The sequence below is a fragment of the Labrus bergylta genome, chromosome 22, assembly GCF_963930695.1.
Source record: "Labrus bergylta chromosome 22, fLabBer1.1, whole genome shotgun sequence".
In the NCBI taxonomy this organism is placed as follows: Eukaryota; Metazoa; Chordata; class Actinopteri; order Labriformes; family Labridae; genus Labrus; species Labrus bergylta.
Genome location: NC_089216.1, coordinates 12,999,377 through 13,143,555, shown reverse-complemented (window position 1 = coordinate 13,143,555; position 144,179 = coordinate 12,999,377). Strand labels below are relative to the sequence as shown.

General features: G+C 40.8%; 3 protein-coding genes across 9 annotated transcripts; 2 read left to right on the top strand and 1 right to left on the bottom strand.

Moving 5' to 3' along the window:
• Nucleotides 1-21,733: 21,733 nt before the first annotated feature.
• Nucleotides 21,734-74,281, top strand: LOC109980680 (NACHT and WD repeat domain-containing protein 2). 3 transcript variants are annotated; one of them, XM_020629145.3, is made up of 8 exons: nt 21,734-23,217; nt 24,281-24,452; nt 37,673-37,761; nt 49,375-49,491; nt 59,179-59,382; nt 60,236-60,386; nt 62,432-63,021; nt 68,367-74,281. In XM_020629145.3, exons 1-8 carry the CDS (start codon nt 23,203-23,205, stop codon nt 72,261-72,263), a joined length of 5,235 nt encoding a protein of 1,744 aa, XP_020484801.2. In that variant the 5' UTR covers nt 21,734-23,202; the 3' UTR covers nt 72,264-74,281. The 3 variants fall into 3 exon arrangements, with proteins under 3 accessions (XP_020484801.2, XP_065806640.1, XP_065806639.1); XM_065950568.1 differs by lacking the exon at nt 21,734-23,217 and adding an exon at nt 23,363-23,516; XM_065950567.1 differs by lacking the exon at nt 21,734-23,217 and having other exon boundaries at nt 23,728-24,452.
• Nucleotides 74,282-80,864: 6,583 nt separating this feature from the next.
• Nucleotides 80,865-101,595, top strand: zgc:194930 (uncharacterized protein LOC557813 homolog). The gene is made up of 3 exons (XM_020629146.3): nt 80,865-81,133; nt 94,838-94,890; nt 99,548-101,595. Exons 2-3 carry the CDS (start codon nt 94,859-94,861, stop codon nt 100,296-100,298), a joined length of 783 nt encoding a protein of 260 aa, XP_020484802.1. The 5' UTR covers nt 80,865-81,133; nt 94,838-94,858; the 3' UTR covers nt 100,299-101,595.
• Nucleotides 101,596-115,043: 13,448 nt separating this feature from the next.
• On the bottom strand, nt 115,044-143,186 carry rell1 (RELT like 1). Of its 5 annotated transcripts, none has more exons than XM_065950570.1 (8): nt 142,968-143,185; nt 133,197-133,367; nt 128,850-128,921; nt 125,614-125,671; nt 120,491-120,739; nt 117,632-117,764; nt 116,963-117,006; nt 115,044-116,873 (listed from the first exon to the last, which is right to left on the bottom strand). In XM_065950570.1, exons 1-7 carry the CDS (start codon nt 142,990-142,992, stop codon nt 116,971-116,973), a joined length of 744 nt encoding a protein of 247 aa, XP_065806642.1. In that variant the 5' UTR covers nt 142,993-143,185; the 3' UTR covers nt 115,044-116,873; nt 116,963-116,970. The 5 variants fall into 5 exon arrangements, 3 of the variants coding, with proteins under 3 accessions (XP_065806642.1, XP_020484788.2, XP_065806643.1); XM_020629132.3 differs by having other exon boundaries at nt 116,963-117,009; nt 142,968-143,183; XM_065950571.1 differs by lacking the exon at nt 133,197-133,367 and having other exon boundaries at nt 116,963-117,009.
• Between the last annotated feature and the right edge of the window lie 993 nt (nt 143,187-144,179).

Genomic DNA, 144,179 nt, shown 5'->3' with positions numbered 1-144,179 from the left:
GCTCAGCAAGGTTTTAGCTACCATTTGGAATTGTCCTGTAAACAAACAAAGCTTTGTTTGAGTTCAGTGAGTTCCTGTTACACAAACTAAATTTATCTTTGGGGCCTTATAACATTGTTCCAATTTTTTTTTGAGGACAATTTTTTTCCTTGTTTGCTACAACATTGGGGCCTGCTTATCAAAATGTTGCTCCACAGCGCCAAAACAGACGCAAAACTCCACAGATTACCTTTAAAACAGAATTTGAATTGTCCTAATGAAATTAACATGAAATAGGGATACGGAGAGAATTCTGAGATGCTCAACTTTTGATGTAAAACTAAAGGAATACTTACTCATTCAGTACTCATGACTTGAAAAGAAGCCTCAAAGGGAAGTTTGTATTCAATGTATTTATGGTCTCAATCGCAACTTTTAAATTTTGAAACAACACCATGTTACTTTTATATGTCAACAGTGTTTTCCAAATATGGTCACTAAATGAGAGTTCACAAATCAGGTGAATAATGTCACGGTGGCTACGTCCTCTTAAATTCTTCTGTCAATGGCATAAACCATAATATTATGAAGTTTTCTATTAAAATCTACTTAGTGTTATAGTCTATAAGGAAACTGGTTAATGCACTTTGTCCAAATTCATCTTCTGCATTTTCTGTCATGCATTGCAACATTTCTTTGTTCATTACCACCAAAAACTGTTAACCAGTGAATTAGGATGTACGGCATCAACCCGTCTTTAGTATGCACATGTGCATCCTCCCGTATGTGCTAACAGAGAATACAAACCAACAGGGGCTTTATGAGGAGTGAGCCCCCATACATGAAGCTTCACTTCACAACAACTCAACAGGTTACGTTTAATCCAGAGAAACCTTTTATATGCAGTAGGATTATTGATTATTACATGATTATTTTCATGTAGCGATACCTTAAAGCTAGGTTTTAACTCACTGAATGTGGTCCTCCAATAAATACCACAAGGGATGGTTGAATTGTGTTGTTTTGATAATTATAAAAAACTGTTTAGCTAATAGGCCTAATACTATCAATAAACTTCAAGAGACCAAAATAACTTCTGAACTATTAAAATATGCTCTGCCTCCAAACTGGTGGTGTCCAATGGGTTTATTATAAAAAAATGATTAATTGTTTTTTCATTGAGTAAGGTAAATAATCTATGTACCTTCCCAAACCACAAATGGTTAATGGTAAATGGACTTGAGATTTTATAGCACTTTTCTAGTCTTCTGATTTCTCAATGCGCAAAGTGTCCATCGGTTCATATGCCACCAACAACGCCGCGGTTACAACTTGGGGTTTAGTGTCTTGCCCAAGGACACATCGTACATGCGACTGCAAGAGCTGGGAATTGACTGGTTGAGTGACACCTGTACCAAAACAGGAAGATTTTATATGATTATTATTTTATCCAGAGATGAAAGGGAATTTTGCTAAATTGAAATGAATTTCCATACCATAGCATCCCACCATACCATTTAAATGCACATTGCGTTGTTCATTTAAAACATTTGTCATTGTGACTAATGTTTAATACATTTTTTGTGCTAGAATCTGAATTTGTGCTGGGTTGTTAATGTTTCCATTACGTTCATGATTGCCCACTTAGCAGAGTTAGCATCGTTTTGCATATTCTGCCATTGAAAACAGTTGCATTAAATTAACCGAAAAAATAGAGAATAAACAACATTTTGAAGCATCTGGGATATTAGAATACCCTTCTTTGCTCAATATATTGTCTGTGCTGTGTTTCTTAATTAAATAATGCTCATTTACAGAAGCTTTCTGTACTGTAACATTCTGCTAAAAAGAGGATTTAAGCTAAAGAAAATATAATGTATTTTTTTAAATATTAAACTGCCTTTAATAAAATGTTTGCTGAAATATGAAGCGTGACAGGACGTGGGTTAAATGCTTTCAGCTTGGAGGAAGTAAAGCGTTTATCTGAAGATGTGTTGAACAACTCGCTATTTGAATATTTAAACAGCTTCCATTAAAACGCTGATTAATTTGAGGGCAGTCCAGAAGTTGCTGATGCGCGAAAGAGGAAGTGAAGATAAAGAGTGTGTATTGGACGACTGTGTGCACACATGTTGGTGAAACTGTTTAAATTGTGGACACAAACAACTGTGTGTTCTTAAAATCAGAAATAATTGCTTGCCTCCTACATCTACAGGCTCCAGCTGCGAGGGGCTCCAAAGGGGATTTAGAACTGGTAGGTTTTTGCCAAACAGTAAAACTTCACATTAATTTGGACTTTTTCTTCCCCAAGAATATTTGTCTGATTCTCAATCATAATTAAACCATCCAGGCAAGAATATGACTTTAGCAGAAGTTTCACCAGGTGTGTATTTTGGAATAGCAGATGGAAACTCAGAGGGATAGCCTTCATGCAGAGCCTAACAGGTTATAAAGTGTCAAAAGCATAGACATGGACGTAGACACTTCATTTGATGCCAGTCAATGGTGGTCCCCATGTTGGAAATGCTGACTTAGAGACGCCGATGGCCTAGCGGTTAGGTCGCGCTCATTGTACAGAGGCTAGCAAGTCCTACCAAAGGCTCCTTTCCCCCATGACATTCCCACTCTCTCTCTCCCCACTACTGTCCTCTTAGATAACTTTAGAAAAGTCCAACTATTCTAAGGGGCAATATGTAGCATTTAAGAGAGCTATCTCCCCCCCGCCCACTCCTCCCTATAGAGGTAATGCGCATGCCTTTAGCTTCAGTGTTTTGCTAGCTCTGCATCAGTCTTGAAACCTTTCTGCATTCTAACCTCTCTCCAGTTTTTCAAAAGCATCTCCAAGATTTATCGTCGTTTTACCACGTTAGACCTTATTAGAACAATGCCAATGCTTTTTTTTAGGTCAGGTAGAATCAGTTATATCTAAACCAGTTCACTTGCCTGCTTCCACCTGATGGTTTTCAGTTTGCCTGTCAAATGGAGGGGCTTCCAAAATGGCTCTGTGGGGGTGCCATGAAACCGCCTACCTTCTCGGGTTAAAACAAATACAGACAATTCCTGACCAGATTTGAAACTTAGAAGTACAGACATACAGGCTGCTTCATTGTGGTCAGAGAAGCCAGCACTTCAACACAGCATGTGTCCTAAATGACAAAGTTCATTTAATTATTTAAATCAGTGACTTTCTTTCATAATGCTCCTTTAAAATAAAGGAAATGTCTCAAATTCACTCTGAGTGAAACTGGTAAAGAGACTGAGTTGGGGTACGCCTTAATCCTCCAGAAAAACAGCTACAATATGCCCACATATCCGTCAGATAAGCCACGCCCCTAACTACGATTAACTCCAAAGCTTAACATCTTAAGAATGGATGACTTATCAAAACAAACAGTGTGCGCTGATAACGAAATAAGCTTTTCAGACCAGATTTGTTTTTTTAAACCAGGCGGTTAATAGGTTTGTTTCTGCTGTAAACATTTTTAAAATGGGTGTGTATGGGACTTCAGGGGCTTTTGCGGCCAGCCTCAAATGGAAAATTAAGCAACTGCATTTTTTTTGCACTACTGCATTGGCTTCACTTTCCAACACAGGAAAATACGGCATTCGTGTCCCTATATGCTTTATATAAGATGCTATAGGCACCTCTCTGTTATTTAACGAGGTCAGGGCTTTTCCTGTCAATCATACAACTAAAATGTTGTTGTTGTAACATCAAGTGAGACTTGAAACTAACATGAGCTTGTTAAGTCAACTGTAAGGAACTTTCATTTTGTGCTGATTTTTGGTTTCCCTTTTGGTCTGCAAGTTGGAGGTTGTTTCATGAATTCATTTTGTATCATTAGCTGTTAAAACACCTTACAATATATTTCAAACACTAGATCAAACTGAAAGATGCCAACTTCTTAACAAAGGGTTAACACTGACTTCTGTTTCCCACAGGAATCAAACCACTGACTCCAACATACATAACAACGCTACTGTATATAAAGAATCAGGATCACATGCTTTGTTACGCCTTTCCTCAGTTGTTTTTGGTGTTTAAAAGACTTACAGATAAAGAGAATAGCTCTCATTAGACTCCTTTGCACACAAAGTTGACATGTAGAAAACAACAAAGCTTGACAGGCTGTGCCTATAGCTACCTGTTACCTATAATTGATCTGGCAATCCTTGTTTAGGGGAGGGGTTTTTGCGAAGACTGAAATGGTACGAGGTGATTAGGCTCCACTGAAATCAGCATAGAACATTTTAACATTATCTGCCTACATAGAAGAAATACCTCAATGCATTTGTGTTGTAAACGTCCTCGCAGACCTTTATTTTCTATATCATGTTCATACTAAAGAACGTCCAACAGTTCTGGCCTTTTGTTAGTCATTGTAGGTTGAATACAGCTCACTTTACAATTTCCATACAGTCACTGAGACTCTACACTCATAAGCTGCCAAGTGCTCCTATGTAAAATCCGCTTCCTTTGCATTGCTCAAGGGCACATTTATGGAACAGTTACTCACCGTTTCACTCCACTACCTCCCACGCAGGCATCATACATATTCTCCATTTTGCACAACATTGGAGTCACTAGCTTCCCTGACCTTTAAGTCTGCACTGCAGCCATTTTAAAGCAATACGAGCCGTTTTTAAATGCAAGCCGTGGCCTCCCCGATTGCTCCACCTGACAATCATACGGCACATTACAATAGACAGATGTTCATTCAGCCAATCCGATGGCTAGTGGCATGTACAGATGTTGCCTAAGCCCGGGAGATGCTGTGAGTGGCAGGTCCAGATGTTGGGTAACACTCAGTTGGGGATGCACACGCTGCTGCAGATAGTAAAGCTCCGACACAATTATACTTATTACACGTGATGGATTTGACAGTTTGATGGGATTTTCTTATTTTTTTTAATGATAACTGACATTTAAAAACAGCTCAAATTTACAGCACAGTGAAGAAATTATAAAGGTTTCTCCTTGGAGAGATACCTAATGCCCCCCATGCCTTCCTCCATGGAAGACCTGTTGTCATGGCAACGGGCTGAAGCGGCAGCTAATAGCCTTCTTATCAATTTAATCCAAATGAGTCTCAGGGAAAACATCGGTAGACACTTCAACCTGTCTTACTACTGTGACAGAGAAAAACTGTGGCTCCGTAGTCAACCTCAGTCCTTTAATTTAAACAAATATAGTGTTAAAAGTCAGAAAGCACACACACACACACACACACACACACACACAGCAAATGCAGAAACCAAATGACTGTTGAGAACCCGCTCTTTCACCCTACGATACAGTAAACTTGTTCATATATGTGCTCTGCTTGTTTACACACACATGCAAACACACTCCATCATGTTGACAGGTTCATAAAGAGTTTCATCTCCATCCCTACTGGACACACACACACACACACACACACACACACACACACACACACACACACACACACACACACACACACACACACACACACACACACACACACACACACACACACAGCCATGTCCCGCTGGAATCCGTCTTCATTTGCTGTGTTTGAGAGCAGCCCTGAGTTTCAGCTCCACTCGCCTTGATAACTCATCCTTCTGCTCCAGATGCTCCTCACTGCTCCTTTCTGCTGTCTGAACACAGCAGCAACATTTCCTGCAACAAGATATACACTGTAAACTATATCCCTAAGGCAAAATCCAGATACTTATCCAGATAACCTTTTTGGGGTTGATGGGTGAGACTGTAAAAAAGCATACTTCAAATCTAGAATAAGCTATTTTTAGAAAGGAAGATGAGCTAATGTTTGCCTTACACCATTTAAGCAAGGGGGGGTCCTTCCAGGGCCAGGCAAGAGCCCTTTCAATCAACCACAGAACACACATTTGGAAGAAATTTTGCAATTGTGCGTTTTTACATCATATCAATTATCACGTCCACATTTGACAGACGAGGCAGAAATCAAAACTGAAAGATGATGGATGTGTTTTATTCGTAGTAGCGCTGTTCTAGCACAGGCAGTTTGCCCCAACCTGAACCCACAAAACATTGTGATATTTAGACCGAAAGTTCCCGCATAACAGCTAGCTAGACTACGACTTTAATTCAGCAAATCTGCGTGTTACATTTAAAAGGTAGAAAGCTGGCTATGGATTTTTAGCCTCCAAATCTACAAATCCAACCGCTCTCAGGCTCTCAGTTTGATTGTTACAAGATAGGCTACGATAGAAAAGAAGTGATGATGTAAGTACAGTCCTTTTAGCTACAATTACAGCACTTTGAATAGCCTTTTTGCTTGAAATGCACTTTATAAATAAACTTGCCTTGCCTAGAAAATTATTGAATGCTGTTAGCTGCTAGCTATAAATGATATCAGCTAACAGTAGCATTCAACCAATGTCAAGCTGACTTTATTGGCTAATACAATTATACATGTAGCAAAGAATGTTAAGATATAATAAGATGATAATGAACGACAATTCCATATATCTATAAACTTAACAACATATTAATGAGCTATAATCGCTTGCTAGCTAATGGATCATATATGTCATAGTGAAGGGCTGTTAAATTTGAATAAGACCAAGTGTTTTGATGAATGTGAAATTAGTATATCTACACCGCTGAGTAGGCTACAGAATTACTCTTTCACAGTTATTTGTATGTTTTCTGGAAATGACAACACTCATTAACTTTAAAGATATTCACTATACACTATTAATCGTATAAACAAATGATTAATCACTGTTAGAGCAGATATGAGTGTGTGGCTGACATTTAGTAGCCTTGAACTTGAACACCGCATCAGGTGGAAGGAGGCACATAATTCCTATATTTTGGATTTCTTTGTGTTAAGGTTTTCTTTCAACCTCCTTTGTATTTTTCAACAATTACTTACAAGGTGTATTCAGTATCACTCTGTTCATTTTCTTAAACCCACTAATGCGCTCTAATTAATAGCCAGCCCAAATGGTTGTCCCTGTTTATGGAAGTAAAGCACAGCTAATTATAAATGGGCTGTCTTTGTAAAAGTACAGCTGTGTTTGTGTATATTTGTGTGTGTGTGTGTGTGTGTGTGTGTGTGTGTGTGTGTGTGTGTGTGTGCGTGTGTGTGCGTGTGTGTGCGTGTGTGTGTGTGTGTGTGTTTGTTTTGGCGCTTATTTGCTTGTGTCTGAGTTCACAAAGGCAGGTGTGCTCAGAGTGATTAATACTTTGGCAGACAACAGAGCCGAGAAGCAAATTAAATTAGATTAAAAAGACGATATTTTACAGCTGTGTACCCATGCTACTTTTGTTCCAGCAAATGGATGCAGGACCAGGAACACAACACACAATACAGACGCAGTTGTATAGTCACATACAGTAAGGCCAGCGTTGACTGAGACTGGTAGATTATGCAATATTTAAAGAGAGGACGGGAGAAGAGATGTGTTTATATATAATTCAGAAAAGTGGAGTGGGCAAACTGTTCCGAAGGCATATGATCTGCTGAGGGATTTGGCAAGCTAAGCTAAGTTAAACTAAGGCTAGACTCACTAAGCCAGCTGGTAATCAGAGAGTTGCTCGAGAGTAATCTGTCTGCATGCCAAAAGTGGCACTATCCTGCGGGAGCTCATTAGCTTAGCATTCTGCCTCGGTGGTCCTGCCTTGAGTGAATGGGAGCACAAAGACGGGAACAAGACCTCATTGTGCTGCCTCACAAATCATTCTTATGCCCATTTTCTCGTTCTCTTACCCTTCCCTTGCGTCCTTGTTTTACTTTTCCTACTTGCAGTGACGAGTATAGTTGACACTTCAACATGATTCTGCTCTCAAAGTGTTCCACTTGCCTCCCAAACCTTACTTTCACATTCATCAGGCATGATTTGAAAGTGAGCCCCCAAAGAGCCCTTCAATGAACCACCGAATGCCTTTCAAAAAAACTCCCAACCTGGCCCTCGCACCAAAGAGATCCTCCTCCGACTGAAGCTACCTCACTCATCTCAACTTCTCCCTTTCTCTTTCACTTTTAATGGCAACTCAAACGGGAAACAGAAAAAGTCTTCTCCTTTTCTGTCAAAGCTTTTACGCACCATCTGTTTCTCCTGCACAATTAACCGTCTCTGCCTGACAGCCTGAGAGACGTTTACATCTTCATTGTGCGGCTCCACTTCGCCTCTGTGGCTACAATAGACAGGTGAGCCAACAGTCGAAGATTCCCGCTAATAGACGTGTGGGTCCGTGCTGGAAATGATGCTCTGTCGTGTCTCGGTGGTGTTCTCTGACAGCAATGAATCAAACCCACCTGTGGAGTCTGATATATGGATTTTAATTAGAGGCTCTTTAAGTGAGATGTCAACAGTGTGAGGCTGGTTATTAAAACGGGATTGCCTGTGCTAGCTTAATAAGAAGTAATAAGTATGCAACCTCTGTGGAAATCAAGCCTTACTCCGGCTTTCCTCTTACAGAAAGTACTCTTTATGACGTAATGATTGATGGAAGAGGGCACAGAATTTCAAAATAATATACCCTATGTGTGTGCATGTGGATAGCGTAGCTGATTCAAACGCTATCTCTGAGTAATTTCCCGTCATTCAAATGATACCACGGGAAAAAGGAAAGACACAAGAGAGATATGAAAAAATAAAGCCCTTTTATGAGCCCTGTGAATGTACACTTCCATTATTTATCGCTTCTTGGAGTGCGGCGTTGCTGATCAAACGCCTCACGCCTTCACTGTGGGGAATTTCTTTAGTGTTACAGGAAAAGGAAGTAGTCATTGCATTCCTCTGATCGGAAAAAAGAAATGCTTTTGATCATTTGAAAACTGCAGGATGGCATGCACTGTTCTGTGCCACACACACACATTCAATACGTATCATCTGCACTACAGCTGGCTGATAGATTATTAATCAAGAGGTTTGACATTTGTGAGTCACTTTTATCTGCCAGCGAGCAATTTCACAAATAATTGTTCACGTCCAAGAACTTTGCATAAATGTGAATCTACATAGAAAACAACTCATATTTCACTGAGATATATTCCATAAAAAGGTTGTACAGTTTAATCCCTTCCATGACATTGATTTGTGCAAAAAGACAGAATAGAGAAGAACTGAGGATCAGACCCCAATCCCCTTTCGACATACTTCATGAAAAAATGTCTTGCCGTTCCTATGGAGGTTTCTGATGTTGCGACACAGTAAGAAGGGGAAAATTTGTCTAAGCTTTTAACAAGAGAAGAAGAGAACAGATGTGAAAAAAGGGGGAAGACTTCCTGTCAGTTTTGAGCGTGAGCCGAGGTACAGTGGGGGGACGCGCACCCGAGAGGTGAGGGGTAACTTTGAAGTGCCGCTACATCAAAGCGAACTACCTTTCAAAGTGGGTTTTATTCTCTCTCTCCCCCCCCCCCCCCAGTCATCATTGCTTGTGTTTACAGCTCCTGCACAGTAAATGAAGAGAGTGATTGACGTGTACTTATGGAAGGCTTTGTCTACCTGGGGCAATAAGAACGCGACTCACCTGAGCGTGAAGCTTCAGATACTCCGTCACACACTACACTACTTGGCATAAGACATATTAATACCACTGAAAATGTATTTTTTTATTGTGATATTATACAAAGGGATTTCTACCATTGGTTATAAATGTGAAAACTATTTCAGACCTTGTTGATCCAAGAGGATACTGATGATCAAATTCTTACCCAAACACAAACCAGATGTAATTTAACTTTGAGGTACTTTTGTGAGTTTTTTAACTGCTTCTGAAACTGTATGAGTTGGTGAGCCAATATTTTGGAACAATGAACTTTTTTTACATTTGAAAGAAAGTTTGTGAGTCTGATCAGCTTCAAGTATCTTTCCATGCTCCTTTGTCAGGCATCCCTTGTGTCTGGTTATCTCTTGTGAACTCGGCATGCCCACACAGCGCATCCTTCCTAACACTTGAGTAAGTAGACATGATACCCCACAAGCTGCAGACAACAGTGATTTGATTATGATGAAACCAGAATAAGACTGACGATGGGGATATTCAAGTCCATGTAAACGCTCTCATTGAAAAACTCAACATATCAATTAAATCTTAAATATAAATCCATGCATTTGGATGCAAATGCAGACTGTATACAGTTTTATTTTAAATTAATTTAACCAGGAGATTAAGAATCTCATTTACAAGAGTAGTTTAGTTAGTGCCTCAACAGGTTATTGATGAATCCCAATGGCGGGTTTGTGGGCGCCATTACTGTGGAGGCTTTTCAGCTGCCTGCCTAATGTGACAACAACATTCACAGTTTGATTAAAAACGTCAGACAGCTGCTGATGTAGGTACCTTAATCGGGCAATCTTAAAGCCACTGGAAACCCAAGTTTTTGGGGTAGGGTAGGGAATCCCTTCACTTCCGCCTTCCCTAGCTTGCCCACAGAAAACCATCAGTTCAGCTAGAGTCTCTCTCCCAAGATCTTCTGGGCACTCATTTTCTTGAATTTTAGTTTATATTCCAACAAACCAACACTCAACAAATGTATTTTTCAAACAGTTTATCAGGGTTTTCTTTGTGTGGATCATTTTGACATAACGAGGGAGAAAAGCTGTTTAAAAGTGGTGCTGCTCACCCCGTTAGCATGGCTAGGTATCCCAGGATGCTTTGAGCAGCTGCAATAGACATTGAATGTTTTTTAGACATTGTGGAGACAAACAATGTGATCGGTCATTAGAATGGATTTGGGAAAGTTGTATAGCATCTGGTTTAAACATTCAGTACATGGCCTAGCTGCTGTTGACTTAAAGATCGATGTGATGGGAATTGTGGCCGGACTTTGAAAGACACCTGTGTGAGGTTTTTGAAGAATAGTGTGAAGGAATTTTAGAGTTTCTTCAAATTCCTCAAGAATCATACAAAATAAAACCTCCATCATTTTTTCATCTCCATTTGTAAGGATTTGGTGTAAAGCTCTGCAAGCCTGCAGCTGTAAATAATACACACTGTGCTTCTTGTGTCTTCTTCTTCTTCGTGTTATGCTGACCTTTGACACTAATTTGAATTCCTGCAGTATGCGTATAAATCAGACGCTTCATCTGCTCTGGCCCTTCAACTAGCGGATTGTTGAGGAAACCCATGAACAGGGATGTTGACGGACAATAAGAGGAAAATTAGGAGTGCCACACGTGACCACGTCTATCACTCCGATGTGATTGTCCGTGAGGGGAATTTTAATTACCTGGTGACTCTTGAAGCCTTCTCACGATAAACCAAGATGATGATCTCTTTCATACACCGACTATATCTCCTCACTTATCTCAAAGGGGAGTAATTATGATTGCCCTGTAATAATCAACATTTTTAAATTGAAAACTTACAAAATTCTAAAAATGACAAGATGGTCAGAGTGATCATTCTTGTTCTAATCCATATCGCGCATATTCTTCTGGTGACAGCCAGAAAGAGAAATGCTAATGTAATACAATAAAACTCAAATTAAATGCTATTTGACTTGTGAATAAATCTAGTTATATCGTCCCATATCTGCGATAAAATTGGCTGATACCGATAGTCACTTGATATATATTTATATTGGCCGATAATATCGGCAAGCCGATTAATCGGTTGGGCTCTACAAATCATTTTATTGTCAGGCAATAAAATAACATGGGATTTCAAGCATGATGAACACGTATTCTTTTCTCCATCTGTATTTTTCTTCCATCTGTCTATTCCTGAAATTTCAGTTACCTTTACACACACAAATGTAATGCACATACACAGAATAATTTGCGAGTGCAGGGGGGGAGGGTTTTCTGATGCATGACTGCTGAAGGCCTCTGCTGTACATCCGTCACGCTAACAGAACAAACAGGTGGACCTGTCACTGAAGAGATTCATCCCCCAGATGTCTTTGATACTCTGAACATCACTGATTAAACAGCTCACTTACTTAGTGCTAAAAGTAAAAGATTCAGTCATTACCTCTGAGCTTAAGCAATGAAAGAAGATGCAACTGTCAATCACAATATATATGGATGTCATGGCACCAGAGCCTGCTATACATTATACATGAGAGAGTATGAATCGACCACCACAAGTAACACTGACTGCAACCTGTTTCAAAGCTGCAGCAAAATTAATTTCTATAAAGACAATGGATTTAATGATTTAGTGTAATGTCAAGATCAGCAGAGAATTATCTGCACATATACAGTCTCTTTACGTTTCCATTTCCATTTAAAGCTACAGACGCAGAAACAGCCTGTTCTGAGCAGGGCTGAAATAGAGGGGTTTATAGACATGATAAAATACAGGTTCAGAGTGGATTTATAACAAGAAACTTCACAGACATGTTTTGGGGAGCTCTGATAATTATTTAAACTTGTTGAAAAGGAGAATACCATGTGACCTTTAAATCTACGTTATTTATATTAAAAACCCTCCCAGCCTTTGAATTTCACATGATTGTATAACCAGTGTGACAATAAACATCTTGAATCTTGCATCATGCTGCCAGACTTCCCTTTTAAAAACTACTTCTGGGCGTATCAGGATTCACCTTTTTCTAATGTTCTCAGCGTGTGGCACATATATTTCCAGTATTCTTTTGGATTATTGTGAGCCAATTGTGAGCCTCTGTTTAAAGGTTCACTGGGAGACATTAGTGCCATAAAACCCAAACTTGCCTCTCCAACGTCATTGTAACAGCAGCTGACATGAGTAATTATCAGCAGATGGAGGGTCATATTTCCTGTCCTGACATCATATTAATCGCATGAGACAAGAGTGGAAAATTAGTAGGCAACCGGTCATCTTTAGATGAATGTGACAATAGGTCAAAGCCATGCTGTCATACTTCTGCTCTGCAAGCTCTCCACTAAAATGAGTAAAGAGTTGCAATTAATCCTTTGCTACGTCTTACTTTTCCTTTCACTTCTCCGACAAGATGACGGAGAAAACATCAGGAGAACTATATGCTCGGTGAATTGATTGAAATTGTGATGCGTGTCACAGGCTGTGCTCACTAAACAAAACGTTAAAGTCTTAAAGGTGCAAAGATATGAAACCTTCTCTATTATGGATCATTTGTCTTTAACATTTGAAGTTACGATTTCTATCCATCATCCTGATGCGTCATTTCATCCCTAAGTGCTTCTCCTAATTACTCTTCCTGTTCATGGCGACATCATTTCCTGTGTCTTTATACTAGTTCATGACTCCTGAAGTAAATGTATGCAAATTGAAGCCCTTATTGAATGTGACATGTTAAAGCAGCCATATTTATTCTTGTTTTTGCAAATGAATAATGCAGCACATTGCACAAGTGATTTCATCCAGCTGTTGACTGCTGCTAAAGAGAGATGACATGACAGGTAACATGATTATAGGAGGGTTAATGAAACGCAAAAAAATAATTAAATAAATAAAACTAGGCTGTCATTATTACATTTCCTGATAAATGTCATCCATACTGGTTGTACATTATGTTAGGGCAGGTTAGCATCATTAGCATGCTAACTTACTAAAATAAGATGGTGACACAATGTATCCTTCATAAGAAACGCAATAGCTTGTGGTATGTGAAGCCTTGCATTTCTTGCACATAGCTGTATGTTTTTAAGTACTCTTTGTGATTAATTGCTACATTTCTTATTTATATTTCTTAATTTGTTCTGTATTTTAATTTATGTTTCTAGATAGTGTCCATTTATATTGCGTGTCTTTTATCGTTATGTATTTTTTGTGTGAATGCATATTGTTTTTTTTCTATATCATATCGTATGATAGTACCGTATCATATCGTATTGTATCATATCATATCATAATGTATAATATCATATTGTAGTATATCTTTTGATCGCTGTATAAGAACAACTGTTCCCCCCCGGGATAAATCAAATGTTTCTGATTCTGATTCTGTATGTGATATGCTTGGTGTTCTAGTGGATACAGTAGGTTTTAACAATTCTGCTAAAAATGTGCAAACCAAACAAATACATTTGACTGTTTGTGTCACGTAGCCTGCGAAGTTAGCAAGCCTGTGTAGGTACCTTAATGCAAGAAGGCATAACAATGGGGGAAATGTCAGACCATTGGAAATACCAATATGTTCCTCAATACAACACAATCACCAAAATGTAAAGACTCTACATGAATAAAATAACAATGTAATAACGTATCATCCACTTCAGAAAAAAAACATCCATTGCCGTAAAAATGTTCAAACTGTCACAACATGTCGACTCCAGTTTTCTTTTAAAAAAATATTTCAGAGGTGTGTAAAAATTGACTTTACTCAAGCAAAAGGCAACCACCTGTTGGAGTTACCAATATAATGTAAGCAGGCTGTTGTAACGTATGCAAATTACAGGAATGATTGGATGTGACATGTTAAAGCAGCTGTATTTCTGCTTCTAGTTTTGCACATAAATAGTGCAGCACTTGACAAAAAGTGATTGTGTTTAGCTGTTGACAGCTGCTGACTAGAGTTGACATGACAGGAAACGTGGAGATGCATCCATAGGATTCTATTAAGAGGGTTAAAAGGCAGCACAAAAACAGGTTAATGAAAGACAGAGAAGATAGCTAGATGTTTTAACCGCTAAGCTGGCTTCTATCGGGCCATTACTGTCATCCCTACACTCTGCAGCCTAACACAACCGTTAGATTTTACATTATTTATGATACATTTCCTGGTGGTCGCCTCCCATGCCGTTGTTTTGTGTTTACATCATTTGAGAGCTTTTTCACTCTGCCTTACACGTATGCACACCTTAGCTTATTGAGACGGATCCTGGGAGTATGAAGCAGTAGAAAGACGGCCGCTATAGTCCGCTCTGGATAACATCTTGGTGAAGTGTGATCTAATGAGGCAAAAGAGTGGGGGCTAGCCTTCCTTTCTGTCTCTGACACATACTAGGAGGAACAAAGGAGAGGAAAAGGCCCAATTAGCACCGCTGTCATGGATCTAATTTAGTTAAAAGTGTGGTATGCGAGCAGTTTTGTCACATCACTTCAGTACACTAAGAGAAATATACAGCAACATAAACGTAGAGTATTTGTTTAACGTCAACAGCTAAGCCGACTGGAGCAACAACAAAAAAAAAGGTTTCTCCTTGTGAATCTCTTGCTGGTGATTTTATTAGACTCAGAATAGAGCAGTCAAAAGACCCCCTCCAGTAAATGCTGATTTACAATAATTCATCATCACATGTTTAAAATTCAATTCTTATGCGTTTCAAAAACAGCACTGAAGTCCATATTGACCATGTAATAAGATTCTTACCAGAGTCTCGAGCTGGTAATCGATGAATGGAAAGGAAAACACTTTATGATCTTAAATTTGAGTTTTTCTTAAATAAGTGCTGCACTAGACTAGTGTGCTCTGAAACCATGCATGACTTAGAGGTAGGACACAGGTCCAGAGATAAAGTTTATTTTTTAAGGATAACACTGTTATACAAACAGAAATATGCGCATGTACAACATGATTGACTGACATCCAAGGATCCCCAAGTAATGCAACAGCATTTGCACTTTTAAGGAGTTTCAGTTGACTTGTTTGCTCTGTTTTCAAATCGTGATCAATCGCTACATTTCAGCAGTTAATCGTGATTACTTGCATTTTTAATCATGTGTTTGACATTCCAGGATTTTGCATTTCAAAATAAAATTCTTAGGCTTTTATTTTGAATTTTTGCACGGTTGTAGTTTTAATCAGAAAAACAAAACAAAGTACCGGACTGAAAACTGTTGGTAAATCACAAGGCTCCACCCAACCTGCATCACCATACCTGAACTTGCCACACCCCCAACATTATAAAGGCCCGCCCCTTTGCCTCCTACCCCCTCTTTCACCCCAAACCAAGCCTGACCTGAAAACAGAGAACAAAGAAACCCACAACGTGAGTGGAAAATGGACCTTACACCTTACTTTGTTTGTGTTTTATTGGCATAATATGAAGTATTTAAAATGTAACACGCTCTTTATCAATTATTTTATTAAATTCCTTTTGTATTTACCTTTTTGAGAGAGTGAAGTAGACCAGACGTAGACACATTAACAATTTAAGTTTAAAAACCTTAGATAAGAACTGATTTGATATTTTTCTCATTTGTTTAACATAATTTATTAAGAATTGTAATATTTCCATTTCTTTCATTGTCAGAACGCAGATAAAAGCATCCACACTGTCTTGAGTAAAAAATAAAAAAAACACTTTAAAACTCATCGGCATCGGATCCTGTATTTAAATGTGGACCCAACATATGAAGTTCTTTAGACTGGCAGCAGTTACATTCTAGTTTTTTCAAACATTGGAATCAATGTATTTCAAAATAATGAGGCCTGTATGCGGAGAGTAATTGACTTTAACAGACAATTGTGACTCTGATAAATAAATGGTCATTTGCACTTCAAAAATGTTTCTGTATAAGAAGTAAAGATAGTAAAAATAATGTTTAAACTCAGTGTACCAGAAAGCCATGAGAGTGTGGCAGTGAGCTAAGAAAGTACAGAAAGAGGAAGTTCTCTTGTACTGAATGTTGAGCCAAAAAGCTTTTGCTAAATCTGGAGTGTTGATTTCCATTCAAGCACTTAAAAAAAAACACCTAAATTTAACTGTTGAATCAAATCTAGTGCTCAATGTGGGCGTTTCCTGTGTTGGTGTGTGTCTGCATACTTGTATAAATGTGTTTAAGCCTGGATCGCAATCACTTCACCTTCACTCCCACCCACTTAAAAGAAAGTGACAACATTCACATCAATTACGCACCAAAAGTCACAGCTGGAGCACAAAGGAAACCACTAATTGGTTAGCGATGAAACATGTTACAGTTGATGTGTTCATAAATAGCCGTAAATAACTTTGTGGTCCTCACCTAGGCTTTGGTTTGGCACACAGGTTACCCAGGAATGCATCTCACACTGCCAGCAACCAAATATAACTGCAATGTCTTGGCTGCTGCTTGTTGTGGTGGAGGATTCACACTGTGAGGGAAGTTAGCAAGAGGAGTAGGAGGAGATTTGTACATGTTGTGTAAAAGTCTCTTTGAATCGGGCTCCAATTCTGGAATATTATATATTTTTTTAAGCAAATATTTTGCTGATAATCTTTTTGGAATTGACTTCAAATGAGTGAGCAGCAGGAGATAAGTGTCAAGAATATATCAACAGCAAACACTGACTGAAGGATTAATGCTTAAAATAATCAAAAGTAGTTATTCCAGTTAATGTATCTCAAGCTTTAAGCTTTTCCTCATTTGAACTCAATTAAGCACCTGTAACTCTAGCAGAGTTAAAAGATTTAATCTGTTTTATATTCTACTTTTCCACAAAATACTTAAAAGACTGCCAAAATAGTCTCTGCATTAGTTTGAGGTGGTTAAAAATGACTGTATAAAAATGGACGTAGCCTCAATGACATCACCCACAAGTTTCTGAATTGGACTTTTGAAGCCCATCAATGGTGGTCGCCATACTGGAAATGCCGTTAGTCAGATTAGCCACACCCCTCACTATGAATACCTCTATTCCTTCATAAAATCCAAAACGGATGAGTTATAGGTATTTTTCAGTTTATTAGACACGAGCTTCATGTATTCACGCTGTTTAAATGGCTCAACGTATTTGCTGCAGTGACATCACTGAACGCATGGAAACATCTACAGCTGCTGTATCAGCTTCTCTAATCATTTAAAGTGAAATGTTAAAGAAGACATTCACGCATCAATGCAACACAATAAAGAAACCATCTGCAAAGCTTGCAACACAATTCGTGATAATTCAATGGTCATTTGTGTTTTAACAATTTCAGCGATACAGTATAAACATGAAGACATGAGATAAAAGCAATTTAAAACTTTGAAGAATTTAACATCATTTAATCATCATCAACCTTTATTTAAGTTCTCGGAGAGATCACTGAGGACGACCCTCATTTACAATGATGCCGAGAAAACATACATAAATGATAAACAACAAGATAAAGCTACTACAGAAAATAAAATAACTAAAAGAGCAATAAGAACAATAAAATATGTACAGGTGTAAAAGTGTAGAACTGAAGCTTATCTTGCAACGGCTCTGACTGAACCTGAAGGACTCAGACTCTGGAAACAGGGACTCAACTGGGACCTGACTCGGATTCTTCATGGGTGACTCTGACTCGAGCACTTGGGACTCAACTCGGACTCGAGGTTTGGTGACTTGACAACAACGATGAAAAGATTATTCAAATGTTTTTGCAATTAATATATTTTTTGCTAACCAAGTTGGCTTCTGGCCTTTTTATCCTCTCTTTAAAAAAATGAAATACAAAATAATGAAAGTAATTAAATGCACAATGTATGTTAAGTAACATAGTCCATATTGTTAGCTGACCATCATTGCGATATCCCGGTTTACTGTTTCAGTGTGCGCAATGATTCCATGTTGTCAATCTTTTCCTCCACAACTACCCAGACAAATATATGTGATTATTTGACATTCTCGTGACTTGATGGTGTTTCTGACACCTGTCTGTGTTTAAATCCAGGTTTGTGATGTGCTGATCACGTCTGGGGGGTTAGGAGGTTGCCTGTCACATCTTAATACCTTGTGTTGCTGGTGAAAGAGAGGAAGAGTCAGGGAAAATGTTGTTGTAGAGAGCTCTGATTGGAATCCTGTCTTGGCTAATAGCAGGATTATGTCTGAGTCCCACTAAGCCTTCACTGCCGGGTTTTTATTCAGTTATATCCGGGGTATCTCCAGGGTTTTGTTATGAGAGTGCGGTTATGGGATGTGTGGAGGTATACATTGTGTGGTGGACAAACAAGAAAGGGAAAAAACACCCAATGCTAAAAATGGTCAGATCATTTTTGCACATAACAATCATAGCAAAAAGATCTTCTATTGTTTATCGCCTGTGTAGATTTTTCACTCATGAATAAAACCAGTGATTTGCAAGGTGCCAAAGTTAATCTGCTTTGCATAAATAAATTGGTAAGCAGCATCTGTTCCTTATACAAGCTTGCAATTGAAGTCAGGAAATCAGAAAATTACCCAATTATTCATACACTGGCGTCAAACCTGTACATGTAAATGAAACTATAAAAAAACGGGCACTTTCTTTTCAGGCAAATGAGACACGAGGTGCCAAGGTGTCATGGTCGTGATAGTTTGAAGCAACCTGTGATTACACAGGCAATCAGTGATGTTAGGAACCAATTCAAATACAGGCAAAGCTCTGTGGAAATAAACGGCAGAGGAAAAGTGGGGTCTGAGTGTCTGGTCGCATGAGAGGAGGTTGGGATTGAAGGTTGAATGTTGAATGAAGATCATATACTCAATATGGCTCAGATATGACTCACTCTGTTCACCCTGCTAATGTTTTTAGCCATGCTGTCTGCTGGCTGCTGTGAGACGGGCTGTCAGTCGCTCCACCACTTTTGACCCAAATATGTATGAACTTTGAAGACCCTTTAAAAGAAGATTTCTCAACAACTGTTCAAAGGTGTTTCATGTATCTTTACCAATTAGAAAACAATGTAGTTGCTTTCACTTTCCTTTCATCTCGCGCCTCCATTGGGTCTGAATTTCAGGTTACCCCAGGAGGAGCTGGAAAACGTTGCTGGGGAGAGGGAAGCCTGGGTTGATTTATCGCGCCTGCTACCACCGCGACCCGACCTCGGATAAGCGGGAGACAATGGATGGATGGATGGATGGATGACAGAATTTTTCAAATACAATGACTGCCACAATAATTTTATGCAAATCTTGCGAGTTAGCAGATTTTTTCCTCCACTTGTGAAATGAACATGTGTTTGCTGTACTTGTTGTACAAGAGCAATGTAAAATGTATAGAAACGTCTGTTACTGAGGGACAAAGGGACATTAAAACCACACAAACCAACTTCCTTTCAATGAAAACATGATTGGGACTTTGTCATAGTTAATATTTCATATCAGTGACACACAACTAAGAATCGCACACCACCATGTGTAGGTGGATGTCCTTGATCTCTTAGTCAGCTAACAGGGGAAATTCAGTTCAGAGTGGGTTGTGCAATTAAGGAGTTAATGTAGTGGTACCAATCGGGAGGCCATAGAAATAGATTCCCAGCTGACTCCCACAACCTTCACTCCTGTCCAGCTGTTTTACTGGAACCACCATCCATCACCAGCCCTTCTTAAAGTCTGAGATTGCGTGAACATAAAATGTCTATGCGGTAGTTTTCCAAGTGAGCAGCTACTGAGTCTGTCCTTTGTATCTGTGCGTTTTCCAGGTGACACATCTCATCTCATCACAACTGTGACTCATCTTCCCTGGGAGGGGTCCAAGGTTTTGGGGGCACTAACACAAGCACATGTGAACATGCCAATAAACCCGACAACTTGCAATTACTGTGAACATGCTTGAATGCACAAACACTCAGCCGAAGGTGCTTACTCCCACTAGGGGCACCAGACTGGCAAAGGATGCTAAATGGTTTAAGGGGGGGAAGGGCCCTAAAACATGCCAGAGGTTCTACTTTTATAGGACCCTCGGGTCATTTTCACATGGCCCAGAAACAACAACCCTGCTCACACATGCAAAAACACACTTTTTGCTGGCATATCACATCATGCCAACAAGCTGTGTAAAGTGCATCCTTTCGAATGACTGCGGCGCGTTAATCCAGTGCAGGTGCACTCATGATTAACTGACTGGGGATTATGAGCGGGAGCGGAACAATCAAGTAAAGAAAGGTCACATCACGGTTGGGAACAAGGATCCGGTCCCCGGCGCTCAACTGGAGCTTTTCCTGAGTCTGAATTTTGTTCTGGTGTGGGCTGGTGGCCCCCGCAGGCTGCCTTAAATGGGTCGGTGTGAGCCTGCAGAGCGCTAGAATCATCCCTGAGACCTGCAGCAGAACAGTAAGTCATCTAGCGACTAATTATTTTATCTTACGTAAATGATGTGTTAAATTTGGCATTTGCAGTCATGGTAATGTGCTCCCTAGACTTTAAAATGTGCTGGGATTAAGTCGGGTTCGTTATGTGTGAATATGAATGTGCATTTAGTGCAGAAGCTGCCTGAATGTGGTGAATGAAATGTGAAATAGAGGGAAAGATTTGTAGCTTCGTGGACAGCTTCTTGCTAGTCAGCTGTCATTTATGGTGTGTATTGATTTGGAACAATGAGAACGTGGTCTTGCTATTTGTCAGCCTCTCTCTGCATGTTTTAACTCTCTCTAATATATTTAAAATGTTTGATTTTTATCTATTTCTTACCTTTAAATTGGGTACCTTCCAGGTTAAAAATGAGAGAAGCAGCCTTAAAATTGCACATGTTCCGAGATGAATTGAAAACGATCATTTTCGTCGTTAAGTTGCCACAGCGCTCACATGAAACATCAGCCAAGGGCCTTATGCATTCAGATACTTGATGCATCTCTCCTATGATCATAACTTAAAGCATTAGTGCAGTGGGCTGAACTAAAGGTTCAGGCGACTGACACACTCTTCATCAGATTCAGAGAAATGCTCGCTGCTGCCCACTAAACACTGAGACTGAGAGGGGGTGGAAATATATGGTTCAGCATTTCCCCCTCACAAGAACAGCACAGTAATCAATTCCGTTTAGTACAAATCCAATGCACTTAAACTTCCAGCGTGAATAACCAGAGGCTGCAGAGCAGAGGTACATTTATCGATAAAGCAATTAATTCACCCCCCCCCCCCCCCCCCCGCACCCCTCCCCCATTCATTCACACAGGGCAGTTGCTACGTCAACCCCAATCCTCAGCAAAGGACATCCAGCATTTTTTTTTTTCTCTCAAATGAGTTGTCATGCATTGCAAATGAGCTCGTTATCAGGAAAGAACTTGAAGCGAGCCTTAAATCCAAAACTAGAGCTTCAGGAACTTCTATTATAACCTAACTTATGGCGTCACAAAGCAAAAACAAGGGTTGGGCTAATCATTGTTAAAATGTAATTTTATTTTATCAGTAAAAGTAAACCTTGCGTGACTTTTGTGACTGAGTGAACGAACAGCAAACGGCAGTTACCGGTGAAATAATCGTTAACATTAGCGCCACTTCCACGTCCTTTGTGTGAATGGTTAAAGTGGAAACGTCTTTAAAAGTAGAGCCAGTTTGTTTGTTACAGTGTGTCAACAAAACATTTCAACTTGGACCCTCCTCGTGCACACTCAAGGCGGTGTGTACACTAGCACAAGCTAACTAGCTGTGTTTGGCACCTGTCCGTCCAACTCTGCATCAGCAGGTGAAAGCCAACCCAACGTTCACCCTCATTTTGGAGATTTATTAGCGTGGCGTCTTCCCTCACTGTGATTATATTTCCTCTTCTTTTTCCGCTACGTCCACGTCCGACATAATTGCCAGTTTGAATCGAGTCCATTTGCTGAATTGTATCCACTCCCAAACTCACCTGCGCGCTGTCATTGGCTGTGGGGGGGAAAACACACAAGTTCCCTACCCAGAAACGTCCACCAAAACAAACCATCAAAATCCAGGCAGAGGACAAGATCTCTGCAAACTAAACCACTACCACAAATGCATGGAGGCCTACATGATGATTGAGTAGCACTTTCGTTGAAGTCTAGCCGATAATTTTGCCTTTTAGGAAAAAAGTAACTGACTCTACATTTAACACACATCCCTGCTGACTTTGCTGTCCAGTGCAATAAACAGAGTGACACAGTGAGCACCAGTTTGCCTAACTGAGGAAAGAGAGAGAGAGAGAGAGAGAGAGAGAGAGAGAGAGACGGGGAGAAATACAGAAAGAGCTCCTCCAGTCACCTCCGTCAAGTTTCACTGAAAAAGACAGAGAAAGCTGGAATTGGATAATTATCTTTCAAAGTAAAAGCGCTACACTTGGGACAAACTAGGTGAGTAGCCCACAAGGTAATAGTAAAAAAAAAAAAATTCGTTTAAGCTTAATATATCTATTTGATGGAAAAGTAAGAGCTTTTTTCACTTTCAACTTTCCGCAGCCTGTTATGTTGAGGATGTAGCATCCTTTAGCCTGAGTGAGTGTTTTAGTTTGAAAATACCAGCCGGTAGTGGTGTTATAATTCCCCCCCCCCCCAGCTTCACACGCTCTCCATCTCTCAGAGCTCAGTCGGCTCGCAGAGACAGCGGGATGCCGAGGGGAGCACTCCGACACACGGCGTCCGTTTTACCGTCTCCCGGTGTCGCCTGTCAGCCACGGCGACTCTGATGGGCGTTTTTATCTTCCGCTTACCGTCCTCGACGCTTGGATATTTTCGAAAGCCTCGAAATGAAGCGAATGAATGTGAGCAACAAGAAAGTGTCCTGTTGTTGTGCCTGTCTCCAGCATCACTAGTAGCCAAGTCCTCTCTGTGGATGCGCCGCCTCACTGGTTGTTTAGTTGTCTTGTTATCAGAGGATTTGATTTAGTATTCTTTAGTGGACTACCCAACTTTGCCCTGCCGTTTGTTGTCTTTTTCCTTAGTTTTTCCGGCTTTGAAACAAAGATTTCAGGAACTCCGGAAAACCAGCGACTTTGACACCAGCTCCAGGCGGAATAACCTTTCTTAGCGGTTATTCGCCTTTACAAGCATCTTCTCCTGGGTGGGAAAACGACTGATGCTTGCCTTGCCCGTCTATCCGAGTTTCGTGTCGTCTCGTTGTGTTGTGTCTGTTTTGTCCCTCAGTGGCATGAAAATTCACGAATGCGTCCAAGGACATGCACTATACAAATTACGCATGCACCATGACGGTAGTAGGCTGTGCGTAATAATATTATATATATCCCTACATTGCTACATTAGTATTAATATATCCCTACATTACGAATGCAATGACAAACACGTTCAATATCTCATTCTTGTGTTTGGAGAAGGTTGTGTCGATCCATTCTAACTTGATTGGTGTTTGAATGTGTAACATGGGCGTTATGAGAATGGCAAAGTGGACTCGTGTCACTCTTATTGTAATTATTGTAATTCCTACATCTGGATAAATGTAGGCTATGTTGTAAAAAATGAACCTAATGCCGTTTTTAAAGTCACCTTGTGCCGAAAAATGAAATTTCAGCATTTGGAGAAATGGCTGGGGTTCAGTTGTCATTTTGTCCGCAGGGACAAAGTCAGTGCCAGAAATGTGCCCAAAGTTTGCATTAAATTAAAAGCCTTCATGCCTTTGCCTCATTTAACGCGCCATGTGTGTGTGTGTGTGTGTGTGGATGAATCAGGGGAATCTGCGCGCAAGCATGCACTGTCTGTTCCTGTGCCTGCATGTGCGCCCCTAGCCGCGTTAACATTACCCCTACTCTCTGCCTTTCCTGTGTGTGTCTGTGTGTGTGTGTGTGTTTGTGCGGATTTGCTTGCGTACAGCCACGCTGGAAGTCGCCCCCCATGTGGCCGTCGGGAGTGGGGAGCAGGCAGCCCTGCCCGCGGGAGTCAGCGCTGCGCAGGGCGGCCATCAGCGGCAACATCAACGCGCTGCCGGCGAACGGCGTCCCCACCGGCCGCAGCGTCCGGGTCTTCATCTGTGCCAACCCCGACGGTAAGAACGAAGTATCCCTCCCCCTTACTCTCTCCCCCCATTCTACACACTTTCTACAAGCCTGCAGACCCTCAGATATAGTAGCTACACTCATTTTCTGTCTGTCAGAATAGAACATACTGTATCCATAACAATTTGGCTTTTCTTGCAGTATTTTAAGCTGACCCTTGTATTAGATTTTGGCATCTCCTCAAGAAAGAACAAGCATGTCATCTTTTGATCCAGCATTGATGATGGCCCATTTTAAAGACATAAGTAAAGTCGTTAGGTAGTAGAAGAATGTCCCTGCTTTTCATCTTCTTTGACTTCATTACAGGCTTCAAATAACGTCCTTCTTGCCATGACATTCAGCCACTTAAAGCATGTTATCCCCTCATTCTGTATCGATCTACTGTAAACAAAAAGTAAGTGGCATTTAAAAAATCCACTTTGCCTTATCAAACGGCTGAGAAATATCTCCGAGTTGGATCAAACGGGGTCACTGACATATTGATAAAAATAAGAGAAGTGTTGCGTGATTTACTCTTACTAACGCACTCAAACAACAGATTGGTTTTTTGACACTGAGTGCATGGTGTGAGCATGAGTGTGAGACAGTTGGGTCGTTGAGGGAGACACCCAGTTGCAGCTCTGTATTTGAATATGCCCTCTGGGTGAGGGGGTAAAAATAGGCTCAGTAAAAGTGGAGTAAACATGGCAAAGGAAGTAGAGTAGGCTATGACAGGGTGAGAGAGAAGGAGGGCATGCGAGGATTAAAATAAGGGGAAGTTTCTTTTGCTCTCTTGCTCTATAGCTGCATGAGATTGCTGTGGATGCCTAGAATGAATCAACCTTGTATTATCGCCCCGTTATTACTCAGTGTACGGTAAAAAGAAGTCTGGCATTGTTAATGCACCTGTAGCTGACTCAGTCATTCACGTCATCCCGTAACAGCAGGAATTTAACGCTCCGATGTACTCACAGACCGGAAAAAAAATGATGAGGCGGGCACTTCCGAGAAGCTCTTTCACACCGTTGGCACAAATGGTAAAAGTACATCAACGCTGTGAACAGGGCTAATTGTGAGGCGCTGTTTCCAGTGAAGCGAGGTTAACGCCTGGGTAAAAGGGGGTGAAGCTTAATGTCGAATGGCCTCTCTTGGTAATGAAGCTTTACGAGGATAGAAACACTGTTTGGAACTGCGTTTCCACCACTTAAAAAACAACACAGGAACTTTTGGTCCCAGGAGCTTCACATGGAACTTTAAGGTTCCTCCAACTCATTGTTGCTTGTTTTACCACCTTAATTTAAAGACCCATAGAGACCAAAAGTTTTTATTTAACCTGTTCTACAATTCTACAATTCACTCAGCAGACGCTTTTATCCAAAGCGACGTACTTCCGAGAGTGAGTACAACACTAATCCATTCATACACCGCCACCGAAGCAGCAGGAACAATGCAGGGTTAAGTGTCTTGCCCAAGGACACATCGAACCCTCAGTTGAGAGGCGGCGACTCTACCAACTGAGCCACAGCCGCCATGTTTTCGGACATTGTTTTTCAGGTTGGACTGAAGTTCTCTTTTTTGTAGTACCATGTCACCTGCCACCCACCTTTTGAGGGCGTTTCTATTTTATTATTTAAAGACTGAGCGTACTTGTGTAAAAATTTAAGTCAGGCTGTTTCATCACATCATGACAGTCGGACCAATCGCTGTGTTGTTTGTCTTTCAAATACCAAGAGCGACACTAGACCAATCGTAATGCTCAGTGCTGCAATGTCTGCCTAAAAAGTCCCTGTACTTTGGGGCAGTACTATCCAAAGAGAAGGGACTTTTGTTTTTTGGGGGTTAAAATAATGTCTGGGACTTTATTTAGACCCTAGTCCCTGCGGTGTAAAAACACGGACTACCTCCAAAAGTTCCTCATCTATGGGGGAAAAGTTCCTGCAGTGGAAACGCAGCTTTTTTTTTCCCAAACAGAAGAGCAACACCCTGATGATTCCCCTACGAGTCTGACTTGATTTAATCACCTAAGAGTTAGGTTTTACATTCCTTATGTTCATGACACTTGTGGTTCATGTTATTTATCCTTCAGGTCAATTGGTGACATAAGTGTACCTCACCTCCCACTGTGTCTTGTCACTCCCACGGCATGATGAAGACCCTGTGTGGTCAAAGACTGCTCTGTGTTTTCTCTCGCTCTTGTTTTTGATTTTTAAATTGATATATGCCCTGATAAATTAAAACCATTTGAACTTACTCAATGTCTCTTAGCAAGTGTGCCTGAACATAGCCTGGTGGCATTCCTCCCTTAAAGATTAAGCTTTTCTTTGATTTGTTTGGATCAGTTATTGGACCGTTAAATGAGTTCACCGCATTACAATTTTACAGTTGCAGCTGCTTACAGGAGTGATTCACACTTTAAATAATAATAAATACCTGCAGACTTTGGCTGTATGGTAATCCCTGCACTCTGGTTCATAATGCACATTGTGACCCTGGTCTGCCCTCATTGTTACTGCAGAGCCTGTTTCTCCATGTTCACTAGAGGGGGCTATCCATGCATTTTTACCATAGCATTCACCCTACTGTACATGTTCTGTATACATTATAAAACCAAGACATCCATTAATAACATGGCCCTCGTTGATTAAGAGTTAAATAATCACCCTGTAAGCACCCCTAATGTATGCATTGTAGTAGTGAAATATGAATTAGCTTTGTAGATCATTCAGTACTTGTATTAGCAGACACTACACTCTGTCTGCAGTGATAATCACAGCTGTACAATAACATCACTTTTTATCATCTCTGTGTGACTGTGGGACCTCTCTCTCTCTGCTTCCATCCACAGTGCCAGGAGTTTAATGTGCTCCCTGGTTATAACGCCGGCTCTGCTGAATACACACTGACTCGAATGGCCTTAATCAAAAGACATACACAACTGCAGTGTATTTCAAACGGCCTGTTTGCACTCATGGACCTTTGCCGTTTGTTTGCATCGTCTCTAAAAGAACCATTTTAGCATTAATATAGAGCACTAGTACACTTCCTTCTTCACTGTATTTTCATCCTGCTACAGTATACAAAGTTCATAATGATGTGCTATGTGAGAGATGGGGATTTCTGGCAAGTACACCCTAACCACCAACCAGTACACAGCTCTTTTAATCAGGGCAGTACAGAGCTAAGCATTCAGTGTCTGGTTTACTTAACAACAGTCTTGTTGCCAAACACACACTTTATGAAGCGTGAAGGTGATCACTATTTTATAAACGCCAATAAAAAGGAACAAAGCCTGAAGGTTGTAAAAAAAAAAGGCATAGAAACATCATTTTGCTGATGTGATAGTGGTTTGCGGGCTTTGTTTATGCTATTTATTTTTACTTTATTCTCTGTATTCCTTCTTTATTTCCACCAGGAATCCAGTTCTTGATTTTTGGACGTTACGCCGTAAAACTTGTTTGTGCAAACATAAACAAGGTAGCAAAAAAAAAACGTGAAATTTAGGGCCCGACCGATATATTTTTTGGGGGGCCGATACCGTTATATTGGCAGATATCTTTCTTAGATCTATGAAATCTAAACAGGTAGATGTAGATTTACACATTTATTGCATTGATCTTTCGAATGCAGATATCAAACACTTATAGAAAATTAATTAATTGTAATGTATCATTCTTTTAGGATAGATGTGCCTAACTGACTGAAATATTTATTTTAATTAACCAGAAGAAACTGCAGGGATGCTCCATGCAGTTCACCAAAGTACCACTAGTTGCACTAGTAACCCAATGTAAGAAACACTAGCTCAAAGTATATAAGGGTTTCTTCAAAGTGTTGCCAAAATGTGAGCCAAACACCGAGATTTAAATCCTCCCTTCCATGATGTTAATGAATCACTCAAGTCCTTGGCTCAGGTGGAGGGATCTGTGTGTGCTTACTCGTGTGTGTGTGTGTGTGTGTGTGTGTGTGTGTGTGTGTGCGCGTGTGTGTGTGCGTGCGTGTGTGTTTGTGTGTGTGTGTGTGTGTGTGTGTGTGTGTGTGTGCGTGTGTGTGTGTGTGTGTGTGTGTGTGTGTGTGTGTGTGTGCGTGCGTGTGTGTTTGTGTGTGTGTGTGTGTGTGTGTGTGTGTGTGTGTGCGTGTGCGGGGCCACAGTTGATCAATTAAAAAAAAAAAAACCTCGCTATCTGTTCTCTGCCAGTAAACAGACGGCTGCAACAAACAAAGAGAAGGGCTAACGTGATTTATTTTTGTGTGCATTATGCAGCCTGTCTCGTCTGTCAATATGGCTGTGTATACTGTTGTGTGTTTGTTTGTGTGTGTGTGTCTGTGGATGTTCTTGTAAGCATATCAAGACGACTCCATTACCTTGCTGTAGTCGCCTCCTGAGGGGCCCTGGCAGAGGTTATTTGCGATTTGTATGTGAGCTATCACTTAAGCCGTTTAAAGTTGATAAAAGCGCGGGGCCTTAGGGATGTGACGCATAAAAATCATCTTACCCTCCAACGCAGCATCATCAAGGCTATAGTATATTGCCACAGAGACCGCTAATTACATTACTTATCACCCCCCCACCGTTATTCCCAGTGTTCTATTTTTATTTTTTCCAGACTGCGTTGTAGGTTTTAAGCTCAGATTTGAGTAATTAAGTGGTGTTTCCCTTTACATGATGTCTTCCCTTAAATAGGCACTTTTTTGAATGGATTCTGGTTGACGGATAACAAAGGGGGGATTCTGTTGTGTTTCCTTGAAAATAAATGGCTCTCCTTATATAGCCACTTTTTTCAATGAAGTCTGGTAGAGGAACAAAGGAGGCGGAGAGGACTAAGGGAGAGATGACAGTCGGTAAAAGCTGTGTCAAGGTTGGCTTTCCTTTAATAAATTGCTTCTCAGTGCCAATTTTTTTTTTTTTTTGGGGCGAGTCCGTTCTGCGGCATTGTGGGAGTTTAAGACACGTGCTAAGAGCTTATTTCTGCCCCTCGAGTGTCATGAGGAAGCTCAAGTCTTTCCTGTTTTGGCACAAGCAGCTTTTTTACTGACCTCTCTCTGAGTTTTTTTCTTTTCTTTCCCAGAGTGCTGTGGAGCACTTTCCCCCCCCTTAGGATGTCGTTCTGACAAATTCAGCAGTTGCCCTCTCACTCTCGGCTTAACTCCCTCGGTGTTTGAGCCATTTTATGGAACACACTGTAAAAACATTTCACCAGGGAACGACAGCGGTGATAGCGAGCAGCCCGCTAGACACACCTGAGTAAAAATTACACAGTTATTACCAGCATAATTAACCTCCAGAAAACTAGTGTGTTCTGCAAGTGGTTTCTAACTAATGGGAATTTTATTTTACGAGCACATCAAGGGCTCCACTGGGGGACGGTTTGTGGGCCTAATACTCATACTTGAGGTTGAAATAACTTGACATTAACAGGAACTATCATTGAATGTTTCATTGAATCCCTTCTTGGAAGATATATTCACTTTGGGAACCTTTTAGGTTTTTTGGCCTCATCGAAAGAGGGGTAGTTTTTTAAAATTCAAGCACAAGCCTTAATGGTGACCAAGCCCAAACAATTGGTAGCCAAAGTCTATTTTTGGTGGCTCAAGAGGGATAGTGTTTAATATTTTAATGACTAGTCTTATTGGCCACTAAGCCTCAAAATTTGGTAGCCACACTATGTTTTTGATGGCTCAAAAGGGAGTGTTTAATATTTTAATGACTAGTCTTAATGGCCACTAAGCCTCAAAATTTGGTAGCCACAGTATGTTTTTGATGGCTCAAAAGGGAGTGTTTAATATTTTAAGTACTAGTCTTAATGGCCACTAAGCATCAAAATTTGGTAGCCACAGCATGTTTTTGATGGCTGAAAAGGGATAGTGTTTGATATTTTAAGTACTAGTCCTAATGACCAACAAACCTTAAAACATGGTAGCCAAAGTATGTTTTTGGTGGCCCAACTGAGATAGTGTTTAATATTTTAAGTACTAGTCCTGATGGCCACCAAACCCAAACATTTGGTAGCCAAAGTTCTTATTTGGTGGCCCAAATGTAAATAAGCTGCATGTTGGTGCAGTGGCAGCTGGTGCGAGAAGGTTCTGTGTGGAGTTTCCATGTTCTCATGCGTGAGTTCTCTGACTTCCTCCCACAGTCCAAAGACATGCTTGTGAGGTAAACGGTTGACTCTAAATTGCCCGTAGGTGAATGTGAGTATGGCTGGTTGCAGTACAGATAATGGATTGGACTGATGGAAATGGAAATTATGTGAAAACATAGAAAATAGGCAATATTGAACAGTCTTGCTTAGGGGTGGGAAAAAATCGTTTTATGTAAAAATCGATATTCATATCTTGTGAGATTTGAAATGGATTCATATGAGGTGATGCTGCTGATGCTCACTAAACTCCAATTCATAACTTTATATCTTTTGTGAATCTTTCTCCAGTATATTTTTCTATGAACTTCATGGAAGGAGAAATCCTCTTTTTCTGTAACTGTAGTTTGTACTGTATTTAGAATATATTTCATTGTGATGAATAGCTACTTCACTTCAACACTCACATGAATATTTAACGCCTCTCCCACACTTAAGTTCTCCTCGAGTATAACACAAAGTCTCTTCATTTGTTGAGACGATGCCACCACATCAAGGACACAGACAGAAATGAAATATTAAGCACAGAGATTTGTCATCCGAGCAGCAGACAGCTTCCAAGATTAGGCGGCAAAACTGGGGATGGTGAATAGAAGCATGATGCTGTGGCTCTGACGTTTGTAGTTAAGCAGTGTAAAAACAGATATGACAGACATTGTCAAACTATACCACACTACTTAAAACAGAAAATGTATTGCTAGTTTTGATTGGAGGACTGTATCAAAGGACTCTGCAATGCAGAAAAGCAAAAACACTTATTGTGTACATGGAGATCCATAATAACTTAAACTTGTGTCTTACCATGGGCTTATATTTAGATTTAATATGTTGTATGTTCAGAATCTACAAGAAAAATTTGATTCTGACATACGATTGCTTTATGCAGTGTGTATTATGCCAAAAGCACGGCTTGGATATTGAGTAATCAGAAGAAAAAGGACACTATACAAGCTCAAGTCTATTTACCATTTATTTTCTGTAATTGCATTTGGCGACAAAACTCAAGAATAGCATGAAGCCTATATGCTAGTGAAGATATATCTATCTTCAGAGTCTTCTGCTACAAACCTGAGCCTGAAAAGTTCTACCTATATCCTGCATTTGTATATCTTTATTGTTTAAACGTTCTAACTTTTCCTTAATATTCCACTGATTGAGTACTCCAACCTGCAGACCGGGCGATGGCAACTCAGACGCAGACTTCCAGCCTTACGTTTACGCACAACAAAGTTTAACTCTGTGGTGCAAGTGGCCTAGCAGTTGGTTGCAGCATGTACAGAGGCCACAGTCCTCCAAGCGGACGGCCCTGGTTTGAATCCGACCTGTGGCTCCTTTCCCCCATGGTGTTCCCCTCTCTCTCTCTCTCTCTCTCTCTCTCTCTCTCTCTCTCTCTCTCTCTGGTTCCTCACTCTATCCTCTGTCCTGTCTCTAAACTGAAGGTACAAAAAGTTCAGCCAAAAAAAGTTCAATCTAAAAATTTGAACAAGAGCAAATTCGCCACAGACTTCGCAGTTTTTTTTAAGTACATTGTAGTGACAGCTAGGTCCCCCAAATTTTGCTCTGTCTCCCTTCTTTACAAAAGAAAAATCAAACATTTTACAGGAAAAAACCTTGGATCTACCTCAATAGTTACTAATTTCTTCCAGACTGTTAGAAATTCCAGTAGAGATTGTTAATGTGTCTCCCTACCTTTCATAAAATGACTGCCATGTTCCTCACCAAAGAGTTGTCAGGAAACTAACAAAACAGGAGCTGTTAGTTGGTTATGTTTGAAATGGTACATTTGAATTGTCCATCTCCAACTACAGCAATACATAAACAGGTTTAATATTATTGTCTGATCTGATTTTAGCATCTGACTGCTCTGACATTCTGTCTGAAGGAAACATATTTGAATCCAAAAATTGTTTCACAGAGCAGTCTGAAGAATCAGTCATCATTTCTTACTATAACGAGGCTGTGAAATGTAAAGTGTGTATCAACAAAAATGTGAATATTTTATGACACACACCCTAAACATCCCACTGTTGGCTTTTGAGGCAGCAGCTGCTTGCACAGATGTTACCCAATGAACTTGTTCTTGTACATTTTTATGTTAACACTTGTTCTGAGGGAAACCACTGTTATGGAAGCTTAATCAAACACAATTTACTGGCAGGGAGACAGTGGAGTCCCCTTCTCTGCCAGTTCCATGTTTAACGTGTCCGTTGTGGCACGAGAACGTCCATTGGATTTTCTATCCTCGGATTCATTGGTATCCAGATATCTTGTAACCCTTTACACCCAGCCACAACATCTGGCCTACATGGGCAGCTGATTTACCCATCCATAGTTTTTTGAGGCATTTTTGCCTTAATTAGACAGGACAAAAATTGCTTGAAGCCTATATGGTAGTCCCTAAATATGGATTTGGATTCGAACCCAAGGCCAATGCACTGAGGACCATGGCTTCTGTACATGGGGCATCATAACAGCTCGGCTATCAGCGCCCCACCCATCTATAGTTTGCCTCTAGTTTCTCCTCTCTGTTCAGGTAATTCTTAATCAATTTCACTAATTGAGTGTTTGTTTGCAATATGGTGGTTCATATCTCTATCTGCATGTAACATGTTTGTTTGGTAAACTACAAACTTTCTGAGCACTGAACATTAGCCTACAGAGAAAAAAATACGTCATTTCTTATGCCTGAGGTATCGTTAATTTGGCCAGACATTTATGCTTTATGAATTATGTAATAATGAATTGATGTATTTTACATGACAGATGAGAAAAAGGGAATAACACGCTGCCTTAGATGCTAGAAAATCAGTGGCTATCATGTCGTAGTTTCTTACAGTCCAGATTGTTGTTTTATTTTGGGCCTTTTCATTATTTTAACTGAAGGCCAAAAGATATTTTCCCTCTCAAAGCCCTTCACATTGTTTAATGTGAATCTCTTTAAAGGCCACAAGATGAAAGATCATCCAACTGCTTTTTTTAAGGTTTATTTTTTGGGCCTTTAATTTAGAGATAGGACAGTGGAGAGAGTGAAACCATGGAGAGTGGGGAATGACACAGGTTGGACTCGAACCCGTTCCACCCATCCAGAGGATTATAGACTCAGTACATGGGTTGCACCAACCACTAGACTACCATCACACCCAATCCAACTTCAACCAGTATACTGTAGCTACTGGACCACAAAGATGTTCATCTTGTTGTCTACTGCATATAGCCTATATGAAATTGTGCCATGTCTCTGTGTTAGATTTAAACCAACAAGAGCTTGGTCTTTACAATGACATCACATTTTAATGGTTGTGTTTACCATGATTGATTGGATTATCCAAAATAACTGAGACAGAGAGATTTCAGAGGCTGATATTCATTGTAGGTCTGTAAGTGGTGGAAGCAGCCACCATGGCTTCTCTTATTAGTTTGTGGGCTCTCAGTTTGAGGGTACCAATGGTATTCCTCAACCTGGTTGCCATGGTAGTGACTTGTGGTAGCTACACCCGAACTGTAGTTAACTCTACTCTCTATTTCTCTCTAAATGGGACCATCATTTACGAACTGAACACAATGATTTATTGAAGAAGATCTAAAACTAGCAATTGAAAACCATACCTGCATAGGGTATATTATAACTGAGAGATTAAATCTATTGAGAAGTAGGGTTTAAAATCAGACTTTTTGGCGAACATATTTCTCCCCCTTCTGGCATCTGGAGAAAACACAGTTTTAAGGCATTTCAAGATTAGCTTAGGGTTTTAGAGGGAAAACAGTACATCCACTTCTTTGTCTCCCCAAACACTGTATCCACCATGTCAACGAGGATGTCCACCATGTCACAGCGTTGTTCTATTTGCTGCGACACTTGTAACGTGTCCTCACACTCTCTCTCTTTTAATCAGAGATCTGTGTGCAGGTTTGCATACTGAGTGTCTCTGGAGTGTCAGTGTGTGTCGCTTGATGAGAGCGGAGTTGATTGAGTCAGGTTGATGAGACTCGGAGAGGGGGCAGCTGGAGAGTGACCGCTATCTTAGACAATGTCAGGATAGCTCTCTTTATAGTGTTATGATAGAATGATTGTAGTTTAGCTTTCTGGCTTGTTATCATGATATTGTTTTAAAAGGGCCAGAAAAATGTGAAAAAGGGGATGTTCTGTTAAATTTCACTGTAGATTAATATCTTAAAGTGTGTGGGGGAGGGGGGTATTATTCCGCTCAATATTTTCAGACATGCATGTTGTTATCTTGGATATTTGTATTAAACGTGGGCAAAGTTTCAAATCAGTCAGTAAAAGTAATAAGTACGAGTAAGAGTAATCCGGCAGGCTTCAGATCTCAGACTTCACGTATAAAACATGGACATAGTCTCAGTGATGTCACCCACTCTGAGACAGTGTTATGAAGCCCAACGATGGCAATTGCCATATTGGAAATGCTGTCTCTGCACTTAACTTTCTATCTACCTAGTAACAGCGAATTTTATAAAAACGGCTTGGTTTTGATTTTATGAACAATACACGTTATCCATAGTTAGACAAGTAGCTGCTTGGATCGACAGGTGGGCGTGATGTAATGGTTTGTCCAGATGCTTAAGCCTCAGCTCCAGCTCTCAGCCTGTCGTTAGGTTGACTGAAAGTTTGACTGAGACAGAATTTCCAGCATGGCGGCTGCTGCCGATGAGCCTCCGGAGACCGCTGCCGTAACAGATGGGTGACATAACTCAGTCTTCGTCCATTAATATTTACAGTCCATGTTTTCTTTCCATAATCTTAATTTTATGACATCACAAAGTCACAGATCTCCTTATATGGTCCTATACCATATACATATATAAAAAAGAAACATGAGTGGCATCCCTAGCAGTGAGTTAGAAATACTCATAAGAAAAGCAACCAGAGACATTCAGCTATATTATCACTGTCCCTAAAGGATGCGGAATGAAGGCAGAAAAAGATGTGAGAAAAAAAAAAAAAAGGTAAGCTGACAGGACGTTTTTGAAAAGGCGTAGATAGATTGGTCTGCACTATTGAAATGAACAGATTGGAAAATTGGAGGGAGGGACAAAATGCAGTGAGATAGAGGGCGAATGTAACATCCAGGCTTTGTTTTCTTTGCATGTGGGTGTGCACACAGTAGAGACAAACACACACATACGCTGGGCTGCCATAACTCATCATCATCCCACAAAACGAAGAAGGAACAGAGGGAGAACAACACAGTTTTGTGTTTCTGCTATTTTTCAGCGCTTACCAAACAGGTTTAAATGCCATAAACGCTTCTATTTCGGCGTTTAAGATGTCACCTGGGAGATATATTTCACATTTATAGTCCTGTTATGTCTCTCTGATGGAATGAAATGAGGGCTCCACTGATCCAGCAACTGCCATTTATTTCATTTGCATACCATTACCACCGTTCGCTTTTGATTTGACATTTTGACCGCGTAGCTTTGAGCGGATACATGCTCGGTCACGGCTCAGGGCCTTACTAAAGATAGACGTTGGGAAGATACGTCAGGCTAGATGTGTTAGGGTTTTTTTTTTATTTTCCGACGAATATTAGTGTGTTCACATGTCCAGAGTCTTGGTAACTCAGAGGGTTTTCTCTGCCGGTTATGTTCTGTTTTTAAAGCCGTCCATCCTTCAGAGGAAGTGAGGAGGGGAAAGGAAGAGGCCGGGCCTGTCCGAATACATTACAGTAACCATTTGGAAGACACTGAGAGAGAGAGAGAGAGAGAGAGAGAGAGAGAGAGAGAGAGAGAGGAGGAGGAGAAAGTGGGACACAACAACAAGCCGTGGGCGCTCACTGTGTGTGTGTGTGCGTGTGTGTGTGTGTGTGTGTGTGTGTGTGTGTGTGTGCGACACTCTTGACTGTCCAATATGATCACTGCCAGCGTGAGGCTGGACAATCCTGCATTCTTCAACAGTGTGTCAGCAGCAGCTCTTCCAGGTTATTCAAGGTTTTATATGCTTAAAAATTATACCCATGCAGGATTTATTAACATAGTTCTGACATTATTATTTGATTTATTGATTTGCAAATCAACTGTTTTAGAGGCCCAATATGTAAGATATTCACTGAATGACCTTATCATCAGACATTAAGGAAACATGCTATGATGAAGTGCTGGCTTCTCTGTCAACAACGCAGCAGCCTGTACTGTATGTCCTCCTTGTTACGTCCGATTCCTGTGAGGAATGGTTTGTTATTGTGTTGACCCGACAAGGTATTCAGTTTGAAAGTTATCCCCACTCAGCTGTTTTGCCACTGGGTTTTCCAGGCAAACGGCAAACCAACAGGTGTTGCACAAATGGCAGCGGGCAAGCGAACTGGCTCAGATATAATTGATTCTAACCGACCTGAAAAAGCCTCTGCATTTTTCTAATAAGCTCCACAACCAGAAACTTGGAAAAATTAGAATATTGGAGATGCTTTGGGAAAATGGAGAGAGGTTAGAACGCAGGAAGGTTTCAGTATGCAGAGCTGGCCAAACACTGAAGCTTCATTATCAGTGAAATGGCAACCTGCATGCACATCGACTCTAGGGAGGAGGGAGTTGGAGTAGACAGCTCCCTCCAATGTTTTGAAGTGTACTGCAGTACCTATTCTGAACACTAGGTGTCAGAGTTACACACTTGTCCTTCAACATTTCAAGTAATTTCTCAAGCAAAGTATTAGAGCTAAGCATGGAAGCCCAACTGGAAGCTCACTCAAATGTCCCTGTGACTGCAAACAGAGCCTAGCCAATCGGTGGAAAGTGGGCACGTGGGGAGGGATGGCCTTAAAGAGACAGCAGTGTAAAATTAATCGTTTCAGGCAGAGGCTGAAATTAGGGATTCTACTGACGCCAGTATCCATGAATAAGGAGGTTTTTGTGCTACATATCTCGCAACGATACACCAACAAATGAATAGTGAAAGTGAATATAATAGATCATTAAAGCGGAGGAATCACAGTGGTATTTGAGGCGATTTCTTTAATCAGATCATGTGGGGGGGGAAAAGCTAAATGATGTCTAGTTTGTGCCTGTGCACAAATGCTTTACATTGGATTTAATCACAAGTTTGTCTAACGCTCAGGATGCTCCCTTTGTTTTGTTTCCAGACACAGAGGCGGAGAGGAACGCACTGAAAGAACACGTCTACCCTAAACTACGGGACTTCTGCAGGGAGAACTATGGCATTGAATTCCAGGTAATTGGCCGAATTCTCTGTTTTCCATCATCCATCTGTTACTTCTAGAGCTCTACTTTGTCAGTATGGACTACAAAGACTGTACTGGGTTACATCATGGCTTACACAGCCGTCAGCGTTTGGTGGACCCCCGGGTGCCGTGTGCATAGAGGTCCCTGTCGCTTTAAGCGGACAGAAGGCCAGCAGAGATAAGACTTCCATCAGCACAGAGCGGCTCCAATCTGGCTGTGGATAAGGAGGTGTGATGCGAGGGCTTTCCCTTTGTTGTTTGTCGGTCGGAAAAATTGCTTCATTCTCCCCCCCCGCGGTGTCCGCTGATCGAGATCATTTGCAATGCAAATCAGCATCGGTGTACAGGGAGAGATTGCTATCAGAGGTTTGTTTGCTTAACAAATCCAGGAGAGCCCTTGAGTGTCGGGGAGATCTCTGACACAGATTGTTCCTGGAAAGGATGTGCAGAGACTTGTTAGCCGACGAGGGGAGTCGTGACCCCTGAATTGTTTCGGAGAGACGCTAATTCTGATTTCATGCTGAGAGTGTTGGGATCAGAAACAGCTCCGAGCACATCTAGACATCTAAAATATGTAAAAACAAGAAGTAGAATCCAGCTGCTTACAGGGTTTGCTATTGTTACGATTATGAATTTTTGACAACGTACAAAGACGAACTTTGAAGAAACCAAACCTCATGCGTATGTTATTTGATACAGGCGTCCACTTGTACTCATGGAAAAACTTGAGAATTTGGTGATTAAAGGTCAAAGGTCAAGGTCAGTGGGACCATTAAAAAAAAAAGGTTATTGGCCTAGACTCTATGACTCATGCACTATGACTCAGTTTCCCTCAAATGAGTAATACAAAAAATGGTGAAGTGATGACATTTTACTGAAAAGGTCAAAGGTCAAATCATAGTGTCCTCGTTAAAAAAAAAAAAAAAAAAAAAGGCTTATCTAGCCATTAGTCGTGACCAAATCTTGTTAAAGCAATATCTCAGGAACAGCTGGAGAGAATATCTTAAAATCTAAGACAAACGTCCACTCACATTTAAGAGTCAACTCACTGAATTTTGGTCGTCAAAGGTCAAGATACAGACATACAGATAAAGACAATCTCCTCTTGAGGTTCAAACCTTACCTTTTTTTTTTGTATTATTATATGGCCAGTTCAATTTTAAGATACAATGTTCCTGGAAAGAGTTTCAAACCCTTTCAGACGTGAGCTGCAACTTGACTGTTGGTATGTAGGCATGAAACAGTGTTAATCCGGCTTCCTGTTGTTCTTGTTGTTTTGCAAATCTATGTTGAAATGGTTTCGTCTGGAGACGAGCCAGGCACTGAAGGGGAAGATGAATCGTTGGCCAGTCGGTCTCTTGCTCTAAATCAATGTAAATCCCCCTTCATAGACACATTCTCCACAGACTTATTGTTGAAATGAACTCACTCTTTAGTCACATGTACACGTGTCTTAAAGCCAATGTGCATTTGTTTACATGACTTTCTATGATTACGAGCATCAATGGGACAAGGTCAAAGGGTCGGAGAGTCCACAGGATGAACTGGAGAACATTCCTTATCTCTGAAGTGTGTGTGTGTGTGTGTGTGTGACGGAGAAAGTGACAGATAATGCAGGAGCCGTCTGGCAGAGACGTTTTGGCTCGGGTTCCTGTGGCCACGTGCCCGTCTGGTGATTCAGCTCGCTGTGACGAAGCGTGAGCTGAAATGATTATGCAGGAGGCCCTGGGAGTTAATACTATGACTCACTTACTCGTCTCTCCCTCCTCCTCAATCCCCCCCCACCCCCACCCCCACCCGCACTCACCATCCTCACCCTGCTTAAAGTGAGAACTGCCACCTTTCCTAAAAGCACACGTTCACGTTTTCTGCCTATTAGCTTCTTTTTCTAGTAGCTTTGATTTGTTATTTATGTGTGATCCCTCCCTCCCTCCCTCCCTCCCTTCACACACACACACACACACACACACACTCTTGTCTCTCCGCTGGCACACACTGACACACATATGCCAAGCTGATGAAACCCCGATTCTCCGCGGTCCCCTCATCACTTGACTCGGTTTCCATCCAGAATGTTCCCATAAGAGGATGGGAAGGGATCGCGCGGGAGACGGAGAGGGGGTTAGAGGGATAGAGGGACAGAGGGAGGAGGATATGGAGCCCAGGGGCCGAGGGCTACGTCCTCATTCAGTCAGGCGAGCGGGAGTAGGGGATCAGGGCTCTGTGATCCTTTTTTATGCCATCTCTATCCCCTCGTGTTTCCTGCTCTCTCTCTCTCTCCCTCTCTTTCTTTCTTTCTCTCTTTCATCACCCGTTTCTGTGCTCGCTTTTTAAAAATGGCAGAAAACAGACGTAAAAGAAAAATGCAGCGAGGACACAGAGGAGTGATATGAAAGATAGCAAAGAGGATCAGAGATCAGATGAGGGAACCTTGTGTTGAACAAATATCCAGTCTCTAACCATGTGCACTTATTTGTAAGACTTTTCAAGACTGTTCTGGGTCTATTTAGGTCAAGCACGTTTTTTTTTGGTATTCTCCTTGTTTCCATTCAGAATTGTTCTCTTTCATTGAATAGCAATAAAGGTTGGCGTCAGTTCATTTTTCACATACCATTAGACCGATGCAGATCATTTCCACGTCTGAGTCCAGGTCTCCTTTAGATTCCAGTCATGAATCCACAACTACATATTCAGCTCAGATCAAATATACAGCCTGCTTCCAATGTGACACTTTCGTTCATATAATGTCCCTTTGCAATTACAGTTTAGGATGTGTAATTTCCAGCAGCTCTGGGCTGTACGATAAATCCAGTTTTCATCATTGCACCTGTGATAAAAACACATTGTAAAGACTGCCTGAAACATGTAAAAAAAAAAAAAACCTTATGTACTTGCACCATGATGTCAGCATGCAAAGAACTGACATCAGATGGATTAAAATACATAAAGGAATACATAGGACATTAGAGCTTCAGGATTAATCATGAATAAAATCATGATCTCAATTCACACATACATGCAATCTAATATTTACATGATGGTGATTCGCTCTCATTTCCCTCTGCATCAGAACAAGCTGCCCTCTGCAGTGTGTCCCGCACATAGACAATACTCAGGCAGGCCGCCCGGCTATATACATGGCCAGCCAGGTAGCCTCTATTTCCGACCTTTTACCAACTTCGACCTCAAATTTTCGGCCGCACTAGCGCAAGAGCGACATGTCCCTAATTCCCTGATTGAGGTGCGTGAGATTCAAACCATTTGGTCGACCAGATGTGGCTTCAGCTTGCCTTTCGCCTCCCCTCGGATTAATCGGAGTCCATTTGGTGTCGGCTGCGCAGTTAGGCGGAATGATTGGCTGAGGAAAGAGAAGACGATCGAGGGAAGTGTGATTGATGAAGACCTTGCCAGAAAAAAAGAAGAGCACGTCTGTTCCCGCGAACGATTTCAACATAGAGTCAACATAGACAACTTTAAAGCGCTGTTTGAAACATAACTGACAACAGAATAAGAGAGAGAATGGTGTACACCTCATCATCAGCATAATCAGAATCCCACGGTTGAGAAATAGTTATTGCATTTTGCAGAATTTTCCTATAACCTGCAGCGGCAGCAGGATAAGCACGTCGCCCATGATGTCCCTACTCCAACTCACAAGATGCCAACTAAGTTATGAGGCTGCTTAACTTCTGCTTACAACCTCTTTTAGTCCACAGATTCAGACCCCAGTCCGGTTTTTGAAGTGGCGTGCATTCTGAACCCTCAACAATACTCCCTGTTCTATTATCCGTACCCATCATGCATCTCTTCGACTCATAAATCAGCTTGTTACAGTGCTTCACCGCCTCCCACAAAGCGGCAGATAAACTGATTCTAAGGGTTACTTGAAGCTGCTTAGTTAATAATGTGGTCGGACCTCCCTTTGGCTGCCAAACTCACTGTCCATCAGGCACACACACACACACACACACACACACACACACACACACACACACACACACACACACACACACACACACACACACACACACACACACACACTCTCAAAGACTCACACACACTCGGAGCAATTAAAGTAAAAGTTTCTCAGCTACGGCTGTGAGATTGCGTTCAGCGGCTGTCACTCACACGTCTTTTCAAACCCACTGCCCGAGAAGCGAATTGAGGGTGAGACGACATTTCAGGATAATTAAAAAAAAAAAAAAAAGAAAAAAAAAGTCTATTCATGCCGCTATTGTGCTCGCACTTTAGAAGACGGATAGATATGCCTGTCAATTTCACTTTGTCAGAGGAGGACCAGCTCTTAGAATGTCAGCCACTTAAACCTTTTAAAGCAAAGATGGAATTCTTTCTCTTTTTAAACACACATTAATCATGCGTATAAGAAAGGGAAATATTGGATCTTTTAGGTTTTCCAGCGATATTTGTTGTGTGTTTTTGGCAGGTTTTTTCTTGGATAAAACAGTTTGAAAACACAGTGATTCATCACTCTTCCATCTGTTTACCTGGCTGCCATGTTTCTCCTTCTGACGCCGGAATCAGTCCGTTTTTTTTTTCTTTCTTTCCCTCGTTGGCAGCAGGCCATCATCGTCTCCATTCACCGTCCTGCTCTGAGACTCTTTTTTTTTTCTCTTTTTCTTTATTTATACTCTGCAGGAACACACCAGCGTGCCAACTGACTCCACGGAGAGGAGGCGGCAAAGATAATCAAAAAGCAAATCTGAAAAAAAAAGCTTTCAGTTGCATTGTTTGAAACCCATGAGGGAATGATTCAGACAACAGAGGATGTCTCATTACTGTTCCAGAGACGGGTGTACAAAGTTTAAATTCCTGTCAGTCAGATACGATGGACAGAAAAAATTCTTTCTTGCGTTTTATCCAAACTTTGTTTTTAAATACAGCAGAAATGTTCGATTTTTTTAAGCAAAGGTGTCAAAAGTTAAACACTTTGTAAGTGTCCAGTCCATGCAGTCATCCCTTCACCGTCAGGGAAACAAATTGCAGCATACTACTTAATATTGTCAATTTATCAATGGTGTAAATCAGAGGAGATTTAGAAGTGGGTATATCCTATAGAGACTGAAGAACAAGTGCACTACACCACTGCCCTTCAGAGAGAGATGAATAATTCCCAGAGGTTTCTTTTTCCAGTATACAAGGACTCCTGGTTAAAAAACAAGTCAAAACGGGGTGTTGGTGCACGGTCTCCCTGATCTCTGACTCTATCCACTGTCCTATCTCTAAATAAAGGCAAGAAGCATTTTCACACAATGTTTTTATTCTGAATTGTTATCCGGGACAGTTGTTTCGTGAATGAAGTCACATTGTAAAGTTCTTTAGCTCTTTCTTAAGGTTCCTGCTAAACTCTCTTTATAAAGAAACGTATAGTCATTAATCACACATACGCATTCTTAATCATTTAAAACCACCTCTTCAGTGGTAAGGCAAACAACCTGTACGGTGAAGAAAAATGTATATAGGCATTTTATTGGCGTGTATTCATTATAATAATTATTTATTCATGGTGTATCTGATAGGGACAGATGCAATATACATAGACAGACTAAAACAGCAATCCAATGCAAGTATCATAGTGTTTAAAGCGCATGCTAATTTGAGACACTCGTCCCTAGAAGGGCTTTTGTGTACATAAAAGATTTTAAAAAAACAGGAAAAATGAAGAGTAAACTGGGTACAGTAGGATATAGTAAAATGTAGCTGTGACGTGAAAGAGCTCTTTAACACGAGTACAAGTCTGTTGCTGAACTAACCGGGATTTGGTGGCTCTCTTAAAAGTGATGAGGTTTGCAGGTTCCAGGATTTTTGCTCCTTTCACAGAAAAAAGGCAGTTTGAGCAAAATATGTTTTGCAAAATCAAACTTTACATTTGCCTCTTGGAGCTGCTCTGCTGCAGCGCTGTAGTGTCTGAGAGTATTTGCAGAAAGGCTCAGGAGCGAGTCTGCTGTCTGTCCACAGGCCTTATTTCCATTTCCTATACAGGATCGATCCGTATGATGTTTATTAAATCGAGACATTTTAACAGTATAGTGTGTATGGCCTTAGTGTGAGTGAATGATGAAAACAAGAAGTCATGGGAGAAAGGAGGGTCGAATGAAGAAAAACAAAGCTCATTGCAGCTAAAAAGGAATCCTTAAAGTAACGTCAACTGGTTCAGTTTCTGGACTGTGAACTTAATTCAAAGTTAAAAAGTAGTTCACCATAAACATGAACTTGTTAAATTGTAATCTGTGTGAACCATCTCTCTCTATATTTCAGTTTTCTAGAAAAGGCTGCGGCTCCCTGCTGTCTCGTTCGAGTCATGTGACCTCAGCGACTCCCGACTTTGTCCACCTCTTAACCTGAACCCGCCACGGCTGAGCGGCGACGTCAAAACACTGTACCGCAATTACCCTGCAACTCCAAGGCTGATGGATTCTTTTGATGGGCTTTGCATTGGAAATTTCCCCTCAGCGCTCATTATTAACAGCCTGAATCCAGCCTGTTCCACTCATAAAGCGAGCCCGTATAGAAGGAAGGAGCAGGCATTAGAGGATCAAACATTGAAGACGTAAACTCCCTTCATTTAATCCACACTTGTGTTTCATAATGCTGCAACGTTCTGACATTCTGTGATGGATTTGAGAAAGATGTTTTCACCATCTGTGAGATTGACTTCATGTTCTTGATGAGCTGTAGAGAGCTTAAGCTACATTCATGTTGACTCTGCATCTATTTTTACTCTTCTTTCTTGCCTTGAGAGTCTTTCTGCATGTATGGTGGGGTATATTTCCGCCCCTTTTCCTCGCCTGATTTCATGCCCTTTCCTTCTCGGGCATCTTGGCCATAATCCAAAAGTTTAATAGTCTTGTATCCAATAAATTAAAAAACAGGCTTCCCTGCACTTGACCCGCCATGAGCAAATGCCTTCCAAGGGCGTTAGAAAGCCGCTTAGTGGAAGCGGCTTCGGATCTTACGTAAGCAGAAGGCACCCCGTGCTTTTATAGTTTAGGGGGGGAAAAGAGAGAGAGAGAGAGAGAAAGAGAAAAAGGGGGAGGGCGAGTAATCAGGAAAGGCGAAGGAGAATTTGGCAGGAAGGAAAGAGAGGACAATGTTGAAAGAGTTCTTGTCCCACAGGAGTCGACTGTTCATTAACAAACTCTTCCTCACTAATCTCCCGCCAAACTTTTTTTTCCCCTCTTAACTTCTCACATGCGTGCCTATTTTTGGATAAACGTTCCTCGACTTTTTTCTCCTCTCGTCTTTCATTCATTCCCCTCCGATTTCCAGCAACGTGCGGAAGGTGATTGGGCAAATTGAATCGGAATATCCTCCCCACACACACACACACACACACCTCTACACATGAGTAGATATGACTAATGTCTTCATTAAGCTTTTAATTACTGTGAATACTCCCCATCACCTGCTGAAGCCCAGTAGAAACCCGTTTAGATTGTGTGTGAGTGCGGGGAGTTTGGGGGGGGGGGGCTCATCACTTCCCCTCTGCGCGGTCCTTGTCAACAGAGCCGATCAGTCTCCCACGCGTGTACGTCGGATGCTGGAAGCAGATTAGAGACACTGATACGCTGTGACTGATGTGAGTCTTCCACAACATGAGGGATGCTATTCATATTTGTGTGAGCAGGGGAGTTTTTCAAAGTAAAAGCCTTTTAGTGGTTCAGCCCACGTTTTGGAGTCGCTTATCTTTCTGTTGGTCGCTAGAACTGCAGAATTAGTCGATCTGTTTAAAGAAGTTGTTGAGTTTTATCATTCATAAGGAAAATGATAAGAAATGTCTCTAGCTTCTCATATGTGAGGATGATTCTATACTCCACATATTATTACTTAGAGCTACACAATTTCATCGGGGGTTTATGATAACCGCAATATCGTACCACAGGCCAACACGAGGGGGAACGCAAGCCACAGCCATAACTCCTAAGTTCACTTTTTGTCTTAACTTCATCAGGCTGGATCTTCCTTTGTATTGTACCACAGTGTGTGTCATGGTGTCACGTCAAAGAGCGCTGTGTAAGGAAGCGTGAGCTGCGACTGACAGCTGCCGTACTGTTGCTGTATGTGCTGCTTTAATAAAAACGTCATGTAGATTATACTCGGATACATCTTCTGTAAACATATTCTATTCTTCAGGTCGGTTTCGCCTCTTCGTCTTCACTACAGTTCAACTCTGAGTTCGTTTTCAATGGGGGGGGGTGGCAGGTAGTAGCAGAGAGAATCACTCCCATGATTCCCCCGACAGCCACGACGTCATCTCTTGTTATTGTTTTGATTGAGAGCCCCCTGGTGGCGGAACTAACGTACTGTGCGTTGAAATAATACCTGACGTCTGAGAGCACTTCAATTTGGAAAATCTATTAATTTGTAGGAAAAGAAGATAAACAACTTCGGTTGTTTGAACTGCATGCCAAGCTGTTTGGTCATCCCTAGTCACGTCACTTAGCAATGAATTGTTTAATTAAGAGATGGACAAACCTAATGGAAAACTGGTGAAGTCATCGTTAACTTTTCAAGAAGGATGCAAAACCTTCTTGATTGAGATACAATATCTCTGGCTTGTCTTTATGTTTAAATTAATTTTTAAATATATATGATTGGCTTTAGTTGAAAAAGTAAAAGAAAATAATAATAATAATAATAACAGAGATGTTATTATTATCAGTAGTTCCAAACACTGGGCTCAGGACTAACCTGAATAACTAATGTGTTTTTATCTTTTGTTTTTCTAATAAACAATACAATAAACACTACTCATAGATTTACAATATGAGCCTAATATGCAGAGTTATTTTCTTTTTTCAAAGACTGCTGAGGCACAAAGTCAGCCTCTGGAATGACTGATAAAGAAAATATTCATCATTAGCATCCTCAGGCTCTGTAAGGAATCTGCAGCTGTTTGAACACCCGCCCTCCCCCCCTCCCCTCCCCCTCCCCCCTCCCTCCTCTCCTTCAGTCACACAGGTGCACCACAACATTCAGGCAGATGAGTCGAGGTGTATCTCCACCCTCCTGCTGCTCCCGCCGTCGATAGGGGAGGGCGAATGTCTCCCACACTGTCAAACTAGAGTCCCACACGCTCTCTGTAATGCAGAGGCTGCCGTCACTCTGTTCTCTGCCACACTGCGGATGTGTCAGTCATCGGGTGCTGGACTAAACTCATCAGAGCGAGCTGGTCCGCTGAGCAGCCGAGCATGAAGGGAGATAGCAGCACTGTGGCTTCACCTCCTCCTCCTCCTCCTCCTGCTGCTCTACCCTCTGCTTTTAAGCCCTATGGCAATCAGGGAGGAAGAGCAAAAGAATCCAGTTACAATTAAAAAAAAAGAAAAAATGTAATACCATTTTGTCCATCTAGATACTGATGCTAATACCTGAATTCCACCTACAGTAAGGCTGTTTGGGTTATTCTTTTACAGCTGGTATGATTACTGTTAGGGCTGCCTGGTGGTGCAGTGGTTAGCGCTGTTGCCTCACAGTGAGGAAGTTCATGGAGCCTCTCTTTGTGGAGTTTGCATGTTCTCCCGGTTCTCTCCAGGTACTTGTTAGGTTAATTGGGGACTCTAAATTGCTCGTAGGTGTGAGTGTGGCAGATTATCTGTCTCCATATGTCAGCCTTGTGATTGACTGGCGAACAATCCAGGGTGTAGCCCCACTTCTCGGCCGATGAGAGCTGGGATCGGCCCTTTGACCCCGAACGGGAAATTCGGTAAAGATGATGGATGGATGATTGCTTTTAATGTTCAGGTTAAAACTGAACATCGTATACATGCAAAGAATAATCACTATACAACTTTCTTTTCTGTGAGACAGTGAGCAAAAAATGAACAAAAAACCCAAATCAATCTACAAATAAATTCAAAAATAATCTATACTAAGAGGATTTCTTTGGACTCTTTTGTGTATAAAGAAAAACATTGACAAAAAATGTTTTAAAATGTACCTTCTTCATTCTTCTGTTTTAACTCAAAAGGTACAAAGTCGATTGCCTTTTTTGTTTTAGGCTCTTTTGTTTGATAAGCAGTTCCAACACGCTAAGCGCCACATAGTATCAAGGTTAGCTTGTCGATATTAGCAGCAACTTAGCTAGCTCACCCTGTTGCATGTGTTCCCCCATCTAAAAAGAAACATTTTATTTAGTTCGGCTCTGCTGTCGCTAACGTGGCAGTAACTGCTAAGCTAATACGATGCTTGTTTTTCTATTGGCTTCCCATTGGACGAAGCCTGAGGGATGTCACCCATCTGTTACTGCAGGGTGCTTGGCGTCCCATCTATGGCAGTTAGCAATGTTAGCTGTTAGCTGGTAATGCTGTCTTAACCTAACCTATCAGGTTAGCTACACATCTTATTGTGTAAAAACGCTTATCCTATTTAGACCTATTTTGTTTTTTGAAGCAGCCTGTCTAATTTCTGCTGTAAAAACTGTTGTTGTTTTTTAATGGGGTATGTATGTGACTTCTGGTGCTTCTGTAGCCAGCCTCAAGCGGAGACTCAGCGGACTGCAGGGTTTTGCACTTCTACATTGGCTTCACTTTTCAACACCAGACGCTGTCGCTCGGTTATCATGCTGCTGCCTTAAATCGCTTACTTCCTGATACCCATCACGCTTTTCAGGCTGTGTTTGACGCATCGCTTCCATTGCTGCGTCAAACAGCTGCTAACAGTAGCAAAACACACTGCAAAGGGCCAAGAGATTTCAGGTAAGAAACAACACATACCATAAGCCTAAACAGAAACAACAAAGGAAACATGCTGCGGAAAAGCTGAAGAATCATCAAATTCTCTGCTGATGAGACAAAAACACACAAACCTAAAAAAAAAAAAACATATGCAGAAAAACACAGACGAGACACAGAAATTAGATACAGGAGGGTTTGTTCTCCTCTGAAGCAGAAGCTGGCAGCAGCAGCAGCAGTGTGTTGTGGACCACACTGATACACACACATACTGTACACTTAGGGACGCTTCCTTACTTTTCTCTCTCCTCCGGTGGGAGACTCCCCCTGTGGCGTGTTTGTTGTTCAAATTGCCTGAGCTGCCAAAAGTTGTGATGAACAGGTTGTGGGAGACCCCCCTCTGTGCCGTGTGCGCGCGTGCGTGTGTTATTTTACAGTGTAAGTCTGCTTATCCTCATTTAGCTTTTTCTTAATTATACTTTTAAGATTTGTTGAGCCCAGAACCTGGCATCAGTTTCCCTCAGATTCCCTTAAATACAGCACTAAATTCATTTTCATTTGATTTTTTAATAAAAGATAAACAACATGTTCAGCAACAACTGTAAAATCAAGTTGTTTTGCAGTTGCTAATAATGTATTTTAAAGCTCCCCGAGCACCTGCAATATCCCTCATTAAACCAAGATTTTGAAAGGAAGCTATAGCAGGTACTCGCTCTGGGATGTGCTTTTTATTATCTTTTTTTTTTATAGTTATAGAAATATTTCACAAACAATCAGAGGCGCATTTATTACAGGTATATAGGAGAACAATTTCCTCACAAATGTGCCACACTGAATGCATTCAAAGTGTCTTTTTTTGTGTACATTTCAACACAATAACAAGCTTCTTTGTCCTTGGTTTTTATGTGTATCCAGGTGGTGGACCTGTACTGGGGCGTGGATCCGGAGGAGTGGGACAGTCCAGAGCTGCAGAGACTCAGAATGAAGCTGCTGGAGGAATGTCTGAAGACCTCAGCGGGGCCATGTTTTGTTGTAAGTTTTGCACACCTCACAGGATACAATATGTAATGGATAGGGATGTACAAAATTAACAGATAAACGCTGTCGTCCTAGCTTGTGGGCACCAGAATCACTAGCTGGTTAAAGTTCTGATTTGTAATTGTAGTAATTTAGAACCCAATGCTGGTCAAATATTCAGGAGCTGGGGCTGTAGCTCTGATTACTGTCATACTGCCAGAGTGCTCTACTACCCGGATGTAAACCAGCAAAGCGGAAAGATGATCATCTCATACTGTAGGCGCAGCAGGTTTTGGGAGTATTTTGATCTACAAAATGGAGATACATTTGTGCGTAGGCTGTGACGGGTTAAACTGGCATATCGACCACAGCATGTGGACGTTAGCCTGAGGAATAACAGCTAGCTGTGATAGCACTGTTTTACATTTGCCCCATTCAGAAAAGCTTTTTGACATTGTTTACCGACAGATGCTGTGAGCTTGTGTTAAGCGGTATTATAGTGATTGTGCTCAATTTTAACTGTTTTCAGAGCGTTTTCAGTCGCTAGGAACATCCCTAGATATGAATCTCTGTGCTCGGATGTTGCCTAAGTTCAATGTGCAGCTTGTCCACACTCAAAAAAGAAGCAGAACATCATGTTAAATCAGTTTCTGTTTCTCCTCTCCGACACCTCTCGCTCTCTCATTCCATGACTTTATAACAGTATGGGCTTTACTGGCATCATGTGAGTACAAATAGAAGGTCTCTGGTTATACAATGTACTTCATGAACAGACATAGAAATAGACATGTGCTTAAAAACAAGGACCAAAAGATCGATTTTTACATCTGTTGTTCTAGGAGTTGTGGCAATGTTGCAGTTGAAAACTGACTCCGAATTAAGAAGTTACAGTAGATTTGTAGTAGCCTTTGTTTGCAGATTTTGTTCTTGGGGAGTATTGATGCTACAAGCAGGGTTTTTAATTCTAGTGGTTTGAGTTTGTTTGGGTACAAATAACTTCATCCCTTATTTATTTTTGTTTTGAGTAATAAAAAATTAAATGTTCCAAAGTGTCTTGGGGCACAGATATTAGAATTACCAAGAAGCTAAAATTACACATCTGTGAATGAGTTATGTGAAGAGTGTCACGATGTGTAATTACGGCTGACATTTCAGCGATCTTCAGGAGATAATTTTGGGCCACACGCTAAAAGAGAAAAAGAAAAAAGGACTCAGGAAAGAGGATGACGCCTGGAGTGAAGAGAGAGAGAGAGAGGAAGACGACAGGAAGACAAATTGATGGGGAATTATTCAAATGGAACAGATCCGTTTCAAGAGGTTGGAATTGAGGGGAAAGATCACAGGGAGAGGTAATGCATTATGGGTAGGACAGGAGCGCAGGTCTCCAGGGAGCATAATCTCCTTTACCACCAGACTGTGTTCTGTATTTATTTTTTCTCTTCTCTTACAACCTTGCATGAACTGATTCCTCATCTCAAAGTTGTTGTTCTCTTTCTTTGTCAGGCAATCAAGCACACAAACCTTATTTTCACTTCAGAACATCAGCAGATCTTAATGATTTATTCTGGTTTATTTCCAAGGGGAGTGATGCTTCCATGCAGACAGTAACACATGTTTAAAGAAGTCTCTGCTGACAGGTTAGACTGATCCAAGAACCAGACAAAAAATGCTGACTTGTTTGGCTTTCGCAGGTTTTTAAAGGCTTGGACAATACAATTATCTCCTGATCTGATTCAATCATGATGCTCCAATTTTTATTTGAAATGTATTGTGATTTAGAAATACTGCGACTCCTCATTATGCTTTTTTAGTCTATAAAACCACCAAACTATAGGAAGAAGTAAATCAGACACTATTAGAGACTGTATATCACAAGCCTTAAGTTCAGCCTTTATTACAAAACAGAATTGTGATATAATTTGATAATAATAAGGGCTGTCAAAAGATAAAACATTTTGTAGACACATTTTTAAATCACATGATGGAAATTCCATTATTTCGCATTTAAAAATAAAAAATTGTGAGGCTTTTATTTTGACATTTTTTGACTGTCTTAAGCTATACTCTACTTGCTGTATGACTACAACCCTGCTTTTATTTTGAAATATGGTAAAGACCTTCTGGTAGATCGTAGGTTATGACCAAGACCGGAGGTTGCCGGTTGATTAGATATGTTTTTGATGAAAATATGACGTTCTAAAAGCTGTGAAGTTGTATAGTCTCCCACTTTGCTTTAAATGCTCGCTCTATTTACACTTAACTTAAAAAATGCATTCATTTCAGTCTTTAAACCATTTTCTGACCTTTTCAATCTGAACTGCGAACTGTCGGAATTCCCGTTTTCTGTTTTTGCTCAATTTGCTAGCCTAGCTTCCCCTCTAAAGCCTGTTGAGGCATTGTATGTGAAATTAGGCTGCGAACTGGATAAAAATCACCACTTCTGTTGTGAAAAGAAGTTTCACATCGCCCCCCTTTTGTGCTGCTGGCTCTGTGTTGTACATCCCCCGCTTATTTCATTCATTCCTCCCAGCCCCATCGCACCCTCTGTCTGTGCTGCAATTTCACCGCCTTAACCCCGACTAACCCTGAGGAGAACAACACAACAACACACTGCTAAAACACACAATACCATGACACACACACACACACACCCGGGTCTTTGTTCTCTCTGCACTCTTTTTCTCTGATGGTCTCGAACGCACACCCACAGGTGCACACACAAACGGAGCATCTTGACCTGAGGCATTTTGTGTGTTGTGAAACAGAAATCTGTCGGGATAAATCAGGGTGATGCATGCTCCACGTTTATGAGCGGAGAGTGCAAGTCCTCCCCATCTGGATGGTTGAATTGTTAGAAGTGTATTCTCTTGTGTAGTAGAAGGATTTAAGCTCATCAAAACCTCCACGGCGTGGTCGGGGCCAGCTGCCATGGTCCCTGCAGTCGGGGCTTCCCGTCGTTTCCACAGTCTGGTCGGCCCCGTTTCTAGCTCTTGGGGAGCGCGGAGCTGCAGCGCGAGCATCGGGGTCCTTTGATCAGGGACTCGGATCCCCAGTTATGACAGTTCTGGGTTGTGTGGGCTATCTCCGGAGTACTACTGTTTATTTTCACAGGGTGGTAGACCTAGATAAATGTGTGTGGATGGGTAAAACATCAGTAGAATTTAGGCTCTTGTTGTTTTTGCAACAACGTACAGTAGGTTTTTAGAGTGTGTGTAAGTTTGAGTGTGATGGTGCTCGAAGCTAAATTCAGCTCTTTCACGATCATTTCATTTTCTTATCATTATTATTTGACTTTTTTTTTTCTTTTTTTTTTTTTAAATCACTGTTTCTGTAGGGTGTGTCTGAACTTTGACTCTGAATTGAACAGCTTTCATTTTGTGGCCCTGGCCTCTAATTTTAAATCTGCCGTTACATCTCTGACCCATCAGGGATGCAAGAGACACCAAGGTCACAGTCCCAGTAACAGATGACAGAAAAAAAACGTTTAAAAAAGGGAAAATCCCTCTTCTTCCTGCAAGTCACTGTCATGACAGCACACAGACACATACACACAGACACAAAGGCGTTAAGAGGGAGACTTCAAGAGCAGCTGATCCTGGAGGTCTTCAGCCCACGACAACTGTCCACGAGCCTGAAAACTGTATCCACATCGATTGTTAATGTAGCTGCAAGAAAAGCTGAGGAGAAGTAGAAAGGGGGGAGGATGGGAGGTTGAAGTAGGCAATATTAGCTTCCTTAGAAACGGCGCTGAGGATTGGCAGGCTTAGTGTAGGTGTGTTTCATGCTGCCTCTGAGGATTTGTGCAACAACTGGAGACCTCTTAAATACTCCTTTTGACACCTTCGTCTTACCTCGCTCACCTCTATGAAACACCATGCTCCTGTGTGAAGGGAATTGCATTTACAATTCACTTATTTTGATTATTTTTCACACACTTTTGCTGAAACATTTGTGGAATCACAGGCAAAGGCAAAAAAAATGATATTTTTTAGCAGACATGTATGAGTCGTTTGAGTTCATAAGACAGGAGTGGATCCTCATGTAACCGTGTTTTTATTAGATGTGTCGGTGTGTCTTTATGAGCAGGAATCAATTTCAGCGAGTGTCTTTCATAGGGCACAGCTGAACACAAGACAGGTGGCAGTGCAGGGCTGTTAAACACACACACACACACACATTCACAAAAATATACACACACACACCACCACTAATTCACTACACCTGGCTGAGGAGGAGGGGAGGGGGCTTCCCTCTAACATGTCGATGCAATAAAGCCGGTTTCCATGGCAATGGCAGGGGTTGGCATGGTGATGGTGTCATTGACCCGGAGATTAAGCATGACAATGAGCTACGTCTGTTTTTTCTTCTTCTTCTTCTTCTTCTTCTCCTCTGCTCTCTTGCAGTCTCAAATTCCCCCCATGGAAGAAAAAACTTGATAAATGCCTCAAGGACGCAAACGAGCCACTCATCCTGTTTTTCTGCCCTTTAAAAAAAAACAAAAAAAAAACTCTTCATCCAAGAAGATATTTGAGGCTCTTATATTCTGCACCATTCAGTTTAAATGATGTAACAGCTAACGCGATATCCCAGACGGGCTGGTTTAACTTTTCGCTATTCAGTGAAATCTGATACACGGAGAAAAATAACAAGACCCGGAATCTCCAAAAAGAGAAATCCTCCAAGAACTGAGCAGAGGAGTTACTTATTTATCAGTTCTTAGAGATACTACTTATCAATTAAAAAAATTCAAATTCACAACTTGCAGTATTTATTTTTACTAATTATTTGATTCTACCGTTAACAGTGTTTACTCATTAATTACTCATTAATTACTTTCCACTCATCAAGTACCCCGTTCCCAACCAACATCCCCAACGCATCTCTGTTAGTTTATACCATAGCTGGCCCATTGTTACCTCTCCCTCACATTTGTCAATAGCAGTGTTATTTATATGATCGCCAAAAAACCTCAAACTTGCTTTGGACCTCCTCGTCTACAATTTCATTTTCACCACAGCAGATGAGCTTGTGGGAGAAATCTTGTTAGAATAGTGTATGAAAACTATGAAATACTTAATAGGAGCTGTTATGTCGGCGAATACGAAGATTTTTCAACCAACTTAAAACATTTAGAGTTTTATTGCATTACATTAGCATGTCTCTTTCTGGCTGTCACCAGCAGAGTGTGTTTTATGGATTACAACAAGCATCCTCACCCTTCATAGTGTCAAGCGCTGATGCACATACATGCGCAGTTATTTTCCAATTGAGTGACCATCTTGTCTTCATTATAAATCTTTTCCACAAGTGTTTAATAACATCAATTTGGTTATCAACACATAAATGTGTAGATCCATATCCATCTATCTCTAAAGATCTAATATGTCTAAGAAAGATATCAGCCGATATATCGTTTGGGAATTTTTTTTCTCCCCAATATCAGTATCAGTATCGGCACCAAAAAGCTCACATCGGTCGGGCCCTAATTCAATCAAGTGCTTTTAATAGTTTTTGGGCACCAGCATCGGTTTATTTTAGTGACTTTAATTCTTTGTAGGATTTGTTCACTGTTTCGTTTGGTGTTTCATGTTCATTGTTGATAATATTAACAGTATTTTCCTGAAATGTGCGTGTATTTCTTCCACCCTATGACTCAGTAGGATGATATCAGTGTACATCTCAGTTTGAAAACACAAATACTGCAGCCTTGGTGATCAAAGAATATGTTTCTTTTTTTCAGAGCCATTTCTGCCTCTGCAGCACCAAAGCTTATGCAGCAAATATCTGAACAAGTGTGTTTCATTGATTGATTGACTGCGTGAGTGATTGATTTGTTGATTCGTACTGTAGCTGTGCACAATATCTTAGTCGCCTCTTCCAACCAGCTCATCAGATAAAGTGCACTTAGCCAGAGTACAAAAAAAAAAAACCTTTCCAAGGATGAGAACCAGGGAGGAGGGAGGGAGGAAGAAGAGTGACTAAAACTGGAGTTTCATGCTGCCTGTTCCCTCTTTACTATGTCTAACATCGACAAAACTTACAATGATGGAGGGGATTGAATGTGTTGGTGGAGGTGTGTGTGTGATTTTGTCATTTTGATGGAAAACCTCAGTTGGTTTTCTCCTAATCTCTTTCCACACACACACACTCAGTCAGTCACACACTTCCTTTATCCAGGGTTAACACCGCAAGGCGAGCTGACAGAGACTTTGTCAGCGACTTGGAGAGTCTCACACTCGCTATGCGGTGTATCCCTCTCTCAGCACTGCTTTAGTTCAGCCCACAGACACCTCACTGCAGCACTGTGACTCATAAGGAGTCTGCCTAAAGAGGACCGATGAGGTGACCTGCAGGGACGCCCAGTGCATCGAGAATCCTGTTCTGTCTTCAAGTTTTCAAACATCTAAGAATTAGCTTAGCAGTCACTTGCTTCAAGGCTTTTTTTTTAGATCTCAGGCATTTAAACATGTGGAAACTAATTAACTTCTAACAAAACACAACATTAAATATAAGCCTCAGAAGCACAAAAAAAAGACACAATTCCTGGACCCTTAACATTAATGTTAGCATGATAAGCTAATGAGAACTTATCCTTTCATTAGAGTACAAGATGCTAATATGCTATATATATAGAGAGTAGAAGCTAAGCAATGACGCTTTAGCAAGGTTAACTCTGGAATAACACCACATAATGATGCCTGAGATGGTGCTACTTTTGCCGAACACATTTTTTAGTTCTAAGTCTGACATGGTCATTATTTTCTGGAGCTTTCGTTGTAAAAACGCATGACATTTCAGTAAACAAGCAATACAGCTAAAGCTAAGAAGTAAAGCAGTCAAAAAAGGTTGTGTTAGGTCTAATCAAGAGTCTGTTGCCGTTTTATTTTCTCACAAAACTAAATACAAAATTAAAAACATATATATAAAAGTGGGGATGGCTTTAACCAGATCATAAAGGGACTGTTAGCTTGATTAAGTTAAGCTAGCAATAGCTATGGTTAACAAACGGTGAGGACCTAGGTTGTTCGACGAAAAGAAAACTTTGCACAAAATGTTTGTATTTTGCAAAGCAGACAGTAACATTTCACTTTACAATGTCCTGAGCTCAACTGTGCCTCTGTCACTTGTAAGATTGTGGGCTTTATTGTAGCTCATGGCATTTTCTGTCAATCACAAGATCTAGTGAGCAGCCTTGTCTGGTTAAAACCTTCATTTTAAACACAAAGAGAGTTACACATGCCAATATGCGACCTTGAAAATGGCACCTCCTCCCCCAAAACAACTGATACTGTACGAAGTAAAGATGGAGAAGAAACTGCAAAATAAACCTTTTGTACTAAAACTGTAGGACTGTAAGTGAATCCACCAAAGGCGTTAGACGTTTGTGGGGTTTGAAGGGTAGGCTGCTCCTACAGTCCACGCCGCGTGCCATCGTCTGATTGTGCTTGTTCTCTTCATCTGTTCCCACTGTGAATGCCAAGGGAAACGAGGAGTCCAACATGGAACGGCTTTGAAGCGTCATTGCCGTGAGCTGAAAAACCCCAACGTCGTTTTCCTGCTCATCGGAGCTCACAGTCCCTCACTCGCTCTGCGTCTTCACCCTGAGGCTTCAGCTGCATGAGTGTTACGACACATGGAGTAAAGATCAGCTGGTCATAGAGTGGAGGATTTCCTGTGTGATTGCATTCCTTTTCCTTTTTTTTTTGCTCCTATTGTCCTCAATTGTGACTTTTAAGGGCGCATGAAGGAGAGCACCAGGAAATAGCCCTAATCATTTCCGATGGTATTGAATCAGCTGCCACTCAACGCGAGTGTGAACAGATGCCGAGAGGAAGAGTGAGGAGTCGTCGGAGCCGGGAGTAGATACACCATGTGGAGTGGGAGATAATGGTGTGATGAAAAGGCCACTTTTTAATTTGATGATGCCCAACTATCCAGATTCTGTGTAGTTTTCTGATTGACTAAAATATTATCGATATAGGCTTATAAAGCTGATGATGGCACATATAAAACTTAAATTTCACTGTTTTAGTTTCTATTCTCCCAGATCTACATGCCACAATTTCATGAAGTATTAATTTCCTTTCATTCAAAAAGGTGCCATCTGTTCCACATTTCAAGCAAATCTGCTCATTTCATTAATACCACTGATTACGGGGCATTAGGAAATTTGGCCAAGGCTGCCTGTTTTACATAACAGTGTGTCATTCAAGCATTCGTAGTGCAACAGCAGAACGAATCAGCTTTTTTCTTACTGAAAACAATAAATGATTAAGAAGAAAAAAGAAGGCTGGCTTTGAGATACACTCTTAGGGTAATTCAGTTTTTATACTATTGTTATGTTACATCCAATGGCTAAAATATAAACAGTGACAAACAGTAACAATTCAAATGCATCAGTAGATGGAGAGAGGTTACAGTGAGAGCGGGTATAAGATGCGTTTCCACTGCAGAAACTTTTGCAGGAACTTTTGCAGGAACCAGCGACTTTAGGAGGAACTCCTTTGTGTTACCGAGACTTCTGAGTTGGAAACACAACTATGGACTTTTGGAGGAATTCAGTCTGTTTCCTCTTCAGGTACCAGATTCAAACTAAGTCAAATTGACTTGAAAAAAACCAAAAGGTCCCTGATAGTACTTTCTGATACTATGGGGACTTTAGGAGGTGCTCAGTGCGATTCCAACGCCGAAACTTGTGTGACTGAGACTTATGTCTGTACTTAGTGCAGTTCCACCAACTTTCACCAGGAACTAGGGTCCTTAGGGAGGTACTCAGTCGTGTTTGCAAAGCAGGGACATCTCCAAGGGACCATTGAAGAAGGTTCTCTTTGGTTTCCACTGCAGGCACCAGATCCAATCTAAAGCCAAAGTGACTTTATTTTATCACCTGAAAGCTCCCTGGTAGGGGGTTTTACTTTCCGAAAGTACTGGGATTTTAGAAGGTACTTTCTGTTGTGACTGAGATTTTGTAGGCACTTTCTAAAGGGACCAGGGGCTTGACGGGGTACTCAGTGTGTTTACACTGCGGAGAACCATGTTCCAATACAGTAGAGGCATTGTACGTTCTGAACAGACTTTAGGAGGTACTCAGTGAGATTCAACAGCAGGAACTTTCTCTATTGATTAGGAGAATACAATGGCTGAACAACAAAGTCATCTACGGTTAGCATCAAGGCTTTAAATTCTCTTTCATTATGATACATAATGAGAGTTATATTTGGTAGTCTGTGACGTATGTTTGGGCAGATGGCATTCTCTCTGAACACACTTGAGTTTCTCTCACTTTTTATATTTAAAGTTATTTGCAACACTTACCATAGATGTTTGTGTTTCTCCGTGGGAGGAGTGGTGCAAATGTTCCTTTTTTATTGACTCAGTGTATATATATATATATATATATATATATGTGACATGTGTGTGGCTGTGATTTAAAGCTAATATTAATTCAAGAAAGAGTCCTCAGAATACATCACAGAGTACAAAAATACATTCCTCCTTGACTGTTGGAAGTCTAAATGACACCAAAGTTAAATGTGTGGTTTGAAATTGCCTGAAAGAAGTCTCACTATCTGTATCATGACTTCACCCTGCGCCACTAATCCAAATGAATTTTTTCGGATCAAGTTGAATCATATGTGTCTCTCTCTCTTCCTTCTTTCCCTCCCCATTATCCTTCCTTCCTCGTCCCCCCCCCCCCTTCAGGGTCTGGTGGGAGAAAAGTATGGCAGCATCCGAGTGCCAGGGGAGGTGGAGTCTGCCGAATTTGAGATGATCTTGGATGCAGCTGTGGAGGCGGGGCTGGACACACACATCTTAGAGGAGTGGTACTGCAGGGATGAAAACTCTGTGCCACCCGCATACTACCTCAAACCCAAAGCCCAGATGCTCAAGAACTACCAGAACTCTGTGAGTCCAGCAGACATGCTGCCATGAATGTGTTGAAAAGGAAATTGTTTGTTATTTTACCCATAAACATGCAACTAAACTTAGATTTTAAAAGTACCTTAAATGGATTCTAGTCCTTGAGCTTCACAGTTAATGAATTCTCCTCCAGAAACATAAACTATGTACACAAGGAAAAGAAATGCAGCTTCACACTTTATCTTAGGTAGACCTTTTGAAATCATGTGCTGAACTGTTTTCCAAATCAAGGTTACAAAAAGTGCACATAAAAATGTTTTTGAGTTTATTCTACACCAACTTAATTAAATCCATTTTCTTATCTTGTCCAGAGACTTTTATATTTAAGTGATATTTCACAAGTAACATTAATTCACTGTCTTACTCAGCAGAACAGAGTGATATATGCAGGTAAAAGTCTCTTTATCAGCACTGATGGAATGCCTCTTATCCAATCAGATAACTGTCCAAACTAACTGTTGTATAAAGGTAGAATACATCTGGCAGCGGTTTTTTTTCACAGTCGTCATGATGATGCTGCCTGGAGATTTACTTTAAACTTTGGCCCATTGGCAAAAAGAAATTCAGATTTGAATGTTTCATATTTTGAGAATCTCTCAAAGTCTCCATCATACAGCAGAATCTACCAGAGTGAGTCATTCCAGTAAATATTTGAAAGAGAGATTCGAGCCGTTCAGCCAACATTAGACATTTTAAATGAATCTTTCCGAGATCTAACACGGACTAATATTCTCTCTTAGTAAAGAAAACGAGATTCCCCTCGGTGCACATTGACAGCCCTTCATCTGAACTGTAAACTCACACTGCCCTCTCGCTGCCCTCCCGTCTCCCGTCTCAGATGGAGTCGAGCAGCGCAGCCAAGACCAAGAACGACAAGGCCTGGAGGAACGTGTCGGAGGAGATCAAGAGGATCTTCAGGACAGCCGTGCTGCAGCTCCAGGAGAAAGGGACCATGAAGAGCCCTCAAGCCAAGAAATTTCTCTGCTCTGGTTCGTTTCTTCTTCTGTCATTTTTATATCCTTTTACGTCAGATTGTTTGATCCCTCCTTTTTCTAGTCAGAAGATGTAAACGGACTTGGTGAATGCTGAATAGGCTTGAGCTTGTATGGTGCTTTAACCTTCATGAGAAAACAATCTCACCTCAACTGTTGTTTGGAGCGTCAACTTGATGATGAGATGCAATCAGGATCCATCCGACTCAGCTCAGCGCGTGACAGTGATTGATCGATCACACTGTATGTTCCCCTCACAGTGTGTTGCAAAGATTTTCAAAGTGACTTTTTGGCAGATTATCACGCAACTCTACTGTATGTCCTATGTCATGAAATTCATATTATTTTGTCACTGTGGTTCTTGAGAATCGTCATTTTCCCTGAAGTGGTCAAACTTAGCTCTCTTATATCAAATCAAACATCAGAAGTAGAAAACAAAAACAGTTATAATGACTTTTTCTTTCTTGTGCTGGTGCAAAAGACAAAAAAAAAGGTCCATCTCTGATATTTGAACAAGTCTCTCCCACTATTTTTTTACAGAGCTCATTGTGCTTCATACAGTGGTGATTCTAGAGTCTCTTTTGGCCCTAGGCAAAAATCAATTGGGGGGCCTCCAACCAGCGTTCATCCCCATCATGTCTGCCAGTGTCCTAACGCCTGTTTCTTTTCTCTCTCCTATAGACAAATTATTCCTCTTAATCTTTCTTTGTTGACTTTCATTTACAAACTTTTAAGCTTGTAATCCCTCAGGGACTGGTCTTGGGCCCCAAGCATTTGTCTGCCTTGCCCATTGACAAGCAGCTTCTCTGGCTACATATTAAAAGTCTCTCCATTTTTGGAATCACAAAGTTATTGCGGAATTGTTTTGACAGCGCTGAGCGACTCTTTAAAGACATCCTCTTTTTAATTTCTCAGCCTGTCATTGTAGGAGAGGATAGAGACACATAATGACAAGTCCTGGTCTATGAGTAGTGGCTCTGTTCTCATAAAGCAGATAGTACAGTATGGACATATACAAGCACCATCAAAATATATATCTTAAAAAAAAGAAACAACAGCTTGTCATAACAGAATGCAAGTGTCAGATATCACACAGCAACGGACGCTTGCTGCCCTCACTTCATCTGTGAAATATTAGCTTCTCTGCTCTGTGAGTTTCAGTTTCCTCTTGCAGACAGTATGACACCTGTGCTTTTATTTTGAAGGTGGAAAGACAGAAGTGTGGAGCCTTTGACAGCAATGAGCCGACTTTTCTCAGATGTTGACACAAGTCGAAGCATTTCTGAATACTTTTAACATATAACTTCATGAATTTAAATATAACTTCTGAATTCATGTTCAGAAAAGATACTCTCTAACTGTTCTTTCATATTTTGTTATAAATACTTTTACGTCCGCTTTTTTCCTTGCAGGGTGATGATTTATACTTTTTTTTGGTACCATTAGGGCTCCATGACGGCAGCATGCAGCCTGTTCATGAAGCATAATAAAAGCTTATTAAGCCACTGCAGCTACACTTCTATGTATTCATTTGCAAAAGGTCATGTCAGGAAGTTCCAGTTTGAGTCCTCTCTAAATGTTCACATTGGGCTTCTGAGCCGGGCTGGGTTTTAACTACATGGAGAAAGTTGTTTCTTCTCTTGGAACTTTCCTTTCACACTCCTCTCCCTCCTAATTAAACTGCTCCAGTACGCATGTGAGCAAAACTACACGGGAGATACTGGCAGAGTTCCAGTCAGCCGCTGATACAGCTCAGCGGTGCTGGCTTATGAGATTTTTATCAACTTTGTTTCTACTTAAATGAGGCTCAGGAGAAATCGGCGTAATCGCAGGCTAAAGGGCTTGGAAAATCTGTCCAGCCAAATGCAAATCCTACATTTGATAGACATTTATCTCTGCAAGTCGGAGATAATAACCCAGCTGTGGTCTTTATCACATTTAAGCCACCACTTTTCTTTAGTTTTTACAAATAGAGAATTTTCAGGAAGACGTCTTAGACATCATATAAGAAATGACAAAACTGTATTTGTTCTTTTTCTCAGCCTTGGAGGATGAACTCGACTTCGCTCTTGGGAAACAAACTCCAGCCTTTCTCAGGAAATGCGTCTGCTACATTCGCAAGATCTCCAACTTCGACCGCTTCGCCAAAATCCCTGAGATGACCCGCTACATGGACATCGTGGTGAGCGCCGACCGCGTCATGCGCAATCAGGAAGCCTACGAACGCCTTCTGAAGGTCCGGGACGAGTTCATCCCCACCGTCGTCGCCGCCTCCAACCTCCGCGTCTACTCCTCGGTCACGCACTGCGACATGAAACTGGGCTACTCGCAGGAAGTGGAGAGCAACTATGTGGAGGGTCTGTGTAAACAGTTCTACGAGGACATGGTGGACATCATCCAGGCCACGGTGCAGCAGAACTTCGACACGGAGACCGACCCGCTGTACGACGAGATCCTGCAGCACCTGTCGCTGTGTAAAAGCTACTCCACGCTCTTCGAGTTCAAGACCGAGTCGTTGGATTACATTCAAGAGTATCTGATGCCGTCTAAAGGGAGCAGAACGAGCCCCCTGGTGGTGTATGGGGGGCCATGCACAGGGAAGACGCTGCTGCTTTCAGAGGTGGCAAAACAGGTGAGACAGAGGAGCTAAATAAAAACAGAATTCTCTGGCGCAGACTGAGTAACAGCTGTGAACTACTAATTAAAGATGGATGTGATGTGATTGCCTGGCATCAGTGGAGGTATCAAAATAACTTTCTCTTATAGTTTGACTGACAGTCATAACATAAATAAATTTAGAAATTATACATTTACATTAGAGGGTAGCCAGTAGCATCATGGTTAGTGCGCTTGTCCACATACAGAGTCGGGCAGCCCGGGTTCCAAGCCGACCTGTGGCTCCCCTGTTTCTGACATAAAAAGCCCCCCAAACTAAATCTTAAAAGAAAGAAAAAAAAAAAAACGTACATCCGGAGAGTTGTTGGACTCATCTCTCTCAGTCGTGTCTGCCGAGGAACATAAGAGAGAAACTGTTCTTTAAGAGGAAGCAGTTTAATTTAGTTTTCCTTTCAGTTTAATGCTAGATCAGTTTGATTTTGGGAGCAAGTTAACTTTTGGTTAAATTTACCCCCCCAAGCTAACATTAGCAGCCAAGGCCGCCCATAAGGGGGGATAATGGGCAACGTTTCCTGGGGCCCAGTCGCATGGGGAGGGCCTTTGAAGGTTGACAAAAAAACATGGTTCATCCTAATTTTCAGCCACAATGACCAAATTGTATTTTACACCTAAATACTCACCATTATCTCTTTAGAGTGTTTAGTCTGCTGATTTGAAGAGGTTCACATTTCGGGTAAAAAAAAGTTCATTTTATTCCAGGCTCAGAAATAACTGTACATAAAAGAGCCTATAAAGTGCCTTCATTCCAAATATCCATACTGGTATAGATACTTATATCCTCATAATAATACACAGGTATCAGTATAAGGTTGTCCCGATAATAGATACTGATATCAGAACAGATGTGATCATTTTTAGATAATGGTGTTTGTCTTTTTTTGTTTGATATTCACCCCTCTAATGTCTCACGTTTGCTGCTCCTTGTCGTCCTGCTTGAGCTCATCTGTCTCTCTGATCTCAGCATGTGTCTGTCTTTGTACAACAGAGTATGAGTGGGCGTTCAAACTGTTCATCTCGTCTCATCAAACGCTCGCTTGACCATCTGTGTGTCTGCCAAATGACCACGGCCATGCCCGTCTTTTCCTTCCCTGTGAAGCCACGTGTGTGTGTGTGTGTGTGTGTGTGTGTGTGTGTGTGCGCGCGTGCGTGCGTGCGTGCGTGCGTGCGTGCGTGCGTGCGTGCGCATCTGCATACGCCTTCATGGGTGTGCGTTTAGTCCGCTCTCATGTGTTAACATCTGTTGAGATCGTATCTATTTCTGTTGGTAAATGTGTGTGCAGCTCGGTGTGTTTGCGTCCACATGCACATTATTCTCCTGGTTGTGTGCGTGCCATCTGGCTGGATCACACCCACAGATCTACCCCTCCTGTCCTGCCTTTGCAATAACTGTCACACTGGTACAATCGTTTTTTGTAACGGCAAATCACAACATCTAAGGTCAGTGTAGAGGTGAATACAGGGGCGAGTCTGTTTGGGCCCAATGCATAAACTCACAGGGGGGCCATCCCAACAGTGTTCATGTTCATCATGTCATAAATAATCTGACACCAAGAAAAACATCTAGTTAAAGTTATGTTATCAAGGTTTCTCTCCTCGACTTTTAGGGCTGGACGAGCACCATCCAGTCATTTACTATTCTATAACTTATTGGTGTCAGATTTGGCCCCCTTACCCCCAATTTCCACACACTCCTTGCACAGCGCTGACTGACCGCTACGCCGTAGTTTGCTGCCACTCTGGTCAATCATTGTGTTTCCACAGCGAGCATCACCGGTCCTTCTCTGGACCGTGTCACCAGCGGCACTGCGCTCCGTTCCGTTTCAAATACTCTACAAGTCTATTTTTGACGGAGTACGCTGCAGACACGCGTCAAGCTGGACAGAATATGACAGACCCCCGGACAGGAAAGTTTCAGACTGCGACTAAATAATGTGATTTTAAGACTCTTTAGTCAGCCGATATTTTAACAAATTCTGCGAGAAATGAATCCCTGCAGTAGGACTGTGTCTCTCGCGTTTCCATCAGGGGAGTTTACCTGCTCCTTCCAATCATGCCCTGATTTCCGTCCCATAACATTATCAAACATCTTTCATGTTTTTCCAGCACCAGGTGGATGTTTTCAAAGCTTCCTTCTAGCATGCTGATTCTGTTTCCTCAAGTGGAAACAAGGTTTTGGAAAGAGAGAAAAAGGGAACACCAGCTGTCTCAAATCATCAGTTGTTGTTTTTTTTAGAGTTACTGGAAGCTAAATCTTAGTTTTTATCCAAAGTTTTCCCATTAAAATTGGCCCCAAAAAACTGCCTGTTTGGCTAAAATGAATGTATTGATTGCATGACTTATCAAATAGAACCCACTCAGATGAGCCAACTGATGCCTCAAACAACGTTAATGCTCTGAAGCTTGTGTGTATTAGTGTGTGAGTAGGCTGCCAATGTCACATATGGTCTGCTTTAGATGAAGCTGTGTTAAACCTGTACACCTTATCACGACTGAAAGAAGACCACATCATGTTATCGTAGCTTCTTGAACCACATCGAAGAAGCTTTATTCAGATTTCTTTGGCCATTTTTTCTTTTTACTGCAAGTTAAAACAAGAACTGGAACTTTGAAATCCAAACATCAGAGAGAAGTTTGTTTTTCGATAAGCCGGACTTCAAGAGCTGCAGGATAAAGGCAGAAGTGTTCTGAAGCTTCTGTGTTGCTACTCTATGCTCAAGTCTGCAGGGTGTAATTCACACCTGAGCTGTTTGGTTTGGTTCACCTGAACCCGGGAGTCTTTATGACTTTACTTTTGAGCTCAGATCACTGGATCTGCTCAAAGACAGGTGTCCTGTGGGTCTGTGCGCTGCCTGATCTATGTTTTCTTTGTCGTGTAATTCAATAAGAAACAGCAGCTTATGTGTTGCAGACATTAGAAACACAAAAGCTTAAAAAGGACTAATGTATGTATCCTTCATAAATAGTTGATTATAGGTGTTGTTCTTTTGCAGTCCAGGAAAAGTCTGTTTTAGAATGTGCAAATGGTGTCAGGCAGAAAAGACGTTTAGAAGTTTACACATTTAAATATTGTTTTCTCATTCACCTACAGTAATAAGGAACAATGAGTCAAACCATGAACATGTGAGGTTGCCTTAAAACCGCCTACTTTCTCTGGTCTGCACAAATACAGACCATTCTGGACTGGAAAGGAAATATCCAGTAGATATCTTACTTATTTTTCCTTTAAAATCCCAGCCCAAACTGAAACTACTGAACAGGCCTCCTCAGTGTGGTAAGACTAAAAGTAAGAATGGAGCTGAAATTCAACCCACTGGATTTATATGATGTGTGTTTGATACATAATTCAAACCACTGATCCAAGAGGAATCCAGGTCAAAGTGTCTCACATTTATGGTACTCCGGGAAGAGCTTTGTACTGCATAGAGATCTGTCTGTCAGTGTTTGCACATCTCACGAGTGCATACTCACACTGAAAGGAGTTAGCTTAATATAACAAAGTGTCAAAGAGAAGAATAGTGTTAAAGAGATAAGGGGATTATTTCATTATGAGCATTGACCTTCACTTTGCAGCGTGAAAATCCTGTGGAGTTTTTTGTTCTAATTATAAAGAATACATCAGATGTTTTGTTCAATAGACTATGAAAGCATAAAAACAGCACTATGTAATTACTTCATCACAGTGAAATGGCTTCTGGGCACAGTTTGAGTATAGCTAGCGATGCAATGGATCACAAATCTCATGTTAGGATTGGATTACGGATTTTTGTCATGGATCAGCTCGTTTTCCGGATGGGCAAATAAAAGATAATTTTATAATGCAACTATTTCACTCCTCAGCTAGCCATGACTCAAACTGTGTACTTTAACAGCACTAAAAAAATCAAAAAGCACCTCCATGAATCTAAACAGTAATAATAAAAGCAGCGACTCCTTTTCATTTAGAAAGTAGCAAAGTGCTTTTACAAATCTGAGTTAAAACAGTATAAAGGGTCATCATTTAAATAGCAGTATGTGTAACCTCTCATCAGAGACTTCTACTTTAAGGACAAAAAACTGAACTCTTTCAGTGACTAACAAGTTTACTGTCATCTACAAAAAATGCCTCATGTGTGCTTTGACAATGTAACATACACGCTGTTCATTTAGCGGATGTGTGTTTGTGGCTGCACAGTGCGTGCTGTGTTATGACGCCCCATACTGTGTGAGTCAGACAAAAACACCAAAGGGGGGTGCATGCGTTTCACCTCTCGTGTGTTCAGGGACTATTTTTTAGAAGGAACTCAGAGCTGTTTAAAGGAGTTTGTTTGGCTAAGTCTACAGCAGGCTGGTATGTTACTGAAAAGTTTCTGAATGATGTCACATGCTTTTACCAGCTGATGCCTGTGTGGTAAATGCATACACAGTGAGATGATACAGAGAGAAGTCGAAGCAGGTTGGAAACAAATGAACCATATTCATGACATTTCAACAATTTAAAACTCATTTCTGTGTCTGTGAAAATCTCACATTTGAACAGATCCAGATCAGCTGTGATACGTTTCACCAGTACTAGCACAGAAATGAGTCATCAGAGCCTCTGTTGAGATTTGAGCTTGTGAAGTCCGAGAAAAGTCAACAGGCTGACATGATACCATTTCAGTGTTGACTAATTACTGAGTTGGTCCCTGATAATCACAGAATTTAAAACTTTAAAATATGAAATACCCCCCTGATAGATACTGCTCCACACACACACACACACACACACACACACACACACACGAACAAAGCTAAATGTGAAGTACGCGTCATCACTGTTGCCCTAAAAATGTCAAATAGCCTCTTGATGTCCTCTGGATGTCTCCCAGGAAGCCATCATAGCCAATTTATGAATTCATGAATGGAATCAATGTTACAACAAAGCCTCAAAATTGGAGTGGTAGTGATTCATAGAATTTTTAAAGTATGTGTTTTACTGACTGAAAATGTAACACACTGTTGTTAAAGAAAAAGTAGAAAAGAAAGACAAAGAAAGTTTTCTTGCTGTGCTAATGAGTCCTGTCTCATATGGTTAAAATAACAATTAGAGTCCTCTGCCGTCATTCTGGAGCTATGATTATCCTGGTTGTTTGACTGTTTCTCTAACCATGTATCAATGACTGTGTTTCTCTCATTTTACCTAGAGAAAATATTTTTTAAAAGTAAGAAAAATTTTTAAAAAATTGCAGTCTAGCTTACTGTGTGTTTGTACCATGAACTATTGTACTCATAATATATTGTACTCATTTTCTAACAATCAACTCTCAATGCTGTGTTTTTTAGGCTTACACATGGCTGCAGACAGAGATGGGCCCTGAAACAGATCCAGTAGTCATTGTCCGTTTTATTGGCTCCAGCCAGCTATCCACAGACCTACGCACCCTCCTCCAGAGCATTTGTGAACAGATTGCACTAAACTACCGCTGCCTGATTCACTTTTTGCCTAACAAGATCCAGGAGATGAAGGAGCTGCTAATTAATCTTCTGGGGGAATCTTCTTTCCACAGACCCTTGGTAATTGTTCTTGATGCCCTTGAGCAGCTCTCAGACTCAGATGAAGTTCGTAAGCTGTGGTGGCTCCCCATACACCTGCCTCGGACTGTCCGCATAGTAGTCTCAACGTTGCCCAATAAACATGGCATCCTGCAGAAGCTTCGGCACCTCATCCATGATGAGGGGCAGTATGTGGAATTAAGTCAGAGGGACCGCAAGGTCTGCAGTCAAACGTTAAAACAGCAGTTGCTCGGGGTGAAGAGGAAAGTCACCTCAGGCCAACAGATCTATGTAAATGAGGCACTTGCCAAGTGTACGTTGCCCATGTTTGTTAACCTCATCTACAGAGAAGTAGTTCACTGGAGGTCTCACAAAGATGTGGATGACAGGTCCCTGTGCTCCACTGTACATGAAAGCATAGAACAGCTTTTTTACTCAGTGGAAAACAAGCTAGGCCAACGATTTGTCTTCAGAGCATTAGGGTACATCACAATGGCCAAGGCTGGGCTAACTGAGGTTGAGCTAGAAGACATTCTGTCCCTTGATAATATAGTTCTAGGTGATGTCATTGTGGCAACGTACCTGAAAAATCCTTTGCGAATATCTTGTGATTTGGTTGCAAGGCTCAAAGAGGAGCTTGATGGTTATTTGGTGGAACGTCAAGTACGCAATGTCACCTTGATGGTTTGGGCCAACAGACACCTGCATTTGATTGCTCAGAAGCTGTATCTTAGCAATGAAGAAGATGTACACCAAATGCACAGCCTCCTAGCTGAGTACTTCCTGGGGGCATGGTCAGGTGGAAGGAAGAAGATCTTCACTTACGATAACAACCATTTCACTTCCCTTAATATATCGCATCATAAAAACCCCCACAATCAACAGTCACACGAAAAAGCATCCTCTGACAAGTACTCATATGACAGACAAACTCCTGAGCAGCCTTGGGTGTTCCAGTGCAACCTTTTGGAGCCAGACATTTTCTTTGTCAACCACAGGAAGATGACAGAGCTGGTGTACCACCTTACCAGGAGTGGGCGCACTGATGACCTCATGTTCGGTGTCATCATGAACTTCAGCTGGCTTTACACAATGATCAAGATTGGCCAGTTTGAAAAGGCTTTAACAGACATTGACCTTGCTTACAGCTACACCCAAGAAAAAGAACTGAAGTTTCTGGCCACCACTCTCCGCAGCATCAAGGTGAAAGTGCTGAAAAACCCTGCATCTCTCTCTGCAGAACTGCAGCAAAGGCTTCTGCCAGTTGTCACCTCCCTCCCCAAGCTCAGACACCTTCTGTTGGAGTGTGATAAAGATGGCCCAAAGTACTGCTCCATTGTGCCTCTCCACTCTTCTATGGATGTCACCTACAGTCCAGAGAGGCTTCCTCTGTGCTCTAGCTACATGCAGATTGTGGAGGTCTTGCCCACTCTAGCCCCAAACATAGTCCTTGTAGCACTGGAAGATGGGTCTGTTAGTACCTGGGATGTAGAGAGTAGACAGCTTCTTAGGCAGATCGACACAGCAAGATCTGTTGTGCTAGGAATCAGGCTAACGACTGATGAAAAGTATCTGGTCGTGGCCACAACCAAAAACACACTACTCATCTATGATAATCACAAGTCCTGCCTTTTATCTGAGGTTGAAATCAAGGGGTCCAAGCATAGTGGGGTTGCTGGTGGAGTAGCGTTTATCAATGGCTTTACTTTGTCCACCCATCATGCCTTGGCATGGCTTGAGGCCAGCAAAGACGTCAACGTTATTGACCTACTCTACGGTTGGCCCCTCTACCAGTTCCATTGCTGGTATGAGGTTACTTGTGTCCAGTGCTCTCCAGATGGAATGTATGCCTTCTGTGGCCAGTACCTCAACACTGCATCCATCTTTCATCTCGGAAATGGGGATAAGTTATCCACTGTGACCTCTGAGTTTTCTGGGGGATTTGTAAAGTCCATTCTAGTTCTGGACACACTTCACCAAATGGTGATGATTGACAATGAAGGAAGTTTGTCAGTATGGAACACCAAAGAGGTCACCAACCCACGGTTGATGGAGGACTACGATTGTAGAGGGGATGACAGTGAGGTGGTTGGCATTGAGTTATCTGAAGACCAGCGCTCCATTCTCATCTGCAAGGCCAGAAGTATTGAGGTTCTGGACACAAAAGTATGGAAAATGTTAGAGAAGTTCAAAGCCAAACGTACTGAACGCTTTGTGGCTGCTGTTCTCTCCAAGAATGGACAAAGCATTGTGGCCTCCATGGAAAACACCTCCTCCATCTTTGTCTGGAGGAGGGACAGCGGACAGTGCATGGCAAGCCTTATTGAGATCTCAGGGGCTATCGTCAAACTCATCAAATCTGTCCACCACAATATGCTTCTTTCCGTTGCCAGCAGTGGAGTGCTGTCTGTATGGGACATTGATATCATCACCGCCATGTCCAATATTGACAAAACAGGCAAGAAGATCCAGACCTTGCAGCTATCAGGGAGAGAAGATTATGTGTTTACTATGGACGGCTCAGAGGCTGTCCACAAGTGGAACTTTGGAACTGGCTTTATTGAGACTGTCTTTAAGCATGAAGGCATAGTGGAGAACTGTGTCCTTAGCTCCTCAGGGGATCTCATGGTTACTTCAGATGACAAGTCCAGCCAGTACATCTGGCAAACCACAACTGGAGAAAACATCTTCCGCATCAACGGGCAAAGAATATCACAGCTGCTAATCACCCACAACGACCAGTTTGTGGTGTCCCTATGTGAACAGAATGCTTCCAGAGTCTGGAGGCTTGCAACTGGGCACAAAGTCTGCAACATTTTAGTCACCCTACAGAATGCACTGGTCACCACTGCAAACACTTTCCTAGTGGGAACCTCCAAAAACAAGCTCCTTGCTGTCAGCCTGTGGTCAGGCAGCGTTTCCAAGAAATTTGTTTGTGATGATGGCATCACCATCGTCAACTTCAAGCTCATCCCTGACTGCCCTGACTGTGTTGTCTTCATCACATCAACAGAGACTGTTATCATTTGGAGTGTGGCAGATGAGTCGGTGTGTCGGAGAGTCCAGCTGCCGACCAATTTCCTAAAAAATCTAGAGGACTTCCAGATCTCACCCAATGGGAAACTAGGAATTGTCTCTAAAGGTGACGAGAATATTAATGTCCTGGATCTTCACAGTGGGAAGCTGAGGCTTGTCAATGCTGCTGGTATAATATGGCGGCAAAAATTATCAAGAGATGGACGTTATTTAGTTTATATCTGCTTTCGGAACTGTGATGAAGATGACGATGCTGGTGTCGTGTCTAATCTGATAGTAATGCGCCTTGCAGATGGTAAAAGCATCGGTACATGCTCCCTATACAAGACACCGACCTTCTTGTGTCTTTCCCAGCGAGCACTGAACATCATCATTGGCTTTGAGGATGGAAGCATTGGCACATACACAGTAGTGGACCGTGTGGATGCTGCCCTCAAGATAAAGATAGCCACCTCCAACAGCCGACAGATTGTCAACAACGCTTCGCAGAAAGTGCGGCCCAAATGTGGCAACCATTCCTTTAAGACCGTAGCCGATTGCACCTGGAGGGAGTCAACAGAAGTCTTCTCCAGGGACAGTCCAATCAATGTGTCCGACTCTGGTGAAGGTGAGTCGACCACACCAACAAAAAAGACTGAACTGCTGCAGTGATTAAAAGGACCAGAAGTGGGTGGAGACAGGCGGGTAGGACAGGCGACAAAGTTTAGAATCTCTGGGTTTGCAGTTGATTCTTGTTTACAGCCACGTGATTCAGCTGCAGATGTCAGCCCTCTGGGTAGTTAATGGGCCGACCTTTTAAACGCTGCACTCAAATGATGTATTCCTTACTTCCAACATATGATACAGTTTCTCTTTGTTTTACACACGAAGACTGTTAGACAAAAAATGTTTTTGAAAAGAAGAAAAATGTAAATCTGTGAGTTATTAGTTTACCATTATGTGTCCTTTTGCATTTGAAGAACAAAGTTATTCAAATGTCTTGGTGGAACATTTTCAAAGCCATTCCAGTGATCTTAGCCACTTTCATTGTACACAATTTTTAGTTTCTTTGTGCACATTAAATCATGATGTTTTCCTTAAAAAAGAGACTTTATTTATGTTTGTATCAACATCAGTCAGTACTGTACAAAAAGGAAGAACTATGAACATATGTACATATCCCTTTTTGGCTGCTGCAATTTGTGCAACTCCTTAAAAATGTTATGTTGTGCTTAATGCAATCAAAGTGAGTGCCTGGAATTTAAAATGTTCTTTATGTGCAGATTACAAGATATGTGAAAAAGCAGGGAATTTGTAAACACAGTATACACACAGTTACATAATACTTGCATTGATGTTAAATCAGAACAGTAAATGTACTGAAAACCAGTCAACAACATGGGAGATTGATGGCATTGCTCTTTGTAATGATAGCTGTAGAAACGTCTAGGAACAGTTTACGTGAATTTGATGTGAATTTACTTGCTGTTCCATCAGTTTGTGTGCTGTTTGTGTTAAGGGAAACACCACTATTGAGCATACAGTGTAGCATAGCACCATACACATTCACGCCTTAAACAGTGTTCGCTTTAGGTTTAGTGGAGTTTGTTCAAATGTTACGGTAGTAAAAAAAAAGAGCGATTAGCCCAGTGTTTCACAGAAACAATGTGGTGGATATATTTAGAGGTTCAGACTGTAGAAGGAAGCACTTTATGGGTGGTTTTAAAAAATTGTTAGATTTATTTATATGAAACATTGTATAAAATAAAAAGTTTAAAGTGATCTAGAGTTGTCTTAAAATGGGTTTTGGATTTGCCTGCTAAAATACACAAGGTCAACCTGGTTGCAGGCTACATCAAATTGACATAAATGCTTAAGTCTCTCTTCATACGCCTGTAGACAATATAAAAACACGTGGCAGAGACAAGAAATACATGGAATCTAACGAGGGTCAGTCAGAATCTGTGCTTGTTGAATGATTTGAGGAAATCATTTTAAAACCTTTGGTTATGAATCTGCTCATGCAGAAAAATATGCATGCATGAATCAAGATTGTGAATGTGTAGGTAAAGATAGTAGTTGACTTTAGATAAAATGTAGAACAAATTGAATTTATTATAAGGATCTGCAAAACAATTGCTATTAGGAATTCAGAGCAGTTTCTTTTATGTTTATAGTACGTACGTTTTCCTTATTTAAAGCCAAATGAATCACCAATAGTTACAATGAACAACAAATGTTCGTCTATTAATACTTTAATTCAAATCTGCAATTAAAGGCGGGGTTGGTCATTTCCGAAAACTAGCATGATTTTGAAAGTAGCATTCCCTCAGTGCTCGGTCTGCACCCGCCCCCTCCCCTCTGTCCTCCCTCAAAAGCCACGCCCCTCACTTACATAGAAGCTGACCTCGGCTCATGCTTTGAGTGTTGGGCTCGTGCATGCATGAGTTAGAGAACGAGCAGGGAGACAGGGAGGCGTGATTGGTTCATCAGATTGGTACCTCGTGGCAGACATTGGTCAAAGTTTTTACAGGCTTACAACTGCTACAGATGACAGATTTTCAGAGCACATGAGTTTTTAATGTCTGTCAGGATCTAAAGACAATTTCAACCAAAATCCTAAAAAGTGTATCTGGAGAAAATTACCAGCCCTGCCTTTAACGTCTTTTCATCTGGGTTAGAGCAGCAGCGTACGGACCAGCAACAGATGCGTCAGCAAAGACAAAAATAATGAATCAGTGAATGCTGATGAAGGCTTTTTGCTGAAACGCATCCATTGCTGCTTTATACACTTCTGATCTACTCAGATGAAAAGACGTTAAAGGACATTAAATCTGAATATTAGAAGTTCTCTCACAGATTCAAAAGAATGACATGCAACAACATAATTTCTCAAGCACACAATCTTTTTGACCCTCTAATGAGCCCGTAGAAATACGACTCTGATAACATTATACAGACTGAAATAAAGCTGGTGAGATCTGGTTTGCTGACAAACTAAGATTATATGAGAAAGTCTACAAGGTTGTACCTTGCAGACATCTTGATTGCTTCTTTTAAAGCATGTTCGTACAACCCAAAACACAATTTATGTCTGCGTCCGGAGGGACCAGTCAACTATCAGGCATGATTGATAACCATACTTACACTTTGACATATACTTTTTAAGGGCTATTCCATCTTATGTATGTTTACTAGTTTTGAAGAGTCCAGATAAATGGCCCTTAATAATTTCAAACCGGGTAGCAGCGTCAAGCTTTAAAATATTTGATTTCCCTCCAACAGAAGAGTTTCTAAATTGAAAAAGAATACTATACCATGTAATTACCAAAGTCCCAGTTATAGTTTGTGTTGGATTATGTTGATTGTCTCATTTGTTTTTGAGGCTTGTACTGTAATTATATTGTTACCAAATTGTTCTAGTGTTGGACTGTGATTATGTTTATGATAGAGACAATGTGCTATCTTTGCTAAAAAGTTGAAAAAAAGAGTCCTCTTATGAAATATATTGGAATGCCAATTTAAGAATATATTTGAATGTGTCCATATGGAAACCAGTAAACGGTATTATTGTATGTTCAGTAACTTGAATGACTTTAATAACTTACATGTTTGCAACTCATAGTTGACCTACTGGTATAATGAATGTTTCTATGGTATTCTTTGTATTGTCAGGACTGACCTACCTGTTTAGAGATTTATATTTTCATAAATGTTGTACTTACATTTTGTTACAGAGTTGTTTAACGGGAAAAACAGAAAAAGAAACTTAAGTCTGAAGCAATATGAAACTAGTGTGTATGCATTGTTTGTATGAAACATTTTAATGTAATAAAATGGTTCACTTTTTGCCTCCAGTGCATACGCCTCGGGCTTTTTCTCTGTTATTAGTAGAGGTTGTTTGAAGGCATTGTGATCTTCCTGCTTTCATACATGGGTGTTTTACTGACTGCCTTTGTTTGTAGAGAAGACAATGAGTGACAAGAATACATTTCTAATTTGCTAAAATTAGCACAACCCTGGCTTACTGGTAGCTGTAAGTCCGGTTGCAGAGCTGCTTTGGAACAGGTTATTATTCAGGCTGACTATTCTGACAGCCACAAACACACACAAGCGCACACACACACACACACACACACACACACATTGTATATGCAACACAGCTGTAAAATGATTTGATAGCCCAGTAATTGCTCCTCTGCACTTCATGTTGAACGCCTGACAAGCCTGGTGAATATTTCGCCAACAGCGTCTGACATTGTCATTATAATTAGAGGATGCATGTGCATGTGTACCTGCACACCGCCCTGCGCCAAACAAACGCACACATACAGATACACACGCACACACACACACAAAGTTGCAAAGCAATCACATCCAAAATCAAGCTGTGATTGGCCAATAAAAGCTGTGTTGCTTTGGGCAACCAGTTTAATTTCCCAGTGGTGTCACTCTAAGTCAATCTGTATGTTTGCGCGCGTTTGTGTGTGCGTGTGTGTGCGTGTGTGTGTGTGCTGTCTCCACGGGAACATCAGGCATTGCCACGCCTCTCATTGTAATGGCAGTGAGCTCATGTCTGTTGGCTATTGGGGCTGCTGCTGCTGCTACCAGTCCTTATGACAACAAGGGCTCGGCTATCGCTAGCACATTCCACCTGCAGGCATATAATTACACGGCTTGTTTGTTGAACGGGAGGTCTCCACAGGTCACACACAGCGCGCTTGTGTGTGTGTGTGTGTGTGTGTGTGTGTGTGTGTGTGTGTGTGTGTGTGTCTGTGTGTGTCTGTGTGTGTCTGTGTGTCCTACAGTAGGTACATTATGGCATTGACTCTTATTTACACAGCCTGAAAATAGCCGCTTCATTGTCAGCTGCGTTCACTCTTTAAACCAGGGCCCTCGTTTTGTCATCAAGGATTTTTTTCCATCTGTAACCTGTATTTTTCAGCGATGGGGAAGCCTGTGACTCACACATATTCACCCACTCCCCCTCCCCCCTGTTTTCTTCTTTGGCAGGGGAGATAACCCAGCCGCATACAAACACTTTAACCTTTCTGGCAGCTGAAATTTAAGTCTAAACCTGTTCAGGATAAGCTCAAAAGATCCTCCTCTGGTTGTTTTACTTACTAAAAGCCTTTAACCAAATATTGTTTGTTTGCACAGGGAATTCACATCAATTTCAGGCCGCTCACAGACAGAGTACATTCAAAAAGTGCAATTCCTTATCTGTGAGGTAAGTTATAACAAATCCAGTCACTGAAACACAACAGCTAAAAAAACATCTCTTTTATCTTGTGTTCTTTCGCCATGTTTCCCTGATTTTCTCAAGTTTGGAGAGATAACTACCATCAAGCCCTGACCTAGTTCCTGTGAAGCATGGTGGGAGGAGATAAACACTGATACAGGACGGTTTCTCCAGTGCCCTGTTTGATTTCAGGTGAACAGAAGGATATACTGTATGGGATGTTAGAAGAGCTGTTTTCCTCTGATTGGTTCAAGAGGACAGGACCGAAGAGAAAATAAAATATGGTGAAGGAAATGCGATTTTACAGCTGCTAAAGTCCAGTGATTCATCTTTTACCCATAAGGGTTTTTCTTTCTCTTTTGATTGTTGACAATGATTCAAGACGAGTTTGAGGCACCAGTCCAGCTATGACTCAGTACAGACCAAAGTCCATTTATCTTTTTGTCAAATCACTCGTCACTGCTAAAGCCAAATATTCAAAGTCATTGGCCTTGGTATGAAGAGCCTCTAGAAGACAAAAGGTGTCAAACATAAGGGCAAGGTTATGCACACCCAAGAAAAATATTCAAATTATTTCTTGTTGTGTCAGAAGAAGTGAGAGGTTGATAGGACAAAGTTAATGTGACGCTGTAATCACTGTCGACCACCTGAAGGTTTTTTTTTAGTTGCTGTTGTTTTGCTTTTGCAAGGTTAAAGTAAAACCTTGATCCCTGGAACAGCAGAAAAAATGGTAAATAGTCTTCTGACTCCTCAAAGCACTTTTACACTGAGGTCTCACCTACCTATTCACTCCCAGTCACACGCTGATGGCAGAGGTTGCGATGTAAAGTAATCTCATTCATACGCCGTCAACAAAGCAGCGGGAGCAACTTGGGGTTTAAGTGTCTTGCCAAAGGACACATCAGATGTGTGACTGCAGGAGCTGGGAATCTAACCCCCAACCTGAGAGACGACCAACTCTACCAACTGAGTCCCAGCTGAAAACAATCTAACCAAATATTCCATTGAGCTGCTGACATGCTAACAGTGGATGAAAAAAAGCTGTGAGCATTACATTTAAAGGTGACATAGGAGAGAATGTACTTTCAGATCTCAAAAATGTCATTTGAATTTTCTCCTACCATTACAATTATGCAAAAGTATACTTATTAAGATGGGGAAACAACTAGCGCAAATAAAAAAACAACGCTTAGTCCCATTAGCATCTCTTAAGCCCAATAACTGATTTTGTACAGTCATAGTTTGAATACAAAGGATCAGGTTTAGGCAGCTACAGTGACCATATTAGACTGTTTACCCTTGTTTCCACTCTTGCTAACCATCACCTGGTTATAGCTCATTCTTTTTATTTGTGGATCTGTTTAACATTTTGGAAATTCCCTTTTTAGCTGTCTTGAGAGCAGGATGAGACGATTGATACCATTCTCACATTTGCTAAATGCTACACTTAGGCCAGTCAATAACATTTTCTGTTCATTAAAAATAACATAAATGGCTAACCAAGTTGACATTATAGCTAGAAACATTGGCTTTTGTGGACTGCTTCTCCTAGTTCCAATCTTTATGCTAAGCTAAATTAAAGCCAACACCACTTAGTTTTACCTTCAATATTTATGGAATTGAATTTGTGGAATAAGCAACAGCAAGGACATGATTAGCTTAGCTTAGCTTAAAGACTGTAAGCTTGGGAAAGCAACTCTGGCTTTATCTAAAGGTTAAAAAAAAAATGTGATTACCACTTCTTAAGCGCACTAATTTAAATCATAACTTGTAAAGTGTAGAGTTGTGGTTCATCAGAGGTTTAATCTAAATATAAATGTGTGCAGAACTAACCTGTAAGCTGGCTGTTTTTATTGAATAGATAAACCTGTTCTTTTATTGTATCTTTTAGAAACTGTCTTTATTATGAGTCACAGTTTTATTCAGGTCCTTTTAAGAAGCTGTGTTTGGAAAAGAGTGGGGGGGCAACAGTAGAGTGACTGACGAAGTTGGAAGGCATTTATGAGGCACCACCAACCAATCATGACTTTCACAAAGTCCTAGGGGCTCTATTTTGCATTTCACCTGTCACATTGTCACTTGTGTCACAGTGTTAGCTTTTCCTGTCAACTTAAGAGCAGAAAAATACCTCCAGTCCAGCGTTACTCAATGATTTTCAAATTTTTATGAAAAGAAAAGTATCTGAAAAAACCTACCTACATCATTAATACATACAAAAACAATGTTTTGCAGGTTAATGAGTTATTACTCCTATTTTGCTGTTAAAGAAGAATTCCAGGTACTTGTACTGTGAAACTTCAAGAACAAAGGAGCTAAATAAGGCCACCACCAACATTCATGCTCTACTTAATGCACTGTTGATTTCTGTATCTGACCCCTTCAAGGATCAACTTACTCGTGTGTCTGTAAACACCTAAACTGGTTCTTCAGTTGTGTGTCATCCTTGCAGAGTAATTATGTGTATCTGTGAAGAAATAAAAAAAACAGGCCTGTCCCTGCACTGTTAAAAGCAAAACAAAAATGTCTTTGTGTGTGTATAAATTGAACATATTCCGTGTAAATGTCGGATTAGGCTCAGAATTAGGGACTCATTTTCAATGTTTTAATTGTATATATTTTTTTCCCTGTCCTGAGCTATAGAACTAAGTTTTCTTATGGGGAAAGCAAGTGTTGAGGGGTGATCCCGCTCTAATCACATCCCAGTCATATGATCAACATAGTGACTGTGAGGAGGCAGGTCAGGTTAAGCTGAGTCAAGCTGTACAACAGGTTGCAAGGTTCAAACAGGAAGTCAGGGATGTTAAAGTCTAATATTGTATCTTGTTGAATTATAAATGCTAATGAAAGTAAATCTTGAATCAAGTTACTTTGCGAGTATTAAAGACAATCATCAATAGAACTGAATGTGATCCCTTTCCTCTGAATAGTTGTTGTTTAAGAGCATGTGTGTCTCAGACTTTTGTATGTAGGAGTATTCAGTGGTTAATGTATTGAGAGTTTTTATTTTTATGTAGCCTACATTTCAAAAGACAGAAAAATTACTGCGTGTTTCAAATATATTTTCTTTGATGTTTTTTAATCATCTAGTGACCCTTTGCTGGGTCCTGACCAAGTGGCAACCTCCGGTGTTGAAAAATGAGTGCTTAAAACCCGCCTCAGCTCCGGCTCTTAGCCTGTTGTCAGGTTGATTGAAAGTTAGGTTGAGACAGGACTTCCAGTATGGCGGCTGCTGTAACAGATAAGTGACGTCACTCAGGCTTCGTCCATTAATATTTACACTCTATGGTTCTGATCCACAGGAATCAGAATCTGTATTAGGTCTATTGCATTTTTAAATTTGCATGGGTATTAAATTATCTAAAGGTGACAGCTAACATAGATAAAAGAAAAACGAATACTGTTAATCTTAAACATGAAAGAAATCTAAAATGTAACATTTAAAATATACCTATCTATTTTAGAGATCCCCAGGTACATCAGCAAAACACTGATTTAGGAAAGTAAGACAAAACTCATATCTTAGTATCCAAGCTCATATCCAAGTATTGTACTTTGAGTACAAGTACAGTCTTGCTTTGTTTTGGCCCAGTGGCCACTTGTGGTCGGCTAAGTCAGTAAAAAGTCTGCACACCAAAAAGCATTTTACCTTTAGACTATCATTAAAGAAGAAAAGTCAGGTAGACTATCAACAGGACATATCTAAATGCAAATAGAAGTTTTTATTAAACCAGAAAAACCGGCTATATGTAAAAATCATGATGTGACATCATTGCTGGTTTTATTTATTGAATAAAAGTTACTTTCAATCATTATCAGGAGAAAACAAACGCTTTTTAGCAGTAACATGACAATTAACTTGTGTTTGAAGCATCAAAAGACAAATAGAAGAAGGACTGTTGTTTATTCCGACTTTTTTTTTTTAACAATATTGAGTTCTTTGATTTTACTTTGAAAGTAGTGACAGGAAGCAGATGTTTGTCATTGTGTAACCTTGACAACTGTCTCCTAGTCTCCCACAGTAACTACCCATCAGCAGTCGGCTGTTCAAACAGGAGACATGGGACTGTGGAGTCACCGAGGGGGGGCAACTCTTCTCAACGATTCACCACAACTTTTCAAACCGCAGACACAAAGTCACATCAAGCTGAAGGCGTTGGAAAAGCCTTTTATTTTCCATCTGTTTTATTAATTTTTTTTGCTCAGTAAAGGACCGGAAGTGAACAACTTAAATGACAGCTGAAGTTATCCGTGCCTTTTTGATACCTAGGGCAAAGTGCCACACCTTCGCTTAGCGCAACAGGTAAGTTGAAACAACATTTGGTTACTGTTTCTTGTCTTTGTTCTTTGATAACATGAAAAACACGGTTTAAAACTGTAATTAAGTAGCGCTTTGAGTGTTTTTGGTTGCAGTAGCCTATTAAAATAAGATAGAGCAGCTTCGACGGTCATCCACTACAACAGGTGAGTGGTGATGTCAGCCATATGGCGGCTACCCGCTTTGAAAAACAAACCATTTTTTAAATAAAACTTTATACAACACAAACTTAAAATAATTCACAATAAAGCCTAGTGAAGTTTGAGGATGAATATTTTCGTAGTTGCACTAAAAATATCCTGAATTTAACTTTATATGAAAAGGTGTCGGCTACATGTTATAATATGAGCAGCCCTATATGTAGCCTATAGCAGCTGTTACACGGAGACATGAGTGAACACCTGTTACACCTGCTGCACTGCATCGGCTATTAAAGGTTACTTTTCATATGAAGAGCCTTCACAGGACTTTGCAGAGCTGTAAACATTGGCATTACTATTGCCATTGAAAACACAAGAGGCATCGTTATATTTACAAAATGATGTTGTTATATAAGGTTGTTATTACGTCAGATGATCCAAAAGTGTTTACATTTATTTTTGCATCTTTCATACTTCCTGGTGGAGGAATACAGTGTGATCATTTTTATTGTAAAACAAAAACAAAAAAGAAAATGGGAAAAATAGCATAGGCTAGATATTGAGAGTTTTAAATTACTCACACTGTAAATTATTGTGAACCAAAATGTCCTGTCATAATTTAATTGAACTAATGGTGTGTACAGCACAAAGAAAGTAAACAAATCTTCGCATTTAAAAAGCTCTTACAAGGCTCTTTTTTTTTTTTTTATAGCATAGAAGTGACTCTAAATATTAACATTTCATCCGAAAAGTTGTCATATAATTTTCAGCTGGTCTTCTGTCATAAATTATAAGTTGTTCAAGCCTGTTCAGACTTAATTCATGACAAAGTTTATTCTGCTTATTAAGTGTTTGTTTCTGTTATAAAAAAACAGAATTGAACCTCGTTATTAAATGTTGTAGATTGTCAAACAAAGTGTTTACACCATGCAGGACTGGAATTAAAAAAAAAAAAACATTTCCTCCATTCCCTGAACACATCACGTGTGCAGGTGAAGTTAATAAGTGAGCAGATGGGCTGATATTGGGGGCATTTGTTCTTTGTTGGGATGAAGAGCAGGAGGAGTGGTCTTGAATCAGTTAGGCAGAACTCATGTTCACGGCCTTGAGCTATGTTTGCACATCTAACATGTAGACTCAGTGAACACTTGTGTTCTCCAAAACTTTATCCCTGAGCTTAAACCCGTCATGTCTATCATGTTAACGTCAGCCATCATACATCAATGTGTCTCTTAAACCTCCATGAAGGATTTCTGACCTGTTTTCTTTTAGCTGCAGGTGGGTGAGGTTCGCAGTCATCATCAGGGCAGTTTACATACACAGGACAGGATGCTAAGGAGCGCTTTGTTTTTACTTTAAAGGCAGACTCCGCCCATTTTCCAGCCTATGAGAAAACACAATCATTTTAAATGTATGCAAATCATATTTGCTGTGGGTCCAGTTTGCTCTGCAGCTAGTCTGCATGACTCAAACAGGATGTGAACAAGAGAACTCCAGCAAACAAATGCTGCTGTTGACATTCATATTTGTTTTATTTGCTCATTTCATATGAGTCAAACCCCATTACACACAACATGAAATATTTTCTCATAATAAGTACACACTGTCCGTGAACAAAGAGAAGCAGGAAGAAGAAAACCTATAATACCTGCCCCTTTCTTAATGACATGATACACAATCAGATGGCTAACCCGGTGTTTTCTCGTTCTTTCACAACAAATCAACAAAAGCTACAGAAACAATCAAATACAATCATTTACTGAATAAATTAATAATTTCCTATAACTTTTGCACATTCATTGTAATGCAGTGCGTGTGAATTGACTTTTTAAATTAAGTTTGATCGCTCTTTTCTGTAACACATGCAAAGGTTTAGTCTTAGTCATTCAGTATACGTGTTGCCCTTTACTTCGGTGCAATAACTTCAACATGGAAGAGTAAGTGAACAATACAAAATCTGGAGAGAAGCAGAATCCAAACTGTCCTTTGCATTGTTCAAAACACCAACACATTTACAATCTTTATACAGTGGGGTTTCCAGATCAGTTTTTCATCAATTATGACTCCCAGAAATGTAGCTTCATGTATTTCATTGGAACACCGTTTACAACCATATACTGATGCGTTCATCCTTTTTTCTATCATTAATGGACTTGGAAATAGATTTTGCAAAGTAAAGGATGTGATGTTGTGTAGCAGCGGATAAATTCTGATCCTTTACATACCATAACGTTTAAGAGAAGTGTAGTACGGCATAAAGCAGACTGGGATACAGGGGAAAATAAGTAATTATGTCGTAATACATTCATGTCTAGTTTACATCAGGACGATCTTAGACCTGGACTTTTCCTTCTAGATTTATTTTTTAGACTTTCCCGACTTTAGTGAACAGCTTTGTTTCTTTTAAGTGTTGTTATTTTTGAACATTCATTTTGTATAGAAAACAAAGGAATGCTATATTTTTGATAAGTCTGACTTGAAAATTAGTCAATTTGATATTTTTGTCAAGGTCTCTTAGTCCTACTTTCACAAAATTATGTGTAAAGATTTCAACAGAACTGTAGCCACCACATAATATATAGGCTGTTTTTTTGTTTTTTTTTAATTTTTTAATCTGTAAAACAATAGATTCATCCATAGAAATTAATAGTTTAAGGACTGAACAGTTTGGACAATCAAAATAATCATAAGTCATATAACAAGCTTAAATACCAAACTGTGTCTCTCTACGTGTTTAATGTCCATATTTGAAGATTTGTCTGATTAAGAACAAGATGAAGACGTAGTTTACCCCTTTTTATTCACCACTACAGCTCCGTCTCTTCATCATCTAAAGTGCACTATTCTGGCTCTTGTTTACCTGCTAAAGTGCGATTCAGAGCTCGTGGGTCAGGAGGATCATGGGAGGAAAACAGCAGCAGGTCTGTTTGCTCTGTGAGCGAGGAGGGGAGTGTATTGATAGTGCGGGCTGCTGGGTAAAAAGAGAGGAAACAGGGCTTGTTTATATCAGACTGTAACCCAAGGCCATCTAAGAGGAGTGTTTGGACACAACACATCATATTAATATGCACACAAACAGACACACACACGCACAGACTCACACTCACACACACACACACACACACACACACACACACACACACACACACACACACACACACACACACACAATATTTTATAATATCATCTGATGTTTTAATTGGACTAAGTGGTCAATAAAAGTAAAAAATAGAATGAAACCCCCAGAAAAAAGGAAATTCCATTTTATTTATTGGTTGCCATTACAAATCACCAAATCAGAACTGGGTTCTTTCTGAAATCACACACACACTAACTCCCTACCTCCTAGATTGGGAGTTCTCTATAGGGGGAGATATAGTGCACTAATCAACTCAGTAAAAAAACATTTTGGACACTATGTTGGCCACCAATAATGGACGACAACAGACCTGTTAGCCCACACACACACACACACACACACACACACACACACACACACACACACACACACACACACACACACACACACACTGGTTGCTAGGGTATAAATGACTTTATATTGCAACACATGGCTTACATAAACCAACTTGTATTACACTCTGTTAGATGACCGAGCTACGTTGCACCAAGAGGGTTTCATCTGTAAAAGAGCCGACTCCTTTGTTAAAAAGTTGACTGTATATCATACAGAGAAACATTCATACCTACACCTTAGGCAACAGCTCTCTGAATGTGCATTCAATGACTGTCAGAACATAATATAAGACAGATTTTTGTGAACCATCACGAGCCTCTACCATTACTCAAGCTATTTGTTTTTGTCTGTGAAGATCATCTACCTGTATTTAGTTTTATAACGTTGGTATGTACAATGTTTAGACCAGCAACTCAAACCCTCAGTTGATACAGAAATGGTTGGATAGATTTCAATCATACAAGGACATAACAAGAACAACTGGTGTCAGATGTGTGACAAATAGGGAAGATTGTGTTAAGAAGGTGTTGATGTTTTTTTGTGTCTTGAGGTGGTATGAAAGTAGCAGAGCGAATAACAAGATAAACTTTCTCTTTTCTATTTTTTTATATTACAGGTGCTCTGTCACTTTTTTTTTATTTGAATGTAAAAGATTTTATTGGTTTACATTCTGTGTTTTGCACTAAAGGGCTTTTTTTCTATCCTTCTACGGTTAGTACTTGAACGGTAGATTTTGGTGTTACTGTTTTCTTCTTTGCTGCCTTTGTAAGCTAATTTCTTTGCATCTTGCATGTTAATGCCACATGTAATTCTGAGGACAATTGTGAAAGTATTAGCAGTAATGTCTATTAGGCCAACAGTAAACCCACACATAGCACTTGTGAATAGGTATTGAAACAACTACAGGGTACCTTTACGTCTACATCTCCTCAGTACCAAACAAAGTGTGATTTGGATTTATATGTTGAGCAGTACTGCTTGTGACTTCTCACTGAGGAAGTCCAGCAACCAATAACATCAGGAGTGGTTGAGGCCCAGTCGGTCCAGTTTTAAGATCTGCTGCTGTGGTATGACGGTATTAAATGCTGAGCTGACTATGAACAGCATTCTCACTTTGGTGTCTAGGTGGGTGAGCGCTGGGTGGAGAGAGAACATCTTCAGTGGACCGGTTGGCTCGGTTTGCAAACTGGAAGGGGTCTAGGGTTGTGGGGAGGATGGATTTGGATTTGACTAGCCTTACAAAGCACTTATTGAGGATCGGGGTTAGTGTGACAAGGGAATAGTCATTTAAGAAGGATGTAGAGGACTTCTTTGGCACAGGTATAATGCTAGTGGCTTTAAAGCATGAAGACCAACAGCTTGTCTCATTTAGATGTTAAAGATGTCAAGGAAGACATCTTTCATCTCCTATGTGCAGACATTTAGCATACAAACAGGAATGTTATCGGAACCTGCAGCCTTGCAGAGGTGTTGATGGTGGAGAGTGTTTTCTTCAGACTGGCTGCAGACAGCTGAGCATGGTTACCTCGACACAATGTCGTTATACAACACATGAATGAGTTAATATAATTATGAAGCGTTCAGGGACGAAGACAGGGACGTGTAGTCATGTCTGTGTCTGCACATCTGAGGTCAACACAGAGAACAAGACCGCTACTTTACTGACTTTGAGGCTTATTTTATGTCATTTATGTCAGATACAGCCAGAACACTGTGGGATTTCTCAATACTGAAGGCTGTGCACTATGTGTACCCAGACTTCCAAGCATGCCAGGGCTAGTCAAACGAAATGGACTTTAGGGGTGAAGTGTGCTTAGGCACGGTACGGATGGCATATTGTGAAGGTGAAGAGATAGGACCTCAAGGTGCCAGTTCCCCTGGCAGGCTAAGCCCTTTGGACCTAGGAGCTGGTCTGTATCTGCGAAAGCCACAAGCTTTGGTAGTGATGGTTCTGGTATGGGTCACAACCTCAATGCATTTTCTGATGTATGTGGTGACATTGTTTGTGTATTCATCAGTGTCTGTCTGATTTTTGTATGTTGCTGCCTACTTAAACATCTTCCAGTCTGTGGTGTAAAGCACTCCTTGAGTGCAGAGTTGGCCCCCTCTGGCCCCACATCTCTGCTTCTGAACCGGTTTGGTGAGTTTCACTTTCGGTCTGTATGCTGGTTTTATCACAACAGTAATGTGGTCAGAGAGCCCAATGGGGGGAGGGGATGCCTTGTATTCTCCTTTGTGTATGGTGTAAACCTAGTCAAGGGTGTTGTTTCCTCTTGTTGGAAAGTCAACATGTTGTGATACTTTTGGAAATACAGTCTTGAGGACTGAGTGGTTATAATCACCAGCTGAAACCTTCTGGGTGGGCTGTCGGCTCTTCACTTCTAGTCTGATACAGTTCAAAAAGTGCATCATTTCTGTCTGTGTGGGTTGGGGGCATATAAACAAAGACCGACAGAATCGCTGTAAAATCCCTCGTCGAAAGGTCGGCACTTGATCTAAACTCCGACAGAGGTGAACAATGTTTACCAGCACAGCACCCCGACACCAAGCTTCACTGATGTAAATACAGACTTCACCACCTCTGGTCTTTCCTCCTTAAACAAGGGCTCTGTCCACTCAGTAGCACATTAGTCACTCAAGCTGGATGGCTCACTTCCAGTATGTTGTCAGTTAGCCACGTTTAAGTAAGTAAAAAAAACAAAAAAACAATAACTCACATTGTACTTGGCAGCTCGTAGCAGTTGTATGTGATCCAATTAATTGTCCAGGAATCTTATGGTCAGGAGAATGGTTGGGATAGCCGGCTGATTTGTTAGCCACTAGCCTAGCCCAGGTACCTCCGCGTACCTTTGCACTGTTAACGACGTCTCCTCTTCGCGGGGGGGGGGGGGGCAGCATTCAAAACCGTTGTCGTAGGCCGTCAAAGTAATCCATGCTCCTGCAGTGTCTCCATTTGTGATGGTGATCTGCTAATGTGTAAAATATGGAACTGACGACTGTACTTGTGTACATATGAAGACAAAAACGACAAACGTGACACACTTCCACACAAAGAACATAATAGAAAAAACAGAAAGCACCATTCTTTAGGGACAGAGAGGGGCCACTTAATCCACACGTCGCCATCTTGACATGTTAAGCCAAATCTTTAGTTGCCATACCCGCATAACCCTGTTTTTTTTTTTTTTAAACAAAACTCTTCATACGTGAATGAACTTCACCAAGGCTCTGTTCACAGGGAGAATATTTTAAGACCTATCTTTCTGGATAACATTTTACCCCCTAAGCCATCATTCTGAAATAGCTCTGACTGCCACTTCCTTGGGTTTCCCCTGGATTTCAATTCCCGTCCGCATTTAGGGGACACTCCAGAGCAATCTCACTTTTATTACACCTGTGTCTCCAAGATGAAATGTTTCAATTTCCTCTGAGGAAAACTCACCCAAAAAATTGGAGCCCGGCCAAAGCTGCAGGCACTGAAATATCTCTGCCCTTCAGTAATCGTCCTCCGATCTTCCCAGTCGTAAAAAAAAAATAAAATCCAGAGCAATATATAAAATATCGAACGGCACATTGAGCAGATAAAGCACCGTTATTGCCAGCCAACAAAGGCCAATATCTGAATGAATGATAGTGATTTGATGCTTAGATTGAATCCATGATCTCATTACGACTTTGTAGGGTCCCCAGGGAACGACATGATTGGTCAGTTTGATTTTCTGATGTCAATCTTAGTCAGCAGCCACTTCCATAAAGCCTTCAGGAGGCTGCTTCAGAGGCTGTTTGAGACCAGTCTGCATTGCTCTTATTAGTGTTCTTGGACCACAGGGACTTTCTTTGTAGTTCTAGGAACTGTTGGAACCCTCCCCCTTTTTTATTGATCCTGCACCGCAAGAACTTTGAACTACTTTAGTTCCTGGAACCCTGTTTAGAGGAACCCTTTTAGCTCCTGCTTCAGTGGTGGTGTGAATGAAGATAAAAAAAAGTCATCTTGATGTGTAGTTCTTAGGGAACTCCCTAGTGGATAGTTCCTAAAATGTTTGGTCGAAAAATACCTTTTGTCATTCTGAAATGTTTTAAAAATTCCATGTACATTATGGCTTTCCTAACGTAAGTGAACTGAAATTATTCATATCACTAAAAGACAATTTAAAGGCAGACGTGTGTTAATGTAACTTTTGCAACTACTGAACTACTTTTTCCAAACCATTAGCAACAGAATACACAAAGGGACGATGTAGATACTCAAGTACAATTGCAGGTTCAACTGGAATGAAATGACTTCTATTTAGGACAGAGAAGAGCTCTGACATCCATTAATCACAAACAAAGCGTAATGATAGGACTTTAAAGGTGTTTTTATTGTTTATCGTCCAACTGTTTACTCTGCAAACACACTGAGATGACATCTGCATGCAGACTCATCAGAGCCAGAACACACATCGGCACATTAGTCATGTTTGCTCGGTCGTTTTCTTTAAGCAGACTTGCAGGGGGAGTTGTCTTTGACTTTTAATGTCTCTTAGTTATCTTGACATACCGTGATGTCATCGGCGTGTTACTCAGGGTTGCTAGGAGCAGCGTTGTTAGCTTCTCGGGCTAAAAATGCACCGTGTCATCTCCCCCCTGCAGGACTCTCTCCCCTCAGACTTTGAGAGTGTTCCTGCTGAGCAGCTGCAGATTTGTCAGCCCAAAGCATACAACACATACAATCACACCATCAGTCAACCCACACACACTTTTTGACTTGCAAATCTGCAACCCAACTCCATGCTGGTGCAGGACTACTTTTTCCGACATAGTCAGCCAACCATTAGTCTGCCTGTTCAGACAAACACACAACAAAATGTAAATAGACCTTACATATAAGGTATACAATGGATCTTACATTTGACATTAATTTGAAACCGTAACTTTTGCTTAATAAAAAACTCTTGTCTGATTGAACAGGATTTCTTTAGATAAAACTGTAAAAATAAGTTGCCGCACTTTATGCAAAGTTACGTGAAGTTTAAACTTGTAATGTAACAAGTTGTAAAGACTCAAAGAGAAGTTGTCATGTAATGGTGATTATGTAACTTGCATCAGTACTGTTGACTCTATGTGAAAAGGTTCCTTCATGCCTTTTCACCTGCCACCACCTTCCCTTCACTTACTGCAGCCAGTAGAGTGATTAGGCTGAGTGAGGTCACCTGTGCCTGATTGGACAGAGTGGAGCCTTCAGTTTGTCTAGTGTTTTTGTTTCTACCTAAAGAGTTAAAATAAAACAATAAAACAAGTTTCATGTTTCCTGTTGTTAGTTGATATTAGGCTTTAGCTCCCACTTTAAATATTATCATGATATGTTGCTGTCTAATGGTTTATTGTTGTTTCGGGGGGGGGGGGGGGGGCTTTGTTTCTTTGGCTTCCCTTTACTCCTGAAATGGTTTGCTCCAAATAGGGCGGGGCCAAGAGAAGCATTAAAGTAGACTCAGCCAGAGTCTGGGGGAAATATTGTTGTTTATTAACAGCCTGCTGTGACGCTGTGGTTTCTTTCACTTTGTTAAGTCTAGTTGCTTTTTATTAATCTACCCAGGACTGATGTTATTGCTTCTTTGTGCATTTTTGGTTAATAAATCTAATACTCTAATACTAATCTAATAGCAAAAATGTCTTACTCCTGAGCAATTCTTCTACAGGAACTTCTTTTTACTCACCACCAGAGCTGAACAGCCACACTTTTTCACACAATTTTTCATGTAGACTAACAAGCAGTTATGCTACACTTAATTAATAAATACAGATAATTATGCAAGCTGCAAAGTTATTATTTTCCTCATACAGAGTGTTGTATTCATTACATCGCCGTCACTGATTATTGGCAGGTCTGGGTTTATAGATCCTTTGTTCTTGTTGAATCCGCTTGATGGTTTGACACGAGAAGTCATGAGAAAGACTTTGGGTTAAACCAAAAGCTTCTAAAGTTCACGTTGTTATCTGCTCTATGACGTTTGTTCTCTTCACTATCATTCTCAATTTACATACTGAAGCACTCACGTCAAAAGAAGAGATAACAGTTTACATAATACAGAACTCTGTTATTTAAAGACCAACACCTTCAGTTTATAGCTTGGAATATTGTATATGTTTAAAACAGCAAAAAAGGAGCACATTCAACTGTAATAACAGTTTTCATGTGCACGACCGGAACAAGACTAAAGAGAGACAGAAAAGTCAGCAGGCGAAATGTCCTTCAGAGTTTGTTGTATCTGGGTAGAGCGTACAGATCAACAACAGACACGTTTCAGCACATACATTATTTTGCCTAAATATATGTAATAAGTAAAAGAGATAGAGACCTACTTGTGGAAACAAATCAACAAATACATCTCAGTTAGGTGATTTATCTATTATTGGATGGATCAGCTGTTTAAGTTTAAACAAAATGTCTCCAGCTTCTAAGACTGGGACGGTTCTCTCTGTCTTTTAAAATATTGGCTGGACTTCAACGTGTGATTTGAAAGCATCACTTCTTGACAATGTTTCACATGTACTTTAAACATATCAATATTCATATTGCTGTATTTGTGTCTAATATTAAGTACAAAATAACTAACTATAGACCGCAAGTAATGGTGGATTAGTTAGACATCTGCTGGTGATTAGATGTGATATTAAGTTTTTTTTATGGATATTTTATTCCAAAATGACTCGAGTGAGTCCACTAACTTGAAGTTAGTCCATGCTTAATTACCCTCCTGTCATAACACGGACTGCTCCATGTGCTGCTCCAGTGTTTGAATCTGTAGTGAAATCATTTTGCCAAAAAGAAACTGAAGTAATTCACACTCATCATTAATTCAAAACAATTTAGTTACTGCAACACATGTGCTTTTTTCTTTAGCAGAGGAACTCAAGGATGCTCCCGGCAAGACTCTCAGTCACATTATTTAAAACAAAAATACAGACACATATCCCTGAGATATGGATTATAAAGAATGCAGGACACAATAAAGCACAAGAAGAAATCAGAGAGGAGGCAGAAATGAACCTGAGTCGAAGCTCGTCAGATCACTATTGACCTGCTCCAATGTGACTGCTGATTGTGAAAATCAGCTGATAGAGAGCCAAGCGCTTCATTAACAAGACGGTTCCCGATGCCTGCTGGGAAATTACCTCCTCTTTTGCCCCCTCCTGCAAGATAAGGAACACTTCAGCGTGTGCAATCAGGTGTATAACCTGGTCCTCTGTTTAAAGCAGCGGACCTCGGTGTCACTCTGGATTGCACTTGGCGTGGTACTTACATCCTCTTGTCCTTTGTGACTGTGAATGTGTCAGAACGAGTGGAAAACATGGACAAATCATTAGAGATAGTTTCTTTAGGAGAAGAAAAAGAGCATTCAAAGACGAGAGGTCTGTTTCTGGGATGCCCTGGGATAGCGAAGTCATGCTTTGCTGCTTTTTGCACAAATAAGAAAAATGTGACCTGGCCATGAAGGTTGTGTTCCCTGTGAGGCCATTTGTCATATCAGCTAACGCTCAGCCGGTCCTCTTCAGAGCAGTGTGCTTTTTTTAATCACTTTTTTTATTAGCACATAAAGAATATATTCTTTTGTCTCTTATTCATTCTTCAGAGAAGTCTCTAGGATAATGTCTCTTTGGATTTCTAAGTGGAGCTCGTTCCCGTCAGGACTTTGCACAGAGATGTGTTAAGTCTCGCAGCATAGCTGAAGCCACTTACATCATAGTACATGGACTTACTGCATCTTAACTGTTGCAGGAGTAATGGAGACTGTTGAGTTAAGAAGGCCAATGGCTTCTTGATCTACAGCTGTGAATTTCTGTTAACTATTAACAAATATCGAGAATGTCGTTTTCCTACCAGCCTGTTTTTTGCCAAATCCCTGTTTCTCTACTGGATATGCTCTGTGCCCTGAAGCTCAGAGGTTATCCAACTCCTTTACAAATGCCTCATTGTACCAAACTGCTGCACTCTGCTCATATGTTCTTTACATTTAGTGCACAAAGCACAGCGTAGAATCTCAAAGGTACATGTGCAGAAATCCATCCAGAATTTAGGGGCGTTTTGAAAGGCTGTAAATAAAGGTTTTCTATTATAAAATAAAGTTCAGAACCTTCAACTAAAGATCCTTAAACCACAGAAATAAATACTATGAGGAAGTAATAGGGCCACATTAAAGGGGGAAAAGGAGAGATTTAAAGATTAAAAAGAAGAACCTCAATGTTCCCAGATAGCAAGAGAAGAAAGTCATAAATTCAAGAAATCAAAGTCATAAATTTAAGACATTAAAGACGTACATTTACGAGAATAAAGTTGTTATTTTAGCGGACAGTTTTTTTTCTCTCTACATTTTTATTTCCACCAAAGAGGTTATATTACAGTTCTAATCCTTCTATATAAAATGTATAGAAACATAACATACTTTGAACAAGCCAGCCAGTCAGAGTCCATCGATATCATATCAATATATCAGAAGAGCAGCAACCATCCGTACAAAACTGAGGAAACGTGAGCCTCTTGTGAAGTTATACTTTAGTTTAGGTTTCACAAATAAGGAAATACTTTATCATTTGGAACATCAGCGTCACATTGTCTTAAATATCAGGACCCTAAAAAGATACCGCAAGAAACTGAGGCTTTTCTGAGGAAAGATCCACACCGACTTGGAGGACATTTTTACTCTGTGGCAGAGGAAATGTCACAAAGAGGGTTCCTCTTTCATCGTTTTCATGCAGGCTGATGACTGTTCTTCTGATACAACCTTCAGAATAATCATTTTGAACAAAGCCTCGTTTAAATCCATTTTCAAATTCAATATCGCAAATTAACGACTTTAATCTAGACATTTTAGTTGTTTTTTTCTTCAACATGGCCTTAATACTTTGTCGTAAAATACTGAAGATGCTACCAGCGAGATTGATTTTCTTCATCAGCGCATTCATACTGAGACTCTACTATTCCTTAACTTGTTGATGCACACTTTTAAGAGGGCCCACTTTTTTTGTTCTTGAAAATATATATTTCCATATAAACGTTTTCAAATCTCCGTGACTAAGTATGTCAGTTAAAATTAAATCTTTCTTTTTTCAAATCGTGTGAAGATTGGAAATGTGCATGTTTCATAAGTCTGATAAGCATCTATACTAAATTAGTTTAAATGAATACAAAAGTGCTTAATGTGCATCTGTCCACTGCTAAAGATTGTCCCTTAAATGAAGCTTTAGCTCTTATTTGACAGAAGTTTTAGAAGTACTAAACTGACACATTATTAAAGGTTAACATCCTTAGTAGAAACCTTTTAGCTTCAGTATATAAGTCATTGTTTTTAAATGTTTTCATGGAATTTTGAGGCGAGAAAAGAGTAGAATAAGTTGTAATGAGTTGGAGCTGTAGCCGAAGTCCTTTGTACTTTTCCCCTTCTGTCAAAAGTTGCAGCTTAGAAGTAAAGGGAGGACCTGCGGGGTCAGAAAGTTACGGTTAAGAATAGAAAGGTTTCTGTCTCGTGGGCACACATCCTTCTTCTTTTTTCACTCCACAAAGAGATCGTGTGTCCTCTACCTTTGTCGCTCTCTTTCTCCTCCATTCGCAGACAAACCCATTCAGGACTCGGTGATTAATTATTTACCCCGGCAATGAAATGCCAAAGCCAAGAGAAACACACCACCAGAAGAGAAAGGTCACACACAGACATACACGCACACACAGCAGTGATGGATGGCAAAAACATCTTTATCGTTGCTTCGGGCAGACACGATTTTCATCCTCGTGTCCAAACAGGAGAGACCAAGGGCGAAGCTAAAACTTGACTGATGAGCTGAAACCTTCAAGAGAAGCTCTCATTTAAAAACCACTCACATGTCAGAGGTGCCGAAGCGGCCGATCGATGGCGGCCTCGGACTCTGTCAAAGTATCTGTGAAACTTTAACCTTTCCTTGATGAGCCTTTCAGAGACACTGATTGTTAAAATGTCACCGCCTGAAAATGATACATGCAATGTTTTCAAGTTTATTCAGTTTGTTTGGTTGACGGGCATTTGTGTGATCAAAGTCTCATTTGAATGTCTCGTTCCACAGCTCCACGACACAGCGAGCCAAATGGGGTGCCAATGCTGCAGGATGATAAAAGGGTGAGAATTGTTCCTAAATCTTCATTTTGATAGTTCTGTGCTACCTTTCTGTCTTATACAAACCTTGATGACTTGTTGTAATAAGTAAACAGTCGTGTTTTTTGATCATTTGCTGTTTCCTCACAAAGCTGCTAGCATGGCTGTGACTCTTTACAAGCGTTCAGAGAAGCAGTGGCGGCATGTGCAGGAAATTAAAATTAAGCGTATATTTATGTAAGTTCAGAATTTTAATTTGATCTACTGCTTCACTCGACACTGTGTCACTTCAACCAATCAGGGTTTAGGCTTCTTGACTTCCCGAAGGTGTTCACCCACTGCACCCAACCACCTGGCAAATCTTTCAACAGACCAACACCCCTTTCTAAACAGTATATCAGTAAATTTCATTGTATCGATCATTTTGACATATCGAGGGAGAAAAGCTGTTCAAAAGAGGCGGTCTCTGGGTATTCCAGCAAGCTTTGAGAAGTAAATCAGACGGTTATAATACACATTGAATGGGGGCGAATTTTCAACTTCTCTCCGTTGCATTTAGTGGGTCTCTAATGATTCATCAGAGATGACTGTTCAAACCTCCATTCAAAATACAAGCATTTAAAAGTTGTTTTCTGGGGTGCAGATGGCCCAGCAGTTAGGAAGCGCCACATGTAGGGATGTTAAAGCCCTCCATGCGGGTAGTACGGTTCAAGTCCGACCTGTGGCTCCTTTCTGGCATGTCATTCCCCACTCTGTCTCTCTGTTTCTCTCTCTCCCTGGTTTCCAACTCCATCCACTCTCCTATCACATAAAATCTAAAATAAAAAAAGGTTGCTTTCTTCTCAAAATGAAGTCGACAAAATACGACTTTTTTTTACAAATATACATCATGATGTTTTATCAGCAAAGTTTCCATCCATTAAATGCACAGTATGTAAATACCGCCACTAGGGGGCTCTCAATCAAAACAATAACAAAAGCTGACGTTGAGGCTGGAGGGGAATCATGAGACCCTGCTACCCCACATAGCATTCTATATATTGTCCGTTTAAAAGCATTTCAATCTAAAGAATATCGTGTTTATCTGCGGGAGTCAACCGGAGTGCAGCCTCGATTTTTAAAGTCAAACTTAAACTCATCAGTAGTTGGTTTCAATCAGAGAATTCTCTGGTGGATTTAATAAATCAATAAATCAAGGCGTTTATTTCGTGGTCGTAACAGGAGGGGTGAATATCTGTGGTCCTTTTTAATCTGACCCCACCTTCATGAATTTAAAATGCGCAACACAAATATTGTTTTCGCTCTCAGTCTGAACACAGCTTTAGTGTTGTGAGGAGATAAAGTCCTGTCACATTCAGTTAACTAATAAGTGCTGATTCAACGTTTGTACGAAGCCGAAGTGTTGGTTTAATCTGTCTGAGTGTTGTATTAGTTCGCATTAGCTTGCCCCTCAGTTAGCTTAAACCTCTGATCATTGTGTAGAACTGTGGTCCCCCTCCTCAGTAACAACCTCTCACCTTTGATTTCTTATCTGCAGCTCCACCGTGTTTGCTCGGCCACATTAATGATTTCTTGTCTTGTTTCATGCAGATACTGAGAGGTCCATTTATAATACGTCTACACTCTCAACCTCACGTGGGAGTCAATATGCCAATAGCCGTCACCCTTGGTTACTGTATTTCTCCGCGCCTCTGTCTTTTCATTAAAGGCAGACATGGCGTTGTTGTCAGGGCTCGACGTCCCTCTGCTTCTCGAGGACAGAGACGAGACATAATCGGAGCGGGAAACAAGATTTTGATTGCAGATTAATGAAAGGGCACGCTGTGACTCGCATACCAGAGTCGTAATCCCCCCCTTCGACACTTTTTTTCCCCCATATCACCGACACACATATGAATGCTTGTGACACACTCGCACACACATACCTCCCTAATTGTCTGGAGTGTCACATTTCTGGGATTAGAGGTGTTTCGAGTTTGGCAGGGTGGGCCTTTAGGTTACTGGGTCAACAGAGCAGTTTTAGTATCAGCTCGGCTGACACTCACACATTACCGACAAGCAAACTTTTTTATTGTGTTAGCTAATTAGAAAACTGGGAGAATTAAATCAATAATATCAATCTTCTCCTTCACATATCGAAACACTTTAAGGACAGTCAATGTCTAAGAAATGCCAGAGCAACAATGAAAATGTAGATAAGCAACTACATTTAGTTTTAAGGGGCAGCTCATGTATACATGTATGGCCCACTTGTGCAAATTAAGCTGCCCCAGAGTCACCTATTGGGCCTTCTCTGCCAAAGATACAAAAAATAATTAATATTCCATTTTAAAGGTCACATATTCTCCTCCTTTTTCAATAAGTTTAAATAAGTCTCAGAGCTCCCCAAAAACATGTCTGTGAAGTTTATTATTAAAAATCCACTCTGATCCTGTATTATGATCATGTCTATAAACCCCTCTGTTTCAGCCCTGCTCAGAACAGGCTGTTTCTGTGTTTGTAGCTTTAAATGTAAATGAGCTGTGTTTGACCACGCCCCCTCTCTGGAAGGGCTTGTGTGGCTCTGGCTTTCTTGCACTGCGCGATTTTTCATGGTTTCTTACAACAACAAAAAAATCTGACACATTGTGCTGCGTTTTGTGCCTTTTGTCATATTTGTCTCACTCTGCTACACCATAGGAGGAAAAAAACAGAACGATTGTAGCAACCAATCTGAGTCCTCAGACTAGACTGAGTGCCCTGATAGGATAGCATGCCTCCTGTCGATGATAAAAATACAGTTTCATTTTTCGCTTTTGTCCACCCTTATGAGTCACTGACCTTTGGAGAAAGAAAACACCTTCTCTGTGTCTGGCTTTTTCTGAAAGTGCAAATTTGACCTTGGCAGCCAGGACACAGCATCAGCGCTGCCCAGGAGTTAGAGAAATGGAAAACATTCATTTTCTCAGGTTTCCACTGTGCAGGGAAACAGAGGGAGGGAGGCAGGCTGAGAGAGAGGTGCTCAAGTCAGAGGGTGACCGTCTGTGCGTGTTAGATTGTCGCCATAAACGTGTAGGCGGGAGCTGTTTGTGTGTATGTCTGCTCACCAGAATAAATCAATACATGTGAAAGTTATCTGCTTAAGTCTGAGCAGTGTGAAGTCAAGCCAGAAGAGGATGAAAAACACTAGAGGACAAGTTAAAGAAAGTGGAGGCGGGAGTGAGACAAAAGATGGAAAAAAGCTCGAGGGGAAAACACTCAAATCAAGGAGAAGTCGAGAGCAAAAGGAGCGTAGATTAGGGACTATGTTGCACGGACGCTGAGAAGAAGACGAGGAGGGGGAGGAGGAGGTTTGTGCGGAGGCTCCTGGAGAGTTGCAGGGTGGAGGAGAAATCAAATGAAAGAGGAAGAAGAGACAGGTGATGAAAACATGAGGCTCTCGCAGCAGGAGATGTCTGACAGCCTGTTACACTGCCTGCACAATAAAAGCCCCCCTGCCAAACGCTCCCTCTACACGTCTAGGTGTGTCTTTGATAACGTATAAAATCCTCCAAAGTGGAGGTTCAGGCAGTCATTACAGCCGACAAGGGGCTATTTAAGGTGTGGAGCTGGAATGAGCGTTGATTAGTCTCAGACCTTTATCGACCTCCATCGTCCTACGAGGAAGTGAAATCTGTGTGGACTATAATTTACACAATAAAATGAATGTATCACTGCTGCTTTATCAGAACATTAAAATACATGATTTTGATTCTGCAATCAAGTGAAAATGTCACTGTCCTGTCACTCATCTTAATGAGACGAGCTCAGTGGCATATCGAGAATACATTCTGAGCCTCATGCTAATAAGCATGCACATTTCTTATTTTATTTCTCCATTCTTCCATTAGTATAAAACAACCTTTTTCCAGTCTATCAGCAGGAGGCATCCCATTCTGACATAAAATACAGAAGAGTGATATCTCCAGGAATTTGAAGTCTAAATTACTTTTGGGTAATGTAGTATCATTAGCTTCCTCTGTTGCAATACAAATGCTTTTTGCTTTTTTTTTTTTTTTTTTTTTTTTTAGCATCACATTGCATCAGCTAGCATCCAAGTTTAGACTTTGTTTTTTTTTTCCCAAGATTTAGCCGAATACAAATATTCATACCTCTTCTATATGTGCATCAGCTATGAAGAGAGTCACCTAGCTTAGCATAAAAGCTGGAAGTGGAGAGAAACAGCTCGCCTAGCTCTTCCCAAAGTTCATAAATACACTGACAGACATCAATTCAGTTGATCTATCTGACTTTAGACGTCTTTATAGAGACATTAAATAAATCTGAATGTACAGCATATGACTGACCTACAGGTTTGCATTACATCCAACAGGACTGTTTTTCAACATACAGTCGATTCCAAGCTAAAACTCTATTAGATGATAATACAATAAATCAAAACACTTCCAACACCAAAAACCTGCCTCACCCTGCTGAGTCTGCGTTTTCATACAGAATCTGTGAATCATTGTTTTCATACAATGATGAAGATACATTTTGACTAAAAGGATCATCATTCTGGGTACTTTGGATTATCTACAGACGATAAAAAAAATATTTACAGATAACAAATTCTAAGAAACAACAAATCCTTGTATTTTCTTTAACAATATTTTGCTGGTGGTTTCGGGACTGTGAGTTTCACTGTCTCTCTCTCTTGCAGCTACATCTACGACCCCTCTGTGGTGGTGGATGGGAGGAAGCCGGACTCCGCAGACAGCATGCTGTACCAGCCACACCGCCTCTCAGGGGGAGGCCCTCGCAGCGACCACAACAAACAGAAGCAGGGCATCCACAACCTGGGCTACAGCAAGTCCAACGACAGCACGCTGAAAATGGAGGCTGACAACAACCACGTCAACCACAGACTGCACGCTGCACCTTCACCTGCGAAGGACAGACAGGGGAACGCTCCACCTCCAGAGGTTTACATCATCCAACCTGATCCGAGGTGGAAGATTCAGGAGCGAGGCCCGAGCCAGGTGCCCATGTACCCGAACATAGAGGAGAACCAGAGGAGCTACGGTGAGCGAGGAAACCATCAGACAAAGAACGGGTGGGACAGCTCCATCACGATTGACAGTGGAATCCCGTCAGCCGACGAGGTAGACGAGGGTGTAGGAGGAACGCCGGAGTACCCCTGTGACACGGGCGATGAAGGTAGCATCCTGTCGGTGGACATCCACACCAGCACCACCAGCCTGTCCTCGGCAGACACCAGGGACGAGCGCAGACTGCCAAAGAATCCAGACGTGTCCACCGTGGAGAGCGGGATCTCCGTGATGAAGAGCGAGGACGAGGAGGAGTCGAGGAATGAGGAAGAGGAAGAATGTGTAGACAGCATCACAGACTCGATGGTGGCCGAGGCTCTTGCTGCTCTGGAGGCCGCGACAGCAGGGGAGGAGAGCGAGTGACAGACAGAGCGTTCGAAACCCTCAAGACTTTCCCACGCTCCTGAATGAAACCTCGGGGGATTCTATATCAGAACGTGGAACTAATGAAGGAAAACTGTTTACAAAACAAAAGGAACAGATTTAATTTGAATATTTTTGTATTCTGTCCACACTGACGGAAGATCAAGTCTGCATCGTGAAGGAGGCATCTTCCCAAAAGCTGCGAGGTTTCACAAATAGAGACACGATCTTGTAGACTGTGAATATCACCAGCAGCCAAATTAGCCTAACACCTGTTAGCTCTTTTCAAACTGTTATATTTAACACTCCACCGTCCTAAAAGGCCTGTATGTGCTCATAGGCTGCTTTGCCAGGTCCATACTGCCCAGATACAGGTGTTGATCCAAAATTACCAATATGCTTCTCAGCTTTTTGCCTCATTTTGGAGTAAAGCTATGCTAATTGCTAGCATAGAGTCATTATATCCTTGCCATTGCTTGCTGTTTTCTACAGGAATTTTGCCCTTGTTTCACTTGGAAGAAAGGTCATATTTTTATACCCTTCCCATGTTCTTTTTTTTTGTCCTCTCTTTGTATTTATATTGTTCTTGACTCACATCATTTTAGATTAATTATGAGAAGAAAGTGGATGCTGCTTAAGTTTTGAGCAGCTGGGTTCAGCAGTTTATGAGGAGGCATTCTTTATTTATATCTTATTGTGTCATCTATTTTGTAAGAATCAAACAAAAGGAATATCATATCTATTTTAGAAAAATAAGTTTTCCACTTGTTTGATTTGCTGTCAATTCATAACATAAATCAATGCACAACATCACTGTGAGACTTTTTGTTTCATTGTAGCATATCAGAAGAGCTATGCACACTTGAAATCTTGAGCAGGTTACCAAAGAAAATAAGAAATAAGAGAATCATACATTTCACTGATAACACTTTAGTTTCTGTAGTTTTTTAACCTCAGCTGAACTTTGCGCTTTAAAAGTCCAGCAAATGTCAAATCCTTCAGAGTAAAACACACAGGAGCCATCAATCCACCCTAATAGATCACGTTTTCCTCCCTTTTTTTATAGGTCAGGTTTTGTGTTACTGCTGTTGCCAATCTGCAGCTTGTTTATGTGCCTAACAACAAACTCATTGAGGCTGAAAAAGCTCAGAAGTGTTTTAAATGCTAAATAAACTGATTTGCTACACAAACTTTCACTGCTCCCCTCCTTTCACTCATCGTTTGCCTGCCAAATCATCACTATTCAATATCATATGTTTGTAATGTAAAATAAAGGAATGTACTTTAATACATGGAACTCTGTTTTATGTATTTCTATGCAATTGGCATATTTAGATTTTTTTAAATGTGATTTAACATTTTGACTATTATTAGCCAGTTAGCTTTTGGTAGCTAGAGTAGAGAAAAATACTGTACTTTATGCAGGGCTGCAAAGTATTGATTCAAGATTGGAGTGAGATTTATTTACGATGATGTTATTGCACGCGTTCGGTTTAAATTTCAAACATTAGCGGGATGGTTCAAATAGATGACGACGACTGGTTTACCATCTTGCACTAGAACACACCGCAAAGACTACAGCCGACGGCCAACGACCACGTACACTCTGCGTATGAGTGATGGGCGACAGTAGATTTGAGAAGCTCATTTTCAACACTCTTATTATTATAGGTATTATAGGTAGCTTACTAATCGAGAATAATGTCTTATAAAAAGTTGAAAATGGCGCTGGCGTTTTCAGCCCTTGATCTTTTAGTGAAAAAAGAAAAGAAGAGGCGGAGGCGACAGGAGAAACCGTAGTAATGGGTGAAAGATTGGATACGAGCGGCATGTTCAAGGAGCTTTCCCGAACCTGTGTCGAGAGCTGGAGATAAATGAAACCTCCCAACAGCCAATCAGAGAGACTCCTCTCACTGACCGCCAACGCCGAAAACGGTCCGACGGGATGAAGAGGACATTTTCTTGACATTTTGGACACTCTGGCACCCAGTCTCTTCTGATATTTTAGAGCTTTTAAGGTGGCAGGCCATTATTTAGTGATGGTAATTTGTAAAGTAGGCAAAGCTGCCTGGATATAATTCATTCTCTAGAAAAAATAAATTACGTTTTCAGTTTCATATGCTATATACTGAGATCAGTTAAATTATTTGTTCTCTTATAACTACCTGCTAAATCTAAGCTAAATGACTTTACAGTATATTCATTTGAAATTGCCTAGATGTTAAATACTTTTTTATGTTTAGGCTACTTAGTATTTCTTTCAAGTGTCAAACAGGGAATGGACTTTTGGAAGATTCAGTGAAAGGTGTTGATGTTAGATACTTGTTTACGATTTCTTTCTCCCGCTTCAAGCGCTGTGGGACTTTCCTGTTTAAGCCCTCGCCATTGTAGGAGTAAGAAGCTCCGTGGGCAGCACCAAGGCCCCGTGGCCTCTCTAATGAGCTCCTCAGGGCTTTTTTTTTTGCTCGCGGAAGACACACACACACGCACACACACACACACACACACAGACACACACACACACACACACACACACACACACACACACACACACACACAAATTAGAATGTTTATTTTCATTGAAAAAGCAGTGATGTCATAGCTGCAGAGTTCAAAGTCACAGAACCCAGTGATGTCACAGAATTCTATGCCTGAGTCTACATACAGAGGTCATTCTGAAGATGATATTGTATTGTTTTACCTCGGATCTTCAACCTGACAGTAAGTACAGTACCTGCGACAAATAATCTCCTTGATCATTTTGAAAGATATTGAATTACGATTAACACAGCATCTGACAACATGACCACGGCGGGTTTATCAGAGCTTCAGTTAATCAAAGGGAGCTCTCTCGGACACTTCCACAAGGTGGAGGCCTTCCTCGGGGAGGGCGGTTTTGGTGTTGTTGCCAAGTGTCGCAACACCATAACTAACAAGTTTGTGGCCATCAAGGTCAACAAAAACGCCCCCGAAATTTATCACCAGGCAAGACAAGAAATTGAAATCCTGAAGCAGCTGCGTTGTCTCGATCCAGAGACATGCAACATTGTGCAATGGAACGGCTATTTCTTCTTAAAGATGAACATCTGCCTGAACTTTGAGTTGCTGGATTTAAGTCTGTATCATTACATGGAGGGCACACCGGAAAAGACTCTCCCGATAACAGAGGTGAAAGATGTGCTATATCAGCTGTCCATAGCCCTTTCCCATCTGAGCTCCATTGGCATTGTGCATGCAGACCTAAAACCGGACAACGTCATGGTTGTGGACCGCCACCAGAAGCCACTCAGAGTGAAGCTGATAGACTTTGGCCTTGCGAGTCGTGTATCTGATTGTCAGCCTGGAATGTGTGTTCAGACCACCTGGTACCGCGCACCAGAGGTGTGTCTGTACAGTGAGTTTAATGAGGCCATCGACATGTGGTCTCTGGGCCTGACAGCTGCTGAACTAGCTGTCGGATACCCTCTCTACCCCGGCAACATGGACTATGATGTGCTGAGCTTCATCATAGCAACTCAGGGTCAGCTTCCAGACCATGTGCTGGACCAAGGACACGCCACGTGCGATTATTTTAATCATGAACGCGATGGCCCACAACGCTGGAGATTCAAGACACGTTTTCAGTTCCAGTATGAGACGGGGTGCCGACCAGAAGACACAAGAGACTTCTGGCTAAGTAGTCTGGATGATCTTGAGGAGCTGATGGAAGTAAACAGAGGACACAACAGTGATCACGGTCTATTGGTGGACCTGATCAAAAAGATGATGCATTTGGACCAAGACCAGCGGATCAAACCCCAGGAGGTCCTGCAGCATCCGTTCCTGACAGGCAGCCTCCCTCAGAACTCCAGTGCTGACCTCTGCAACGATATGACAAACACTGAAGAGGCCGTCCCTGAAACCCGTCAGCAGCCCTCCTGTCCAGAGGACTGCAATGATATGACAAACACTGAAGAGGCCGTCCCTGAAACCCGTCAGAAGCCCTCCTGTCCAGATGTCCGCATCGATATGACGGACATTAAAGAGGTAATTTCTGAAGAAAGTCAGCGGCCCTCCGGTCCAGATGTCCGCATCGATATGATGGACATTAAAGAGGTAATTTCTGAAGAAAGTCAGCGGCCCTCCTGTCCAGATGTCCGCATCGATATGTCGGATATTAAAGAGGCAAAATCAGGGAACATCAACTGGTTCTATGGAATCACTGAAAGGATTAGAAAGACCTTCCAATCCTACTTCCTCATGACCCCACACAGGGGGCTTCAGAGAGGAACCGTAACCGTGGCTGCAGACTCTGAAGAAGTTGAGCTCCAGCCTGGGAGCAAAACTGAAAATGTCAGCTGGTTCACAGTAGTTTTCAGAGGGATTTCAGACATTTACCAATCCTACTTCCACAACACAGTCAAGATGCCACCAATGTGTTTGGCCGTTTGATCTTAAGTCGGGCCTGGAAGGTGGTGTAGTGATTGACCTCACATAAAGAGGTTTCTGGTTCAGAGTGGGTTTTCTCTGGGTGCTCCAGTTTGTCCCACCATCCAAATACATGTTCATTAGGTTAATTGGTGACTCTAAATTGTCCATATTGTTCATTGGAGTGAGAGCAATGGACAGGATTGACTTGCAACCATTTCAAGTCAATAAATTAATAGTAATAGTAATTATAATAACAATAATATTAAATAAATAAATAATTGAAAGTAAATCATGCCATGTCTTTGCTGAATCATTGTAAGTCTTAAATGTTAAAGAAATAGAAACTTTTTCTTATCATCAATCATAAAGAATGCTGTAAGAAAATACCCCAATACAGGATTAGTACAGTGATTTTTTATTTGACTATATTTGAAAGAAAACATTAAATAAATTATAATATTAATTCAATGACACAAATTTGTTTTATGTCTGCCCCTAGGCAAGGCCAGTTTATTAATATAGCACATTTCAGCAAAAAGGAAATACAAAGTCCCTCATACAAGACATCAAAAGTATATCATCATGATGAAGGGAAAAGGGAGTCCACTTTGTGGACACTTCAAAACTTATTTTACTGATATTTCTGTCATTTTTGATGCTATGGCATTCATATTTACACAGGTGTGTATTTTTACTCAATTTGTATGATTTAAACAATTTCAGTTATAAAAAACCTATAATGCTCTGTAGAACAAAAAAAATGCAACACTTGTGACCCTTGTCAACTTTTTGGACACATCTAAAACCATTATAATCATGATTTCTGAACCTATGGTCATTGCAGCATAGACATGTAAATTTTACTATTATAGGCAATCAATCTGTAGACCAGACTTCAAATTTGTAGATTTTACCATTTTTTATCATATTGTGCGATTTTTCAATTTTAGACCACAAGCACAAATACATGCAATTTTCCTAGTAACCACTAGGGACAGTTTTGAAGCCCATAATAGTGCAAATAAAATGATATGTGAATGTAGACATGGTTGTCACAGAGTGATGTATGTGTGTAAAGAGAAATTAGTGTGTGTGTGTTTGTGTGTGTGTGTGTGTGTGTGTGTGTGTGTGTGTGTGTGTGTGTGTGTGTGTGTGTGTGTGTGTGTGTGTGTGTGTGTGTGTGTGTGTGTGTGTGTGTGTGTGTGTGTGTGTGTGCATGTGTGCGACTTTATGCAGCTGCAGTCGCAGCAAAATCTATATGTGCAAACTGAGGTACTGGTCATTTCATCCCTGAAACCATGAAGGGATACACCACACAGGAGGCTTTGGAGCAAGTGATGGAAACATCAGAGAGTAAGCAGGACTCAGAGGAAGCTTTGGAGCAGAGCTCGGAGGAGGACTCAGAGGAGGAAAGCTCTGAGACTGAAGATGAGCAGGATTCTGACTCAGATTCATCCAATGACACTCCGAAAACAAAGAGACAACTGTGCAGGCTGTGGATCGTGGATGGAGATCAAAAAATGGAGACATTGTCTGGTCTCCGACTAACTCTGAAACACTCCGTTTCGTCCGAGTGGCTAATCTCAAACCAGGACCAACAAGGTACGCCATCTCCAGAATTGATTCGATTTTGTCATGCTTCCAGCTGCTTATGACTGACGACATTCTGAGAATCATTTTGGAAATGACAAACCTCAACGGAAGACAATCTGACCCAGCTTGGAAGGACATCGACATGCCTTGCCTGCAGGCTTTCCTCAGACTTCTCATCCTGGCTGGGGTTTATAGATCTGGGCATGAGGAACTTCACAAAGTCATCAGTCAACCATTTAATATCTTTCATGAATATATGTGCATTGTTGTGAGGGAAAGAGTTCAGACGTACGGGTGGACGTTTGCTAGCAGACAGTGGGGAAGTTTGGTGATACATAGATATATATATCTTATTATAAGAGCCAGCTATCAGCTAACATCACAATATTGCCTTCCACATGGCCTGCTAGCTAATTGCTTCAGTAACTTCAGTGCATGTTAAAACCATGCAGTAGTGATGAATGGAGCATTGTGTATTCATTCTAGCTTTTCATACTTGGGATGTCTTAGAATGGATATGACTGACAGATTATTAGACGGAAAAATGGCAGTGTAATGGGAATTCTCCCACCTTGTCCTCCTCGTGATAATGACATCATGACATTGTCTCTCATGTGACTGACACTATGTGTTCATATTTACTGTACATTGTGATGAATACTATGTGATTAATCTTTTGTTTTTGGAAAACAGGAAGCTAAGTTCACCGAGGTCAAGATAATGCACTTTATTTATTCAAATTCAAATGCTAAGATGAGGTGAAAATAATGATTTTGAAGAGAAAGAACTCGATAACAAAATCACTATGTGAGCCGGTTGCATCATACTGTTTTTTTTTGTTGTTGTTTTTTTAATGGATTACACATTTACACACCGAAATGGATCCCTCTATATAATTTTTGTGATAGGCTGGCATTACTCTGGAATTTCTATTGATCTAGTTTCATTGACTCAAAGTGTTAACTCTGACGATGGTCAGAGTCTAGTGATTTCATTTTATCGTACCTAAAAAGAGACTATACTGAGATGGCTCAAGCCCATAATTGAACAGTGAATTCTGTTCATTTTGTGTTTTTGTACTATATGTTTGTGTGTCTGATGAATAGAGAGTTTACTGTAAGCGAGAGAACGAGCTGGAGCCAGAAGCTGTGGGTGTGACCATGTAGAAGTAAAGATGACATGTGGACCGATGGTTTAAAAAGGTTACAAGAAGGTTACATAGACCCAGATCTCTTCAGGTACTATTTTTTCTGTTCATTCTTTAACGGCCAATTGTGATTCTTTTTTAAATTTTATTTCTGGCCTTTTTGTGCCTTTGTTTGAGAGACAGGACAGTGGATAGAGTCAGAATCATGCGGGGCAGGAGCCACAAGTATGATTCAAACCTGTTTCTATACAAATTCAAAGAAGTCTACTTAACTTGTCTCTTTGCTGAACTTTTATTTAATATAAACAATGTGTATCCTTCATTTAAAGATTTAGCTCCAGCAGCAACACAGTGAGGGACACATTCATTAATCAAAAACTATAATAAGATAATATCATTAAAATTCCTTCAACTTTCATATTTCCAAAGTAACTATTACATTTGTTGGTCCTCCAGAGTAAGGTCTGATGCTTTTGTACTCTAACTTCTGTAATGTTCAGTGTTAAACTTGTTAGCTTGTTTCCGTATTGTTACTGCTTTTAGGCAGCTGAAGGAAAAGATTAGATGGATGTTATGCTCGACTAAGAGTTCCTAAGCCTTGTGTTGTGTGATTTCTTGGTGTAGAGCAATATAATGGTTTCTGTCAAGATAAAACTAAGACTCATTAAAAGGTCTATCGCTGTAGGGGATCCTCTCTGTAATTTCATGCCCCCATTCAATTTGTAGGGCTCTGGTTAAAAAATATTGGAATTTCTCCTTTCACTCCACCTGAGGGGGATCTAAAAACATCTCTGCAAATACAGCCAAAATATTGTTGACAACAGTCTGAAATGATTTTAACGACAGGACCATCACTGAAAGTTACTTCAAAATAAACTTTAAAATACAAACATTTAAAATCAAGGACTTTAAAATCATTGTGAGAGATTTTCAATTTGTTCCCAATGTCACCACCAACAATGGAATATCAAATGTAAAACAAACAAGTGCTGTGGACCATTACGTCAACACAGACCAGGAAAACCAAGCACTGATCCAAAATATGTTTTAGCCCAACAGGCCCAATAAAACGAAGGTATGATGCTCCAGACAAGTATCAGTAGTGTAATAGTTAAATTTTGTTTTGCCAAAGACTGAAATGCTGAATAAAGTTTGTGTTAATGCAGCTTCCTCTGCATGGCAACAATGCAACACACACAAACACACTCTCACTTACACACACACACACACACACACACACACACATAACACATGTACGCACAGAGCTCCTTGGAAACATTCACAGCAATCTGATTGGACTCCTCACGGCAGGAAAGGCTGTTAAAGTGTCTATCTCAGAGTCTGTTAGTGAAGGAGGTGGAGTCGATGATACAAGAATAGCCTTTTCTTTGGACATTAAACTCTCCATCAAACAGAGCCCCCTTCTATCTATCTTACTTCCTTTCACGGTTCCTTGTAATTATGCCATGGACCTGTCATTTGTAGTGTGCTCTTAAAGGAAAAAACTTGGTTTTCTTCAGAGGTTTGCTTTGTTTTTCAGACATGGCAGGGTCAAGTTGTTTCACACATGCTTTAGGTTTATTCACTTTGGAGCTTTAAAGAGTCCATATTATGCCCTTTTTGGGGTTCGTATATTTAATCTATGTACCTACTTTTGTACGTTCACAGTAGCTAAAGTCCGAAAAAAGTGTCTGTTTTCATGTACTGCTCCTCCTTGCTCCCTCTACGCTCTGAGTCCGTCAGCTACACTCTGTTGAGCCCACACTGTTAGACCCCACGTGGGCCAAGTCTGCTCTGATTGGTCTGCCGATCCGCTCTGTCGTTATTGGTCAGTTGCTCAGCACGCGTCTCGGAAATTTCAACATGAGCTGCTGGGCTTGCCACAACGAGCCAATGGGCTTAGATCAGTGATATCACACTGACAATGACGTCGGACTGACAATTTTTTATCGAGGGGGGCTAGAACCGAGCGTTACATGCAGCTAATGCTACAGCTAACAGGAGGACGTAGGAGAAGCTGCGTTTCCGCGGACTTTGAATTTTTGCACATAGATGTGCCTAAACATGCACAGGACACTTGGAAAACACACTGAAGAGCATATAAAACCAGAAAAAGCATAATATGGGACCTTTAAGTCTCTTGACGAACCATTACATCATGCCCGCCTGTCGATGCTCATTGTGAATAACGCCTATCCTTCACTCAATCAAAACAGTTGAGTTATCAATAAATTCACACCTTGTATGATGTGGTCAGATCGGGACATGAGTTAATCAGACCTATTTGGTTTTTTGAACCAGACTGTAAACATGTTAATTTCAGCTGTAAAAGCAGGTTTTTTTGAATGGGGTGTGTATATGACTTCTGGTGCTTCTGCAGTCAGCCTCATGTGGACGTGCGAAATCCATCTATGTGTTCTGTACAGTGCTAAATTTCAAATGTCAAAGTGATACTGCATTATACTGGATTTACATGATGTTACATAATGGCCAAGACTACTACCAGCCTACAGGCAGAACTGAGGCAAAGCCTACACACGAGTCAGTGAAAGAGAAGGTTTGTGAGTCTCCCAAGGGAAAGAGCTGGTGGCTGTTTTAGTCAGCAGGTGAAATCACAAGTTCGCCAACAAACAAGCTTATTCTTCTGCAATGACGTCTTCCTAAAGGAGCAAAACCACATAAAAGAAAACTAGCTGAACCAAACTCAGGCAATTAATAATGTTTGGTTTGTACTCCAGGTCAGAAGCTGTTTCCAGAATGAGTTATTTTCTTTATGAACTTCTTAATGTTTGTGTGCGAGTGATGAGAGAGGAACATTTCCTTGTGTCCGTGCGGCGTGATGACAACAGGAGTCTTTGTGGAGTTTCTCCTTCATCAAACCAGTGAGTCATCTTTTCATCAGTGCTTCGTTTAGGGCTGAAACAACAGAGCTCAGCTCAGCACGTGCGTCACCAGATTACTTTGATCCTTCAATCAGTTCAAGGATTCACAGAAAGATGGATCATGATTTTGTCGACAGCTGGAGCTCTTTTTTGGTAAAAATATAACAAGTGGCACATTGTTCCAACAGAAAAGTCCATATTTTAACCCAAAGCTTCAATGTATGAGGTTAGCATGTTGCACTGACTTCTAAAAATATCTTCTTTGTGCACTATGTGCTCAGCTTTTCAAAGGTGTTGTGGTTAGTTCACAGATGTCATTTCTGAAGGCATAAAAAATACAAATTCACCAATACATAAACAACTGAGAACCAAATGTCCCTTGAATACTTGTGAAAACACACCCTGGTGTGTCATGAGTTGGTCTTGTTTAGTTTTCAGTCTAGATTATCTTGTTTTTTTTGTCTTATGTTGCTTGGTATTTCTTTATGTTAATGTTTCCTATTTTATTTTGAAATGTCTTCTGTTTCTCTGTCCTTGTGTGTATTGTTATTTTTACATTCTTGAGTTCTGTGTGTGTCTTTAGTGTTTCCTGACTTATTCTTGTCTTACTCCCTGCCTCTGTGTGTTTCCCTCTAGTCCTGATTGTCCTCACTGTCTTCACCTGTGTCATTTGTCTCGCCTGTGTTGGATTGCCCCTTGCATTTAGTCTCTGGGTGCATCCGAAATGCCAAGTGCCTACACAATCTGTCAGTAGACAGTCCCGTCTATCCGTGCTGTATTAGTGTACTTCTAGTGATGAAAAGATACAACAGAAAACTCAAAGTTCTCGGTCTTTTTTGATTCTTTTCAAAATCCAAAACAAAAAACGGCAACCAGAATTAAAATTTTTAGACACATCAAATCCATTATCCCTTTATATAGTATTTCTATTTCTGAATGAAACCTACATATATTGATATAAAACTTTGTATATATGTGGAACGTGAGAAGAAGAATACATTTCAATGAACACTGGTGTGCTACATTCTTAGCTGCTTTAAATCTACACTTTACCATTATTGGTTTTGATATTTCTTAATGTGGTTTTTAAATAAAAATGATATATACCACGTTTACATTTGAATCATTCCCTTTATTTACAGCATGGAAATCACATCAATCGTTTCTTCAGATAAATAGGTTGATAATTGTGAGAGATTCATGAAAATTGTGTGAATGAATCCTTTAACACGTTTTACAAATTAATTTCACTTGCCCATTGACTCTCTTATTTTCCATTATCTTCCCGCTGTCCTTCACTGCTTCTCTTGACTGTCATCCCTGTTACTCGCAGTAATCAATTGACTTCACCTGCCCCGAGATAACGGCTCAAAAGTAGATTAGCAACAAGCTAATTTGTGCCACAACCTGCTGTGTGCTGCATTTAGATGGAGTGTAAGCAGGAAAACAAAGTTAGATTCCTTCATGTTGTTTTTATTAGGTCCATTAGGCACCCTGCTGTACAGTCCCCGAGGTGACGTGTGCAACGCTTGTTTGTTTTTCTCTGGGCTCTGTTGGCGTTAATGATGTCACCGTTAATTGAGGCGCGCACACACACACACACACACACACACACACACACACACACACACACACACACACACTTGTCTCAGAGGGAGCATCGTATCAAGAGAGATATGTACAGTCAACGGTTTTATTCTAAAGATTCTAGGTCATTTACTTTTCTATAATCACAGTAGCATTGTTTGTCTCTCTGTAGCCAGAAATAAATTGAAAGCCATGAACATTTCAAGCTATTTTCTTTTCCTGGTTCTGTTAATACTACACAGACTGATTTCAGGGGTCAGAAGCTCACTAACCTTTTAATGTCTGTTGATGTTTCCTTTAACAGTTCTGAGCACTTGTTAATTATCTACATAAAATAGACCAAAATAGTCATCCTTGATTTGGAATTCACCAAACATATTAGCTTAAGTCGTGACTGCTTCCTGTATGATGGTGATTGCAGAAACAACCAAGCTAAACAGAAGCTAAGGTTGAGACATTGAAATCAATAAACTAGCCAAGTTCTTAGCTAAGACAGAAGCTAACATTGTGAATACTTGCTACCTTTAGCATAAAACAGGCTGCGTCTTATTGCCTTCAAACTTATGTTTGCTGGCCTTCAGGGGCAAACACTCTGACTGATGAATTTAGAGCAGATTTTGATATATTCCTCAAAACAGAACTCGTAATTCCAGGGTATTTATTTCATTATTTAAGAAAAACATTTTATTTTTTCATGTGAATGCAATGTGCTTCAGTATTTCTCTTTTTTTTTTTTCGCTCCAATTTCCAGGTTGTAAGACAAAGTAAAGTTGTTTTAAAGCTGGTAATTTGTCATCTTTTTAACGGCGGTGCGGTTATAGCAATTCCGCAGAGTTAGCTTATTAGTTTAACATGTAATTTAAGAAAGAACACATTCCAATTTCTTATACTGCCAGAAGTTGGATAGTGCTGCTTTAACTCTGTTGCCTCTCCATGTCCAACTATTACAGTTTTTTTTTTAAGGGGGGGCAGTGAGCCATTTCAGATGGTCACTGGACCTGATACTGCTCCAAAGCTGTTAAACATTGACTCGACCTCCTCCCATATTTCCCTAAAAAAAAACGTCCTCTCACCACTAGCCCTGAGCTAGAGCACTGTCCTCTTGGCCGACAGCCAGAGCCAAAGATAAGATGTAGGGCACTTAGCCTGGCAGCATCATGGGAGCCTTGTCGCCTGGAGGCCTGAATAATTCAGCGCCCAAGATAAATTTACTGCTTATGAAGTCATGCAAAACAGATAGAATTGAGCTTTATGTTATCCATACGTTATGTATGATTTTATGTGCATACCTGATTTCCTTGTGGAATTTCCTGTCTGTCTTTTTTGGGAGTGAAACTTTCAAACAACACCGGTAACACCCTCAGCCTTGTGTGTTCTTTAAAATTCTGAGTTTAGAGCTAAAGTAAACACTCATACGTGCAACTGGGAGCCAATATTTGCACCAGGTCCGTGTTCTGCACTTTCAACCACATCTATCAGACAGGTTTAACACCCTGAAGTTATCCTGTGACCTTGTGTTTGTGTGCAGACAGCCATGGGTGGGGTGTGACAGGGTTTCTTTTCAAACTTGATGTAAATGTTCCTCTGTCTCTGTCAACACAGCAGTCAAGTGACATAGCGGCAGCCATGTGCTACTCGGAAAACTTGTTCAATCACGTCCAAGTTGTTGTTCAGAGTAGTTAAGCAACAGGTTAATTATTTAGACAGCCAATGTTAGCTAAATAATCCATATAGTTAACATTATATCAGTGAGGAATACACATCACCAAAGTATTATAAGATTTCAGCCACCTCCTACCTAACCGTATAAATAGCTAGGTAACATTAGCCGTTTTCTGATGTAGCTAATAGCTAATCAAATGTTGTTTTTTACCCAATTATTACCAACGTTTTTCGCCAGATTTAAGGCCCTGACACACCAATGGCATCGTCAGCCGTCGGTCCTAGTGTGACCGTCAGTGAGCGGTCGAGTCCTAGTTTTTGCTGTGTGTCCGGCTCTGTCGCTACCCGTCGGCCCTCGCCGGCCAGAAGAGTCTCTCTAATTGGCTGTTCGAAGGTTTTATTTATCTCCAGCTCTCGACACAGGTTCAGGAAAGCCCCTTGAGCACGCTGCTGTAGTATCCATGCTTTCACCCATTAGTGCGGTTTCTCCTTATTTGTCTCCTCCGCCTCTTCTTTTCATTGCCTACTAAAAAACCAAGGACTGACAACGCCAGCGCCATTTTCAACTTTTTATCAGACATTATTCTCCATTAGTAGTCTACCTATAATGCGAGTGGTGCGCAACTGCGGTGTGAAAATGGTCTTCTCGTATCATAACAACGGTCTACTGCTGCCTGCTGGCACAGAGAGTTATTTCCTCTCACTCATGCACAGAACGTACTAGGTGGTTGGCCGTCGGCTGTAGTCTTTGTGGTGTGTTCAAGTGCAACTTTTTTGGCCAAGACAAAGACAAATGAGGTGACGCCACGGCCTTCGTTGCCACTACTTCTTTGCCTTCTACTTGGTGTGTCAGGGCCTTTAGGGTCTTCCTGATGCTGATCAATCTAGATGCAGTCACCCATTAATGAGTCACAAGTTACCATTAAACCACTTCCAATCAGGCGGCCGGCGATATGACATATCAGCATTTGAGCATCCCACCCTGAGCATGAGGTCAGAAAGAAATGGCTACTCTGTGAACACTGTCAGTGCTCCCTCTAAGGACTGAAACTTGTGCATCCTTTTTATTATAACCCTGTCTGTGAACCAGATATGAATCAGAAGGTCAAGAGGAAACAAAAAGTCAAGAGTTTCTAATCCTCGGTGTTGCAAATCCAGTTAAAAAAAAAAAAAAACACTGCTCCATCTCGGCCTCATCTCCATTATCTGGAAATAATATAATAGAGAGCCCGAGGTCGTCAGGACTACCTCCTCAAGATGAACAAGACAAATCATCTTTTCATTAGGGAAGAGATGGGAGAAGGAAATGAGAAAGAGCAGAATATGAAGACAGATGTTTCAGTGTGTGGAGGGAGGAGAGGGTTAGCCTGCGGGTCAGTCTTGGACACTGACTTTTATCACTGTAATATACTCGAGTCTCATGGTACACACTGTGTGATTAAATGACAATAGTAAAGTTCAGTATTTATGGTTTGATATGTATAAGTCATCTTTATTTGCTTTCATTACACAGTAAAACTACAAACCATCCCATGTTTTTACTTTCAAAACAGTGTCTTTATAAAAACGAGGCAAAATGAAATGACAACAACAAAAACAAGTCTAAAAATGATCACGCTTGAACCCAAACATCTGGGGAAAATACATTATTTGATGAATATGTCTAGGCCTATTCAGACTCGTGAGATATTTTATTTAAAAGCTTAAACTGACTGATTTTTCATTTTCAGCTCCTAAACAACAAGTCCTACATTTCCCACAATGCACTGAAGCATTGTTTCCTTAATGAGTCTCAATGCCACACAAGCAATTATATTTCAAACTTCTAAATGTAAACTTTTAACAATTTCAATTAGGGCCCGAACGATATGAAATTTTTGGTGCAGATGGCGATAATGGGGAGAAAAAAAAATCATATATATCGGCCGATATCTGTCTTAGATCTATATTTGATCTGTAGAGATAGATATACACATGTATTGTGTTGATCCCTCAAATGCAGTTATCAAACACTTGTGGAATAGATATATAACAAAGACAAGATAGTTGAGTAACTCGAAAGTAACTGTGCATTTACGTGCATCAATGCTTGACACTGGAGGGAGATAATGCTTCTTATAATTCATATAGCGCCCTCTGCTGGTGACAGCCAGAAAGAGAACTGCTACTGTAATACAATGATGCTCAAATGAAATGCTATTTCACTGGTAAATAAATCTACTATTTGCGCATATCTGCAATAATATTAGCCGATTCCAATAGTCACTGGATATGCTAATATTGGCCGATATTATCGGCAGGCTGATTAATGTGTCAGGCTCTAATTTCAATTATTTCATTCCATTTTAAATGTACAGTATGTCTTCAGGTTGATGGAGAAGAAAGTAGAATAGCTCATTTAAGACTCCACATGACTGCTTGGTGTTTAAGGAGGAAAATGTATACACTGACAAATTTAAATATTTTGTTTACGAAAACAGAAAATACAATACATGTGTGTTAGCAGATTCTGTCATGCCTCTATGACACGGGGACAAATTTAAAAAAGGAACATGTGGCGGGGGATGGGATAGACAAAATAACACTGTCACTTTAAGAGAAAAAAGTGGTGAGCAGCATAGGTCTGAATCATAGACTGTAAATAATAATTCATGTTATATACAGTCTATGATCTGAATTATATGCTTTTTTTTTTTCTTCTCCCAGAATGCTTCACTTTCTTCACAAGAGGTAAGACTTGAAGACACATTGACCTGAAAACGTGTGCCGCTATGACATCATGTTCACATCACTACAGGAGACAGTGTTGTCACATGTGTTTGACGCTCCGGTCTACTTCCTGGTTCTGTAATCAGGTTGTTCCTTCTTCCTGGTTTGGGAATGACAAACCCTAATATTAAATCTCATACTGGTTAAACTGGCTTCTTTGGTGTTGGTTAATCAATAAACTGTAATGACGTGCACAGCCTCCACAAACAGAGTCATATGTACACACATCATTGTTCAGCAGCATCAGTTGCCCTGCTTTACCACCCTTTGAGCAAGGCACATCGAAATATGTAATACAGGAGGAAATGGAGACGATTCCTCCTTCTGGTCGTAAATAACTGGCCTGTGTGACTCTGAATGTCACGGTCGCCACCGTCACCCTCATCAGCAGCTGCAGCACTTTGGACTCACGTGGAGCTGGACCACAGAGGGACGTCGCTTTTTCTCCTCTTGTGCTGATGTTTGAATGTGTGGGTTTTAATTAGTGTCCAGATGTTGTTTTCTTTTCTCCTCTGTTAGGAATGCCTGCATTTAAAGATATTTTAAATGTTATACACATTCAGAAACAGGAAAACACGTGTAGCTTTAAGTGATTAAAAAAAGTGACACATCACCTTTATTTCTACCGTTTCTCTTTGTCTGCGTCTTCCGTCTGCTCCTGCTGAGAACAAAATAATCAGAGGTTAATCATTGTCATCACTTTTCCATTCTTCAAGGGTTTTTATTTTTTCACTTTGGAAAGACAAAAGTCAACACTTTGAGCTGACAATGAAATGAAACAAACACGGACGTATTAAGTCCCCTAAAGCTGAAAATTGATTCTCTGTTATTTGTATAATCAATGAATCATAAGGTTAATGTCTCTCCACCCTAAAACAAATTTGATTATGAGGCTGATTCTGTTCAGGCATGAGAATCCAAGCCAAGCCTCTGATCTCTGAAGCCGGATTTTCAGTATCTGCTCCAGGACGAGGTCACAAGTATCTTGTGTTTATCTCAAATTTAAAGCCTGAAGGACGAGCTGTTAACAATTTCTGTACAACTTGTAATATTCTTCTGACCATGTAATGAATTAAAACAGCCTCCTGAACAAAATGTTATTCATCAAAGACATAAAAACCCTCCGCTTTGTGGAACAAAATATAAACAGTAAGACAAGGCAAGCACACACACATCAATAGTGTTTATTTATACCAACACTTATTTAACCTCAGGTGTCAGCAGGGAGCAGCCTGACGGGAGACAAAGAGGGATACAGAGGAAGACGTTTCCAGGATACAGACCTGCTGGGACTCTGACGTGGTCCGGCTCTTTGGCTCCGCCTCCACAGGAGACGTAGGAACACTGCCGTTGGAGTCTGATATTAGCAGAGTGCGCCTCTCCCTTGTTGGTTTTTCAGTCTTTGTCACCCTGAACCTGAAGAAAAAAAAAACAAACAATGAACACGAGTTCTGGTTTAGCGCAGTCAGATTATTAAAACATAATTAAAAACACACCAAGGAAGGTGTTTACTGTTGAGCGCTTTTAAGACACTTTTTCAAAAAGGAAGCCAGTGGGATTTGTTTTTTTCTAGGTCAAATAAAAAAAAAAAAAGGAAGAGAAAATGTGTGGCCATGTCCTTTTACCTTCTTTTTTTTATATATAAAAACGTGTACCACAGAAATCATCAGAAAACAATCTTTAAATATGTTCAGTCATGACTCAGTTTGATATCAGCCTCACTATGACTCTCACCTGACGTTTACACTTCTCTCATCCAGCCGTGCACACACACGCACGCACGCACGCACGCACGCACGCACGCACGCACGCACGCACGCACGCACGCACGCACGCACGCACGCACGCACGCACGCACGCACGCACGCGCACACAAACATACACTGACACACTCACTCACTCCAGCAGCTTTAATTAAATCAGCGAATGAATATTCGTATCCAGGTCATGCTGACCCTGTGCGTACGCGTCCATTCATCTGGGTTTGAAAATGAGAGCAGCCTCTTCTGCATCCCAATCAGCTCGCAGTGGGACGTTTAGGATGAGGAGGAGGATCGCCGCGTGACACAGACGTGGCGGAGAACGTTACCGAGTTCAATCGCAGACTGAGAAATGTTCTCCTTGATTTAATGATCATAGACATCTTACAGTGGCTTTTAATCCTCTTTTCAGAACTGAGAAATGTTCATTCTTACTAAATAAAAAGACAGAAAAGTCTTGTTTCTTGTACAAAGTAATAAAGAGGACATATTATCCCCCTTCTCCACCTTTTCAAACAGTCGCCTGTGGTCTAAATGAAACATCTGTGCTGTGCTTTGGAAGAAATATAACATGAATCAAGCACCAGAGGAGCTTTGTGACCCTGTATAAACCAGCTCTCTCAGAACGCTCTGTTTTGGTGTGTGTGTCTCTTTAAATGTAATGACCCCCCCCCTGAGTTTTCCCAGTAGACATCACTCCTCTGTAGAGAGAATAAAAATGGCGGACCTGCGCCAAAAAAGTTTTGTTCTAGGCTGCGGGTGGAGTCCATGGGTGGAGATACCAGGAGAGGGGAGGGGATTTTTTTTTTTTTTTTACAAGGACCCCACTGTGATGTCACAAGGAGAGCAAATTTGAAACAGAGCTATTTTTCTCTGTGTTGTAAGACTTATGTAGACCACAAACAAAGGACTGGATGGATTTATTTCATATTTTGTGGGTCGGTAGACACTCAGGTTACCCAAATATATGTTCAAAAACATTGTCGAAGTGGATTTTTCACAATATGTCCCCTTTAATCTATAGCTATTCAACATGAATTTATTCAGTTATTATGTTTCGATATTGTTTCGACTTAAAGTGGCAAAGTCCAAAGAAAATAATAGTCATCTCAATGACATCAGCTAAACTATTCAGTGAGTTTCAAAGGCAAAGGTCTTGACAGAAAGAGGCAAACACTGAATGAATCAGTGAATACAGAAATACACAGCAGAGGAATGCTGAGATTGAAATTACTGCATGTTTTCAAACAGCGAAGGAATCAGGAAGGAAGCATGGACCAAATATTTATGCACAAACATGCACATAGTACTTTCAATAGGCGAGACATCCCACACACTGTCAAACACTCCTCAAGCACAAATGCTGCCTCGCTGCTTCTTTTATAAAGACTATGAGCTGACACTTGAATGCGTCAATTCTTAAGTATTTGAGCAATAAGAGTTAAACAGCACATGTTTTGGGTTATATCATTTCATAAAGGAATCAAGCAGCTGTCCTGTCATATTCAGAGGACTGAGCTCTCCTATAGCTGTGTTCCTCTGTTTAACTCCGATCACACTCAGGTTGTGTTTGATTTTTCACAAAATAAAGTGAAATAGATCCAGCCTCAAGCGGACCCTTGACCAACTGCGGGATTTAGCACTTCTGCATTGGTTTCATTTTCCAACACTGATGTTTGCTGCTTGGTTCTAACATATATAGCTATCTTCAGTAGAAGCTGGTAAACTTGAATTGTTATGTGATTGCAACAACTCAGTTTCGTTGGAGGGTTAGTTCTTGGGTTATTTAGAAAAATGTTGAACAAAATACAGGAGGTAAGTGAAAGGTAAAGTCGGTAGTTTGACATCCTTCATGTGACCAACAGCTCAAAGAAAACAGGCCACCTTAGTTAGAGAGCTGTTAGATATCACTCTGTCTTTGTTGTGTGTGAACCTCTGCTGGTTTGTGTAATCATTCACAGCAGTCATTGGTTCCTGAACACAAGTTAACCCCTGAAACTTGGCTCATTCACAGTGTTGGGAATTCGTGCAGTGTGGTTTTTTTTTTCCCCAGGCTTCATCCTGACTGTTCACCTGTGGTGTTTCCAGGTCACTGGCTTGGTGTCAAAGTGCAGATCAATCGTAGTCTTAGTAATTAATTGTAGATTTTTGAGCAATGATTAGTTGAGTCAGTGTTTAAATGTTGTGTGTGCAATAATAGTTTATTTGTTTTGAATTAACCTCTGCATGTGGAAAAAAAACAGATTCTAAAGAAAAATCCTAAAACAGCATGTCGAACTCCATTCTCCTCTTGACTTGCATCAGACACACAGTCAAACTCAGTCACACACACACACACACACACACACACACAGCCACACACAGCCACACACACCTGCCCACCTGCCTACAGCCAGCACCGTGACCTCTCCAAGCTGGCTGCGGCGCTGCTCCGTCTTGCGTGCCGACGGCCTCCTCATCAGCGGCCATTTCTTCTGGCTGCAGCGCGTGCAGATGTTCTTGTGACCGCCCAGCCCGCCGATGGTGTGCAGGTGGCTGCAGGTGTGCTTGGCGGCTCCTGGGGGCGCGCCCGGGGATATGGGAGTCATCGGAGGGGACGGGGTGTCGGGAGAGGTCGGGGTTAATGGAGGACTGAAAACAGAAAAAACAAAAAGGGTTGTTATTAATATATCAGTAGTAATGAAAACGTAGAGATAAAAGAACAAAGACATCCTTTATAGGTCAGCACAATAAAAGATACCAGAGAAATGAAAAGGAGTGAGACATCAGCGACACACACAGAACAACACACTTTTTCTCTTCTTTTTTTCTTTACAGTGTTTACAGTTCTCTGAAGTGTGTTTTCTTTTTTTAGGGGGAGAGTGTGTGAATGTTTTATGACCCAGGAGAGCAGCTCTTCACATTGTTTACACTCAGGTGGAGTAAACAGAGTCTCTGCGCCCTGACATAAACATTTAATAAACAGTGTGTGTGTGTTTGTGTGTGTGTGTGTGTGTGTCAAGGGAAAAAACAGCATTAATGAGTTACAGTAGGTCTGTTTGATGTGTGTCCCTCTGCGTTGTCGAGCTACAGCATAAATAGACACTAACTGTAAGAGCTTTAAAGGGAGAGAGAGAGGGGGGGGGGGGGCGGTGCTAAGATACAGCAACTGGCAGTAAGTATGTGAACACCTGAACATTAAGGTTTTATGCAATGATTGAATATTTTATTCCTAAATTTGGAGCGCAAATAATCTGCAATGAAAGCCTGCCCTCTGCTGGGGAGGCTTTGTATGACATTTTAAGGAGCTGTATTCAGCACGAAGCCAAGCTCAGATTACAAGAACATCATATTTTTACTGTTTACCTTTAAAAGAGAAGCGTTGAAAATAAAATAGCTACAGCCAAATCATTCCTTGTTATTGAGGCAACCTCAGCACAGTTTGGATGTCTGATACAGCAGATACTAGACAACAAGTTTATATTCATTTTGAACAACAAACAGCGCTTAAACATCCTTTTGTTTCCACCTAATGAAGTATTTTATGACCATAGGTATCCAGAAAGTATGTCACCACAGGACTCAAACTCAGGAAACACACTGAAATGAACTGCCCCGGCTTTACATTTAGATTTGCATTTTCACTGGAGAACCATGGATTAGGCAAATTAGACCCATGACAGATTAATAATGATTGGCAGCATTGACTAAGTTATTTCCACAGACAAGTAAAACATATGAAAGATATGAAAATGTTTTATCGTGATAACACTTTTAGTCATATCGCTCAGCCCTATGAGGACCAAAGCCGAACTTAAATGTTTATGAACAGATCCCCACCTCATTCAGAATTTGAAATACATCATCACCCGCAGGCCATTGCGTCCTGAATTTGCAAATGAAACCTGCTAAAGATTTAGTTGAAGTCTGCCCTGTAAGGAACGAGCCAACTCAAGAGGAAACAGATATCCATCTTGTTTCCATCAGAGGTTCATTTTTAGATCTGTTCCTTCCTTTTTCCTGTAATTACTACAATATTTCAGACATCCCTTACCCCCTTAAACTACACAGTAAAACATTTCATAAGGAAATGGTAAGAACGTTTTGATAAATATAACCAGCAGAGATCACTTGGAAACCTCAGTGTAAACAATGCCAGGTTACATATATCAGATTAAGACCCTAAGACTCTGGATTAAAATGTATTTTCCTCATGTACAGTGTGAGGTTTCCGCAGCAGGGTTTCAAACATGAGCAGAAACGACAGGGGGGGGAAACAGACATGGCAAAGGGGAGATGAAGTGATGTAACAGAGCATCTTGTGGACAAAGAGGAAGGGGACTGAAGGACAGAGGGATGAGAGAGGAGAAGCGGAGAGGTGGAGGCTGGAGTACTGACGTGGAGAGCAGCACTGAGGCGAGTTAAGTACCAAATCTGGAGGGAGAGATAGCGAGGCCTGGCCACACTACAGTCACTCTCTCCATCCGTCTCTCTTTTTTTTGCCTCCATCCCTCCCTCTCTTTCTTTATTTTCCTTCTCCCTGTCTGTCTCGCCCCTTTAAGTCTCCCATAAATTACCCCCGCTGATACCCGTCTCCCCCCTTACTCCACCTTCTCTAAGTGATCCACTGGCAGACTGCCCAGCCTGGCTGGAAAGAGAGAGGGAGAGAGAAAGAAAGGAAGAGGGAATACTACAGAGCAACTAAATGAGCAAAACAAAAAAGTGAAGGGAATCCGGGGAGAAATATGTGGGCAAAAAAAAAGATTTGGACACAGAACTGAGGAAACTAAACACATGAAAGTGACCGAGGGAAGTGTGTGCGTTCGCAGTGTGACTGAGCAGAAAACCTCAAAAGCTAATCTTTAGTACACTCCTTCCATTTATCCACAGTTTCCTCCCAACAAAAGGTGAACATTCTTCCTTCTTTGTCTCCCCCTTTTTTTCCTCCCAGAACAATACGTCGGAGACACTAAAACAAAGATGACAGGAGGAGAGAAAGAGAGAAGGGGGAAAGCATACGGCGCTAACTCAATTTGCTCACACTCCTCTTCTGTCACGAGCATCTCCTCCTCCAATCTGTCCATCTACCCGACTCCCTGTCCTTTGATCTACCAGAGTCCAGTGAGGACGGCTAATCTTAGCTTGTACCACTGGCTCCTGTTGTTAGGATGGAGGGTTGTTTTAATGAAGAAAGATTAGAAATGTGTTTGCGTAAGTGCGAATAAATAAAAAAAACACTTCAATCAATTTTAAGGGCTACAGATTTCATGCTAGCTAAAGTTAGCTGTTTACAGTTCGCTAAGTAGTAGTTGCTATTTCCTCTTAAAATGTCTTCACTTACACCAACACAAAAACAACAAGTAGTACATTCTGTTTAAACAAATTTGGTAGCTAATTTTGTGGTAAGATAACCTCCAAAATGATGACTCAGCATTAGCTCGCAAACCAGCCAACTAAGCTATTGTTAGCTCCATGAGTTGGTTAATTTTCTGTCTCTAACTGATTCATTAACTTTACATACAGGACTAAAAATCCTAAATAGCATCAAAAGGGTTTTAATATAAAGATTATTCAGTAATATAGATAACACCGTGCGGTAGAGTACGCTAAAGCTAACAGGTATTTCAGTAATATTTCCAGAAGTTTTCACGTGTCAGATACGGAAATAAACCAATGCTTTGTTCTATATTGTAGAATAGAAAAGGTGAGAATTCTGCTCTGCTCAGTGAGAATTGTGAGAATCAACTCACAGCAATCAGGTGTGTGTACCTGATTGACAGGTGTGTGTGGAGCTTTTATATACTCTGAGTCTCTAGTGCTCTGTGTTGACTCATTAACTAAGAACTTTGTGTTTTAGATTTCTATTACCGGTCTCCCAAGGTATAACTTGGGGTGCTGGATAGTTTCGTTGCAACTCAGACCTTTTGTGTTATCAAATGTCTCCATGGCAGCTGTTGCTTTTTGTTTCATGTTTTCTGGGTCTCCTGGACAATTTTGGTTTTGAGTCAGCTGCTTAGTGGTTTAGTTAATCATTTTCGGTGCATTATTTAGGTTAGGAAGTCTGTTGTGGCTCTATACAGTTTCATTGTTTTTTCCCCCTTTCCAATCTATCGCTATTGTGATTATCCTTCTGGGATAACTTTGAGATACCCCTGGATCAGCAGCTGCGTCCCACTCCACCCCTTCCTGACAGTTATAAGTAGAATGAGGAAAATGTATTGTTGGATGTAATAAATAGAGATTGATGAAATGTTATTTTTAAGTAGATTTCAGAGAAGGGTAATTCAGTAGAACTAATTTGTTAGTTCATTCCCCTTTTTAATTACAGTCACAGTTACATTCACATTCTTCTGCCTAAGCCATCAATAAGGAAACACAACATCTAAGCTCCAAATGCTTCCAGCTCTGAGGTCTTTACACCGGCTCCCAGTCTGCCAGAGAACAGATTGTAAAATACTGCACTGAATGGTTTAAGCCTCAGACCAGGGTACGGGCTCCCTCTTGTGGAGTCTCTGATTTATTCATTTTTTTTATAAATAAAGATGTACAAATCAAATCCTTGACAAGCAAAGCTGTGATGGCAAGCAGAGGAAGCAATAACGACGGTTCAAAAACATAGCATTTTTAGCTCCAAAGGGGAAATGAAACTGTCGAGCAGCACAGCAGAAAGTGACATGGATGACAGTGAACTCAGCACGAGGGCAAGTGGTGACGTTAGCAGTGCCAGGGGAGGTTTCTGCACCCGTTAGCAACAAACGACCCAAAAGAGTAAGGAAAAAGACTCAAGTTACAACAAGTTCAGATTTTTGGAGAGGCAGAGAGAATGAGCCCAGGCCACAGTGCTTCCACAGTCAGGAATAAAACTGTGTAAACTGGATATTTAGTTAAAAAGCCCTGCGCTATTGTAAGTCAGTGTTGTTCATTATGGTGGTACTCGGAACGCCAATTTTTTTTTCTGAGGTGGAACTCATTGTGAAAAGTTTGAGAACCGTTGCATTAGTGACCTTCTGATTAACGATGATCCATCCAGAACGCTCTCGTTCAATCTAAAATAGGTCTGCTTTCTGTCCACCGGGGTTCAGAACCAAACAGTTTCTATGCTCTGAATATCTGGAACAAACTCCCAGAAAACTGCAGGTCTGCTGAAACTCTCTGAGACTCACATGTTGACAGCTGCCTTTCAATTTATTTAACTATAACTGTGCACTGTTGTTGTTTTGTATATTACTCTTAATATTTTAGCTTCTGTTTTAGCTGCTTTTATTTTTTTCTTCTCTTTGATGTTTAAGGTTTTGTTTGAATGAATTTGAAATGCCTTAATACCTTAGTACACTGATGAATGTCCCCAGCTGCTTGCTCTCAATCAAACCTGCCAATCAGGAGACGTATCAGAGGAGAACTGTGGCCTAAATGCCTTCAATGCTCATCTCCTGCTCTGGATAACTCTCGTCTCGGCCTGTAGTGACTCCAACAAGCTTCCATGAAGGATTATGCTGCCATCTGCTGGTTGAGAGAGGGACACTTACCCATCAGTGGAGTCGATGCTGTTTTCATGAATCATGGCTTTCAGGGCGTCGGAGTTTGCTGAAAATGAGAGAGAGAAAGAAAGTTAAAGACGTCTACTGATAAAAGAAAGGAGCAGAAGGAGGGAGAGATAAAAGAAGGGTTAGGAATTAGCGACGGCAACGCTTCAGCGACTTCAAAAGCAGAGCGCTTATTGAAGGATAGCGACAACGGATTAACTCTTAACACAATTAGACGGCACGTCACATGCACACAACAACCTCAGAGGACGATTTCAAAGCAGGAAAAAAACCAAACATTTGGGAGCAAAAAGGACCTCGGAGTATGACTCAGAAAATGTAAAGGTCATGTTTTTTGCACGGGGTAGATGAAGTCAAGATTTATACAAAGAGACAGATTTCCCTAAGGTTTAACCGTGATGCACTCACTGACTTGCACATGAGGGCGCAGCAGATAAAGGAGGCAGTGCAGACCTTCAGGGGAAAAAAGAAAAGACGTGTAGAAGTCTCATTCTAAAGATTGATCCAAATATGGAAAAAATATCTGTCTAATTCTGTCATCCTCATATCAACATCAGGCACCACAAGGGTGGACAAGACAACCCAGAAGAACTGCTATTTTTAAGTCCAAAAGTTTAATGAACCTCCTTTTGCTTTAGTCATTTCATGATAAAAAAATAAAAATAAATCCATTGGGTTTCGATGAAGTAATTAGCTCCTCTAGAGTTTAAAACACAGACACTGAGAAATGACACATGACAGAGTCAGCTCTGTGACGACCTTCACTCAGAAACGATCTGTAGATGGCAGTCTACTACTCCCACTCTGATTGTGTCTTCATTCAAACACAATCTGCTGCTGCTGGACGTGTAAAATGCACTCATCAGTTCATGTGACATACAAACTTATTTCCATCAAAACAGAGGAAGAGTTTTTAAAGAAGCCAGTTTGTAAAGTGTGTGTACATTTTGTTCTTGGTTGAGTATTGTAGGAATAAATCTTCTGAGAGGCTGCCGAGCTGACACAGTCATTTTCCTATACGACTGTTTATTTTTAAAGTAGCAATCCAGAGCCACGTCGACTCATCAGACCCTGTGAGGGTGAGTCATGATTTAAGGGACTCCAAGGCTCCAAACATAGATGCTACGTGAAGTTAACACGAGTCAGTTCACACATTAACTCTTTACTTTAAAAGAACTGCTGTGCTTTTTTTCCCTTTAACAACTTTGTAATAATAAACTGTCTTAATGTACCTGATATTATACAGAGAGGAGTTAACCTTGTTGACAACTCTATATATAAAGATTTAACTGAAACGACTACTAAAGTTATGAATAGGATGTAGAGGGAGGGGGAGAGATTTCATTCTTAATAATGAATTCTCATTGAGGCCGTTCGGACAGAACTTCTACGGAGAAACAAAAAAAATGACAAACAGTCCAATGGAATAGCAGGATGGAAAACCCATGACGACATGTTGCTATAGTGATGCCATAATGTTTAAAAAAAGTAGTTTAAGAATTAGAATGACATCATTTTGAGGCGATTATTTCCTGTAATTTTTAAAAATGTAATTGTATTGATTGATGTTTCCCTACATACACAGCTTCGATTAATATTCAAACTGAAAAGTTAAATTAAATTAGAGAAGGAGAGGGGGGGGCTTTCAGCAGGGGATGAGGGCTGGAGTCAAACAAGACAAACTCTGGTTGTCACAAACTGAGTCCACTGTGCCGCGGTTTGTTTGTCCTTAAACCTCTTAAAATGAATAAGATGAACATTTTTCCTAAACAGCTGACGTGAGAGCAGTAAGCGCTGATAGTTCTGCTGATAGAGCTGATAATCTTCTACAGAACGACTGTCTCCCTCCTTTATCTTCTTCGACATCTTGTTGTCTTCTTTCTTTTCTTTTGGATGAATTATTCAAGTTAATTAAAAACATGTTCAGTCTATAAATTCCTGCCATCATGAATCAGGACTTTGTACCTTTGGACTTTGTACTATGAACAGAACTCAAGTCGTTATAAATCCCTCCCATGTGTAAAAAAAAAAAATCTGTTGTCAAGACTGAAATGCAACTCAACATCAAACCTGCGTGATATTAAATCAATATATAATGAATTTAAATCTCTGGAAACTGCAATTTCTTTTTTTAATCATTAAAATATCCAAGACAACTTTTTGTACTTAGAAATTAAAGTCACATTAATCAAAATATTATAAACAGCCTGATAAAAACTAGTTTTATTTTTAACTGAGAGAAACGTTGTGATGTACTTTGGAGGGGGATTGAGGGTCAGACATGACATAGGGGTGGCAGTGGCTCAGTAGTAAAGTCTGTCGTTTGGGGTTTGATCCCCAGCTCCTGTAGCCACATGTCCGATGTGTCCTTTGGCAAGACACTTAACCCCAAGTTGCTCCCACTGCTTCATCAGCAGGGCATGAATGTGTATGAATGGATTAGCAACGTGGTTCTCAAAATTGTATTTCAATTGTATTAATCATTTCACTTTTCCCTCTGCATTCTGAATTTATTCTTAACATTTCCACTTTGATCTTGAAGTGCATCATGTCAAAAACTCTTCCTCCTCTCTTTATTTATTTCTCCTGTAGATCTACTCTGTCATATAAAGTGTTTGTTTTCATCCTATATTAGCTTTATTAGACACTAAACTCATTTTGATCTGTATCTCTCTTGTTGCACATTAACACGGTGTGTCAGGAAAGTGTTGAGATTTATTCTGAATATGCCACCATGATCCAGCTAAGAGGGGGTTATTATTTCCCTTCCCAGTAATCTAATGAAGATCCATTCTGTGGAAAACCATGATGTCATCATCGTAGTGTAAATCTGCAGTCATCTGTTAAAGTCATTCAATTCTCTGAGGTTTGTCCTGAAGTTGAACTTCTGATTCCTGTTTCACTTTCTCTCTCTCTCTCTCACACACACACACACCTGAACAATGAACCTGTTGAAGAGTTCCAGCATCAATGACTTCTTTAGAAAGAGGGATACTACACGGCCTAAATGAAGGAAATCCTCTGGATCCAAGAGGGTTTGTGAGAATTTTGTGGAAATGGATCTCAAGCAAATAAAGACATAATAATATTTTTAAAAATGAATAAAAGATGCAGAAACAGGATTGCTCCTTGTAACGGGTAGCTTATTAAGAAAAAGGTGACAAAAGCTCTGATTTTGTCGTGTGATTTTGGTTCGATGCCAAGCGATGGACGCTTACCTTCATTCTTCATGATGTAGTGAACGATCTGTCCCACCGTGTCGTCGTTGTCACTGTAAGTGTTGTTAAGGTCTGTGAGACAAACGGACATACTTTCATTTAGACTGATGACATTATGAAGAAGATTTGATAAGAGATCCGAAAGAGAAAGTCTCTCTCTCTCTGATGTCGGTCTCTATCCACTGTCGTATCTCTACAATAAAAAGCATAAAAAAGGCCCAAAAATGAATCTTCAAAAACAAAAAAAGAAGCATAATAACACTGGTAGCGTGCGCCCCATATACAGAGGCTTAGACCACGGCCCAGTGGGCGGCTCAGGTTCATATTCGACCTGTGGCTCCTTTTCCTGCATGTCCTCTCTCTATCTCTCTTCTCTCTAAAAGTAATAGAGTAGTAATTGTTCTTGATGTTGAAATAATATTAAAAAATCATTTTTGGTTTTGAGGGCCTAAAGTTGCAATCATGATATTTTTGGCCACTGGGGGGTGCTAATATTCCCTTTCCTGTAAGCACTGTGTGCATGTCTTTATCTGTTATATTCTACCAAAGTTCATCAGCTAGCTGCCAATTGTGTCTGTTTTCTGCTCTTGCACTGGGAAGCTGGTGTAAAATGGGCTTTTTCACCCATTAAAAATAACTTCCTCTAACCGCTGGACACAACAGACCTGAGGAAGTCAGAGTGGTCAACAAAGCATCCAAAACTGAAGAGCTGAAAGAGGCTTCAGCGCACAGTTTGTCTCAGACAGTGTAAAAGCAGTTAATTAGTACATCTCTGTGTTTGAAACATTAAAGGTGCACTATGGAGTTTTAGAAGAGAAATTTGAAAGTTGGAGAAGTGTACAGATTCTGCTTCTATGTTCATAACTCTGTACACAAACTGTCCTTGGAGGAGAATTTGGTCGCTGGAACACTGTTTGAAGATGAAATGCTACGCGAGAAGTTATGGTGGTGGGCCTGTAACAGTGAAATGGCAATTCTCCTCGTAGCTTTTTAATTTCCAGTCAGTGTTCCAGGGACCCATTTTTTCCTTTGAGTACAAGATGTGCATTTAGTTCAGAAAATAAAGCATAGAATTGTTTTACTTCTCCAATTTTAAAATTTGCCTACCAAATCTACATAGTGCTCCTTTAAGAGTAACACTTTCGACATTGACTATAGTAATACGTCCCCCTGCACAGTATGTGCCCATGAGGACAATAACAAACCAGACTTATTTCATTTTTTGTCCCAGGCTGTAAACATGTTTATTCAAGCTGTAAAAACTGCTTTTATGATTGTTTTGTGTATGTGACTTCCAGGGTTCCTGGAGCCACACTCGACAAAACCGCAGGATTTTGCACTTCCACATTGACTTCATTTTTTAAGACCGGAGGTTGTTTCTTAGTCAGAACCTCGTATGATCAATATGTGCACAGGTCCATGAAAAGATGCTTCAAGACTGTGCTCTATAGAAAATGACCCTCTTACACCAAAACACACACCTGAGAGGCACTTCCTACAGCTTCCTCTAGACCCTCCAATCTCTTGTCTCTACTGATGAATTTACCAGGTGCTCTGGCTGTCTTTACACGGTGTTCTATGAGAGTGAGCTGCTCACAGTGTATGAAAGTCAGTGACAGAAGCAGACAGAGAAAGAAAAGAGGAAACCTGATCTCTCGGAAACAAGAGGAGCATGGATCGACTGAATGAGTGAGCTCACAAGAATACACAAGCCATGTTTTAGTTTTTTTTTTTTTTTCCCCTGCTCTTTTGTTTCCTGTATGAGAGAGAAAGGGTTGGGCCCTGTTGACTGAGACAGCGGGGGAAAAACCCCAGAGCACTCGTGGCTATTGTGCTGCCTGGCAGAGAGAAACCAGATTTACGTCCGTAATTTTCCAAAACCTGCTGAACTTTACAACTTGGGTTGATAAAAGGGTTGGATGTAATGGAGGGGCTTTGGTCACCATAGGCGAAAATGGACTCTTACTAACTATGCTTCAACCGCCTCCCTTCTTCACTCTCCCTCTGCTCTAATGCATAAAACAAAAATCCTCACAGAAGAGGATTCACAACCAAAAGAAGTCGACGTCAGTTTATCATTGCGAGCCAAGGGGAATGAAACTGGAGGATTTATATTACATAACACGGCAGGGGTTGAGTCACAGCATGAGTGATGTGAGTGAGAAACTTCCGGTTTCCATCGGGCCTCCACTCCTTAAAAAGACAGACACTGTTCAATGGATTAGTTTGAAATAACCACAACTTAGCATATCATTAGCATCGTCTTGTTGAGTCGCAGTTTTGTTTTTTGTTTTTCTCAGAGATTCTGTTTCTGTTTCTTGCATACGCATGTTTTACTTTTTGTTTAAGGAAGAATAAAATCGCTTAACTTGTGTGCAGCTTGGAAGCAAATAAGAGACATAATTATTAGAATTTTAACAGCCACTGAATTGAATATTGAAATTTAAACACCACTGAATTCATAGCATTGAAATATTTTACTCTGAAAATCATGCATCTGAATTTATTTGTCCTGAAAGAGGTAATGGTGAGTATTTAGTTGTAAAATAAAAAGTGGTCGTTGTTGCTTAAAATTAGGATGGACCCTGTTTCCACTTAACCTCCATGTGACTGTGCCCCACAAAGCAAGGTGCCATTTGGAATCAAACTGGTTTTTTTTAACTCACATCACTCAGCTCCTTCAGTACCTGGCATCCAGCAAATTCATTAAGTCCAGGAATTTAGTTCATGACTGTTGCTGTTGGAGGGCAGGTGGGAACGCAGAAGTGCGATGGCTGACCTTGAGATTCACTATCACATGACGAGAGTTATTTGGAAAACAACTTCTCCCTTCCTCTGCGTGTGTTTTCCATTTAGTGAAACGTAACAGCACACACCGTGGGGTTGAGTGACGAGAGTTAGGTCAGATACTGATCTCCAGTTAATGTTTAATTTGATTGGAATTGTTTCAAATCGTGTGCTGCTGTAAAAAGCAAAGCTAGAGACATGTTGAGGACATTTGGATCCTTGATAGAGCTACCTATTTATTGGCAATTTCATCGTTACCGTAATCTGAATGTTAGCAAACTTGCAAAAGTCTGGATTTATTGTAGGTTAAAAAAAAAGATTTCACGCCATGTTGACACAATCAGGTGAAGCCAGCTATCTACCCTTGTTTCATTTTTGCACTTCACCGCTTTCTTGAAATATTGACCAATGTTATGCATAGCCTCACATCTATTTGTTTATAGTGCCGCAGGAATGGACCAGCTCCTAGCTATGCTGCTATTGGCTTAGACTTGAGAGAACTGGCACATTGAGCTATCTGTAGCTTGGGTAAACCACAGACCTTTATCACAACCAATGACACATTGACAAGGTGACAGGGGAACTAGAACGTGCTATGCTAGCTGAGTTCAGGGTTTTCAAACACATCCTGGAGAGCACGATTGTTCAGAAAAAAGACACTGCTCGATGATGTGTTTTCTAGGGCCAGACCGATATGAGAATTTTGGGGCCGATGCCAATATTAGGGAGGGGGGGGAAAAAAAATCTTACACCGATATATGGCCGATATTTTTCTATTATCTAATTTCAGTCTGTAGACGTAGATATAAATATACACATTTATTGTGTCGATCGTTCGAATGCGGATCAAACACGAGATTTACCATGAAAGACAAGATGGTCACTCAACAGGAAAGTGCATGTACGTTCATCACCGTTTGACACTCTGGAGAGTGATAATGCTTGTTTGTAATCCATATACTCTGCTGGTGACAGCCAGAAAGAGAACTGCTACCAACTACAAGGAAGCTCAAATGAAACGATATTTGACAAGTGAATAAATCTATTAATATCTGCGATAAAGTCAAGCGGCAACCTCCGGGGTTGAAAAATGGAGCCAATGCAGAAGTGAAAATATGTCTAAACCCTCATCATGACATCGGACCTATGTGCAGCCTTTATTGCTTTGTTTTTTTATCTTATTTTTGCCTTTGATTGTATTTATTTGTTGATTTGCAGCCCTTGTAAAAGCACTTTATAAAAGGTTCTAATTGTTGTTGCTGTTATTACAAGCAAAATGTAACTTCTCTTTCATCAACCTCTTGTCATTTCCTTCCTTTATGTTCTCTAATCTCTTTTCCATCTGCTCAAAACAAAACGTGTAGAGCAACAATCGTGGGTGTGTTCTGTGTATGGATGACGGATGGCTCACATAGATGAGTCCATAGATGCAATAAGCGCATTAAGCCGGTTGTAATGGTGTCCAACACAATGACACACCGTCTTAACACTTAACACGTCTGCCATGTCAGATCGCATTTCAACACCGAAGAGTCTCCTGCTCCCTTCTGATGTCCTCACCTCCTCCCAGCTCCAGGTCTTTCTCTTCCTCCTCCCCATCGTGGGCCTCAGTGGTGCAGCGGTATCCCTTCCTCTTCAACACGTGGCAGATGACCACGCCGAGCAGGCCCAGCAGGAAGAAAACGGGGAGCAGGACGAACGCGGTGTAGTCTGGGTGGTTGCTGCCTTTTGCTGTTGGCCCACCCGCTGGAATGAACAAAAAAAAAAAAAAACACACGATTCATTTGATTATTACTGAAAAGAAAAAAAAGAAAGAAAAAAAAAAACGCTGGATGTTTTGAATGCCCTTGAATGCAACCGGATACCCTCGCTGAGCAGCTGAGGGGATTTAAATCGCATCAGCTGCAACATGACTGAGATTTCATTTTCCCTTCCTGGATCAATCAAGTCTGCTGCTGTCTCTGTCCTCTAACTGCTTGAATCAACACAAGGTGCCCCCCCCCCACCCACCCCACCCCACCCCACCCCTCCCTCCCTCCTCAACAGTTTATTTAATCTCAGAAGCTGAGAGTGAAGAGGCAAGGTGATCACAAAGTAAAACATGGATTAAGGATCGTACAGAAGTTGTTCATTAAAGGCTGCTTACTGGTAGCATGGTTATCTTTTTTGTCTGATGATGGAAAAAAAAAAGAGCAAGTACACCATTTACTTTACAACTCCCACTCCCATCTGCCCACCCACCCACAGACCGGACTTTAGACCCATCAGGGTGCCACAACACTTGTTGGGAAGGGTGCTAGATGTAGCTCGGCATGCTGATCCTCATTACTAACTCAAACTAGTTCAGACACATTTCAAGGTCTGAGCTCTTTTTCTTTATAGTAAATATCTTCATATAAAATATTGGTCAATATATTGAATGTTTCGTCTGATGGATGTTGTATTAAAAGTCCATCAGAAGTAGCTAATCCCATTCATACGTCGCTGACGAAGCAGTGGGAGCAACTTGGGGTTAAGTGTCTCACTTTAGGACACATCGGACATGTGGCTGCAGGAGCTCGGGGTCAAACCCTGACCTTCCGTTTGAAAGACGAACTCTACTACTGAGCCAGGATTCCTCATTTGAAGAGCCAAATAATTAGAGGTGGGGGAAAAAAACAATTTATCGAGATTCTTCTCCTAAGATTTTAAATCATAACTTCCAAAAAAAAAATTTTTTTTTTGGGGGGGGGGGGGCTAATAATCAGTCACTCCCTGCTAAGTGCTAAGGCTAGCTCTTTAACTCAGTAGAATGCCAAATAGAGCAACAATAAATTCAGCCAGTCTCACAGATGACTGGAGTAGATCCTGAAGTATGTACTAATTCAAAAATAGACTTTGAATACATGGATCAATGAATCCATCCAGAATCGTTTTAAATCGTGTATAGACTCTGAATCGAATCGTGAGACACCCAAAGATTCCCAGCACCACAGATAATATTTGTTATTTTAAGGGTACAGCTCAAAGTAACAGTCATCACATCTTCTCAGATCTCTTGTTTTGTCCAACCAACTGTCCTAAATTCAAGGCGTTCATTTTATCATTTTTGTCATCCTAAATGACAAAGAATGGAAGAAGAATCTTCACTTTTAAGAGGAAAATTAAGTTGTTTTTTTGACTAAATAAAGTGAATGAAACAATACTTTAAATAGTCATTACATTAAATCACATTACATTTTCGACCCGTCTTCTTGAGACTGATAAGGTCGACGGTCAAAGGGCGGACTGTGACCTGTGCTCAGTCACAGGGGAGAACTCCCCTGGCTCTGCTGTTTGAGCACCACGTGAGACATTCCAGCCCGACACACAACGGAGCTTTTGTCTGTTCTCCTGTTCACATCAGTGTGTGACTGTATGTGTGTAAGACACACACACACGCAAATATATTCAGAGACAGACTGATAACAGTTTAAACAGAGTCTCACACATGTCCAATCACATGTTCCTGCCTACCACCCCTCCGTGTTTATGTGTCTGCATACCTAACATGTGCCTCTTGATGTATACAGGCAGATCTGTGCTCTCTCATTGTCCCGGTCCTCTGGTGCACCAGACTGAAAACACGCTGATAGAGAGCATTGTCTGCCTGCTGACCATCCTGTGAACGACTGCTGCTGGGTGCATGTAGAGACCAACACACTGGCACATTCCCATCATGCCTCTCTTTATCGTCAAACCAGCAAATTAGAGATATGGCCAAAAAAGATTCTGGATTATAAAGAGTCCTTGAGGAGGATTTCAGAGAGGAGTCATTTACCTCTTGGTGATAAACGTTTTCAGAATAATATCTGAGGCACATCACAGGTTGTCTGAATCTTATTTCCATACGAATAAAAAGCAACTTTAAGGCTTTGGTCATGACTTTGCATAGAGACTTTGTGCCACAGCTGTGTGAGGATATAAATAGGGCTGGGTGATGAATTTTGAAACAGTAAGTGAAAGTTAAAATCTATTCCAATCCTGCAAAGTTGTCCTCTTCTATCAGATAATCCCAGCATTACTTTTTTTCATTTAAAGGTCAAATGTCATGTTTTTCAAACACTAATATGTGTCTCTAGTCCGTCAACAAATCCTCCAATTATGAGAAAGTCCACTCGCTCCGTCTTTTGCCTGCTCCACTTTTCAGAAAATGTGTGCTCAAACAGACCGTTTGGAGATTTTCCCTTCATGACATCACAAAGGGCACTAACCCCTACCTTGCTCAACAGAGGACTTCATCTGCCCAATAAAAACCTCTTCTCTGTATCAGTAGTCAGATGTTCTAGATGCCTGCATTAAATTGATTTGGCACAACAAATACACATCAGATACTGACATTGGTTCGTGTCACATTTTTGCTGATGTGCCAAAGTACACATCCCTTAAAGAGGTATGGCAATAGCTTGTGGTTTCTTTTGGACAAATGAAACCTCAATTGATCGTGCTATAGTGCTGGAAAATGTCAATCTGCACGACAGAGACATTTAGAACATCTGCAGGCCGTGTTACCACTTCCAACCTAACACAGGAAATGAGTTTCAAAATCAGCAAATAGTCCCTTTAACAAAAAGTAATTTTTTATGTTGTTGGTTATGTTGTGACAGTGTTGCAAAATGTATGAAGAAAAAGTCAGCTAAAGATTGTAGAAGCTAAACTAAACTGTAGAAGATAAGAAAGTCATTTATTAAAAGTTCATAGCCCCATTCATACATGAACTCCAGCCAGTTTTGTGTAATTTCAGCACATCAGGGCCATGAACATTTCCAAGGAATTGCTTTTCACAACCGACCCGATGTCGTTGGGGTGGGAAAAAATATTGGCACAGAATATACATTTTACATTTTTAGTGAAACATTTTAGCAGGCTGCAGGTCAGAATGAAAAAAGCCCACCAAGACAATACCAAAACATATCCAAGAGCAAAGAAAATATTCAACAGTGCAGCGCATGTGTGAAAAGGGCTTATGAAAACTTATCCTGGGCGCAAGAAATATATGCAAAGTGTACATAACATCCTGTGGTAAAGACAAGGTTGCATGATTCATGATTCTCTGGATTATCAGATTTCAGGTCAGACAAGATACTTTCTAGGTCAAATTGCCCTCAGCTACCCCCACAGGAGAACATATCAAGTCTTACACTGCAGCTGTCCTCAGTATTGTAGCAGGTCAACAATGGACAAAGGTGATTGGCTCTTGGCCAAACACCTCAACATCACGACTAACACTCGAGAGAGGTTTTCCCATAGCAGTACCTGCCAAAGTGTTTCTGTCTGCACTGTCAAATCTTTCAGCTGAAGCATCCATTGGAGCCAAGGCCGGGCAGAATAGGTCAGCATTACTGTTAGAGTAGTTTAATTTCCTGCTGTTCTTTATGGGGATTTACTCCGTGAGTTGTGTGTGTATGAAGTTTATTAATGTCACTCCTCTAACATGGACGCTCTCAGGGAATGATGTGAAATGGATCTCTGGAAAAAACATACCAGGGAGATTGATCTGTGATGGAAAATAACTGAAGAACAAAACACAGCAAGTTTCTGGTCATAACTTATTCCAAGATTTGTTTTTTGTCTTAATCCCCCATTTTTGGACCTCTGCTCGTCTTTTCATCTACTTATGGTAGAAATACGTTCGCCATTATTAAAGGCATATCCACTGAAAACTGCTTAGGTCCATTTGAATACTCAAATCTTAAACTTTGTGTTCCTGCAACTATATCAGATTCCATGACAACACAACAGTGTCGAAGGGGATGTCAGAAAAGAGGATGCTTCTCCCTGCTGATATCAGCAAAAGACAGCACACACTGGAAATCACATTATGTCTTTAAATGATGATTATGTCTTTCTTTCCAGATCGTTTCAAACTTTCAGAATCACATCTTTGCTAAATCCTTCATAGAGGGATATCAGTTCTGGCTGCATGACGTTTAGCTTTTTGTCTTTAACTGACAGCTACATTCAGTTGGTAATCGGATCCTTCTCTATTTGTAATCACATTACTTTCTTCAAACTCGTATTAGGAAGCAGAGAGAGGATGTGGGAACCGTTCCACTTCTTTATGTTCACCACTGTTTGGCGAGTCAATAACTTCGCCGTTCCTTTGTACAACAATGTCTATCTGGGCATAAATCTTTAGAACACAAAAGACACCAAAATGTTTAACAATCCCAAACTCAATGGAGGATCCAAGATAGAGAGTGTTTTTCAGTGAAAAGCTACTGAACACTGAGTTTCTAAACATTAGGCCTACATGATATTAGAAAAACATGCCTTGCACGATAACATTGTGCAATATTCGAGGCTTGATCCAAAGGCGACTGGACTTGGTTGAAGATCTTTCACCTTTCCTCCGAAAGGTTTCTTCAGTTCTAAACTAACTGGTGGACGGAGCTAGAAATGTAAGCCTCTGTGGAGTCAAGGATGACTCACATGAGAGTGGTTATCTGAGTCGTTGACCTTGTTTCATCTACATTTGTTAACGCTGTGGAACGTTGGGCTCCCATGTTCCATGGTGGGACTGGGGCTTCAGCTGTTTTGGTAGAAAAATCAAAACAGCATTATAGGTTGGTGAAAGACCTCGGTTAAGGGATGGTTTTTCCACCTTAACATAGATGGCTTCTTTAACACCCCTTTTTGAACAAATGGTCTTCCCTGGCTGGGATATGCAAGTTGTCATCTTCAGTAGAGTGTCCTTTGTCCTTCAGATGTAAGTGGACAGCAGAATTCTGTCCTGAAGAGCCGGCTCTCCAATCCTGTGCCATGCCTTTGTGTAGTGGTTGTTTAGTCTCCCCAATGTATAAATCCCTGCATTCCTTGTTGCATTGGATAGCATTGACAACATTGCTTTGCTTATGCCTGGGAGTTTAGTCCTTGGGTTGGACCAACATCCATCTACTAGTTAGTTCAGAACTAAAGAAGCCTTTCAGAGGAGAGGTAAAACATCTTCAAGATCTTCAACCAAGTCCAGTTTCCTTTGAATCAAGCCTGGAACTGACCATGACCTGGATGACTGAAATCTTAATTCACAGCTATAAATTGCAGACTTTCGCATTTATTGAAAATACTCTCATCGAATCAGTGATAAAAATGTGATCATTTATCCAGCCCTACTTTCCATTTCAACATTCACATGCTGTTCCTGAATGAAATTGTCCTGACCTTTCTGTAGATTTTTTCCCTCCCATGTATGACATCAGAACAGCTAGATGTTCATTATAAGTGTGAATGTTTCCTAATATGGTAACCTAAACCAACAAGGCTTAAACGAAACATTGTTCAAACAATGCAGCCCACATAAGAACAATTTACCCTTCATGGTCCTTCAGTCTAAACTCCTATGAGGAAAATTAGAAGATGTTTGAATGTCTAATAGTTTTAGCCAAAGCTAGAGTAAATCCTGCAGTGGTACCTAAGCTCATACTTAACATAACAAATCAGATTATTGTGACTGTCACTTTTTTTGTCTCTTTAAAAAGGAACGGGCTCTAATGTGTACATAAAGTCATGAACATACTGGGGTTTGGTCACATTTAAAAGGAATGACATGTACTCTACTGAAAACTAATAAATGTAGAAAAAAAAGGCCTACACTACACTTAGCGTTTGTGCTTTATTTCTATTCAAACTTATTTGGTTTGTAATGTTCAGAGGAATAACAATTGTGTATTAGAAAACAACATCAAGTTTTTCACACCTACAGTCTTTCTTAGTGTGGAATAGTTTGGCTGCAGAGGCTCCAAATGTCATGAATGTGATGTTTTTGTTTTTAGTAAACTGAATATAGAGGACAGCCAGGAAACATGTCATTTTCTATTCTCCTTTTTGATTCATTTCATTGGTACTCAGGATTGACAAAAAAAATCGAATTATTTACAATGTGTGAATCAGTAAAAAAAATGAACACATAGCGGTCAGTCAAGAATATGCAAGAAGAGGCGACAAACACAAAATATTGTATGACGGCAACACATCAGGGTAGGAATGTGTAGCCTGCAGCTCAAAAGGTTAAAAGGCCGTCTGTGGTTCACCCGTTTCCCCATAATCATAGAATCATGAGCAGCTGAGGAAGCAAATCTGAGACACAAACTCACCACGTTCAAGCAACAGCAGCTCTGCTATTTCAACCCCCTACCAAATATCCATTTAGCAGCCGAATGAGCTCTTACATAAGTGGAGATGAAACCTCTCTCGGGCACTGCTTCAGTTGCTATGAGGTACAGGAGTACCTCTGTCTTTATACAGCTCTGCAAGTTAGCAAGTGTGCACTTGTTGTGTTGCTTAACCGCATTCTCATTCTGCTTTATGATCACAGAGCAGAAACTAATTTTGCCAGAAGAATGAGCCAACGCTGTGCCCTTTAGGAGCGCAGAGAGTCCAACAAATAATCCAGAAACAAGAGCTGCAATATTTAAATAACAACATCTGTGTCAAAATGAAAGTCTGTTTTATCTTGCTGTTATTTTGTCAAGGAATTATTTCACTTAGAAGCAATGTTCCTATTAGTTTTGAAATCACCTATTTCATTAATCATGACACAGTTTCTCCTCTCTCTACATGTGAGGCAAGAATAGCTGCTTATAATGACCCCGAGACACAGCAATAAAGGATCTTCCATACTGCGTCAGTTTCAATAATGTAGCAACATGTGAGTAATGGACTTCATCTTTTATGTAACCTCATCAATACCTGAGTGATCTGGAGCAATAACTGTTGAACTCAACTGGAAGTATGTGTCTTGGAAAAATGATTCGCTGCACTGTTTTAAATGTCTTCTATGGAAGACTACAATGAAATATGGTTAAGAAAACATGAAATGAAAAAAGTTCCAACTACTACGTCCGAGTGAGCTGATGTGAGAACGCAGCAGGATATTCTCCGGGGAATTCACCTCGAGACCTATGGGAGTGGGGAGTGACATTTATATCCTGTGACTGGAGTCAGTGCACAGACTGTATGCATGCGACTGTGCACGTACTTCAACGGATGCATTACGTATTCTGTTCATCAGTATGTTCTTCTCCGCCCTTTTGTTGATAGTGTATTTCCATTTAGCTACACGTAGCATCGATATAGAGGCACCACCACCGCTGCTTCAGTGGCAGCGTATGAATGGATTAGTTTTGTACTTACTCTCTGGTGTACGTCGCTTTTCATAAAAGCGTCTGCAAAGTGAATTGTAGAATTGTAAATATTGTTATAGACTCTGTTGCTTAAGACCACTACTTCTGCGTCGTTTGTTTGTTTATATCATGTCTTACCGTAGGAGACCCCCCCCCCCGAAATGATCTAGATATTTTCAGGAGTGCATAAGTGAAAATGGCTATAGGGTACATTTATAGGCCTGTGGAGGTAAATTATCCAGAAACTACAAGAAAAGGGAAAGTTAAACTTCCTGTCCAACAGGAGTATTTTTACGACTTACAACAGGGTTGGAAACCACTGGGCTGGATCACAATAGGGCTTGTTTCGACCGGAGGAACTATCCCCCAGAACTATAGTCTTTTTGAAGAACTATGTGCCAAATGCACCCAGGTAAAAGTGTAGTTTTGGGTAAATAATCTCCCCCAATAAAAGGCAATAGTAGCGTTGGCGCCACGTTTAAAGAGCGAAGCTGAAGCCCGTTGTTTACATTTTTTCATAGTGCTGCAAATAGAACTTTGTAGAAATGGAAAACTGAAAAGAAGCTCCTGAAACTGTAAATGAAGTGTCAAGATCTTGACATGCATGCTGCATCGAGTGAACTATTTAGAGACACAACTATATGCTCATCAAGATTCTACCAAGTGAATCTGCTGCATGTATGCTCTAATAAAATAGACACGAGGACTCGTCCTTGGCCTTTTGCACGCCACAGACTCCTCTGGACTCTTGGTGGAAAATGGAACCAGGCCCAGTGTTTTGAAAGGTTACGAAGAAAAACCCAAGCATCATCAGCGTACACTAAAATAGCGCACTGAATCAAGCATTCATTGAAGCAGAGAGACACACTGCAGCACTCTTCTTTCACACATGAAAGGACCTCACAGTGTTTCAATATATGCACGGCCGTCTGGGAGACATTTAGCATTAAAATGTTGGTTGGAATCCTCAGAGGCAGAATGGTACAAAATCAATTACCATACAATATTGATGCAGTTTGAAATGTTTTAAGATATGCTGAGTGTTGTAATTACATTTTTTTTTTGATTTAGTTCCTGAAGTTTAGTCTGTTGAATTACTTTTATTGTTGTCTCTGTTTGGATCTCGGTCATCCAGGTCATGGTATAATCCAAGTTTGATCCAAAGATAAATGGAAAATGGACTTGAGCTTGTTGAACCGCTTTTCTAGTTTCCTGACTACTACTTACACCGCATGTCACACCTACCCATTCACACACTGATAACAGGGGTTGTTATGGAAAGTGTCCATCCGAAGTAACTAATCCCATTCATACGCTGCCGACCAAGCAGCGGAAGCAAATTGGGATTAAGCGTCTTGCCCAAGCACACATCGGACATGTGGCCGCAGGAGCTTTAGATGACCGACTCAACCAACTGAGCCAAAGCTTCCCCAAAGGCAGACCAGTCCAGCTGCCTTTGGATCAAGCTTCTGATTTACTTCTATTGCTGTCATTTCCACCAAAATGGGATCGTCAAGCAGACAGACTGACTAACACTGCCATCAAATTCTGTCATGTATGCTTCATGCATCTGACAAACTGACCATGAATTACAGTCTCAGTACACCAGCCCAACTGTATCCAAATATGTACATTACAGTGTAACTTTAAACAATGAAACTTGTACAAAAAAGTTAGGACACTTTTTCAGCAACTGAGGAATTAGAAAGTATGCCAGTTGCATTATTAAGAAGGCTTAATTTGTATTTGAAGTGTATGTCTTAATAATTGACAGGATTAAGATCAATACCTAAGCTGATATTTAATTAAATTACAAAGATAACAGAATTGATTAACACAGAATAACTAATCATTAATGGCTTTTGTAATTAGTGTTAAAAGTGTCTACTTTTAAATAATGCATAGACTTGGCTAAACAGTGGAAGTTTTCATCACATGTTACTGTATTTCTCTTCTTACAGATGTTCAACATGTATTTTCTACTCCTCGTTTTGAAGGGTTTCCTCCACTTTCTTTGTGCTCAGCTTGTGTTCGTGGTTACAGACTTAAGATGATGAACTGTGGTCGTTTCAAACAGACTTTTCCGAGGAGGTGGCCGCAGACAAAATGTGAACGAGTTTGACTTTGCAGCGCCTGCAACACACGTTTCGTTTCCACTCCACAAGATGTTTAGAAGAAAAAGAAAACTTACGAGCGACGGTTGTTGAATTAGCCATTGACGGACAGGACCGTAGTTGGTTCCGGGGGTTGGCGTGTCTTACCGGAGACGGTCAAAGTGTCAAACTAAAGCAAAGGAGGGACTTCTCCTTACAAACATCATCGCATTTCCTAATTCTTCAGAAGTGGATACGCCCTGTCCTTAAAGTGGTACCTACCTCCCTCCGGCGGGAGTCGCGGTAGCACGATCAGGAAGATGAAAAGAGATGGTGCACTGACAGCGACTTCCGCGTTCGGCTTTACAAAAAAAAAAAAAGGCCGTTTCGACAACGTTAGACAGAAAAGCCCACATTTACAGCGCTGCACCCTGATTTAATATAGATCAACCTTTCACCGAACAACACTACATTAGACACACTAGCTCACACTTCTCCTGTTAGAAGAATAAAATCTGGAAAAAGAAAAGAAAAAAATATGGGCAGGGGTCCAAGAAGCATTCATATCAGAATCAGAATCAGCATCATCATGTATGCTGACACACACAAGGAATTTTACTTCGGTGAACTGTGCTCTCTACAAACGTCCACCATTAAATACAAACAATAAACACAAAATAAGCATCGGCTGCTCTTCCATGTGCAGCCCCTCACTCATCTCTCCATTAGTGTGTGTCCATAGGCAGGGGCGCTGCTGCTGGTCAATAAGCAAGGCAGGCAACTGCTTGGGGGCCCAAGACCATGTGGGGGCCCCCAGAGTGCTTACAAACTTTGAACCAAAGCAGCAACCCAAAATGTGCAAATTTTGCAATGGCAGTAGAAAACCTCCCTAAGGGGGCCCCATCTGACTGCATTCACTCTCATTGCGCTGTTGAAGGCTGGTGGTAGGGCCCCCGAATTAAATTTTGCCTATAGGGCCCCAACAGACTCTAGAATTGCCACTGTCCATGGGATCTGGTTTGTGCATGCGTGTGTATTTCAGCCCACGGCTATGTGTAACATATCTCAATTACAGAGTACACCATAGACTGTACAGTCTATGTGATAGACTAGTCTTAGACTATACAGTCTATGGTGTGTCTGTAATTGATGTAAATTGTATACACTCGTGGGGTAGTTAAGGATATCTTCTTCTTCAGTCATGTTAGTGAGTGTTAAGAATGCCGAGAAATGCTACCATCTAGTGGACATATTTGAGATTACTAACATTTAAATCTGCACGTCCACATTCCCCACACTGACTATTCACT

Coding starts and splice junctions, on each gene's coding strand:
- rell1 (XM_020629132.3), bottom strand. CDS start 142,992: ATGGCTAATTCAACAACCGTCGCTC. Junction 128,922..133,196: donor AGACCTGGAGCTGGGAGGAG/GTGAGGACATCA, acceptor TTTGTCTCACAG/ACCTTAACAACACTTACAGT. Junction 125,672..128,849: donor CTACATCATGAAGAATGAAG/GTAAGCGTCCAT, acceptor TCTCATTTTCAG/CAAACTCCGACGCCCTGAAA.
- LOC109980680 (XM_065950567.1), top strand. CDS start 24,182: ATGTGCGCCCCTAGCCGCGTTAACATTACCCCTACTCTCTGCCTTTCC. Junction 59,383..60,235: donor TCAAGAACTACCAGAACTCT/GTGAGTCCAGCA, acceptor CTCCCGTCTCAG/ATGGAGTCGAGCAGCGCAGC. Junction 63,022..68,366: donor TTTCAGAGGTGGCAAAACAG/GTGAGACAGAGG, acceptor TGTGTTTTTTAG/GCTTACACATGGCTGCAGAC.
- zgc:194930 (XM_020629146.3), top strand. CDS start 94,859: ATGGGGTGCCAATGCTGCAGGATGATAAAAGG. Junction 94,891..99,547: donor TGCTGCAGGATGATAAAAGG/GTGAGAATTGTT, acceptor TCTCTCTTGCAG/CTACATCTACGACCCCTCTG.